This window comes from Rhipicephalus microplus, chromosome X (genome assembly GCF_043290135.1).
Source record: "Rhipicephalus microplus isolate Deutch F79 chromosome X, USDA_Rmic, whole genome shotgun sequence".
Lineage (NCBI taxonomy): Eukaryota > Metazoa > Arthropoda > Arachnida > Ixodida > Ixodidae > Rhipicephalus > Rhipicephalus microplus.
Genome location: NC_134710.1, coordinates 68,055,699 through 68,199,877, shown reverse-complemented (window position 1 = coordinate 68,199,877; position 144,179 = coordinate 68,055,699). Strand labels below are relative to the sequence as shown.

The window sequence follows — 144,179 nt, the reverse complement described above, 5'->3', positions numbered from 1 at the left end:
GGATCCAGTTTGAAAGTTTTCTCAGCACACTTTAACTATACAGTACACTTTCATTAAACATAACCAGAAGGAGCCAGGAAAACATGTTAAATTTAACAGGGGTTTACTAATTTAGTGAGAGATAAACAAAGGTGCAGAATACAAGTACGAAACCAATTTCATTCGTTGCATTTAGGCAGGAGTTCGATTTACGAGATTTCTGTTTACCGAGAGCCTGTTATATATATATATATGATATGATTATAAGAGAGTGTAAGGGTAGCGGAGGGCTTCAGAAATTTCGACCACCAGGGGTTCTCTAACGTACCCTTAAATCTAACCACATGGGCCCCAAGCATTTTAGCCTCCATCAAAATGTGGCTTCCACGTCCAAGATGCAATGTCGTGGCCTTGGTTAGCTGACTTTAAGAATACTTGTCTTGTCCTTTTCAGGAGCGAAACAGCTTTTGCTCCTGGAAATGTTCGTCCCTTGGCGACCGTCCGCCCCTTTCCCTCCACCCCAATCGTGCATGCCCCAACTCTCCCCCTTTCCTCACGTGAGAGCGAGAAGCTGGGAGGACGTGGGGTGGAGGAAGTAACAAAGTGCTGCCTCCGCTTCGTTTCTTCTCTCCCGTTTATCTGTCCGCCACAGTTGTGCACTCGTATATAATGCTGTGCGCGCTCGCTCGTAGCACTCTCCTAGCAGCTCTGGGTGTTCACTTTGTGGCACACACACGGTAATACACACAAATGGGAGGAGGGGTAACATAAGCAATACACAACATATACACAATTTTACACACAAATGAAACATACACGGAAACATACAAATGGAAACAAAAGTGAACACCAGCGCTTCTTCGCATCCCCGCATGGTTCCCTTTAGTGGGAGGTGGCGTAAATTTTTTCAGTATGTTGTAGACCCCGTAAAATTCTACAAAATCAACTAAGAATATGTGTGCTCATCCTAACAGTGCAGGGTTCCGCTTTGCATCGGCTGTGATCCCCGTCAATCGCTGCTTACCGGTGTGGCTTCCCGGATCGGAGCCGTTCTGCTGGATGGACAGCCGGCCCGAAAGCTCCGAGAGGCCCTCATCGCTGCGGAAGCGCGACGAGTTCAGAGTTGACGAGAGGCGGCAGCAAGCTTTTTCATTGCAGAGCATCCCGCCGGCCAGCCACTTCGGGAGACGCACAGGGTTCCTCGTGGTCTCCAAGCCAACACTGTCACTTCTCACCGCCCACCATCACAAGCCGGCTACCTGCGTTTGGCAGCAATAACTGGCTAAGAAAACACTACATTTACTTGTGTGAAACCTACATATGCGACCTGCCACAGTGGTCCATTTGTTACGGTGCCAGATCACTGACATGAAAGCACTGGAATAAAATCCCAGCAGTGGGAAGCTGCATTTCAAAGGCGGCAAAACACTAGATGGCCATAGATCTAGGCTTCAACTTTGGTGCATGTTAACCAACCACAATTGACCATTACATTATATATTTATAAAACAAAAAGTAATTATATATAAATATATAATTTTATTATATCTATAATTATAGTATATTATAAATACATATTGAGATTTGCCCCTGAAGGTCCAACAATTTGACCTCGTTGGTGTGGATCTCCATGGAAGCAAGAAAGCAGATTTCATTTAGCAATCAGCACTATTAGTAAACTGAGAAACATGCTGTAATACACATTTCACTTTCAGCATTAACTGACACATCAGAAAAATATGTCAGAGCTGGCTTTATTCTTATCAATGCCACATTCTTAATAAAAATTATGGGGATAGTTTTGTCATTTACAATTCAACGTCTTTCCTTGAGTCCGCTTGGTATTGCAAAAGCTACTTCTAAGATTTCGACCTGCAACGAGTTTTTCTACATTTACCACACTTTGAGCAAGTTAAAAACATCTTGTTGAATAATGGAACATGAAACCACAGTTTCAAAATAATGATGTATCATGTATCTTCTCGGTTATAATGTACAAAGTTTCTCCTGCATAACTGCCTTGGTTATGTAGAAGCGGCTGAAGTTACAAGCTCATAATCTGCTCTTTTAGTACAGGACTGCATGAACCGTCCCTGCTGATAGAAAATCATTAGCGAGACTCTTGCATCCCTTATTCATTTCTTTTAATTTTTTTTTCCACGTCCTAAGCTTACAGTTGAAAATGCATATTATGAGACATTTAAAGGCAACATAAAAACAACAATGCTAAAAACCTGTGACGAAACATTACCCATAACTACTTTTTGATCAGACAATTTCTTTGAGAAGCCTCGTTACAGTCATCTTAGAAATGTAGAATTACACTACAAACAACCCAAACAATACTACACTCCAACCAAACACTGAAACTTCAAATAGAACGAAATGCAACAAAAGAACAAAAAGGACACTGTACTAGAGAACATCTATGGCTATAACAGTCAATGATAGTAAGCTCTAAGCGCACTGGTAAGGCTGCTCCTGTGCTTTTGTATTTTACACAGGCTCAGTCCAAAGGTCACCTCTAGGTGCTATTTGACACAATTAACAACACCTGTTCCACCAGCGAATTGACACGAATGGCAGGTCATTGATGCACACCCGGCTTTCTCTAAAAAAATGTTAGGTCTGAACATTACACGAGAAGTGCTATACATATTAAAAAGAGGGGGAAAAGGAGGAAGCTACTTCTCTGAAGTGAAGCTCACAACCTCAAGTTTCATTAGGAATGTTCACAAAAACATTCCCATTGTTGCCATAAACACACTGTAGAAGTATCATACTCAAAATGTGCAGCTGCTTGGAAACAAATGTTCACAAGGCAATGTAGAAAAACACTCAAGCAAAATAACAAGGCACTTTTCATGTTTGAAGAAATGTAACTTGCTTCATTTCTTCAAGGGACACTAAAGGCAAGTACTACGTCGCCATTGGTTGTTGAAATGGCGGACCAGAAACCTTGTAGTGTTACTTTTGTGCCAAGGAAGTGCTTATTTTGAAATAAAATGACGTTTCAGTGGTCCACATCAGGTTAGAGCACTTCAAATTATCCGCCAAAGCAGAACGTCTCACATCACTGTTACCGTGCGCAACGTTGCCCGGCTTCAGTGCGCGGCCGCCAACACCAATAGCGGCTAAGAGGGAAAGTAGTGGGAGGCACAGCAGCAACAACGGCAATTCAACGATTTCTCGCCATTCACTCTGAGAAGGCAGACGTTATTGGTCCACCGGGGCCCCCTAAGTGGCACGACCTGTCCAGTTTAACCAGGCGAAAATTGAACTTTCGACACAGCAACTTCCGGCAGTTCATTTTTCCATGAATCAAACAGAAATGAACAAGTAGCATTTTATTACGTCTCTTGATGCACGGAAGCTTCTTTATTTAAGTGCAGCTAGTTCAATTACTAGACATTAATGGTATGCGGTACCTCTGACTACACCGGGATCATTTTGTGAGTATCCTATCGTAGCGCATGTGTTTTCGTGCATTTACCTTAATTTCTCGGTAAGTAGGGCTCTGCTATTGGTAATATTGTCATTTTAGACGTTGCCAACATTGAGCTTTTACTATGATGTAAATTGTTATTTGACATTAGTGCCTCTGTAAACTAAGCATGTAGTACCAACCAGGCCAGCAAATGTTTTTAGTATGCAACATGTTGAGCAGCAACATTATGTACAGTTTTCAAAACATGGAATTCAAAAACTACTTAATAAGAGTTTTGTTTTCTTTTTGAACTGTAAATCAGAGAAAATAATGCGTAAGTTCGAGCATGCTGCCTACCTGCAAAAACCCACTCTGCTGCCACAAGAGAGAAATCGAAGCGAGACAAACAGAGCAGGGGGGTCAAATGTTTTTTTGCCAAAGTCGCCAGCAAGCTTCCAAAAAGTTGTTAATTTTAGCCAAAGGTCGCTAAACAATGATGATGATAACTGTTTGCTTGGTCGTTAGTTTTCGACTTGAAGCATATTAAGGGTTTATTTTTCACTTAAACAATATTTTTAATCAATTTATGTTGTGGCGAATGAAGTTGGACTGCTCTGCTACTTCCTGGCTACGCCACTGTGAACTGGTGCGCAGCTGTAGTCCACCTGTTTGCGGTGAGCCGTCAGCCGTTCAACTGAGCCGGCTTCAGCCGCTTTGCCCATCTGCAATTTGAACAGACTGAGCGCTCAGAACGGCCATACGCACACTAGAGATTGCAGCGCCGCAAGCAGATTGATCCTGTATGCTTCGGTCTCATTTATTGAAGCTCATTCTGAATCATCTGTTCTCAGTTTCTTAATTTTCTGTGTCTGCTTTAGAACGCAACTTCAAATTTTAATGTCCCCAAAAATGTCGTAAAGACTCCAAAGGGATAGAATTGTCACTAGCAGGACTAAGAAGACGCTTTTAGCAACTTTCTCGCTAAGTTAACACCAATGAAGCAGAGCTTGTTGTGTAGACAAATAGATGAGAATTTTGATGTGTGCAACGAGCACAATTCCCAGTGTAGCCGTCCTATTCTTTTCAACAAACTTTGTAGAGCATAGCGACGTGATACGTCACAGGCAGATGCAAGCCTTCAACAATGAACGGCAACAGCAGGCCTCCAGCAGGTAAACTCAATTACGCGCAGAGGATTGGGTGCATTTTGAATGTATTGCAAGACAAGAGAGAAGGTATGTGGCCTGATTTGAAACAGCCCACATTATGCTAGACAGAGAAATGAGTGGAAGCATGTGAAAGGGTTTTAGATTGCCTACACACAATACAAATGTTTCAGGAGCTCCCGCAAGACATAACAGCCACAGATGGTGCCAACAGCTGTGGCTTTTTAACGTAGTTTTGAGGACTGAATGGAAACAGCCATTACAGGCCTTTTTCGTTTGTTTGTTTCCTTTCCAAGTAAGAATTATACGCCGTCTTATGTGGAAACAAAAATAAATCAACTTTGAGAACTTCGTCACAAACGGAGCATCAAAAATGACTGCAGAATAAATGCATTAGAGATGCACTGGTGTTAGTGTTTCCAGCTTCGATGATCGAGCAGCAATCAACAATAAGGTTAACAGTGTTGCAGTTATGGCTCAATCTTAGTTTACTGACACAGACTGCTTTGTACAGCGATTTATGGGTGCAATACAGTATTAAAATTCCACAATCAGTACAGAATTATGTAGGCTACAAGGGAACAACTATAAAATCCATTGATGAAACCAATGTAAGTCACAAGAGTTAGCATGCCGTTGTCGCCTTTGTTCGACATCTTTCAACCTTAACGCCAGTTGTGCAGCTAGCTTTTAAAAAGGCGCATCGCAACAGCGTTGATCTTAATACATCACCGAGTAAGACGCTTAAGGTTGGAGCTAACAAGTTCACACAACCCAGAAGTTTGTGAACCACACTCTATCTTTTGCACTGACGAAAAAAAGCAACATGGATGTCTCTTTTTGTCAATACAGTATGCACATTGAGAGAATGAAAAGAAAATCTCTAGTGTCTCACGTTTCACTCCCCCCCCCCCCCCCCCCCGTCTTTTTTCTTCTTCCTCTTCATTATTACTTGAAACTCACAGGCGTAATATATATATTTTTAAATCTTGTTGCCACTTAGACCGCATTTAAAACCTTTCTCGCTCACTAGCTGCACGCACCTATTTGCACTGTAGCCACAAATACTGGTCTGTATTACGAAGTGTTCTTGAATATTTTTACGAGTTCGTTTTGGGCGAGTGTCATCAGTATCTTCTCAAGATGCAGCATATCAAGCCCACAGGAAGTTTGCAAACATTTTGGCAAAACATCACCGAATAAACGTTTGCACAGTAACACAGCAGGGAACAAAATAAAAGAAAAAAAAACCGTCGCGATCGGAGCAATGGAAATCCGGTACTTCGACGATTGCGACGGAAGAGCATACTAAATCGAGTCCCCGCAGCCGCTATCGTCCTTGGGTGTTCTGACAAAGAAAAAAGAGATCATGCGTACCAGTTTTCGACGCCAAGGCAGCGATGAGCACCCAAACGGAAAGTCCGCGAAGAAATCGTTTTCTGTTCCTCTTTTGTTCGATATGTCTTTTTTTTTCTCTCACCGCTGAGTCGAGATCGCGATACTCGATCAAAACAAATTTTGCGAAACACCACGCCCCAGGATAAAAATTAAAAAGGAAGGAAGCAGCAACGACGTTGTAAAGTTTCTAAGCTCAATTGAGTACAAGAGATAGTTGGGCGCACTATAGGCGCCAGAAATCAGATTTTTACAACGGCGCACCTGTAAGATTGCTCAAAAGCGGAAGGTGATCGCATTAGTTTAAAATTTTGCTACGGAATGGATCCAATCGAGGCAGGTGACGTACGGTGTACGCTAATTGAAGTTGACTATCAAGAGGCAATCGGCGGCAGCGTAGACGTTCAGAATAAACATCAGTTCAGCTATTTGGCACTACGTGTTCACGCTTAAAGACTGGGCGTTTTAACACGGACCCAAGTGAGAACACCTAGACCCAGCAAACGCCGTGGTGTCTCGCGACGTTTGTGGTGCCTTGACATGAGTCCGTGTTCACACGGTTTTAGCCTAAACGTGCAGTGCGAGAAGTGCGTCGAGTAATTTGAGAGCCTAGAGCTTCGGCGAGAGAAATTGAAACGGTCCCGAGTTGACGTTGAGTCATGCCGCGGACACGACGGAAGGTGCGCAACACGGGCGCGACTATATCGCTCGCGATTACGGGACAGGCATCGTTCATTGCGTGCCGCTCGCGACTTTCTCCGACCGAGCGGGACAAACGCGAACGCGCGAAATCGCGAAAAAATGCGTAAAAACTAGGCCTCACCTGTCACACGAACACCGATCTCACGCCTTCTGTGGCCAGTGGGGCTCTACAAGAGATTAGTCACGTAATTGTAATTCTTCAATAAAGTTTATTCCCTCATCTCACGCCTTCGCTCCAACCCGTTTCCCGTCGTGCGTTGCGCTCTGGCGGCTTTTCCAGCCACCACCTGCTACGACACGTGACACAACAAAAACCCGAAGCGCGACTTTTTGAAGCTCTTTTCTTGGATCGTCTCGCGCGCCGCTCCGGACCTGGGACCTTGCCTAGGACGCTGAGCGGTTTTCTTTGGGATGTGCGCTGTGGTTGTTACGGTGACTTCGTAGTTGACATTAGCGCGAATTTCCAGGACCAACTTGTGATGCGGTCAGCTTGTAGCTCCCGAAACTAGTGCGGTCAGAGAACGTGTGCGGTCTCGTCAATCTGGGTCGATCAAGCTCGGCCGGGGTTCTGAACGCGGACTTGAAGCGATGAGTCAGGAGCACAAAAAAAAAGGCATTAAAGCGTCACTTTCTAGTATAAAATAAGCCTACAGAAATGCAGTTTTAGGAACAAAAACTAATACGAGATCGAAGTACCTCGCGTAAATGTACTCGAAGAACGTTCAACTTCCCAACTCCACAGAAACACGCGCGAACATGCATGCGCGAAAACATGTATATCTCGCTGCGCCCACGCACAAATTACGTAAACCTCAAACGGGGACAACGTAAATGGTGAAAGACATCATGACTACAGCCAACAATCGGCGTTTTTTTTTATTATTATTATTGTCATTGTTTCTCTTCCCCCTAGCGAGATGTGCAATGCTACTCTATGCAGTGTCAGAAAGTGATGTCAGTGCTGCCCTCTCGGGGGTTGTGTACTAAGCGTGAGCGCTTTCCTTTCCTCTCGACAGATGGCAGCACCATCTTGTAAGGCTTGCAACACGCAAACACGTGTGTAAGTTCCTGTAGTGGCAGCGCGACTCTTCAAAACAGTTCTATTTCTCACGCCGCTTGTTTCGTAGACGCGACTAGCGGCGCTCACGCGTGCAGCGTTTCTTGAGGACCGCCCGCATCCAGTGCAACAACACTGCTATAGTGCCTAGAATAGCCTGATTCGGGGCAATCACCCAACGTTGTTCCGCAAAGTGATCTGCTGGATATCTCAGAATATGGAGAGAACTCCTCCCAAGCGCGTTTACAGTACCTCTGATCCGTCAAACAAGAAAGCGAAGAGGACAAACTACGTCGAGCACCAAGAGAAGGTCAGTAACAGCGCTGTTATTTTTCTACAAGCCCAGCAGATGCATACCTATCACTTTCAGCACTTCAAACAGCATTATGATTTGATAATACCTAATTCGGTTATTTCTTACGTTATTCAGGACACTGTGCCAACCAAGAAGACCGACGCAAGCATGACTGAACCAGCCAAAATATTGAGGGAAATGTTGAACGCGTACGAAGAGCAAACACAGCGTGATGGGGCATGCCTCACCCAATTTCAAGAGACGCTGAAAAGCTGTGTAAGAGCCATTTTGCCTGTTTCACTCAATCTCGATACAACACACAGGTGACATAGGTCTAGCGTTTGAATACTACTTTCGCAGTTTATCCATGTTACATGCGTCCATGTCAGATCTAGACTCCTATTTTCGAAAGGGGCCACGGCGTCTCTCATTAGCATATCGTGGTTTTGGGACGTAAAACCCCAGATATTATTATGCTATCACTAGCGAAAGTATCACTTCGGTCGCGAACTCGCTTGTTGGTAACGGCGTCCCAATATCGATGGGGACGAAACGCAAAGAACGTGCAAAAACATGCCAATAGAGGCGTGCCGCATGAACATATCGTGGTTATAGCGCGTAGAACTCGGCAATTCACTCGCGTCCCACGGAGCGTTAACAGTAACAGCTATGAACAAGGATTTCTATGCGTATGTTTTTCAAAGCGTACGTTGCATCATGCCACATTTACGAAACCTTGTGAAAATAGAAGGGTGAGGGGGGGGGGGGGGGCATCTTTTTTGGCTAACGCATGTGTGTGCATGTAACAAGGTTTAATTACTTGACCATTTGTTCTTACGACGTGTCTCCTCACTAGGTTGATCAAGAAGCCGTAACCTTCTTGCGGACTGGGATAAATTACGTGGAAAAAAAGAGGAATGCGGCGTCAAAGATAGCGTCAGAAATCAACGGAGCTCTTCAACGCATCGCAGAGATCGACGAGCATCGAGAGATAGACCATCGAAAAGACGATGACAGCAGTCTGCCAGACACTCAGTTGCATGAATAAATAGTTTAATGGAAGCTGGTCTCTTTATTGTGCGCTCTAGATGACAGTGTCGTCATGCGCAATTAGAATTTTCTACACGAGAATAAATCACTTTTCTTATTAAACTGTGACTCAAAACGCACCTATGAACCCGTAAAATTCCATCGCGCTATCTTGGTCAAAATCCTTGAGGCTAAAAGGTATTTACATTAACGCTGCCTAATCTAGTTTTCGCGTTAATTAATGCTAGGCGTGGGCCACATGGTACGTTATTATGTGGCAATGACTTATAGTGACTTGTCTACTTAGATAATGAAGTTCCTAGAAATTTTCATTAACTCGATGAGGTGTCAAACATTTAATTCTAGGACGGCATTTTATGTCATGAATATGCTCCAAATCTAGAAAATAAAATTTAAGACGGGTAGCACCCCCTATATATCTGGCATAAACACCAGACGCAACAAATTTAATTTTTGTTTAGAGCAGCGTCTCCTGCGCGGCGTAGAGTTACTGTATATGCTACCTTTAGGTAGCATACCTAAATGTAGCATATACAGAAACTCTAGCGTGGCGCCGCAGCCAGCCCCACACAGAAATGGCTCCTGCGCCCCACGAAAGTGGCGTCACTTGAGAAATTATTACCTAAAGCTATTTAAATGCATAAATTATTGATGTATAATGCGTTAAACATACAAAAATATTTCACTAAACAGGTGTTTGACGAGTCAATCGGTTTATACTTGTTAATTGAACAGATATTACAAGTATTTTAAATACAGGAGGCGCCATGGGCGCTGCGGCTGCGAAAGGTAAACAGTGCAGCATGGTAGTTGCCTGCGATGTGTGTTGGTGCAAAAACTCCGGCAAAATCGTGGCCTGGGCCTAGGGTGCCCCGAAGGAGGACCGGAGACCCTGTGTCGTCGCTGCTTCATGTGATTGCTGGATGCCCAGTTAAACCTGGAGGTTGGAGGTAGCGCGGCCGTCCGCCGCGCCGCAGCTTCATCTGAGTGTGTGCGCCATAAAGTTTCTCAGTATGAAGTGCGGATTATTGTTGTTGGACGTACTGCATTTTCTAGATTGCAATGCCAAGCGTGGTGTTGTCAAAGGTGAAAGTGTTCTTGCTGTCGAGTTTCGCTTGGCGCGAAGGGCAAGGTCGACGATCAAATAAATGCTTTTGCACAGTTCACGTGTGACTGACTGGACGCACATGCGTAAAACCACAGTGAGTCTGAGAAGTGTTTTTACGATGAATGGATACAACTTTATTGTAGTGTTCTTACGAAGCCTGTGATCTCCGAAGGCCAAAGCTACTGGATTGCCGGCTGTTTTGTCAAGTGCGAACACGTACGGCCGTTCTCATCCGTTGCTACGTAAATGCTCCCGTGTTATCACATGCTGTGCGTGTTATTCAGCAAGACACACAAGCTGCTTTGTAGTTAGGTGGGCTAACGCCGTCGGCACTTCCCCCGGTGCATCGTTTATCAAGTGTTGATCGCCTAGGCCATTGCGGTGGCACGTCAGTATTTTGAAGCGGCCTGTCGGTTACCTCGTCAGGGGATGATACACTAAGCGACATAAAAAAAATTGCTTTACCTTGCAGTGCGCCTTTCTGTCATCAAAACCTAGATAAAGCGTGGAAATCAACATTCCTGACGCGTGTGCCGGAGAAACCAATGCAGCCAGCTGAATTTGACTTGTTCGTGTCCTTTTGCGTCTCGCCGATTGAGAGCATTAATTTGCAAACCACTTTATCATAACAAATATAGCCAATTCTGCAAGAGTCATCAAACATTCAATATGAAAGGGCCTGTGAACAAGACCACCACCAGCAATAAGTCAGGCTGACGGGAGGCCGATGAGCTGGCGCAAATGTTGAAACAATACATGCGCGAACAAAAAAAAAGAAAAAAAGTAACAAAGACAGCAAGAGGATCGAACGACTCACCAGTTCATATTGCCCCGCTCTAACCAACAAAGTCACAGCTGCTATTTGGTTCGGAACGATTAACATGCCAGTTTTGTATTGTCACGCTGGACCTAACTAACATTTTTTTTTTCACGTTTGGACGTAACTTTACTCGTTCTATCGTTACGTCTAGACGTACCGCTAAACACTCCGACTATTCAAATGAAGCGCCTAACCAGAAAAGTGCGTGACGTCACTTTTGTGCGGCGCAGCAGCCGTTTTTGTGTGGGAGTTTCTGCCTTTATTTATTGCAATAAACACACTAATACGTTAATGTATCACTTTGAAGCTGATTGACATCGTCATTTGGCTATGGTGGCTAGAACCATAATTTGACGCTTTCTTTTCGGAGGCCATGTTTCACGACACGTTCAGTTTTTTCTCCGGTAGGTGACGCGTCAATCGTATTTAATTTCAGCAACGCGACTTTTGAAACGCTTCGATTTGTTTCACCGTTTCTCTCAAAGACCTAATTTGTTTCAGCTCGCGCGAAATTATCCGACGCTGATGCGAAGCGCATACTTTAAATTTCCAACAACCGTAACGACGCGTAAAGTAGCAGACGACAGCTTGTTGTTGCTTGGGCGCCATTGGCAAGGAAAGGACAGCTCGGATTCATTAGTCGTTGATAGAGTTATAGCAAACTTTACTGCAACTGTTCAGTTCACTCCCTAACTCAACGCCAATATACGCTTCTAAAATGAGCAATAAGTCTCAAAGTGGCCGCGACGAACCCCAGGAAGAGGAGATGCAGGAGGCGGGCCTTTCCTACGATGCTGCTGATACAATGGATACAATAGCTCAGGTACCGTGAGTCGACGAGCCTTAAAGAACAGCGTTCCATTCGTGTTTGAAATCGAGAGTTTGACGGAAACCCGTCTGGTCATGATAAAACACAATGATTGATTGATTGATTGATTGATTGATTGATTGATTGATTGATTGATTCGTTGGGTTTAACGTCCCAAAACCACCATATGATTATGAGAGACGCCGTAGTGGAGGGCTCCGGAAATTTCGACCACCTGGGGTTCTTTAACGTGCGCCCAAATCTGAGCACACGGGCCTACAACATTTCCGCCTCCATCAGAAATGCAGCCGCCGCAGCCGGGAATCGAACCCGCGACCTGCGGGTCAGCAGCCGAGTACCTTAGCCACTAGACCACCGCGGCAGGGGGATAAAACACAATGAGTGGAAGGAAGTACACCAAAATAAAAGATTTAAAAAATAACGTTTCATGGAAGCGAATCTTTTATTTGGTCGTGGTGTACTTCATTTTCTTCGTCAACGCCATTCATGTTTCTTTATCGCTTTTTTTTTTTTTCATGTAGGGCCCCAACGCCCGTCAACAGGCTGGCAGAAACAACGAGCCAAGAGGCACCGTGCAGATTGTCTGTGCAGAAGTCAAACACTTTTGGACGGAATTTAAACAGCAGTCTGAGGTGGCGGACTACTACATGTCCACCATACCGGAAACATTTGGGACTGGGACCAAGGTCTGGAAAGCGCCACAAACGGCGTTATTCATTAAGGAGCTTTCGAATATCCCCCCCCCCTCAAAAAAAAACATAGCTTCGCATATAGTGATATATATATAGCTTCAAATATGGAGTGTCCAAACGTAGCAGACGCTATTAGAAAAACTTGCTCCTGCTTGACACGGAGCGTGACTCAAAGCGAGCACCGCAAAGGGCTTTGGGTCCCCTATTCGAAAACCTACCATTTTTCTGCAACTACAACCGACTGTAAATTACTAACAACCATTTCCGTGCAATATAGCAACTGCTCGCCGAGGAGTTTGTTGCCATGCGAGCCGCACATAATTGAGCAGCTGCACCTGTCAGCTGCTTTTTTTTTCTAGGCACGCATGTACACAGGTGGAATGAAACATGCGCAAATGTGTATCCTTTCAAATTTGGACCACTAGAAAAATACCTGATTCATTTTGTCAATGAGCGTATAGTTTAGCTTCCACATCTTCCCTACCACACCATCACCGCGTCAGTGGGTAATCTGCACCCCTGATTCATGTATAACGCATGATGTGCATATGCGCCTATTAGTTACTGGAACACTTTTCAGACGCATTGACATTTATCCCGTTTTTTTTTTTGCCTCTTCAACAAGATGGCAGAGGCTGTGGAGGAATGCGTCAATACTGCAAGAAGATGTCTCGAGGAAAAAAGGAAATCGGCCTGGGAAGCCGTGTCGGAGATCGACGCTGCCCTCAAAAGAATTTCAGAAACCGACAAGATGGTAGATACCGTCAAAGCGGCGATGGAGTCAGCATGGAACACGCTGTTGTAGTTGGGGAAACGATGTGAAAGATGTTTGTGTAATAAAGTAATCGAAACACTAAGAAATTGGTTCTCCCTAATAATGTGCGGTGCAAGCGACCAGGGGAAGGTGCAGTACTCCCCTCACTTCCGAATCTTCGTTTGCCACCCCCCCTCCTACCATTGCATAAGTAAAGTAACCAAAGCAACCCGCCTACCAAAAGCACATAAGTGCTGAATGGGGAGAAAGGGTAGCATATATGCGTGCGCAGGATCAGGAGGGGAGGGAGCGAAGGTTCGGAGGAGGGGAGAGAGCGAAGGTTGTAAAAACTATTCTTACACCGTGTGTCAAAGTATAGGGCAGACTCTGTGCCCCCTATAAGGTGACATAGGGGTGGGTGTGCCCTTCCATCCCCTCTCCCATACGCATGCCTTTATGGAGGGTAGTGTACGTTGGCCAATCCTGTACGGCCCTTCACTGAATACAGGGCAGTGGAGGCCACAAGTGCTATCAGGTCAGCCAATCAGCAGCGAGCGCTACGAGTGTGTTTCAGAGACGGTTGATTGCACAATGTCGCCGACCCATTCCGCGGACGACGTCCTAAGGGGTTACAAAAAAAAAAACGATGGAATAAAAATTATGCCCCGAAGAGGAAACCAAACCTCCAACAAATTACCATGGACGCAATAAAACGCTTATTAAAGCTAAGAAAAAGCATATATTCCTCTTATGACGTTCGACGGCTAATTAATTCCGGACAGATATTGCTCCACGCGTTTCTTAGTGCTACTGGTTTACTCTAAGAAGCCTCAGTCTTCGTAAAGTTTATGAGACACACAATCACTTTCGCAGGAAACAGCATATCTCATTATCGATCGTTTGCCGAACAAAAGAGCTTTATCCGTAATCGGCGACCAAATGCAGAGGCTATGTTTGTGAGGCAGCGTTCGTAATAACTGCCGGCCGGCTTCACATCTGGAGCTAATAACTTGCAGTAGTGCGCGGAAAGGAAAGTTTATAAGTGGAGCGCCAAGTATTTTCTCAGGCGTCCTTTTTTCATTCAGAGGTCTTACTCTCTACGAACTGGCCGGCGCCTGCTGTCTGACGTTAAATGAGAGAGCATATGTTGTTGGGCCATAGCCTAAAGCACTGACCACACCCATCCATTGCAGCGCGAAAACGCGACACCGCAAAACTGCGCGTGCTGAACACATGCGTGTGGTTGAACAAGAGCGGCCGTTTAGATTGGATGCGCTTCTTGCCACGGGGTGCACCAACGTGGCAGCGCTGCACTTCGTAGTTTACTAACATATAAGGGTAGCTAGTACAACAGCTGGTACTAGCTACCCTTATATGTTAGTAAACTACGGAATCACATACAGGAATCACAACGTAAGAGAGCGATCGCGTTTTTCCGTACGAACCCCCCGTGCAATCCCCCTTCCTCGTGTAGCGCACAGTGCGCTCTATCACAGAACACCTAGCTCTATGCTTTGATCTGCTCCTCTTCACGGCATCTGCGGGGGTGCCTTGTACGGAAGGGCTTTAGGGTGCTTTAATGCACGCATCGAGGTTCACTATTTGTAACAAACTGTTCGCGCCATCTAGATCAACGACCAAAGACAACGTGAAGCACACTTTTCACAACATCAAGCTTCTTTTTTTTTTTTACATAATTCTCGCACAGTGCGTTAGTCAATCAGGTAGCGTCATCATAGAACAGCGCACACGTTGCTTCCGTCTCTCCAGTGTTTTTCTCATTTACAATGTTCAAGAAAGGATTTTGCGAACCGTTCTAAAACGTACCTTCAGTGCGCAGTACTACTCTGAAGACTCCGTGAAGGCAAGAAAATCTCGTACATTACCCCTCTCACTTGCCGGTTTCTACACGTCTCTACACCGCTCGGCCACAGAACTGCGTTTGTTGTTGTTGTTGTTGTTGTTGTTGTTGTTGTTGTTGTTGTTGTTGTTGTTGTTGTTGTTGTTGTTGTTGTTGTTGTTGTTGTTGTTGTTCTTCTCCTATTGTTAGTGGCGCATACCCACTGTAGGGGATTGGCCAAGAATCGAGTGGCTTTAAAATTTACTGTTCAGATTTAGAATGATGGAGGTATAACAGAAAGATTACCGATAGCCTATAGGCAAGTGTGGTGCTTAATGTAATGCATACAAATATTTACATAAACAAATTTATTCTTAGAATAGAGCAATAATCTGATTTTATGCGTATATAATTATGTGAACATGTTAAGATAATGAAACTGGTTAATTAGTCAACCTATTAGTTTCATCAATATAGTCCCGGACAGCCGCGCATACTGTGCCATTACAGAAACCAGAAATGGAAGCTCCAAAAGACAAAATGACAGGCAGAGATAAGTCCATACCAATGCCACGCAAAGGTATTTCTAATAGGGTTTTTCGTAATGTGTTAAACCGCCTGCAGGTCAAAAAGAAATGGTCTATTGTTTCCAGTTCATCACAGAATGCACACAGTGGCGAAGGCACACAGTGGCGAAGGTGCCTGAGCAGACCTGTGTTTATAGAAATTTAGATTTGGTACCCGGCAACGCAGCCTTGTGATAGCTACTTCTTGTTTTCGAGTGCGGCAAAAGTCTCTTCGCCAGGGATATAATAAATGGCGATATCCTGTAGAGTTTGTTAGTGCTGAACCTTTAAAGACTTGCATAAGCATACGTCGACGGAATCGAGCAGCAGTCACATAAGCGGATGATGGACAGAGCGGTAGAATTGGTTCGCTGATTGACGACTTAGCTAAGGAATCTGCTATTTCATTAAGAAACAAACCCTTATGTCCAGGCACCCAAACTAATCGCACTTTTCTTAAATGCGCAGGTACTAGTGCACGGAACGCCTTTGTTACGTGATTATCAGCACCAACAGAAAGTGCCGCACAAAGAGATAGGGAATCTGTTATTATGACAGCTGATGTAATTGCTGTATCTAACTTGCGTAAGGCGAGCACTACTGCCAGAAACTCAGCCACAAAAACGGGTATGAAATTGGGTAGTCGAAGGGAATAAATCCAATTTAAAATCGGGCTGAAAATACCAACCCCTGACTTTTCGTCGTATTGCGATGCGTCTGTAGCAATAATAACGTTCGTTGTAATACGGCGCAGGTGATCTTGGAGTAAACCATCCAAAATATTATGGGGAAGTAATTTGTTTGCTTGCTTGCCATTCCTTAGATCTGGCTCTTACCCACTATGAGAGATTGGCAATCGGTCAAGAAGCCTGCGGTTAAAGTAGATGAGAGATTGGCGATCGGTCAAGAAGCCTGCGGTTAATGTAGAGTAGAGTAAAACCTTGAACTGTGACGCACGTCTAAATGCAAATTCACTGCGTTCTTTAGCATTTCTTTCTTTCTTCTTTTTTTTTTTGTCAGAAGTGCCACATCTGTTGTGGACAACCTTGTAAATCCACGTGACCACAGCAACCGGCCAACCGCAGCGCGTGGCTACTCATGGTTGTGAAGCCGTGAAGGCTACTCCGGCTACGTTACTAGCTAAGTTGAAAACATTGTCTTGCATCTCGCAAGGACCGTTTGCAGCTGCAGCGACTGCAGATCTTCAACCAAGACAAAGAGTAAGAGCCGGTGAGTATACACAAGTTTCGGTTTATGCTGCGTTTGCAATATTTGTGAAGCTTGCAGTGCAGTACTAGCTTTCGGTGGCAGGCACTCCTACTGTGACATCTTCCGTACATCGGTGTGTTTTGTGTGGTGCGCTAACAATGAGAATGTCGGTTCCTGCAAGTAGCGACGCTCTTCCTGGATTCACGACGTACACGTTGTCGGAGGTTGTAGTTTGACACCACGTTACAGATAGTATGTTTCATGACATCTTTTCTACGTTCTTCAGTCATGCCCACGCTTAGCACGCGCAGCAGGCCGATCGAACCAGGCAGTGAAATAGAGCAATATCATGCCGCGCCAGCGAAATGCTTAGTGACCCTTTTTAAGGTTGCGGCATACATAGTCTGATGTGCCTATTCGTAACACCTGCTAGCTTGGTTTCGTATGTTTGGCCTCACAGGCCTCCGGAGAGCGTACTGCTTAAGCATCCGCCTCAGTTTAAAACACGATGCATGATTTGACCCTACTCGGAATGTTATCCTCTGCAGCGCGTGAAATGGGAAAATACACGCAAGTATACCATAGTTCTCGGCTGCCGACTCGAAGGTCTTGCGTTCGATCCCGACCGCGGCGGTCGCCTTTCGGTGGAAGCGAAATGATAGAGGCAAGGTGAGGTCGTGTACCATGCAAAGTAAGTGCAGTTTAAAGAACATCTGATGCTCAAAATTTTCGAGGACCGCCCCTACGGTGTCCCTCATAATCATATTGTGGTTTTAGGTTATAGAACCCCAGATATTATATAAAATACACACACGTATCTCTTGTCTGATAAAGTATATTCCACATTACTTTTGCATTGTGGCCTTCAGGTCACCGTAGTCTAAGGCTGTTCTACTGGTGAAATTGCCATACCATGACGGTTTCAATGCTCGTAGTGACATTCGCTTTTGTTTGCTTTTATTTTTGTGCTTACCTTATGAAAGCTAGTGTTGTGTTCTGGGTTTCGGTTTCGGTATGAAACAATCTTGGTCGACTTAGCGCACACCGAAACGCTCCTCCTCTTCGGTTTATGTTCTGGCTACGATTTTGTCTTCTGGTCACGGCGAGAATCCGGCTGGAGCCATATGCGCATACGTACTCGTTTTGAACCTTTTGCATAATAATTAATAACACCACCAGCCATTTGCAAGATCACGTGCAAGTAATGCACCAATTACAGACGCGGATGGCAGAGAAAAAGAGGAGTAATCGAGAGAGTGAGGAGGACGGCTCGAGAACAATGAGTGACGCTACCTTGTTTCATCTAGGGACCTTAATCCAGGGTTTGAAGGCGACTGTAAAATAAAATCAGTGTGTGTTGGGTAACCGTTGAGTGTGGTTGTTGTTCTTCTCTTCGGCGTTTCGCGCCAACCCACGTGTTCGGCTGGTCGGCGTCCCCGCCGGCCGCGTACGTCTCCGTCGGCCGTCTTCTTCTTCTGCTTCGTCGGGACCAGCCGGCCCCAACACAGCAGCTAGGTCGACTTAACGTTAATGCACCTTGTGCAATGCTTTGTGTTTGGCAAGTCATTAATGCTGAACCTGCTCTTCAACTTACTCTGTTCAGGTCAATGGCATCAGGTGATCACGTTTTCTGCAAGTCTCAGCTGTGTTGTTCTGTCATTGAAAGTGACAGCCCTCGTCATCTAAGGCAGTGTAATGGCATTTCAAGTTCACAGCTTATAGCTGCCCATGCTCAGCCTAGTTGCAGCACCACTGCTGCACACGATGCTCCAGAACTTTTGTCTCATTCATCTGCAGGACACAGTTTTGCAGTCAGTACCGATACCTCGTGTAGAACTCCTGAACAGCAGAAATGGTTCCGTCTGGTACTACACATAGCCACAGAGACAGCACGCCGTGTTCAAGGCGGACAGCAACACAGCGTTCACACTTAATCGAACATGCTTTACGCCACAGCCTGTTCACGACATTTCTATCTCTGAGAGCAGCTCCGATTCCTCGTATTCAGATGATTATGCCGAACTGAGGCGCAGGTGGTGTTTTCAGGAAATCTCAGCGTTAAGAGCCCCCTGGAATTATCTGAATTGCAACTGCCGCTGGACAATTATGACGGCACTACATGCTCTACTCCGCTGAAGCACACTCCAGTGTCTGTGTGGCAGCTTCAGTCAAGCCAACCCTCCATTCCCCCAATTTCGCTGGATTCTCCTGGACCCAGATTGCCATACTATGACCCCCATGTTCCACCGCCGCCATTGGCAGTGCAGTCTCCAGGAACAGAACCAAAGATACCATTCTACAGCCTGGATATACCACCTCCGTCATTGTCAGCATCTTCTTCTTCGTCATCTCTTAGAGACAGCAGTGGAGCAGTGCCCTCATCGCTGGCTTCATCATGGCCATCAAGACAAGACAGCTTTGGAGCAGTGCTGTCCTCATCACAGGCTCTATCTTTGTCATCAGCACAAAGCAGCTCTGGAATAGTGCCGACCCCATCACAAACTTTACCCTTGTCATCAACCGGAAACAGTAGTGAAGCAATGCCCTCATTAGTAAAGACTTCACCCTTGTCGTCTACTTGGGACAGCTTCGGAGCAGTGCTCTCATCACAGACTTCACCACGGCCATCGAGGCAAGACAGCTTTGGAGCAGTGCTGTCGTCGACACAGGCTCTACCCTGTGTCATCAGCACAAGGTAGCTTTGGAGCAGTGCAGACGCCATCGCAAACTTCACCCTTATCATCAACTGGAGGCACTAGTAGAACAATGCCCTCATTATTACAGACTTCACCCTTGTCATCTACTTGGGACAGCGGAGCAGCAATGGAGCCGGCTCAGGTGAAGCGTGTTACTGATGAAGAGTGGCCATTAGTCAAAAGAAGCCGTTCCGGCCCAGATGCTGGGGATGGCTTTGCACGTTTGTCAGGTACTCAGCCACACGTCTTCAGAGGTGGCCTGCAGTGGCGTGGTCCAAGCACTTACAGGATGTACTGCATGCAGCAAGATGAGGTAAGGCATCAGTTGCGTGTCAGATTGCCAACTGTGCGACATATTTTTTGTGAATTGTATGCAGTTCACCTCTTGTTGCTATTGTCATAAGCTTCGTGACATTTAGAGCCGAGCATTACTTGACAGAATGCATGTGTCTTACAACTTGTGTTTCAGAACTATCTCATCAGCAACAAGTAATAGCCAACCTTGAATAGTTGCAGAACATCGAATGTTGGGGTGAAAAGGGTTAAAAGGTAAGCTTAATCATCATCTTTGTTCGTTTATGGCCTCATTTCACTGTAACAAAGTTTTAAGGGGAGAGAACTAACGACCAATGCCTAGCACGATTGCTAAAACTTTTGCTTAGCTGTGTACGCGTGTGCATTCTTGTGTGTGTGTGCTTGCACTAAAATTATGTTTTACACCCACCTAATTACACACACACTAACAGTAACTTGCACCATTTGCGCAGTCCTTTTGTCCTGCAACAATAATCACCTGGCTTGCTTGCATTCGATCTCTTGGAAAACTTGCAGCTCAGCACTTTCAAGAATATCTCGCGCTAATAGCGTGTAGGTCACTCATTGTTTAAAAGTATACAATGCGTACAGCAGTAACCTTAGGTAAAGCACACGAGATAGATTACTTGTTTTGGGACAGAAAGATGCACCAAGTACGCCCTATTTCATCAAAGTGTAATACAGGCATAGAGCACAGCTGAGCTGAAGCTTGCAGTTCTCATCTTGGTTACAGCAGCTACGTTTGCAGCAGCTACAGAGCAATTCGCAAAGGTGCTTTGCTCACATATATTTAGGTTCACGTGAAAGAAGCCCAATAGATCACAATGATTGTAGTGTAATCCACTACGATGTGTTGTGCAGTCTGTGTGTCTCACAGTGGGAGGTTGTGAACCAGAGATCACCATTGAACAATGTTTTGAGGACGCTTCCGTTAAACTTGTGAAGCCACCCCTTGGAGGCACTTCATTTGAGCCAGATTATACTGGTATGACCTTGAGTGGCACTTGTCAGGAGAAAGTACATCCAGGGTGCACTCATGTTGCACTGAGAGTACACAGAAGCTACACCAGCATTGCACTCGACTGAGATGTTGGGAAGATAACGCACAGTGCGGTATGGAGCTCAGACAGTTTGTATTAACACTGTTCCTTGAACCAATGCTGCCACTCACAGCTCAGTTGCAGTGTTACACCGAGATGGTAAGGCTGACATGCTTTGTTTAAACTGTCTGATTAGTTTGTTTATCTATTAAAGAAATGCTATAGTCGTACAGCTTGAAGGGTCCCTGGAACACCTTTTCAGCATAGTCATGAAATGCTGCCAATAGTAGTCGAGACCTCCGAGCATGCAGCCCGGAATTTACCAGTAATTCCTCAAGTCAGGTAGTAATCGTACTACTCGCATACTACTGCCATACTACTTGCTTTGCATGTGGTATGGCACCTTGCGGCTGATTTCAGTTTTACTCACTTGCATTGTTAACCCAGTTGTAAAATTATGTTCATGAAAGTGTGAGTGGGAGAAACATTCCGGCAGTCAGTGTACATTTTAGTGCCGTATTACTGGATATTTTGCTTCGAGATCTAAACAGCACGTTTGCAGCTGCACACTGACTCACTACGTCATGGGACGCCACGTTTACTTCGTAAAACGGGTGTGTTGAATAGGTGATGTGGTCCAAGAAATGGAAGAAAAAAAAGGCAATTTTTTTCAAAAGTGAACAATAACTGCATTTTATGGACAACTTTCCACAACTGTTGAGTTTCATATTGAATAGATCAGCAATTATTTCAGCAAGCCAAAATGATAAAATTGTCAGTTATTACAAGTACTATTTATTGGCGTGGTAGCAGACATGCACTTTGGTTTTATTCTATAGTGCCATCAAGAAAAGTTGTTGCCAAGTGTGGCTGGCACGAATGGAAGGAGAATGCACTCAACGAATTCCTGTAACCCTGGCCGTACTAGATGTAATAAGAACTAATTTTATGTTTCTCACATGGTAGCGCAAGCTAACTGCATTTGCCTATGCTGTTTGCAGTGACCTGTCACTTTTAGTTAAGTAAACTGTATACCAGTAAAGCTAGCATTTCAGTTATGAAAAGGATTCTTTGGTATACCTGCTTGCGGGGTGGTGACAAAGATCGGCAGGTCCTGGATATTTTCTGCTACCAGGAGGAAGACACTGCAAAAGTGGTGTTCCGACCAAAGCCCTTCACCCCCACCTCACAGCCGGCTACATCGATCCGCGCTAAACGGTCGCAACGGCAGCTGAGCCGTTGGGCATCCCGTTCTGCTTCCACGCCCTCCTCGGAGATGGCGCTGACAACAGCTCCCAACATGCCCTTGATGTCGAAGCGGTGGCCATATTCGGTTCCACCAAAGGTGGGCCTGGTGGACTCACATTGCCACCTGGACTTCATGTTCAGTCGGGTGGGTCACACCGGAACGTACGCCACGTACCGCCTCAAGCACAGGGACACCTTCCCAGACTGTTATAAGGGTTGCGTGGCCAACTTCTGCAACCCACAAACCTTCAAACAGGTATGTTTACTGTGAAACTTGTAGTTTTACCACTTTCCTTTATATGTGACAATGCTACAAAAAAAAAACTGGTATGTTTACTGTAAAACTTGTAGTTTTACCACTTTCCTATCTATGCGACAATGCTACAAAAAGACTACGATGGTGAACTTCACTAGGAATGGTATCCATTAGTCCATTTCTTATAGCTTGAATTAGTCCTCTAACAAACTGATGATGTTTCAGCAAAACATGGGAAAGGAAGGTAAATAATGATACCATTTGTTCACCTATGCCAGCATGCTACATAGGAAGCTTTGGTGATTCAATTAACCTAACCTTGAGCACTCTTTGATGACATACGCCAGCTTTCTTTATATGGCTAAATTTCCTCAGCTTACTATGTTTATGGTCAGCTCTGTTATACTTAATGACTGAAGAGTTGTAATTTCACGTATCAGTCGCACGTAATTATTTATCATCATCATCATCAGCCTGACTATGTCCACTGCAGGACAAAGGCCTCTCCCATGTTCCGCCAGTTAACCCGGTCCTGTGCTTGCTGCTGCCAATTTATACCCGCAAACTTTTTAATCTCATCTGCCCACCTAACCTTCCGTTTCCCCCTAACCCGCTTCCCTTCTCTGGGAATCCAGTTAGTTACCCTAAATGACCAGCGGTTATCCTGTCTACGCGCTACATGCCCGGCCCATGTCCATTTTCTCTTCTTTATTTCAACTATGATATCCTTAACCCCTGTTTGTCCCCTAATCCACTCTGCTCTCTTCTTGTCTCTTAAGGTTACACCTACCATTTTCCTTTCCATTGCTCGCTGCGTCGTCCTCAATTTAAGCTGAACCCTCTTTGTAAGTCTCCAGGTTTCTGCTCCGTAGCTAAGTACCGGCAAGATACAGCTGTTATATACCTTCCTCTTGAGGGATAGTGGCAATCTACCTGTCATAATTTGAAAGTGCTTGCCGTATGTGCTCCACCCCATTCTTATTCTTCACCTCGCTATGTATGCCGTGTATAACATATCTGCATGACTTAAACTTTTTTTTCTTTACTAATATATAGAGCCCTCAGAGCAGAAACCTGGAGGCTTACAAGGATGATTCAGCTTAAATTGGGACGACGCAACCAGTGATGGAAAAGGAAACCATAGGTGTAACTTCAAGAGACAAAAGGAGAGCAGAGTAGATCAGGGAACTGGCGTTAAAGGGGCCCTGAGACACTTTTTCAAGTAACCATGGAATGAAGTCACTGGAAGAGCTTATTGCCTTACGAGTTCAACTACGCAAATATTTTAAGAATCCACTCAGTACGAGTTGAGTTACAAAGATTTGTTGCATGCTGCAATCGCATTCTTTTATCTCTCATCCCGACGTGGAAGCTAAGCAGGGAGAGATGGCAGGGCCACAGAAAAACGCCACGCGCGCTTCGCGACCTTGGGCACTTTTTTTTTTCTTCTAATGCGCGGCTTTTGTAATGTGATTGCGCACGCATGGATGGATGGATGGATATGGCTGTACCCTTTAGATCGGGCGGTGGCTAGCGCCACCAAGCCGTAATACCTAATGAACCAAAAACTATATTTATTTTTTTTTCCTTAAAAAGTGAGTTTGAGGATTCGTACTTTGCAGTGAAGAGTTTAATTTTCACTCGTGCCTTGACTTTAGCCACCAATCAGATAACCTCCTTCTAGTTAAGTCTACCCGCTTAAAGTTTATTTTGCCCTCCCGGTCCCTAAACCCCAGTGGTTTGAAAAACTCTGCGCCATCATCCTGAACTATAGGGTGAAGCCCTTTACAGAACATTATCAAGTGTTCGACAGTTTCTTCTTCCTCTCCACACGCACTGCATACTGTGTCTACCCCTTCGTATTTGGCCCGATATGTCTTGGTTCGCAGTACTCCCGTCCTGGCCTCAAACAGTAGAGAACTACCCCGAGTATTATCATAGATCCTTTCCTCGGCAATTTCCTGCTTAAAAGTTTGATAGATCTCTAGTGCGGACTTCTTAATCATGCCCATTCTCCACATGTCAGTCTCCGTTTCCTTCACTTTCTTCTCAACCGATAGTTCTTTTTGGTTTGGCCACCTGCTGTTTTCTAAGTATTTACCAGTCAAGTTCCTGGTTCACTTCCTCCATTTTGTATCGACATTCTTCATGTACAAGTAGCTGAAAACCTTCCTAGCCCAACGCTCTTCTCCCATTTATCTCAATCGTTTCTCAAAATTTATCTTGCTGCTAGCTTCCCTGCCCTCAAATGATGTCCATCCCATATCACCCTGTACTCCCTGATTTGGTGTATTCCCGTGAGCTCCTAAAGCAAGCCTACCTATTCCACGTTGCTTAATTTCTAATCTTGCTTGAACTTCTGATCTCATGTTCAAGACCGCATTGCCGAACGTCAGCCCAGGAACCATGACCCCTTTCCATATTCCTCTCACAACATCATACCTATTGTAATTCCACAGTGCCCTATTTTTCATGACTGCTGCATTCCTGTTACCTTTAGTCGTCACGTATATTTCGTGTTCCCTCAGATACTCGGTCCCATTGCTTATACATACGCCCAGATATTTGTATTTATCTGTTATCTCTAGCGTGACCTCCTGTATTCTAAGCTCACTACCTTCGTTGTCATTAAAAATCATGACTGCTGATTTTTCCTTACTGAATCTAAAATCTAACCTATCTCCCTCATTACCGCAGATGTCCATCAATCTCTGCACGCACGCAAGGACAAGTAGCGGCCTCGCACGGCGATCTCTGTAACGAGCAAGCGCACCATGTTCAAATCAGTCAATGGCTGATAGATGGGTCATTCACGTGTGCATTTTGGGCATATAACGTGATTTGTCGAAAGAATAGAAAGCAATTTTTAGATGACATTTTATTATTTATTGTAAATTCCAGGCCGCGCACTGTGCTTAATATTTGGCTCGCGTGTTGTCGGCAGCTTCAACTACCGATCAGCAGCGTTTGCTAATCATGCTCAAAAAGCGTTGCAGGGCCCCTTTAAGGATATCATAGTTGAAATCAAGAAGAAGAAATGAACATGGACCGAGCATGTAGCGCGTAGGCAGGATAACTGCTGGTCATTGAGGGTAACTTACTGAATTCCCGGAGAAGGCAAACGCACGAGGGGGAGACGGAAAGTTAGGTGGGCCGACGAGATTAACAAGTTCTCAAGTATAACGTGGCAGCAAAAGCCCAAGACCGCGTTGATTGGTGGATTGTGGTAGAGGCATTTGCCCTGTAGTGGGCGTATGATGTCAGGCTTATGATGATGATGTAGCCCTAAAATTAGTGCGCACGATGCAGTCAGCCTGAAAAGCAAAGACAGAAAGACAGCCGTATTTTGTTAGTTTTCTTCGTATCGTAATTATATTGAGGTTTTCGAATACAAATATATATATATATATATATATATATATATATATATATATATATATATATATATATATATTTATATATATATGAACAGACAATAATGCCAAGGAATGTATAGGGCAAGTTATTAGAACCAATGTAATTTAAATAAGAAGAAAGAAAAGTGGGTGAAAAAATATCTTGCCGTGAGCTGGAATTGAACCTACGACCTTCGAATAACGCGTTCGATGTGTTAATCGAAGGTTGTAGGTTCGGCTCCTGCTCACGGCAAGTTATTGTTGTTTCACTCACTTTTGTTCTTACTTACGTTACATTGGTTCTAAAAACAAAAACTTCCCCTATACAGTTTGTCAAAACACGGAAAAACAAGCCCTTAGGTATACACTTCTTTCCCTTTATATATATATATATATATATATATATATATATATATATATATATATATATATATATATATATATATATATATATATATTGTGATGTAACAGTAAAGGCAACCTTTATTAGGCCCGGAAGACACGATGAAGCGACCACGCCCAAGGCACAGAACTCAGACAAGCCAAGTCCCCACAGCAGAAGAAGATGACGACCACTCATGATGATGAATATTTGTAAAGATAGATGATGTGCTTAATGAATGCCTACACTAACTTCCCCCCCCCCCCCACGTGAAAGCGGTCATCCTGACCGCAGTTCTTGGCCGCATTTTAAAGCGAAGATGAACGCCGTATGAAAGGCTTCATGCGGGATACGTGGACTATTTCTGCTGCCCTGTAGCGGCGGTCCGTCGGAAGAAGAACGGGTGCCACGCGATAATTCACAGGAGACGTTTGCTCCAAGATAGTGTAGGGGCCAATAAAACGTAATTGAAACTTCTCGCACAGTCCGGGAGTGCGGATGGGTGTAAGAAGGAGGACTTCGTCGCCAGGGCTGAAAGACACGGCACGATGGGAGGCATCATATTCAAGCTTGCGATCCTGTTGCTTGGCTTCAGTGTTGACGCGAGCCAGCTGGCGGCAATGAAGTAGACGAGACACGTATTCTTCACTTGAAGATGAACATGGTTTGACAGGCGCAGAGAAGAACGAAACGTCGAGGAAAGAAGAGGGGAAGCGACCGTGGACGAGGTAGAACGGCGAGTAACCGGTTGTGCGCTGTACAGAGGTATTATACGCAAAAGTGACAAATGGCAAAATGGTGTCCCAGTTTCTGTGGTCGGGTTCGATATACATCGCAATCATGTCTGACAGTGTACGATGGAAGCGCTCAGTCAGGCCGTTCGTCTGAGGATGGTAACTGGAGCTTGTTTTGTGTGTAGTGCCGGCTGCCTTGAGCACTTCTTCGACGAGTGCTGAAAGAAATACTCTTCCACGGTCGCTCAGGATTACACGAGGAGCTCCGTGTCGAAGGATTATTGCTCGAAGGATGAAGTCGGCCACTTCCGAAGCTGATGCAGAAGGCACGGGAGCTGTTTCGGCGTAGCGGGTCAGGTGGTCGACAGCTGTAACTATCCAACGATTGCCCGTGACAGTCATAGGAAGCGGACCATACAGGTCAATGCCAACTACCTCGAATGGTTGCAGGGGACACGGGAGCGGTTGTAATTGTCCACTTCGAGTTGATGTAGGTAGCTTGCGACGCTGACAAAGGGCGCATGAGGCAACGTACTTCGCGACACAGGTGGACAAGCCCGGCCAGTAGTAGTGACATCTTATGCGGTCATACGTTTTCTGGAAGCCCATGTGTCCAGCAGACATGTCGTCGTGATATGTCTTGAGGACTTGAGCCCGAAGAGAGCGAGGTAGAACGGGCACCCAGCGTTGACCATCAGGGTGGATGATATGACGGTACAGGACGTGGTTGTTGAGCTTGAATTGCGTCAGCTGTCGGCGAAGACGGGCGTTAGGGGGCCGGCAAGTCCCGTCAAGACGGTCCATGATGCGGCGACAGTAAGGGTCAGCACGTTGGTGAGATAAGAACAAACCACACTCGCTTGGAGAAGTTGGGTCCAAAGTAGTTAATGACGAAACATGTAGGGAAGAGACGGCCGAAAGCTTCTCGTGTGCAGCAGTGGCGGGTTTGTTAAGCGGCTCCGAAGAGAGCGGGCAACGCGAAAGGGCGTCGGCGTCTTGATGCTTGTTTCCCGACTTGTATGTGATAGTGAAGTCGTATTCTTGTAAGCGAAGAATCCAGCGACCAAGGCGGCCGGACAAGTTCTTGATTGTCGAGAGCCAGCACAAGGCGTGATGGTCCGTAACCACAGTAAAGTGGCGGCCGTGGAGATAAGGTCGAAACTTTTGTATCGACCATACGACCGCTAGGCACTCCTGTTCGGTGATGGTATAATTCTTTTCAGCAGGGGTCAGTGCACGGCTCGCGTATGCGACGACTTTCTCACGTGAAGATTTGTCTCGCTGTAGAAGAATTCCACCAATGCCTCGACCACTAGCGTCTGTATGCAGGAGCGTAGGCGCGGTTTCGTCGAAATGGCAGAGGACTGGTTCGGATGTGAGTGCACACTTCAGTTGGGCAAACGCCGCTTCACATTCAGGAGACCACACAAAGGCGACGCCTGATCCGAGCAACTTGTGCAATGGTGAAGCTATTGAGGCGAAGTCTCGAATGAATCGGCGAAAATAAGAAGCGAGGCCGAGGAAACTGCGCAAATCTTTGGCTTTTTCAGGACGCGGGAAGTGTTGGACAGCTGAAATCTTGTCAGGATCGGGACGAATACCGTCCTTGCTTACGATGTGGCCTAACACTTTAATCGTCTTGCTTGCAAAACGGCACTTCTTGGTGTTCAGCTGAAGGCCTGCGTTTGCAAGGCACGTAAGAACTTCGTCCAGTCGTTGCAAGTGCTGAGGGAAGGTTGACGAGAAAATAACGATATCGTCTAAATAGCACAAGCAAGTCTTCCACTTCAAGCCTCGTAAAACTGTGTCGATCATCCGCTCGAATGTTGCTGGAGCATTGCAAAGGCCGAACGGCATGACGTTGAATTCATACAGCCCATCTGGTGTTGAAAACGCTGTCTTTTCTTTGTCATCCTCGTGCATGGGTATTTGCCAGTAACCTGAACGCAGGTCTAGGCTTGAAAAGTACTCAGCACCTTGCAGTGAATCCAAAGCATCGTCTATGCGCGGCATGGGGTAAACATCCTTGTGGGTAATCTTATTAAGTGCTCTGTAGTCCACGCAAAACCGCACGGAGCCATCTTTTTTCCTTACTAAAACAACAGGGGATGACCAAGGACTCGCGGAGGGACGTATAATGTTCCGTTGCAGCATATCGGCTACATTTTGTTCAATGATTTCACGCTCGGATGAAGAGACGCGATATGGTCGACGGCGTACGATGGAAGTGCCATCGGTGTGGATACGATGCCTAATAATGGACGTCTGTCCCAGAGATGAGGAATGGGCATCAAACAATCTCCTATGCTTTTGTAGCAAGGCAAGCAACTCATCTGTCTGTGAAGAGGTCAGTTCTGGACTAATAGTCGCAGCAAGAACAGAAACGCTTGATGAACGTCCAATAGAATGAAGGTCAGAACACGCTGGCATAAGAGAGACAACAGAGACAGGTTGAGATTCAGAAACGCAAGCCATTGTGGTGCCTTTAGGAATGAGAATTTTCTCAGAAGTCTGGTTTGTAGTGTAGAGAAGTCCGGAGCCATTGTGGAATCGCGCTAGACCTGAAGCAAAGGCTATACCTCTTGCGAGACAGCGTGCAGATGGTTGGACAAACACGTCACCAGAGTCGATCACATTAGAAGTGATGGCAACTATCCGCTGATGACCAGGTGGTAGCTCGGTCTCTTCAGCAGCGAGCAAGCGAACGGGCTTGTCATCCGCATACAGGGCATAGTCAGTTTCCATCATATGAACAACCTTTTCTTTACAGCAGATGGAAGCGTTCGCCGTAGACAGAAAATCCCAGCCTAATATAATCTGGTGGGCACACGAATTCAGCACAGCAAATTGTACAAAATGAAGAATACCAGCGATGAAAACACGAGCGGTGCACATAGCGGCAGGTCTAATGGCGTCCCCTTGAGCAGCGTGCAGTGTAGGTCCATCATAAGGGGTGGTGACTTTTCGTAGACGTGAGCACAAAGAACGATCAATCACAGACAAAGAGGCACCAGTGTCTACTAAAGCGTCCACGTACACACCTTCTATTAAAACAGCTATCGTATTATATGGACGCACTGGAGGAATTTCTGTCTTTTCGTTCGATGCAGCTTTTCCTCCAAAAGCTGCAGAGGTTAGTTTTCCGGGCGTTGGTTGGTGAATTGCGAGACAGGTCGCAATGGAGACGTGGAACGGCGGAGGGGCGAGGGTGAGCGGCGTCTAGTAGAGCGGTAGGAACTTGTTGGCTCAGATGTCACAGTTGGAGACGGTGAGCGGCGCAGCGGCGGATCATAAGGACGACGTTGGAAAGCGTACCAGCTTGTCCCATCATCCCGTCCGTAGGTGTCGAGTCCACGACGCTCGTCCTGCTGACGCTTCCGACAGACGCGTGCAATGTGGCCCCGATAGCCGCAGTAATAACAGATCGGACGATGCGGCCGACACGGTGGGTGAAAGGGCTGGCTCGTCACACTCGGAGTTAACGAAGCCAGCGGGACAGGCGTCGAGTGCGCGGGCATCGGTTGTACCACGGGTGGTGAGCCAGCGAGGACTTGTGCGTACGTCGGTTGGAGTCGAGGTACTGGAGTGTCTACAAACGCTGGCCTGGTCATGGACGCCAACTCCTCTTTGATAACATCCCGCAAAACATTGTTGGAGGGGGGAGGTGGACTCGGTGTCATTGAGAGGCCGAAAGATTGTAGCTCTTCCCGTATAAGCGCCCGGATCATGGCACGCAATGAGGCATCAGTCGTGGTAGTGGTTTCAGAGCTGTCCGGCGGTAACCGTTGGGATTCAAGTTCTTCCAGGCGTTGGCACGTGGCAACAACGTCAGCGACCGTAGTCGGGTTCTGAATGACCAAGGCATTGAACGCGACCGTGCCTATCCCTTTTAGTAGATGACGAACTCTCTCTGATTCAGGCATGGACGTGCTGAAACGGTGACAGAGAGCAAGCACATCCTCTATGTACGATGTGTAGGACTCACCGCATTGTTGCTTGCGAGAATCCAGTGTCTTCTTCGCGAGAGCTGAACGAACCGCCGGGGTGCCGAAAATTTGGCGAAGCTGTTGCTTGAAACGCGTCCAGTCCGTAATGTCCGTTTCATGATTGAAAAACCATGTTTTCGCTACGCCCGTGAGGTAGAAAGAAACACGGCGAAGCTTGGTAGGATCATCCCAGTTGTTAGTGGAACTCGCTCGATTGAACTGGTCCAACCAATCTTCCACATCTTCACCTCGAAGTCCGGCGAACGTGGGCGGCTCACGCTGGTGCGCGGTGATAATCCACGATGGATAGGCCGTGGTAGCCGGGGCCGTGGAGGTAGACGCAGAAGCGCCGGTTGGCTCGTCCTGAGGCATGTTACCGGACACCTGGTACAAACGACGACCTGAGCGCAGCTCCAGGAGGCCGATCGGGCTGGGAGAGGACGGAAGATCGTAGAGCACACTCCACCACTTGTGATGTAACAGTAAAGGCAACCTTTATTAGGCCCGGAAGACACGATGAAGCGACCACGCCCAAGGCACAGAACTCAGACAAGCCAAGTCCCCACAGCAGAAGAAGATGACGACCACTCATGATGATGAATATTTGTAAAGATAGATGATGTGCTTAATGAATGCCTACAATATATATATATATATATATATATATATATATATATATATATATATATATATATATATATATATATATATATATATATATATATATATTGTCAGCACAATATTCACAGTGTTTGACCATCTTCGTCTGTATATAATCATCATCACGAAAAGCGTCTTCTTCGTTCGAAGGGTTCATCAGGCGATTCGGCCTAATAAACGCCGTCGCGACCCCAACGCTGCTACCCTCTTACAGAGTGGTGGAGGCTGCTTCGATCCCCAAGTCCTCTCCGACGTCACGTTCCCCTAGAGCTTCGTTCGGGTCACCACTTGCTTCCCCCGTCCGCTGTCATGGCTCAAGTACCGCTGCCCGGAACAGCCAGCATCCCTGTCCAACAAACCATTCCTGCGTGGATCGTCAACGCCCAGCCACGCGACCCACCCATCTTCTCTGGTCTTCCACGTGACGACGTCGAGGTATGGCTGAAAGAATACGACATGAGTGTTTATAACCAATGGGATGAGCCTCAAAAGCTTCGTCACGTCGCCTTCCATCTGTCCGATTCGCGAAAACGTGGTTTTTTAACCACGAAAGCAGCTTCCCGGATGGGCGTTATTTTTCTCAACAAGTCCGTAGGGTTTTGGGGACACCGAACATTTATTCCGAAGTGTCGAAACGAAAGCTCGATGGGCGTGCCAACATCCCGGGGAAACGTACACTTCGTACACTGAAGACGTCCTTGCAATTTGCCACAGCGTGAACTCGGCGATGACAGAAGCTGATCGTGTTCCCCACATCATCAAAGGGATAGGTCACGTCACGTTTAACGCTCATGCTGTTAAAAAAACCACCACCGTTGAGGACGCCATCTCCACATGTCAACAACTTGATGAACTCCAAGCCATTCGATTGCACACGGACTACCCAGAGGCCAGTGAAAGCCGGCCTTCCTCGGATGCGGATTTCCGCACGCTGATTCGCACTCTGATTCGCGAGGAACTCCAAGCGTAAGGGTTGTCATGTGCACCCGCCCCTCGGCCTCACTCTCCATCTGCTGGTCTGCGCGACATCATCAAAGAGGAGCTCTCATCCATGGCTTGCGCTCTTCCATCCAACACTCCGACGCCACCAACGCCGCCCATGACGTATGCGCAAGTTACTGCCATGCCACCTGCCTTGGTTCAGCACGCACATCCTGTTCCTGCGCAGTCTAACCTAACAGCATTTGCACCCCACTCGTCTGTCCCAGCGCCAGTACCAGCGCCTGTCACAGCTCCAGCACTCTACGCCCCCTGGCACTCGCCTCGCCCAATATGTTACTATTGTGGCTTTTCGGGGCCATATTTCACGATTTTGCGGCAAACGCCAGCAGGACGGACGCCATGGATACGGCGTTTACAAAAGGGATCCGGAGCCATCGGCGAACCAGTACCAGCGCCGCCCTACGACACGTTCCTTATCTCCGACTTTTCCGCTCGGTGGGAGCGCCCCTATTATCCCCGACGCCGCCGGTCTCCTTCACCTCTGTGACGCTCAACATCTACTCCGAGACCGGCTGCACCTATTTCTGACTACCACTCGGAAAACTAGCTGGTGCAGTTTTCGGAGGGAAAGCTGCATCGCTCGTACAAACAACAAGACCTCCAGAGGGCCCAGTCAATTTGTTAGTAGTGTATGCTGAAGGGGTGCCAGTACAAGCATTGGTGGACACGGGGGCTGCTATTTCTATTAGTCATGCGGATTTGTGTTCTCGTCTACGTAAGATTACCACACCTTATACTGGCACTCTGATATCTTCACGGCCGCCACTTTACCGTCGTCACTGACCACCACGCTCTGTGCTGGTTGTCGACGTTGAAGAATTTGTCTGGACGTCTCGGTCGCTGGATACTTCGTCTCCAAGAATACGAGTTCGACGTTACCTACAAATCCGGCAAAAAACACAACGATGCCGATGCCCTTAGCCACTGTCCTTTACCATCCCCATCATGCAGTCCTGGCCTGTCACCAACTGTGAGTGAACCCATCAAAGCGTCTCCGTCAGTTCATTCAGTCGCCACTGTCGACTTTCTTTCTGCCTTCGGCAACGAGACATTTGCATCCCACCAACGCAGCGACACTTACTGTCGCTCTATAATGGAGCACCTTCAAGGCTCCTCTCATCCTCCCAACGCCCGCGCCCATCGACAGCTGCGCAACTTCAAAACTGAAAAATCAATCCTTTACCCTTTCGTCTTCCACCCCGAAGGACAGCGCTAAGTTTCTGTCGCTCCTCGTTCCCTAAGGACGCAGATTTTGGAGGCGTTTCACGATGACCCCAAGGCTGGTCTTCCCGGTTATCAAAAAACCCATGAACGCATCCGCAGTCGTTTTGCCTGGCCTGGGCTTTCCACCTGCGTAGCGCGATATGTTGCGTCATACTTCCTTCCCGGCCGGTATCCTTACACCTCTCCCGTGTCCTGACGCTTCCTGTGATGTCATCAAGTTGACCTCCACGGACCGCTACCAATATAGCTAGCGGCAAGCGCTGGATTGTCACAGCAGTTGACCCCTTGACAAGGTGCGCCGAAACAGCACCACTTCCTTCAAGATCGGCAGAGGACATTGCCACATTTTTTCTGGGGGCAATCTTTCTGAGACATGGTGCGCCACGCATCCTATTGAGCGACCGCGGCAAGACGTTTCTCTCGAAACTACTCGAACACGTCCTCCACCGCATGTAATACAATTCATAAGACGACTTCCAGCTACCATCCCCAGACTAACGGCCTCACATAGCGCTTCCATCGAACTTTGACCGATATGATATCTATGTATATCAACGCCAACCACACCAACTGGAATACCATCCTGCCATTCCTTACATTTGCGTGCAATACTGCTACGCAGCGCACCACGGTGTATTCCCCATTCTTTCTCGTCTATGGCCGTCAACCAACATCTCCGCTCGACATCTCCTTTTTTTGACGTCCCAGTGAACTTAATCTCTCGCCTGGCCGATTGTCGCCGACGCGCCCGCCTCAATACAGAGGCAAGCCAACAAGAGCGGAAGACTCGCTACGATGGCGTCCACCACGTAGTTTACTTCAATACTGAAGACGAAGTACTGTTGTCGACCCCAACGCGGGTTCCCGGCCTGTGATGTTTCACTCACGTTTCGTCGGCCCCTACGCTATAGTCGAGCAGACGTCTCCTGTTAACTACCGAGTAACTCCCGGCCATTGTCATGCCTTCCGACGGACGTTTTCGTGGTACAGAGGTTGTTCACGTGTCGCACTTAAAAGCATTCGTGCGACGTACACCACCGTCATAAACGGCCACGTTGGCCGCTTCCGCGCGAGGGGGAAATCAGTTTTGTTTCCCTGGGATGATGGCTCATACCCACTCAGGGGGATTGGCCAAGAAAGTGTAGTGCAGTTTTTCTGTGATCATTTTAACTATGTGTAATGAATTGGTATGATAATAAGACTAATGTAAAAAAACAGCATAAAAAGAGCAAACGAAAAAAAATCAAGTTGAGCAATTTTGAGATTTGAGGTGTTATGATTACCACTCAGCTGCGTTTACTTCACTTTGCCCTGGGGAGTAATAAATAATTTTTTTGATTGAAGATCACAAAGGTATATGCTTGGTGCTTGGTTGCTTGAATATAATCGCAAACGGCATTGAAAGCATCCCTGTGGCAATGTCCCGAAACTGAGGCACCAAAGCTTAGCCCCGTTTCCGCCGTCAATCTAACGCCTATTTTCAGAAATGGCATAACTAGTAACCTTTTTCGAAGTATATCGTAGCGGCGACAATACAAAAAATAATGATCTAGTGATTCCACTTCTCCGCAGAATGCGCAGAGGGGTGATGTCTAACCAGCTCTGTGTAGATACAGGTTTAGGGGGGGGACACGACATCGAAATTTATTATTTAAGACATGGCAACCCCACTGGACTGGCTCCAGTGGGGTTGCCATGGAAACATGAGGTGGTTATAGTCTGTCAATGTAGTTACTTTTTCTATCGTATCAGTGGAGATTGCTGATTTTCGATATCTTATTGCCGTGATATATTCAACATCTGGCAGTATGGACAAAACTGGCCCATCAAGTGCGGCTCGTGCTAAGGAATCGGCCAATTCATTTAATCTTAATCCACAGTGTCCCGGAACCAATAACCTCAGGAGTCTCAACTGTGGGGGTACTAATGTTTTGAATGTGCTTAGAATTCGAGAGTTCTCTGAAGCTGTCAGAGCTGCACAAACTGAAAGAGAATCCGTCATTATGAGTGCGTTGTTTTGATTCGATGGAAGTTTTCGAAGAGCTAAAATTATCGCCACGAGCTCCGCTTCAAAAACTGGAGTAAAATCAGGCAGTCCCACTGAAAAGGACCAGTCAAGCGAATCAGAGGCAATGCCTACACCTGGAAATTAGTGTAAGCACAATATTCACAGCGTTTGACCATCATCTTCTTGATCTGTATATAATCATCTCACGAAAAGCGTCTTCGTTCGAAGCGTTGATCAGGCGATTTGGCCTAATAAACACCGTCGCGACCCCAACGCTGCTACTGTCTTACAATATATATATATATATATATATATATATATATATATATATATATATATATATATATTCAGTTATGCTAATGCAAGATAACCTGCACGTTACAATCGGAGGGCGCATTAGAATATATAGTGGATAGTGGAATATAGTGGATAGAGGACATTAAATACACTCTGCAGCTATGCTGCAAACGGTCAATCACCACACCTGTGGAAAAAGTTCAGATAGGGCCACACAGAAACTGAAGTAACCATCATATTTATCAATTAGGCACTGTAAAACCTCAATTTGCAACCTACAGCAAATATTACATTTTAGATATTCGTCTTATTTATTATACACACTGCCAAATTTGTCTGCAGAAATTAATTAAGGTGAACCCTGAAACTGCAGTGACTAAGTCAGATCTTGAGTAGTACTTCACAAAGCAATGACTCGTCAACATTTGGTTCTGGTGAAAAAAAAGTTTGCAGTTGATTTTTAACAATAAAATATCAGAATATTTTAAAAGCAACAAAAACTGGACGAGTTGGTAGAAATTCATTATGGAATGGTTTCAGTGCACACAGAACCCACCAAGATGAAAGAAGCAAATGCTGTTTGTCTATTTTCGTCTTTGTAGCATGCCAACATCATTCTATGATGAATCAGCTTATTTAGCTCAGCACCTAAGGAGAAGATTTTGCACTTATTGCTGCACTCTTCAAGCTCCAACTTCACAGTAAAGTAGCATTTTATTCCGGTATTTTTAAATGTAAAATGTACCCATATTTCCTGTTTTACTTTTTCAGGAAATACCAGATTCAAGCCAACTTTGTATCTAGGGGGGCTAGCTGAAGATGAGAGCATAAGCTTGTTTCCCCAAGAAGAGCTTAATTTGGGCGAGTTCGTTCATCATGGTTGCATTGAAGTAATAGTGCAACAGCAGTAGAAAGAGAGTAAATGTACAAGAGCACTGCTCCCATCTGCTCAGTGTTTGGATTCAGGCCCGAGACATTATGCCAGGCGGCCAACACCATAAAGCCACTAAAGAATGTCATAGTTAACTTGGTATTCCAATATTTTTAATGTATTTGCCGGTACTCCTAAAGCAGCAGCAAGCTTATGTCATGGTTCAAAGCCTGATACAGAAGCACCAAACCCGCCATTAACTCCATCTTCACGAATTTTCATAGGTATGGGCACCCATTTCATGTCTTACTGCATTGCCAGCTCTTAGCAATAGGCATCTGAAGTGTGATCCTTCAGCTAATCAATCTTCAAATAAAATAAAATTCACTTGTCCAATACAAGGTTGCGTTTGTCGGAAAATAAGCAAAAACACGGAAAAACAGCACCATTCACAGGGCGTACTTTATTATGCTCCAACAAAAAAAGTACACAGACTTCTGTTCTCTGAGAACAGTTGACGGTAACAGCATTTCATCCAGATTTTTAGGGGCCATTATAATTTTCTGAGAAACAATTCATTGGACTTGAGTGCTATTACAAAGCAACTATGTTGCATCACAAACGTTGGAGCTCTAAAAAAAATCAACAACATTAAGCACTCAGACAAAGCAAAACACTCTTGAAAAGCACACTTTGAAATACTTGCACGCAAAATCCCAGCACAAACATGCAGACGTAGCACTAACATTGGAGCATTATCTACAGCCACAAATTCAATTCATTAGAATGGCTGCACAATATGTTCCTGCTCTACATTTTTGTCAAGCAGCAATGTTTGCAGGTTGAGAAAAATTGCAGGAGTAAAATGATATAAAAGTAAAACATGAATAACCTCAAAAAAATAATTACGTCGTTCAAGAATTTCATTACGTCGTTCGAAAATGCCGCTGCCAGAGTTTGCAAAAATGCTATCACTTGAAGTGATTATGGGAGGTGAAAAATATTAACAAGACTGTAATGATGACTTGGAAGATGCGTGCTGCACGTCTGTACGTCACGTGTGATACATTGAAAAAATGCGTCCGTTCTTTGCGGCAGCTCTCAAGGCCACTCAGTGGGTTGGGCGAGTTTATGCCCGGCAATTCATTCGTGAACACCTGGTTTCTCCCCCGCCCCCCTGGAGTGTCCACAAAAAATGGAAGATGGGTTGAAGCATGGGAAACAGGGAAGCAAGATTGTATACCAGATGAGGCACACTGAGCTTCCTTGATGGCCCAATTACTTGATGTCCTTGATGTGGTTCTTCAAGTACTTCATCATCCCAAACATGCGCACACGCTTATGCCCTGCAGAGCATGAACAAATACTGAAATTAACACAGCAGAAAAACAGAGGATAGGAATGTATCAACAAAACAATTATAAATGTTACCAGTAATTAAACATATTACTTAAGCAACGTCACCATTGTTCATTGCATAATCAAGTGCAAAGTAGCAACATGAGCTTGCAGAATGAACGGTTCTCACTAAAATGATGAAATTGTATGATGAATGATATATTTTCTACCCTATAGCTTCTGCCATCTGCAATTTGCGCAGTATTGGCATAACTTTAACTTCACACCTTCACCGAATCCAACATTACCTTTAGTGGTCGATTAAAGTATTGATGTCACATTTCAACCAATGAGCATTATAACTACTGCTTTACTCTACAAATTTGTTGTGCAGTCCTCCTCAGTATACTGTACATGTTCGCATGTGTCAGCCTGCACAAGTCCATGTTTGACTTTCTGGTTCAAAATATTGACAAATTGCTGCAAAGTGGGCACGTTTTCAATGTCTAAGAGTGGCCAACATATCAGCCATCGGGTGCTCTCACCAATGAGCATTATAACTACTGCTTTACTCTACAAATTTGTTGTGCAGTCCTCCTCAGTATACTGTACATGTTCGCATGTGTCAGCCTGCACAAGTCCATGTTTGACTTTCTGGTTCAAAATATTGACAAATTGCTGCAAAGTGGGCACGTTTTCAATGTCTAAGAGTGGCCAACATATCAGCCATCGGGTGCTCTCAAGACAAGATGCTTGTGACAGGGGCACAGCCAGGTCCCCTGGCATGCGTCTCAACTGAAAAAGCTTTTTCTACAACAGAGAGACTAGCATAAAATGACACTATTCCACACCAGCCTTCCCGTAGCCCATTGGGTTACTGGAAGAGAAAATATGAACACCCAGTGGCCGGGCTTTTCAAACTGGTGGTGTGGAGCTGAAGTGCTACAGCAGCAAATGGAAAAAGGTTTTATGTTTCTTGGGTGGGGGGGGGGGGGGGGGGGGTGTTAAATGCTTATGTATACCAGTTGTACCAGCTAACTTGAACCAAGATATATATAAAAAAGACGTGCTCTAGAAAAGTTCTGCCTGTTGTATATATTAATGGTAGTCAATTATACATAAAACTAGTACTTCTCTCATAACTAAGGTCCAATTAATTATTGAACTTTAACTAGCCAACATTATTTTTCTTGCTTGGATAGGTAAAACATTAACGTTGTGTTGTAGTTCACCTCAAACAACCCCAGAATCAAGCATTAACTTAGTGCTCAGTTATGCGCTGATGTAATATTTTATATATAACTATGATTGAAGTCTTACTTGTTTGTAGTGCTTGTATGATAATGTAGTAGTCTACACACAATTCTTAATTATATTCAACTTGTCAAGACACCAACAACGAAGCTTCATGTAATGAACTCCATGTAGCAAGTTGCAACAAGCTTAACACTCGGGCATGCAGATCACCGTTAATTCAAACCTCATTAAAACAAAGTTGGATGTTTCCCAAACATAAGTTGGTTATATCTGAAATTTTGTTAAATTTTCATTCCCATCACTGTGTCTATTGCAAAACTATTTATCATTTACTTTGTTATAATGGATATTTCATTATATCCCAGTTTGTTATATCGAGGCTTGTGTGTATATGTCTGCTACAGCAGACCACAGAATTGGGCCCCCACAATAAAGGAGCCCTAAAAAACCTGACTGAAATAGTCTGAGAGCTTGCATTACTTTTAGGCACCAAACAGCCATAATCATCCTTTGAGGCCCTCAACTCACATCAGAGTCCTTCAATGCTTTTCTGGTCATGAAACTCCGCCCGTAGATTAATACAGATACAGAAGCTGCCACTAGTGTTGCCGCCGTCAACGGGGGGACGTCCGTGAGTGCATGCTGCTCTCGGCTGAATGTTGAGCCGGTTCCAGGCAATGGTTTCTCTTGCACCAAACCGCAGTAATTCAACTACACCTGATATGCAATGTGGCTGTGACATATACGAGTGAGGAACTTACTTTTGCGCGTTTTTAAGAGACATCAAGGCTGCAATGGGTTCAGTCGTGTTGGACTCTGCAATATTCTCCGATTATGTTGTTCCAGCACGGTTCCTTACCTTAGGCAGTACAGCACGAGAGAATTTATTCAGACGCGATATTTACCGAGACTTCTAACACTGCATAAGCCTTGTAAACTCGCCAGCTCGCAAAACGAAGTTTCACAGCGAGAGTTGAGCCAGTGCTTACCGTGCTATTTACAACCAGACTACTTATACGGTACGGTACATGACCACATTATAACAAATAAAAGCTCTACATTCTTGTGTTTAAAGTTTATAAAAGCTCAGCTCACTTCACTGCAGCCTAACACACATATATTTTGTTACACTTGAAATCGGGAATGACGAAGCTTTAGCAAGGTAACATCCATGTGCAGCGTCCCACGCTATTCTCTAAAGGGTCTTGCAACCACATCCGACAAGTAACTGACAACTACTATGTGGACAATATTGCACGAGTAAATGTGTGTCGCACTTTACATCGTGCAGCATAGCAAGGGCACTCGGGCATGGTGGCACCTCAACAAATCGCAACGCGAGTTACTTTGACTGCTTAGATGAACTACGTTTGCACCATGGTGATGCAACGAATTTATTGATGAAGACCGCTCACAGGGTAGACTTGATTAAATGAGACGAAGTGGCATTTCTCTAATCTAGAGAAAACAAGCACACGTGTTCACAACCAAAGCTCTATAGTGCTTTTGATTTATTCAAAACATGAAAAACACAACATGGGCAGAACAAACAAAAAACGTGCCAAGCCAAGGAAGCACTAACTCTCACAGAGTCCACACTTTTTCATAATTGCTTATTTCAATGCGTATGTTTAATCATTTCACACTGTCGAGCCACAAATTTACAGCAAACAAAGCAGGAATGCTACGATTGAAGAATAGAGAAAAATACTAGGAGATAACCTTAGAAATTGAATAGCTATGAATGACACTTTTTCTAGCATAGAAAAGCTCTGTGCAAGGCCAATAAATGAAGGCAGCAAGCTACTGAAAAAAAAAAAAACAGAGCAAACTGGTGTAATTCGAAAAAGACATTAGCTTTTGATAACATTGATTGAATGAAAGTAGAAAGAAAACCTATTTGAACAACAGCAAACAATAAAAGAATGCAAAGCACCTAATAAACTAGCAGGAACATAAAAAAACATAGCACACTATGAAAGAAAAAGATTTGGCCAATAACTCTCCTTCCTGCGTTACAAAGGCACACTTTTCTTTCTTCACTACGAAGTCAGTTCGAATAACGTTTGTGGTGTCGAATTTTTTCTTGCAGACTCAGAATCGCACATTTTCAGAATCCCACCAGCTGCCTGTCGCGGTATTGCACGTTTCCATTTGTCCTTTTCATCACTGTCCCCAGCGAAACTGAAACACCTTTTCACACGCACCTCTGTAGCCGGAGCGCCGACCCGGCACACAGCAAGTCTTTGGCATCATCGCTCACATGCAACACACACGACAGCCTTCAGTGGCACAAACTTAGAAAGATATGGAAGGCGGAATGCCGATGCAGAGTCTCCAGCTTTCTAGCGAAGCTCTCCTCAATGCCCCCTGCGCGCTTCTGGTGCTGCCATGCGGCTATTGTGGCATATAGCAAGCTCCCCTCATAGCAATACGGAGGAGTTTAATGACCAAAAAAGCATTGAAGCACTCTGCTAACATACAAGTCAAATAACAACTAGCTCTACCTTCAGCAAACTCTAGCTTCAAAATGTTAGCATTACAGAATACTTTGATAACGTTGACTATAATTGCACCAGAAGTACTAACACAATTTCTCACTTATCATTTTATTGTGTCAAATGAGAGGCCAAGCCCCAAGAGCATAGGAAAATGTAAGTGCAAGTGTATTCTGAAAAATAAATTACAGAATGCTTTTAAAAGCTAGCTCTGGTTTCTACCGTACCCTGACGTCGCAACATGGTATAAGTAGCGCTACCAGGCGGTAGAATGGGCCCGCGTAAGTTCTCATGACATATCCTCATCCGTGTGTCACTTCTTTGATTGTCTACTTCGCCTGCTACGCGCCATAAGTGTGGCCGTTGTCATGGCAGGGGGGGGGGGGGGGGGCACAATGTTGGGATGGAATCACTTTCAAGTCACAGGTGTTTTGTCGGCATTCCAAAATCGATCAGCAACTGCATGTTGAGCGAGTATGCGTCCGGAGACTGAAGTGCAGCGAACTTGGTTAGCGTCCCGTCTTTGTCTCGGAAATGGTGCATGAAGTCGACCCACGCTTGTCTCAGTGCCAGATCTGACAGGAATCTGTGGAACTTACACCTATTGTCCCCCGTTTCACTAGTGCTATGACAACAAACTCAAAATCGAACGATTATTTTGCTCTAGAATTGTGCATGTACACAATTCCAGACTCCGCTAGCTTGTTTCACAGGTACAGTAGATGACAGTGACCGCACGGCATGTGCAGACAATCGAGAAGGCGATGCGCAAGCTGCCATTTTTGGTGTTTTAGTGCTTCATGTCTTCACAATTAGCCAGACCGCTGTGTGAATAATAATATTAATTTTGGGGTTTAACTTCACCAAACCACCATGTGATTGTGAGGATCGCTGTAAAAAAAGGGCTCCGGAAATTTCGATCACATAGGGTTCTTTAACATGCACCTAAACCAAGCACACGGGCCTCGAGCATTTTCGCCTCCATCGAAATGCAGCCGCCACGACCTGTGGGTCAGCAGCCAAGCGCCTTAGCCACTAGACCATTGTCTCGGGTCTGACGCGTGAAGTCACCAGGATTAGTACTGTAGCCTGAAGTCAAGTTAAGGTAGATGTCGGTAGGTGTGCCACGAGATATTTGACTTTAATATCAAAATAAAAGATTTTATGAGCACTTGCTGAGCATCACACTTGCTCAGAGCCATCTCTGTATACAGGAGATTTGTATGGCAAAGTAAACTTGCCCCCCCAAAAAATAGAAAGGTGTCAGTACCCTTTTAAATGAACATACATACATCAGCCAACTTGTGCGAATCTTGAAAATTGTGGTTTGTTGAATATTCTTAACTTCCCTAAGGAACCATTAGTTGTTAAATAGGAAATTGCATTTAAACTACTATTTGTAGATGACGACAAAAAACAAATTGCAAGGATCCGGCGGTGGAAACCCATATACATAACTTATGAAGGCGTGCAGAGAGCTTACCAAAAGAAGGAAGGTACACTGCCCCAACTGTAACCTTTGAAAGTACATAAAACAATGAACAGCAAAAGCCTACACACAACTGATTGTCAATAGGAACTGGTGGCAGTCCTGCAACTACCTGAGAGGCACACTGAAAATGTGTGCGACCTATTGATGAATGCTCGACTCAGCAGATAGCTGAACAGACCAGTGTAGCAATAAAACTCGTAGAAAATGAATTTGTGAACATGACAGTAGAGCTCACTGACAGCACAAAACAACTACTAAATTATTTGAGGTCACAAGATAACACCAACTCACACCATTCAAAACATGGGTTACCATAGAATCGAAAACACAGAACTCAGAACTCCCATCACTAGGATGTAAATTCATAAATAAGCACTTTCCTTTATGAAAAAAAAAATACTTCATTAGGACCAGGGCAAATTAAAAGGGGCATCAAATGAAGAGGTTGGAAATGTCATAACAATGTAATCGTTGACATCATGTTGTGCTACTATGGGAGAACGTAGAGAGACACCTATGGATGTGATAGGAGACTCCATCGTGGATCGGGGCATGCACGGACACCTACATGTGCAGTAAGGGGCAGAGGGTCCTATAAAGGAAGTTATCCGATTGACACTGCAGTGCATGTGAGGACAGGATGGCATTCACGCAAAATTTGATGACTTAGAAGCAGCGAGGTGGTTATCACATTTCTGACAGTGAAAGATGTTAAACCAGCCATTATTCATCACTGGATGGTGACTGTACAAGGGAAAGACTGTGTGACCGAAGAGTTCGTGACAACATGGAGTACCCATTTTCATGCAGGCTGCAAGAGTTTGATGATGAAAGACCAGGTGCGTCCTCATGTCTCCAGGGTCACATATGTGGATTCGGCCAAGTTCAAAAGGGAGCATATTGACCATCTGCCCTGCAGCCCGGACATGTTGCCCTGTGATTTATTTACATGTGTTTGGTCACAGGAAAAAAAATCTGAAAGGGAAGCGCTTCAACTCTATGAATGACAAAGGCGAGGATGCTGCGATGGACCGAGTCTCCTCGCAGCCACAAAAATTCTGGGAACAAGTAATCCTTCGGCTCACTCATCAATTTGATCTTGTGTCTAGGCACATAATATATACTTTGAATAAAGTCTTTGTTTATACCCACAGTGTCATTTTGTACCTTTTCATTTGAACACCTTTTGTGCCAAGGCAATGGTTCCAAGACTTCAGTGACGAGCCACTTGCTGCACGTCACCAGCAGAAGCCAGACCCTTGCAGCCCACAATGCTGTGCTGCAGCATTGTGTACAATGGTACAAGCAGCACACAATGCTGAGCTTGCACAAAGAGTGAAATGCACTATTCCGGATCTCCATGCTTAGATTTTTGTCACGTATCAACTCAAGAGATCTTGCTGGGACTGAACGCACCTGGCGCAAAAGAAGACTGGGCCTTCCTCACACCAGACATAGAGAAAGTATTTCGGCAAGATGTCACACTGTAACATTTAAGAAAGGTTGGAAACAGGTCTGTAGCCAGGAATGCTTTTTTTTATGGAGGGGGGGGGGGGGGGCGTGTCACACTAGCTGAAGGCCTTTCCATTCAGGAAAGACACCTAATATGTTTTGTGCCCCAGCTGCCCTGGTTATGGGCTTCATTGGAAACCACCGGGTGCAGACACTGCACAATTGATACTAGTAATGTCGAAGGCTTCCTCATGAACAGAACTGCAACAAGGATATGGGATCAACAAAACCAGACCCTCTCAAAGTCTTGAGAAAAGCTCAATCCTGTCACCTCTGCTCTTCCACATTGGTACGCGAGGAATAGATGAATAGGTCCAAAACATCAAGGACCTGGGCACTGCCATCTACACAGATGATAAGAATCTGTGGGCAAGCAAAGTATCATGTGGACAGAAACAAGACATTTTTCAAAAAGCGACAAACATTGTACAACGGTACATAGAAGCAGTGTGCATGAGTAGCTCCCCTGTGAGGATTTCCCAGTCGAGAAGCAGTTCGAAACATGTATGTCGCAACACTGGCACTCAAGCTGACCTTGTGCCTTAAGGAATGCAGATTATGGCAACAAGTTCAAGACTTGTTTCATAATACACTTTTTTTCGCAAGCACAATTTTCGCAAGCACAATTTTTGCAAGCACAATTTTCGCAAGCCCGTTTTTTGCAGAGTTTACCCATCTATATTCATCATCGGTCGACAAAGGTGTATGGCGACAAGCATATGTCCATTGAACACACACAAAAGTGGAGCAGGGAGTTAAGTGCTGGTCATGAACCATAAAGCATGGAGGGAAAGACTGTCAGTTTTGGAGGCGATTATTGTGACGGTCTAATGCAAAGTGCTTTAAAAAAGAAGGATCACTATCCGTGAACTTGTTGCTCGTATTGCTGGAAGTCCTTACAGAACAGTGGAAAAAGCTTTAAATGAAAAATTGGGGTATCACATGTGTTGTGCACGATGAGTATTGCACGCGTTGACAGCAGAACACAAGGAGGAATGTGCTCACTAGTCCTTAATCTTAATCAGTGTCAAGAAGATAAGGAAGGATGAATGAAATCAAGTGTTACTAGAGACAACACAAAGGGGTTTCCTTTCTATCCCAAAATGAAACATACCGTATTTACTCACACAATTACCCCCCCCCCCCCCCCCCCTAGGTCCTTGAAAGAAGGAAAAATTATTTTTAATGTATCTGTTCCATTTTATTTCAGCATGATAACCAGTGCCGTTGACGATCGAAACAACATTAAATCAAGCCATTATATCACAAAATAACAATGCAATAAAAGTCGAAACATAGTTTCACAACCATGCTAAACAGTTGTGGGCAACACAAGCACGGATGTCAATCAAAATTTGAAAGTTGCGCCTTATGCGGCTAAGCGTCATCCGTCAAATGCAGGTGAAACCTCTTTGATAATAGCGCCATGCAAGCACAGCGGCACAAAACGAAGTAAAAAACAAAGCGCATGACTTCCAAAATGGCGGGCACGCGGCGTAGAAACACGCCGCGCACCCTCCATCTCGGAGGCCATGCAAGGCGCAACAGCACCCACTACTTCGACAGTGTGTCGTGCCCTGCAACGTCTACTGTAACGTTGGTGCACCGCCACCTGACATTGCGTTTTTGTAGTCAGGTTTGTCGTTGTGAACTTAAATGGGACACCTGCTGCGCTGGGCCCGTTAGGCTGGCACGCTAGCTATATGGCTGGTTAAAAACAGCATGCACTGGAGCATTGGAACTGAGAGGCTGGATGACACTTCGGCATCGATCCATGCGCTTTCGTTAGCCAGGAATCAAAAAGAGCTTAGGGCTACAAAAAATATTTGTCGCGTATTTTACGGGCCAGAACAAGCAAAGCCGTCATGCGAAATTTCCACTGCTGTAACTCCCGCGACTTTTTTCTCTTGTGCAATGAACCCTCCCCCCAAATCGGGGTCAACTTTTCTAAAAAAAAAAAAAGGGGGGGGGGGGGGGCTCATTACGTGAGTAAATATGATAAGTTCGAGACTTTGGAATCACTCGGGCACCCCCGGACACTGCTCAATGATTTCATGGAACCTGGGACAACAATAAACTCGAACAGTTATTTAGCAACATTAAGAAAACAGATATGTGGTATTTTATGGCACAAGGGCCAGTGGTGGCCAAAGAATGCCAAACCATGGTATGGGATGCGATCAGTGAAGATGTTAGGTGGCTGTATAAGAGCCTAAAGTTATTTGTACCAACGGTGCGTAAGACATACAATTGCTAAAATCATGTAGGTGACGTGGTCTGTGTGTAATGAGGATGAATGAGTAGTGCTTGCAGTAGTAGAGAAAAATGTGGAGGCAGCACGAAAGCCTCACGAATGCCCTTGAGACCGAGAGTCGTGAGGCAAGTGCTTTCTTTTAATAAAGCACCACGGCATAGACCTTTTTTGAGAGGCCGTGCTTACGAATCACCTGTGTAAATGACGTGAAAACCTTGAAGTTCTTTCAGGTATCGTAAAAGACACTCATATTAAAAAACGAATCATTGCCAAGGAACATTACTGGATGCAGTGGGACTTGCTATCGCAATGGTACTGGAAAATCTTTCTTCCTAAGTGGTTCAAATTCCTGGCATTCCAGCAAGATGGGAAGAACTGAGAGTGGCTGACTACTATTATCGCAGCTGGGTGGCTCATCACCAGACAAAAAGTACACATGCATGTGTCCTATTCTTAGTTTCTATAATGTTACTTCGATGTGGCGTGACTGTTGTGTATGTCCAGCTGCCGAGGTAACATTAAAAAAACTCGGGCGAGCTATCCAGAACCACCAGCGAGGTCGATACACAGCCTGCGTAACACTGCTTCTTGACTATGCCCAACTTCACGTCTCCTGCCAAACCGTTTTGACTTTTTTTTTGACAAACTTTGTACTGTCCTGCCCCACCCACCGTACAGTCCGGACGTCGCGATAGTCACTTGTTCCTCAGGTTAAAGAAAGAGTTAAGTGTCCAACACTGTCGAGGCAACAGTGAAGTCAAAGATGGGGTGAAACGCCTCCTCAATGGGTATGGCGGCACAGCTCTACAACAATGGTATCCTGAAATTGGCACGGATTCTACAAGATGCATAGAACAAAACAATATGGCGATTATGTTGAAAAATAAAGAAAACTTTCCAGTTTCCATAGAGTTACATCGGTCTGAGAATAAGCATGGTTGCCTATGTTGATAGTAACCTTATTTTTGAATCAACCCTAGTAGCTTTCAGAAGCACAGAGCACTAACTCTCCGCCAGAGTGCAGAGCATGTTCATCTTGGAACACTTAGGATACCCCCTCATTCCCAAAGTACCTTTGCCATCAAACAAAGAATAAGCAAAGAACTAAAACAGGGAGCATACGCATCACGCCCATTCCTAGAACATGAAACAGGAGACTTACACTGAAGGAAGGTACAACCCCGACATTTACTACACGGATGTGACCCATATCATGGGAAGAAATTACTGCATGAATGCAGTCACCGGACAAGAAGAGAAGGTCCTGGTGGTTTCGCAAGGTAACTATTGCAGAGACGGTGTCCACTGCAATGGCCATAAACTAAGCGGACAAAAAAAGGGTACAGTATGCGCTCATTGTAACCGACACATGCACAACAGAGTTTTGGATATAACAGACCATTTTTCAGCACAAGTTTGGTTTGTGTATTACATTATTAGAGTGAAGTTCAATTTTAACAGAACGTGATACAACGGATTATCAACTACAATGGACGAAATTATGGGCCTTTTTTTTGGAAATCGGGCACACAAAGCGTAATTCTTCATAATGACGTGGTCTGACAACCGACGTTTTTGGCCAAACTGCTTTCTGGGTACTAAAGCCACGCCAATTTTGAACTACGGCTGGCAACGTTTGTGGCTTCCGACCAAGCCAAGCCTGCAGTCAAGACAGTACACCAATGGTTGAAGTGTTGGAGCTGACTGAAATGCGACGCAATGTCATTGCATCACTGCCCAAGGGTTCTTTCTCGCCAATCTCTTATCACCAATTTCTTTTCAAGCTAAGTGTAAATAAAAAGTTTTTGCTGTTATTCGTCACTCATTGCAGTAACTTGGTTAGGCATCGCGATCAAAGTTTTGAAAGTGAGGCATTCTGGCACTCTAATCGGGTGAGTTCCACTCTAAAATTGGAACATTCATGCGAGGTGCCTTGGTGCTGCTCAGTTAAAACTGTCAGACAAACTTTGGACTTTCCAGCAAGCCATAGAGGATGCGTAGGAGCAACAGCTCTTGGCGGCGAATAAATGGCCCCATTTAGGCACATATGCCTTCCCGTCCGCACAAATAAGAAGCAATTCCAAGCCGATCAACATAAGTGGCTGAAAAAGCCTGCTAGAACTGCTTCAGTATCAGGAAATGCACACACAAATTATACAATGGAATCCCTATAGAGGTCTTATCAGAATACTCGATATCTAAGAACTTTTAAACAAACATTCATCGCAAGTGCTGTGCGTGCGAGAAACACTTAAAAGCCAGGGCAGGGGCCACATAGCGATTCTGCACTTATTGTAACAGTACACGCTCATAATTAAAACTTGTGCAGAAATTTTCTTAATAACAGACGAGTAGGCTTTGTTACTGAGGTTATATATGTTGGCTCTTCTTAATTCAACACACACCACACAAAAAGAGGAACTGCTCAATTAGGAGACCTGGCGCATCGTGGCGAGAATCGCCCCATAGACCGCTATGTGCATTCAAGTCTCCAAGGACCCGAAAAGATTATGGTCGTTCTATTGAGGACTAGAAATAATGTTTTTCAAGATGGTAGTGGGGAGATATGTAGAGAAAGCAGATGGTGACGAGTTTGTTCAAAAGAACTGCTCAACCAGTGACTGCTTCAAGAGGTGTTAGTAGTGATAAATGTGTACACGCTATGACTTCACTAACTATAATGGCCACAGCATCATCCCGATCCTTTCTGAATGCAACATAATGTTGCAGAAAATTTGTGTTCTTGGCTTTTAAGTGTTTCTTGCACGCACAGCACTTTTGATGAATGTGTGTGTAAAAGTTCTTGGATATCGTCGAGTATTCTGATAAGACCTCTATACGTATTCCATTGTATAACTTGTGTGTGCATTGTGAGGGTAAATTATAGTTGGGTACAACTTTACAAGACAGGACAGCCAATTCGCTCTGCGACTAAAGAAATAGTCCAGCTCAAATAATTGTGACTGTTGCAAAATCCGTATTTGTCGGTATAAATAAAATTTGTGTATCGTGAAGAGTGCTTTGGTAAAACTGTAATGATAGAAATGCTACACGACATGCCGATAAGCAATGTCCCTCACATATCACGCTATCATTAGAGAAGTGGCATAGAAACACGTTTCAATACTGGCATATCTTACCTGAAACACTATTGTTCCCCGATTACCGTTGGCTAGCTAAAAATGCTCGTTTGGGCAGCCAGACACTCAGCTATCTGCTACCAACGATCACAGCTATCTGGAAACAACAAAACCGAGCTGAAAACAACGAAGACGGCATGTTCTTCATCAGCAGGGTCATCGGCCATCCGGCTCATGACGTCACCTGAAGTGCACGCCTATTCGTAGAAGCTCTTGTGCATCCGCCTTTGAGGGGAAAATGCCACTGCCTTCTAAAGTTGTACCCTACTTTAGTGCCGTGTGTATGGAAAGAACTGTTGCCTTAAACTGGGGCCCCCTGATGGGGCTTTTCGATTTTTCGGCCCACTCCAATGAACTGCCTCGTTCCTTCAGCACCTGAAACGTCATGGGACTTGTTGTGTCCATCACCTCAAAAGAGGTGCTGGATGCCTGCTTGTGGTTGACGCTTACAAGAACAGAAGTCTTAGGGCTTTCTACCTGTACAGGAGGCCCTAGGCCAGCAAACCAGAAGGCCTACATGCTCTTTGGCAGCGCGGCAGCACGGGCTGCTTACGCTTAAGGGGCAGGTGATGCTGCAGAAACGGAAAATCGTCACGGGCTAATGTGCGTGAAATGCGCAGTCGCAAAAGGACGTTGCAGCATCGCGCCTGCATGTGCCGCATTGAAATAAGACTGTTCACGACTTCCGCGCTTCATGAAAGGAGATGTTTTCTTTTACTTTTAGTGCTATGATGTATTTCTCCTCCGCACAGGGCAAGATCTCAAGTAGGCAGGATGATCATCGCAGCTGAAGCAGTGCAGTTTGGAAATGCTACTTTCGACCACATGCTCTTGAGCACCACATTTTGCACATGACATATGGCCACAGCAGCTCTACGAGCTAGGACCAAATTTCTGACATTTGAAGCACCTGCAAGGATTAAAAATCTATGGTCGAACACACATTTTTATGTAGCCTGCTTAGATATGTTCTGGAAGCTTAGCGAATCCAAAAGTTGGGATTAAGTGCTTTGCAGGTACTGTGGAGATAGGTTTGCGAAAGGCTTACCCTACGAAGCGACCAGGAAAAGACACGACATGTCTGCTGCCGTAGTGCCATAGGCCATACCATGCTGAATGCGCCGGTTCTCGTTCACTGCCGTAGCGCACAAATATTTCATGGCCGGGTTCATCAGCTCTTCGACACGGGGCTTGGATGGCCCTTGAGGCAGGTCGTCAATAAACACCAGTTTATTTACCCAAGATGCAGCACAGTGCGACAATCACAGGCTTGCGGGCAGGCGCTAGGGCTATCACACAAAGTGCCACAGCCGAGCACGTGTACTAGAGGCTGCCTATAAAGCAGCGCGTCTGCCCTTCATGCAGGCCTGTGTGCATCTGCCCAGCAGCGGGCTAGCGCCCGGCTAGCACAAGCTACCGGGAGAGGGACTGACACGGACGGCCAATAAGGATCGGCGAAGTACAGTGACGTATGTTAGCGTGATTCGAGAGGGAGGCGCTGTCCAAGCAAGTTCGTACATGCATCTCTTTGCAGAAAAAACCAACACACAGCTCACCTTACACAAAAAGGCCTGGCAGCAAAACTACGGTGACCATGTCTCCGACGCTAGAGCCGCACAGGACCAGTGCTCACGCTAGCGTGGAAGCGAGAAGCCAAAAGCGGAGGGCATGCAAGATTCCTACGGCATTTCCTGGTCATTTAGTCTTATATTGATTCTCTGTACTTGGACAGCATTCTCATCCTTTAGATCATCATCAAGGAGTTTGTTCTCAGTGAGATTCAGGAGGTCGCGCTGCCAGATACTATGCCACATATTGTATTAAACAGTGAGCTGCTACAGTTATAGGTGTGCTGCCAAATGATGTGACAGTTTTCAGCTTATCATACTGGGCTATGTAGTTGAGCTTTGGGAAAAGGTCTCCACTGGCCATTCTTGTGGCCTTGTAACCTGCCCTGATACTCTCCGTGAGGCACTTTGAAACAAGAAAGGGCGAGACTGTTCGGGCTGTCTTTTCTGGAGATTCAGTATGGATAACATTAAAACATGGGAAGTTGTTAGAGTCGTTTGCATTGAACAAGTAGGTTTCGTTGGCGTGCCCCCTTTTAGAAAGATGGATTGGAGAGGAGTGGGAGTGACGTTAAGGCCAGGAGAATGGATTTTGATTTCGATACCTAGGCCAGCTGCCCAGCATTGAGCCCCACAAGGGAACGCTACTCAAACCAGCAGGTATCGCAGATACCAGCTGTATGCAGCCGCTGTAACGAGATACAGCACCCAATGTTGGAATTCATACATCAGGTTAACTTTTGTCCACGGGGAAACAAGGAAGTACTAACTAGAAAGGAGGAGTAGATAGGAAAGATCAAAGTGAGAAAAAAAGGCGTAGATGTGAGAGGAGAGAGGAATAGGAAAAAAATCAGTTTTGCCACAAAGCCAAGCAATGATAGTGATAGCAACACGTCGGGTTGTTATACGAAGTAGGGCTGATGAATTTAGGAACCATACGAAATATAGTGAACCCGGTCGATTGTGCTTGAATTGACAGTAATGCAGTAACTACAATATCTGAATAAGTGTTGTTGTAAATAGTTGACTGCATGATGTCTGACAGGTGGTTAAGTCACAGTTCGGCACTGAGAAACGCGACAAGTCACTGGTTTTCATGTCGAGGTGCAATAATTGAAGTCTCCAGTGACTATCACTGGCACATTTTGCAAGCACACCCCTATCGCAAAAACCAGGGGCACCGGCCTAGCGCCACACCTATTACTGAACCAGTGTGGCGCTGACACTGGGACAGTGCCACGCTGCACGAGGCACGCTGGCGCTGCATACTGGGACACACATTATCGGCCAAAACCTGGCTTTTAAAATGTTTTTAAAATTTTTGGTCATGCGCACAATGTAATTAAAGCTGAAACGCGCGCAGTGAAAAAAAAAAAAAGATAAGCGAGCCGGAGTTGAAGCTACTACCTTAACACATCACACATGCTGAGCTGGACACGCTGCCCACTACTCCACACCTGAACGACGGGAAAGAGTGTATTTTTCTTCATGTTAGAAGAAATTCAGGAACCCAATATTTTTATTTTGTAGTTTACATACACAGTGCTTCGTCTCTTCGTGTTCGTGCTAAAGAGGTGATTGTTAGCTTAGTTTTTGCGGGTTGCCTTGAATCACATTCATTTGGCACGTTTTGCCGCAAAGCTTGTTAGCGTAGCTGCAAATGTGTCACTGCAATCGTAGTGACATAATTACTAGTCGCTACGCGGCTAGTAATTATTACCTATGTAGAAAACAGCGTTCATTTATACTGCTCACTGAACACTGTAGATTTTGTCCCTCTATAGTTTGGAAGTATTTTCTGTCCCCCTCATTTACGTTACGCGTACGACAGCCACAGCACTTCACTCTAACCGAAACGACCATTAGGCTTAGGGCCGCACTTCTTGGGCCACAGTTGCTGTGAAGATGATAGATATTCAGTTAGAAAGAGTCTAATAACCGTTAAAGTGTAGTTTAGATCAAAACTGACCCTTGAGTGGTCATATTTTCACCTTCGGCTACACAAATGAGAAGCTAAAAACACCAAGATTGGGCATTGCAGCGGATAACTGCTGCCGGGGACGTGCAGCTTTCTACGGTACGAGCCGCAACGACTCTCTGCTTGAGTAGGTTGGTCTTGATTATCAGGCTGATACTACTGTCCTACTGTGTTTCCAATTTTCAGTTCTATTGATGCCATTTATGAAATACATTGACAAAATTCAATCAAAGTTCAAGGAAAGCGCAGCCGTGCAGGGGGGGGGGGGGGGGCATTTATGGGTGGCCTGGAATCTTTTTTTCTCAAAATTCTCGCATGCCCTTCCCCCCTAGGAGGAAGCATAGTTAAAACGTGACGCATCAGTTCTGTGCCTCCCTGTCCCCCTTCCAGGAACACAATGGTCATTGGTCCCCCCTAAAAAATTTTGGCGGCGCCCCTGACCCACGCGCTTGACATATGAATGCTTCAGCGTACTCGCATCCATTGCCTATCTAAAACAAAGCTGTATATGTGTAGCACATAGATGAGAAAACAATCATATTCGGGAAATTTTATAATCGACATCTCGCGATTCAACAAGAAGTCTTACAGAAAGTGTGCTGATCGCACCTAGTTTCTTCCAAAGTGCCGCTAACGTTATCAGTGTGTGGTAGAGACTGTGCAGCGTGACCAGTGTCTCCCACAGCGCTTTAAGACACAATGCTTCACTTTAGAGCGTGGCCCAGTGTGTGTCAGCACACTGGGCGACGCTAGCCGCGCTGTACACTGTGTCCCAGTGCCCTGCAGCGCGCCGTAGTACACTGGGACACACTCTACAGCGTTTCCAATGTCACCCAGCACGCTGAAATGGAATGGGGGATACTGCATACGCTGTTTTTTTCTATAGTGACCGCACGGAAGTTGGGGAGCAAGAAGTTTACGATGTCAGTCTGCAATGTTTTGACGACACAAGCATCACCACCACTCATCTTGGAGCAGAGAGTTTAGTTTGTCCGTCAGAAGTGATAGTGGCAGTACGCATTTCGACTAGAACCGAACTCGCAGGCACGACAGGACCAGCAACTTCCCGAATAATCCTGCGCCTCATGTGAGCAATTTTTCCTTTTGCTTCAGAGTGAAAGTGGAGCCAGAGACATTTTGGAATGCCCCTTTCATCCAACTGTAGGTGCGTCAGTGAACCCACCTTCCCATTGATCAAACCATCGGACACGTCAATGTTTAGAGAAAGCATGTATGGCTTGTCCAAACAAACTACAGTAAAACCTCGTTAATTTGAACTCACTAGGACTATAAGAAATCTTTGAATTAAGTGGGTTTTTGAATTAACAAAACATACAAAATGTGAAATCCAAGGAACTTAAAACTATTCAAATTAATCAGAGCTAGTTTGTGGCTCCAAGGGTTACGTTTTCCAGCAATACTTGGTCACAATTTTTCCGCAAACAAAGGGAAAATTCTGGGCCTAACTGCTGTCACTGCAAAAAAAAAAGTGAAACACTAAAACAAACGCCTTTGAAAAAAAAAAAGATGTATTCACTGCAGCACAGTAGTGACCCACGAGCAGCATGTCGCCTGCTCCTCACACATTCTTTCTCCTGAAATAAGGAATTTAATAATAGAAAGTGTGACGAAATTTGCGATGTGTTTTGGCTGGAAAATATCATCATTGAAGCTTTCGACACGAGTTTTCGAAGTAGGCGTTGCAGGCAAGGATTCCGCCAGCTGTGCAAGTGTGCGAATTGCTGGAGCGACCGGCACTCAGAGGTTTGTATACATCGAGGATTTCTCCAGACTGTCCTTTACAATTTCTTTCAACTCCCAGAAAAAATGAATAAATCGTGACACACCGACGTTACAAAAAGCATGCGACATGTTGCCCGCATGTCACTGCTGCATTGCAGTGAAGCATATCTCGTTTTCTACAGGTGCATGTTTTAGTTTATCACGAGACAGTTTTTTTATGTATATATTATTATTTTTCATGCTGGAAGTAGCGAAGCAGGGTTGATTTAGCTACCACTCTTTAGTATTGCTAAAGTACATTGTCAAGTGGCTCTTAAGGGCCGCCGTTTCCACGGATTTAAATCGAAATCGTGATCGGGAATTCACACACTGCATCCAATGTTTTTGAATTAACCGGTCTTGTGCTGACCACCACTTCAAATTATCTGCTCAAACGTGCATTGCAAAATACGGGACCACGGAAATACTTCGAATGAAGCAGGATTTCGAGATAACCGAGTTCTAATTAACGAGGTTTTACTGTACATGCATTGTTCAAGAATGTTTCTTTCAAGCCCATTGACAGTAAGCCAGTGGTAGATGGTGTATATACATAGCTCACCATTAGTGAGATGGACAGTATGAGAAGCATGGCCTAATACGTTAATGCAGCTCGCTGAGAAGCGAGGGGTTGCTGGTTCAAATTCCCGGTGGGTGCCCTACAATTTTGTTCTCATTTATTTTCTTAGTGCCTCTTATATATACATTGTTGCAAAAAAATAAAATGTCTCTTAGTAAAGACTATTTATTCAGGGCGAGCTTGTGTACATGAATTTTAGAAAACAACCTTACACAAAAATTTTCTTTGCTAGCCAGCACGAACCTATTCTTCTCTAGCACAGCCGCGAACTGGTCACACCATGAGCCACTAGTCTTCTTTTAGCCTGTGGTGTGGTGGCACGCGCAGTCCGCCGGCGCATTGAATGCATTGCTTGTCATTTATTTTGCAGCATTTACAACGGCAGGAAGCAGTGTGCATCTTCGGAGGATGATGAGAAACTCCTAAAACGCATCGTCCCAATGCGATGAGAGGGCCAAAACAATTGAAAGGCAGGACTTGGCTTCATGTTTCAGCACGTGTATCAGTGATTTTGTTCATTGCCTTTCGTAGTAGGGTTTCGTGTGTACCACATGTATGACTTCAGGGTGATTTATTCGCCCTGTTGAGCAAGTAGCCTTCGGGGATGGCCTCTTAGTTTAAGGTACTCAAACGACGAAGTACCTTGTAAGGGCCCAAACAGCGCCACATCAGCTTTTCAGAATGACCACGTGCACTTACAACCATCCATACCCACACTTTGTCTCCGAAGACGTACCATGCTTTCTTTGTTTGTAAACTCCACCTAACAAATGACAAGCAAAGCGCGCTATGCACTGGCAAACTGCACCTGCCACCACACCACGCGCTAAAAGAAGATGACTAGCAGGTCATGGTGTGACCAGTTGGCGGCTGCGAGAGAGAAGTCGAAGAGGTTCGTGGTAGCTAGCAAGGAACATTTTTGTGTAAGGTTGTTTTCTAAAGTTCATGGGCACAATTCGCCCTGAATAAAGTCATTACCAAGAGGCTTCTATTTATGATTACACGTGCACCACGGGCAAGGGAGCTAAGTCCGGACCTAGAGCCAGTGCAATTGATGCCTGTCCACCAACGTACGAGCCGCCGTCTACGATGTGAGCAACCAGAGTTCGGCTCCCTCTTTGATTCATCAAGAGCAGCGGAGACTGCAAACACCACCACAATGGCCGCTCAAGCGACACCGGCTCCATCCCATATTGTCATGGATTCGCCCCGGACACCATAGGTATTCCATGGCGACACTTACAAAGATGCAGAAGACTGGCCTGCTCACTCCGAGCTTGTCGCCAGTTTGTTACGTCTACGTAGCACTGCAAGTTTGTTACGTCTACCTGGCACTGCAAGTTTCTGTGCATACGTGGTTTGAAAAACCTCGAAGTGTCATTGTTGACATAGAACGACTTACGAAGGGAGCTACTCATTACTTATCCGAACACAGACCGCAGAGAGAAGGCGAAGATCGTTTTTCGGGGAAGAAACCAAAAGAGGCAGGGTCGGGCAATATATATATATATATATATATATATATATATATATATATATATATATATATATATATATATATATACATACCCGGGACCTGATGGTAACAACAAAAATCGGCCAAGAGGGTCCATATGATCGCTATCACTACAAAAGGGGACTGCCGTGGTGCCCTGGGTGGGTCAGCCAAGAGATGCCATCTAAGTGGCCAAAGGGGCCAAAGGGGTGTGTTGCCACTGCCGGAGCCTTAAACGTCCAAACACCGGGCGTCGGCTAAACCCCCAGGATCCCCTTTTCCCCAGACATGGCTAGGACACGCACGGTGAGGGGTGGGAGCGGCGTCGCATCCCCTCAGTTACAAAGGTCTGTGGTGACAACACTCGCAAAACGCCTGCTTGTGCAGGCACCCCTGCGGGGATCTAGAATGTCTCTCTCTACCATTGTAAGCATGGCTTCAAAGTGATTGAAGGATTGATAAACACAATCTCCCTCAGGCTGTCTCGATATGCAAGTTCGTTGCTTTTGCCTTCTCATTGCCGAGTGCGAAATCACCATCCACACGTGCCTCTCGACCAACCAAGCAAATTATAAAGCCAAATGTGGTTTTGATATGATGGCTTTAATATTTTACCCACCACTGCCAAGTGCTCAGAAGAAACATGAAAAATAATTAAAAATGACACCAGTGAAGAAGGTTGTCATTATCAAGCTGATAGAGCAAGGACAAAAATAAAAATTTAATCTCTCCAAGCAGACATCTGATCGCATCAAAAACAAGGACAGGAAGCTTTTAACCAGCCTCACTGCAGGAGTCTACAAAAAAAAAAATGCCTATAAAGGGCAAGACTGAAAGCTGGAAGAGACACAGCTGCTGTGATTGAATGGAGTCTTATTAAAGAAATTTATGGTTTTAGCAATAGTCTAAATAAAAATGTCATGATGGCTCAAAATACACAGAGTTTCACTTTAAAAAATTTGTAGGCAGGGCAGAGCCATTGATCTGACCATTGTCACAAACTACTAGAGGAGCTAGCAAGTATGCTCCCTGCAGACACACAAGTTTTGACAAAACGGACTTTTTTTTTTCAAAATTCTGCGAGAATATTTTCTTTCTCTTTTGAGAGAGGCCTGCACTTATGGGAAGCAAAGGAATAAGCGGGTAAAGTTACCATACCTGTCAAGTTCAAGAATTGCGAATCCGGGAGATTTCCACAAGAGGAGGGGGGGGGGGTCGAGCGTAGGCGAGCTAAATTATTTTCCCCAATATATTTTGGAACGAAAAAAACAAAAGACATCACACAAAAACAAAAGACAAGAAGGGGGGGGGGGTCCAATCGAAAGCACCAACATCCACGTTGCAGTCTTATAATGGCTTGGAGTGGCCGAACACACGAGCTAGGTTTCCCACTAAGGCGAGTCTCAAATGGGAGCGCAAAAACTTTCGATATTTTGCGTCATCAAAACAACTAGAAAAATCTATTTCCGTCAAAAAAACTCTCATATGTCTGCCTGGGACACACACGAACGGACAGGACCGCGCAGCTGGCTGCCGTGAAAGCGTGGGTCAAAGCTTTGGCTTTGCTTGCTATATTAGATTCTTTGGACAGGAACGCTAAACGCTTCAAGCCTTTTTTAATCTACCGCTGCGTTAGCCATGTGCCCTCCGAGCTCGTAGATTGCTATCGCATCACCGAGACCACGGTTTCGTGCGCAGCAGTTGCGGCAAACTGTAGTTCCGTGTTCAACCCATGTGTTGGCTGCGCACGTGCCTTCAAAACTAAGTCGTTTTATATTACAATCGCATCTGACGCGGTCTTGTCCACAAAGTGTGTAGAAAGCACGGCTGTTTTGACTGGTCGAGAGTTGGACGCGCGCACACTTTCAGAGAACTGTAAGTAACGTCGTCACCATTTATATATCTTGTCAAGAATGACCACAGTTTCATCCACAGTGGTTGTCGCAACCACACACACTGTAGATGACAGTAAGTGCGCTGGTCGCAAGCGTACTTCTGAAGCTTCAAGCACGCTGCTCTCGATCTACCTTAATTCGACGGTTTCAGTACTAAAGTTCATATCATACACCACGATTAGGAAAAGTGTTCAGAACATTCAAATTTTAGCCTAATGGACAAAGTGGAATTTGGCTGGCGAATTTCACGAATTCGAATCTTCTGCAATTTCACATCACTGAGGCTACTGTATGTTTAGATAAACGCCTCCTAAATTCCTTTATAATAAAATTCAGTGTGTTCGCAAAAAGCCTGGAGCGGACTGACCTGCATCCCTGTCAATGCGGCAAGATCACACACAAGAATTTCGATTTTCGGGAGATTTTGATGAGAGCCATACAAATGGAAGAAACGGTCGAAATCTGGGAGTCTCCTGGACAATCCGGGAGACATGGCAGGTATGAGTCAAAGTGGGAGATAACGTGAATGGCAGCGAGAAGCTGCCTTTGCTGGTGACAGGCAGCTTCTGAAATTTGCTAAGAATCAGCCCATGTCGTACACGAAGACTTGAATTACATATTTTTGGCTCAAAGAATGTCTTCACTATTCGTACGGAATGTTACGGTACCAGAAACAGCAAGTGATAACCTTTCGTAACTGCGGGGCGCTTGGCACTATACGAAACCTTCAAGCGATATACCTGAATATTAATGAAGACAAGTCAGCTCACCAGTTGATAGATGAAGGCATCATTTAGGACATAAATATTGATTACTGGGCCCGTCTACTTGGCCACAAACTTATGTGCCTCCGCAATGGAAGCTGCACTTCATCAACCTTTTCTCATATTTTTTATTTGTGGGGTTTAACGTCCCAAAACCACTACATGATTATGAGAGACACCGTAGTGGAGGGCTCCGGAAATTTCGACCACCTGGGGTTCTTTAACGTGCACCCAAATCTGAGTACACGGGCCTACAACATTTCCGCCTCCATCGGAAATGCAGCCGCCACAGCCGGAATTCGAACCCGCGGCCTGCGGGTCAGCAGCCGAGTACCTTAGCCATTAGACCACCGTGGCGGGGCAACCTTTTCTCGCCAAATGGCATGCTCACAGATGTGTGGAAGGCTATCCAGCCTTCCCCAATTGCCAACTGTTTCAAGCATACCAGGTTTTACAGCCCTGAAGAGGTCAGGGATGCACTACTAGCAATACTGCTGCTGCAGTCAACCACGGCAAGCAGTCAATCGCTGACCTGCGTGCCAGCGGGATGAACCTTGCGGCAACTGTGAGATCCCTCAAGTGTGCTACCTTCAATGACGACACCTTGTACTTCGAGATTACAGACAAAGAGATCATGTGTTAGCTGAGTATGCTTCCAGCAAGCGACTCTCAACCACAGATGATAACATGACCAGCTGACCACAAGTGGCAATGCAAGAAGACATTAAATCTATTGACACTGTTGACGAGAGTTTCATGATGGGCAAACAGTGTTGTTCACGGTAATGCATTACAGTGAAAGCTCGTTAATTTGAACTTCAATAATTCGATTTTATGGATAATTCAAAGTATAAGTTATGGTTTGGCCAAGCTCCATACAAGCGTATGAATAAAAAAAGCCCGTTAATTCCAACGTGAGTAGGTTCGGCCACAGATAATAACTACGCGCCACCGGCGCGGTGGCGCGTAGTTATTACCTAGCCACTCGATAGGGCGGCTGCCGAGTTACGAGGCGGCGTAGACAGGAAGTGGAGAGAAAAACGAAGAGAGAAACTGGCGCGGAGGCCAGAGTACAAAAAAGCACCTCTTATTCTCCGCTACCCCCCCCAACCTCTCTCTTTCTCGGCGGCTGCCTCCTCTCCGTCCTACGTAACTTCCAAGATTTGCTTTTTTTTCAAGTGCCGATGTCTGAGCCTTTGCAAATCCTGCAAAGCTGTTGCTGCTAAACGACAAATGGCAGGACCAGCACACAGCAAATTGGGTGCGTCGTAGATTCGCCCAGCCTTGCAGTCTCTGCAGTCTCTGCAATATCTGCAGTCGCAGTCTCGGGCGTGCGTTGTACGCCTCAGTTGTTAGTGCCAGGAATAGCTTCCATCTGTCGTGATTCTGCTGCAGCGACTTGATGGCGTGTGCCCGCAGCAAATACCGTGCCAAAATACTTCAAGAGAAACCTGATATTTTGCGGGAAGTGGACACCAGACTCTGGCAAAAGCAAGAAACTGCAAAAAAGCATAGTATACCGAAAACGACGCTATCTACTTGTATAAAAAATAAGAGGACTATTGAAAAGTCTTAAAGGCAGAAGTTGCGAGCAAAAGAAGGAGGTTGCAACTTGCAAAGTATCCTGACCTCTAGAAAGGGCTTTTCATTTGGATTAAGGAAATGCGTTCACAGGACATACCACTGAGTGGCCCAGTCATACTGGCAAAGGCAGCGGACTCCGCCCTGCAGCTGGACTACGACGACTTCGCTGCTTCAGATAGGTGGTTGCACCATTTTCACGAGCGTTACAACCTCGTTTTCTGTGCTGTGTAGGGTGAAATGAACGCCGTCAACGTGGAAACGAGGGACGTTTGGCACTTCGAGGTGATTCAAGGCTACATGGAAAAGTATGCTCTGCAGGACATATTTAATGCGGATGAAACTGCCTTATTTTTCAAATTGCTGCCTGCCAAAACTATCACCAATAAAGGTGACAAGTGCACGGGAGGTAAAAAAGTTAAGAACGGATAACTATGATGGTTGCTGCGAACATGACCGTGACCAAGAAGTTGCCGCTGTTCGTGATAGTCAAATCGAGAAGTCCTCATTGCTTCAAGAACATCTGGTCCCTCAGACTACGCGGCCAACAAAAAGACCTGGATGACAGGGGCATTGTTTGCACAGTGGCTAGGGAAGCTTGACAAGAAGTTCAAATGCTGTGGCCTGCTTCATGTGGAGAACTGTCTGGCTCATTAAGTCAACAACGTTAAGATGAAGGCCATTGAGCTGGCCTTCCTTTCAGCAAACACGACAGCGGTAATGCAGCCCATGGTAAAGGGTGGAGATAGAAATTTAAAATAATTTTATTGGTGTCAAATGTTGCAACAAATTATTTTGTTCAATAAGTGACGCTCCTAAGTGCACTACACATGCTTGTACATGCTTGGGAACAAGTGACAGCGCTTACGATAGCAAATTGCTATCGCCACTGTGGCTTCAGCACCGAAGCTCTGCAAGCTGACGAGCTACCAGTGCTCGAACTTGACGTCACTGCCACCATGGTGGACGTTTTGGTAGACGTCTGTATTGCGGACTACGTCAATGTGAACTCAACTGCAGTGGCGTGTGATGCACTCACGAATGACAACATACGTCAGGTGAGAAGTGCAGAATCTATCACTGCCAGTGGCGATGATAAGGAGGAGGAAGAAGCACCAGTGCGGCCCTCTGCTGCGGAAGTCATGGCCAGATTGAATGCCCCCCCGTCTCTTCTGAAGGTTTGAAGAAGGCGGAGAAGAGGCCTTCAGCCAAATTCGCTCATTAGAGCAAAAAGTGCTGGCTGTCATCTTCAAGGAAAAAAGGCAGACCGCGATCACAGTTTTTTTTTCTAAAAAATAAATTGTTATGCCCTACTGAGTCGCACTGTACTATTGCTGTTTTTCACTTTCGTTAGTTTGAACTGATTAATTTGAACTGAGGCGGCTTCCCGTTTTGGTTCGAATCAACGAGCTTTTACTGTACAAGTTACTGTGTTACTGGTAATGCGTTACTTTTTATGATGACTAACATGTTTCTAACCATTTCAGTTCTCTTCAAAGGGAATGAAGTTTGTTTTGATGACACATGGATATTCCCGCCTGTGTTTTCATTCAGGCTATTTTTCGGTGCCCATGAAGTCAGAAAATCAGTCAGCTACTGTAACACAACAATGTCAAGAACATGAGTGAAGTAACACTCACCAAAAACCTTCATCAGTTGGTCATCACAGATTGCAAACTGCTTGTTGGATGGGTCCTGTAAAATAAATGCGCAGTGAGAATAGTAGGGGTGTGCAAATATGAAAATTTTCGAATATGAATTGAATACGAATACGTAGCTTCAAATATGAATCGAATACTCAAGAGGTGTAATTTTTTTTACTGGTAATCTTTTTACTCAATCATATATTTATGTTGGAAACAGTACACTTGTCATTATAGTCATTTATTGCACATAAAAAAATGTCACCATCTGTACTTGCCAGAGAGCATAAGACTAATAGTTGAGCTTGTGACTGTGATGTCTTAGGTTCAATCAACTTGTTGAAAAAACCTTGTGTATCTTTTTCTTTTATTATAAAAAAAAAAGGAAAGAAAAGCTTTTGTAGCTGCTATGATGACTAGTTTGATTGTGTAACAGTTAGCACCCGTGTACTGAAATCTAAGCGATTACTAAAGCAGCCTAGGTAGTCATAATTCATCCAGGTTCCCGCACAATCAGTTTTGACTTGAAAGACCCCAATTTTATAGCTCTCTTTGCAATTTTCTCTCCTGTTCTCACCCGTCAAGCCACTATGAAAAATAGGAGCACTTCGGCCATTTTTCAACTACACAGAAATGCTCGTTATCTTGCTTGCTTCCGTTGCCTTTTTCGAGGAGCGCTGATAGCAGCACATTCACGACCAAGGTGTACTGAACGAGCAGCGATAACGTAAGGTAAGCGTGTGAGATAGATGATTAGTGATGTGTGATAGAAAGACGCCCCGAATAAGCCTTCTTGTTAACGGAGCCACAACTCTCGGCGGTGAGGACCCTATTTTGCCGCATCGCGACCCCCCTTTGGCACGCTAGCTGCCAACAGCAGTAAACTGACGTTATCAAAAAGCGAGATCGCAGCAGTGGAGTTGATTGCAGGAGAATTTGCTGCACGAGCACCATGTGGATACGACGGATTTTTGAAGGCACTGTCAGGAACACAGCGGAACAATGCAGTAATCCATCTGTCACCTTATGTGCGCCACAATTAGCAAAGGAAGACTATATGTGATGACACCATTGTAACGTTTCCGAAAGTGCATGGCCTTCTTTATGTTTGCCATTGCGCGGAAAAACACTTCAGCTCATTTGCATGACCATATCCGCTACCATGAAATCATTTGAGAACTACGAAAAGAGTAAACATGCTGAAGTAGCGGCACAGCTGACGGACGATTCGTCAGGCTTCGACATGTGCCCGTATGTTCCTACGAGGATCCATTAGAGAAAACTGACGTGGCTATACAAGAAACGCGTTACCACCGTAAGTCAAGCTAAGCGCGCCCCTAGATAATTGCGTGCAGCGCATCGCCGACTAAGCTCACGTCATCAGCCCAGTGACCTGTAACGTATACGCATGCATTTGCCCTTACGTAGAGATTTTTTTTTCATGCTCGCTCAGCACGGGACCAAGCAAAAATGCGAAGACTATTTTGTCTTTGGTTCCACGAGCGATATGCACTTGCGGTCCCACGCACACAAGTGCGGCAGCGGACGACATGGCCAGTACGCTTACACGAACCATAACAGCGCTAAACCGCTAAGCCACACAAACTGCAGAGCAGGCAGTACATGATTTAGATTGAGTGAGATGTTTATCGCTGGTAGGTTTGTCGTGATAACGTGCTGCCGCATTTGTTCGTAGCCAACATCACGCTCCCATGAATTTATATGCAGGCATCACCGCACTCGTGCCAAAGTCTTAGTAATCACTTCATGATCTACTGAAGCTCTTATCGCAAATGCGCCAAATCGCGAGTTCTTTAAAATGACATGTGCAAACGAATATTTGTGAACATCGAATATTCAAGGAATATTCGAGTTGGTTCAAATATTCAAAATTTTCGGACATGTGGTTATTGAAATGAATACGAATATTACAAATGCAATATTCGACGAATATTTGACACTTTCGAATAGTTGCACACCCCTAGACTATAGTAATATCTCGTTACCTCGAACTCGCATACAGTCAATCCCGAATACAGTTGCACCTGCTTATAACGAACCCCCATATAATAAATTCTTCAATATAACGAAGTTTTTCTATTCTTCACCATTGCTACATAGAAGCACATGTATTTGCGACCTCTATGCAACAAAGTAACAGCGGGAGACAACCTTGATATAACGATTTTCCCCCTCTGACAATCTAGAAATTTTGTTCTGCATTTTGGTACGAGGATGCATTTTCCGTCGTTGCCCCACCGCCGACGAAGCGCGAAGCGGGGGCAACGCGCACGGTGCACCAGGCGAGAACGAGCGCTCGTTCTTGCACGCAAACGAGCGCAAGGCGGACAGGCGGGCCTGCACCCCACCAGCCGGCGTTGCTTCTCGCCGCCGCGGGGGCTTGCGCGAGTGTGACCCCCCCCCTCCATAACAAAAAAAAAAAAAACTACTTTGTGCGTTAGCAGTTCCACATTTTTTAGTTAGCCTCACATATGTGGGGCCGTGCTGCATATGGAGGTCACTTTACCAAGTAGTTTTCCGTGGTATCCATGTCAGTGCCGTCCACTCTTGTTTTCGATGCCATGCGCATGCATAGTTTCACTCAATGTTTTTACGTTGGTTTGACTGCGCGCGCATGGTGTGGCCCCCAATAACGTTCAGCTTTGCTTCTTTCATTACTTATTGCAATTATATAGACAGTCTCGGCTGGTTTTTTGCCGTCCCCACCATCATTCACCGTAAATGTATACACATCTATATATAAAAATTCAAGAAAAAAAAAAAGCCGCCCGCACTCTGCACCCAGCTCGCCACGATGCTCCGATGCACACTTGCACTTATCTCCCATGCGTACTTTGCCCGTGAAGGGGGGGGGGGGGGGGGCGAGGTAGATGCTTGTGCGCACGGGCTTAACTTCCTCTTTTGGGAGAATCACACGTCTTGAACGTTGACCAAAACGATTCCATTTAGTTGCCGGGCACACAAAGATCACTTCACTCACTGGTCAGGTGCCGTTTGCGAAAAGAGTGCGCTTTTCAAACACAGCGAAGCAACAACTGGGGCACTTGTTAGTTCGCACTCACCTGAATGTGATTACGTTTCGTGCCTCGTTTTTGTTTAAACAGCGCGTCAAGTGTCGAGCGGTAAACGTTGCTAGTTTGCTCTCGTCCTTGTGCGTCATTTGTGCGTGAGCAGCACAGTGCACGTTCCGATCTGCTTATCCTCAGGCGTTACATTTCAAGCGGTTGCTATGGCATTCAATGCTTCGCCCTTGCGGCGAAACTGTGACCTTTTCCTAATTTTGGACAACCGTGTCATCACCACAGAGGGGATGTCAGATTAGGCGCTGATGGAAGCTCTCGCAGACCACGGTGACAACGGATCTTCGAAGGTTGACTCATCATGAACTTCCGTTTTGCGCCACGCCATGAGTTTGCAGGCTGGTAGCTTTTGCAATTTGCCCATTAATTCTGGCAACACGACGGCACGTTGAATTCAATGCAATGAATGTGATAGCAATAAATTGTAACTTAGCCAACTCTTTTAGATCCGCTATTGCGGAACTACTACAAATAGCTGGCGTGACCAAATACAACCGCTCCAGGAAGAAGTGCTTTTTTCACACAGTCCCTTCGCATTGAAACCGCACTGATACTCGCCAAGATAGGAAGGGCACCAGCGATCGCGACCTCTCTGAAAATTCAAGTTCATTATTGCTACTCGAGCGACCCTTCGCTCCTCGTGTTTTCATGCTCGTGGTTTACTTTCTGCTTAAACATTCGACAGCAATTCTAACGCATGGGAGATGTTATCTTAGGCACTTTCCAGGTGATAGGGTTGAGCCGACTCATTTGATCTCTGCTTCAGCAGCACTCGTGCGCTTTTACCCGCTTGTGGAAGTTACGATGCGCTGGGGGCATTATATCAGTTCGGACTTGTTACGGAATATAGAGGCGACAACAAAAACCTGCCAAGAGCGTCTATATAAATGTTATCGCAATAACAATGCAGTTCTTTACAGCAAAATAAGTGTTTTGGGTTAGCTCTACCTTCAGTTCCCCTTTTGTTTAATTTGTGCATTTATTTCCTGCATTTTTGTACTGAACCTGCATATAACTAAATCTTCTTTATAACAAAATTTTCTGGGAATTTCTCGATTCCGTTATATCCAGGTGTAACTGTATTATGAAAGTTAAATATATCGAAATATTGGCTGAATCAAACAGTCGAGAAATCCCCTTGATTTTCCCATGCAAAAATATGAGACCAGCGCACCCACATATCGAACCCCCCGGGGGCCACAGCAGATCTGCAACTATATGAAATGCTGTGCCACGCCAAAGCCCAGGAAGTGCGTTTTTCCTAGCAAATATTGAACAATTTTTGGGTGCATTCTAACAAGTTATGATCCCTTTACGTGTGCAGGTCACGAAAAGGCAGTATTATTCCACTGAGTTATTCTGGGTTCATTTCGTGGCATTCAATTGTGAGTGAACCGGTATGTTTGATGTGCGATCTGTAGGCCTTAACACGTGGGCATACCGTTTTTCAAGAATACCGATCGCCGAGGACACCGAAATCAGAATGCAAAGTGACTCGGCGAACTCATTGTAATGTTCGCATTCCCTTCCCAATTTTTTAGCGCACAATGGCACACGAGCCTGAAAAGCGTGGCCTTCGAGATGTGCAACCTTCCGACGTATTTTTGGTATTTTCGGTTTTCGAAACGCACGTCTTGGAGGCTAAACTTTTTCTAGCTTTTCGCATCAAAGCAACTGAAAGCAGCAGCTGCCAGCTACAAAGGCACAAGTTACATCGATATTGCCATTATGTCGACTGTGGAAACTTGGTATCTTTTCTTTTGCACTTTATGGACTTGTGCATTTCTTGCTTCGTTCCTGATAAATCCTCATTCGGGACAGAGCTGAACGTTGACCCGCACATAGGGATAAAAGTTATGACTGGTGCTTGGAGCAAGATCAAGTACCGTCGTAAACTTTCCTCGCTTGCCAGATGACTTCAAGTACGTCATGACTGCTGGCGTACGGTGCCTCGGTGAATTCTGCGACTTATCAGTGTTTCTGAGCACCATCATGAACAGTGAGCGACTTATCGGTACAGATGACGATGTAGCTGTTTCTGCCTGCATCGATGGTGAGACCATGGCTGCTGTGTCCAGTGCTGCGCAAGTGTACCGTGCAGTCACGAGTATGCCAACACCATCGCCGCCGCTGCTAACCAACCTTTTGCTGTGCTACAATGCTTGCATCGGCGTTCCGTGTCAATTAACGCTGCTGAGGCCAAAAGAACTAAATTCGCTTATTTGAAACGCTTTAATGACACTCAAGATGACAAAGTTGATGGCGTGCAAGAAGCAAGACAAGTTTGCAGACTATTTTTATACGAAATAAAGTGCGGTAACTTGCAGTTCACACCTTGTTCTTCATTAAACTGTGAGCGAATCGTTATGCTAGTGCTTGTAATGATATAGAAGGCATGAAATGCTTTAATTTAGGCCTTAAATATGTATATTTTGTGTTTCAAGTCATCGATATATCGAACTACTATTTTGCGATCCCCTTCGAGTTCGATATGTCCGGGATCAACTGTATCTCGAAAAATTGGCTAAGTCCGAAATTTCCGTCGCAGTGAACATTTTCCTATATGTCCCATGTATACTTTTCTCTGTATCTCTAAGCATTTTTGGTGTCTGATTGCCGATAACTCAAAATCTTGACTGGGAGTGGAATGGGAATTCCGCCACCGGAACATTTCACAAGATTTGCTCGATACTGCCATGCCTTATGTCAGTCGATTTCTTTTTTCCTAATTTAGCCATGCCTGCCACTACGCCGATGCTTTCCGCGAACGCGACATGCACGAAGTCTCAGCCCAGCAACATACCTTTGTCAAGCAACCATGTGGCACGTCAAGTGGCACATGCGCTGAGCAGGGACGTCCTCTGCCCACACTTGACATAGTTTGTCTTGTTTGCTTTGTGCAGTGCACATGATTTTCCCTGAGGTGCGATTTCTGTTCATCTGTGCGAACTGAGCGATGCGAATTTTTCGCTGACTGCGCGAAGCGGCAACTTAGCGTGAGTGCAGCAAACACAGCGTCAAAGCAGTGCAGGTTGCTAACGCTAAAAAAAAAAAAAAAAGGTTGCCCTAATTAAGGAAGTGGAGAAAGGAGGCCGGCTGAAATCGAGCATCACACAGGAATTTCGCATCTCTTTGTCTACGCTTTCGACGGTGCTAAAAAACAAGAAGGTTCTGCGCGGATTTCAGCAGAGATTGTGAGAAACGTTGTCAAAAGGTCATCAGGATTACAGGTAATGGGGCCACCCAAAATGATGAGAATTTTCCGGAGTACAAGCTGTGTGAGCAGGATGTGGTGGTGACTGGAGAAATCACAGACGCCGAAATCTTTCAAATGGCCCCTAACGTATGGGACGGCGGAGACGAGAAATTTGCCGTTCTTGCTTCAAAATAAGGTCGAGTGCAGCGGCGGGAAAGATCGGCTGAGGCGACAGGTCAAGCAGCTGGAGGACGCCTCCCCAGGCTCGAGTACGACCTCAAAGCACACAAGCATTAGGCGATTTCTCCCTGCTAAATAAAATGGCAGTGTGGCAAAACCCAGCGGTAAAAGTATCTTGTATGTTATTTTTCTCTCTTTTAAACCTGCACAAGAAGAAAAATTACAGATTGCCGCTGAAGAGCCGGTAAGTAAGAGCGATTTTTCTGAAAAGCTCTTATGTTTCTCGGAGATTAGCGCAAGTTTGCTTATCTCGAAAATCCTGTTATCTCAAAATTTTCTCTGGTTTATATCACTTAGAGTTAACAAGGTGTTACTGTATGAGATAAATTAAGCATTTTTCAGTTTACAGCAGTGTAGAAAAGTGACAAAGCAGTGTAGAAAATTGACAATGCAGAAAAGACAAACTTACAAAAAGATTCCTCTCACGCACAATAGACCACATTTTCTTCACCACTGCACTTCGGGGCATCTAAAAAAGTAAGAAAAAAGTGTAGTTTCTCATATATACATCAGCAATACCACATAGAAGCAACAAGCTAGAACTTTCCAGCATCTGTGATTTCAAACAAGTTGCAGGTTAAAATCCTTATGAAGACTATCATGAAAATAACCAATAAATCAGGTTCAACAAAGCCTGCCTTGGCTAAACAGGATGCCTTAGCTATCTCGAGCCAGAGATTTAAAACATGCAGACGCATTTTTTTTTTGGTGTGTGGTCTGCCTGATTGCTTGATTAAGCAAGATTAGCTAACCAACTTTTGAAGAAATGAGCTGGCAAAAAATTCCAAGAAAGGTGCAGATCAGTTTGCAAGTTGTCCAAATAGGCCATTTTAAACTTTTTATCTATAAAGTGCAAGTGCTTTTCTGCCTACAGATCACTTGTGAAATAAATAAGATGTACCAAGTGACATGCCCGCTTGCGTACCTATGGGTGCTGCAATTGCATCACTCCTAAACGTTTCCCATACAAATGACATTTATCTTTCGCAGAGGTTATAACTTCTCTTGCCGTTAGATTTCAACATCATCCATTACAAGTAGCCACTCACTTGTAATTAAGTACATTTTGTTGTAACTTTTAATACATAATTGTGTACTTTTTCAAAACTAATTCTTGGGTAATTCAATTGCATCCTTTTGCAATTGTTAAAACTGAAATTACAACCCATCTTTTATGGCAGTTCTCAAAAATATGTGACCACTCTGTATGGACCCCTTGTCCTGTCAGGCGGGAAGTCCCTACAGAGCTCTTTTTTCACCTTTTCCTTAGCCTCACCTGCTACGCCTTACCCGGGTGTTAGCAATAGCGAAGCAACGCTTCATAGAGGACATGGATATTACAGCATTAACGCACCTTACAACTATGAGCTGGTGCAGAAGTTGTTCCTACATTACAATACTGCCCTTCCCTTCAGTGCTTGCACTGCACTGAGAGAGTATTAAGTATAACAGCAGACCTTTTAATACGAAAATGCGAACCAGCGACAACTACTTCGAAAAACACTTTCTGCTGAGAGTAATGTGCAACACTACATCGCATACAAAAGAGCGGCAGAAAGGGGAAGATGAAGCTTGTGATGAAATAATCTGTAAACAAGGGTTGTGTGCTAGAGCAGACATTTCGACAAGCGGACTTGCCTTTCAAGAAACTTGAGGCCATGCCTATACTACTGAAAAGATTGAGAAGAGTTTGCAAATCTTGCAGATAAAACGGGAGATTCAGCAGGTATGTTTCTTATAGAGAAATGGATGAGTTCCCTTCGTGCTATCATCATGTGGACGACAAATTTTTAACCTTTCCCTAATCTCCCTCCACCATGTGGAATTCTTCAGAACCATTTTGCCAGTTTCCTGAGCTACATTTCCTGAACCAGGGAGAAATAGGGGCCAGAGATGGGGTCTTATTTTTTAACTTGCTTTTGCTCCCATTATTGTACAGGTAGTTTATTGAATTACCCCCATTTTACTTAATTGATGTATTACCCATAAATTACAGTCTTGAAAAAAGTACTCTACTAAATTATAAAATTATAAGAAAATGTACTTGATTACGAGTGAGTGGCTACTTGTGATGCATAATGTTGAAGTCTAGCAGCAAGAAAAGCGATAACCACTGTGAAAGATGAATATCATTTGTATGCAAAACGTTTAAAAGCAGCGCAATTACAGCACCCATAGGTATGCAAGCGAGCATGTCACTTGGTACATCTTATTTATTTTGCGGGGATCTAGGTTGCTTCCACAGCATGGAAACAACCTAGAAACTGTTCGCAGGTTGGTTCAACCAAAAGAAATGCACACACACACACACAACAAAATGATTTGCTTAAATCAAAAGGGCCCGGGTAAAAATCTGTTTTTCCGTAATTTCCTCACATAATAGGTGAACTTTTTCCAGAAAATCCGGCTTCAAGTTCAAGTCGCGCCTATTTCGGGGGGGGGGGGGGGGGGGAGGTAAGATTTCCAAAAATTTTGTTTTCAACTACAGCATAAACTGTTGATAACGTATACAACACCGAAGTCGCGAATATCCGCACTACAGCTGATACAACCTTCTTCATAGGCTACACTCGCGCAAAACAAGTAAAGCACGCAGTCTCGAGAGTACGAGAATCGAGGCATGCAATGCGGTGTGCATTCAAATTTTCAAAAAGAAACATCAAAAGACCCGCGTTGCCAATGAAATAAGCATGTAAAAAAAAAAAACTACGAAAAGTACATGCCATTGCGGAAATTTTCATATTACGTTTCAGGCCACCAAGTGTGCTGAATAGTAACAATCGTTCGATTTCATTTACATTACACTCCATATGCAAGACATTGCAATCGAATCGCAAACCACCATTGAAGTGTTACAAGCTTCGCCTGACATGTCGCCTTAGAGGACTACAAGAACGGAGTGCACACATGACTCCACTGGCGCTGTGGCACACGCGTGAGCCTTGTATCGAACAGAAGCTTGTAGTGACTCCAACACCTGAGCTACGCTCGTTTGCCCTAGTTAAATAAATAGTCTACAGCCACAAGCAGCTGTACAGACGTAACACCACCCAAAACCCCTTTCGTTCAAGTAGAGCCACCGTAAAGAGTTGCATTGATTTTGTACAAAGCCGCCAACTTGGATCGCCCACTACCGCCAATGATAAACACCAACAGAGATTAGACTAGCCTACAGCTCGGCATGTTGTCGCAGGAAGTTTGAGCACATGAAGATTGGGCATTAAGAAGATTGCCTTCAAGCACCCAAGAGCAGTGCATGTGTTACAATGTCCAAGTTGGTGGCCAGGAAATTAACGGCGACAAAAGTCCGCCTCGCTTGTGCAGGCCCGCATAGTGGCAGCAAAGGTGAGAACTCGTGGCGGAAAGCAGAAACGCTTTTAAATTTGTGGACAAGGTAGCAAATGAAATAACGACAACGCTTTTTCAGACAGGAAACTCCATGCGCACTTGATGAGGACACGGTCGCGCATTCATGTGAAATGCACGTGGCCGGCTAGCAGCCGCAGCTTCGCTGCCGCCATTGCAGAGGTTACTCCGACACCCTGGCAACCACCCTTCTTCCTCACTTGGTAAGCTTGCGGTCGTTTTAGATGTGAAGCAGCTTATGACAGAGTTCAGTGCTGTATGCTGCGTGACCAGTCTTTCTGCACGTGCGCCGACTCTCCCCTTCTGCTCACATGAGGAGGTGGTAGAGCGCTGCCTCTGCTTCGTTCCTTCTCACCCGTTTATCTCTCTGCCACAGCTGTGCACTCGTATGCTCACGTTCGCTTCGTTGCACTTTCCTAGTAGCACTGCATGTTCACTTTGCGGCACACACACAGTAATACACACAAATGGGAGGGGGGTAGCATATGCAGTATGCAACTTATACTCAACTCTACACACAAATGAAACATACAAATGGAAACAACCATTGAAAACAAGTGAACACCAGTGCTACTTTGCATCGCCACATCGTTCCCTTTAGTTGGAGATTGCGCATTTTTCTTTTTCCTTGCTTCAGTTGGCGTAAGAGGGCGTCCAGTAGCAACCGTGCAAATACGGTACAGAACTACTGATCATGGTCAAGTTTGGGGTGCGCCTATTTCGCGCGGATATAAAGAATCTGATTTCCCGCAACCAAACTGCCCATATTAGGAGAGAGTACTTATCATGTTAATAGATACGATAAATCTGAAGAATGCTCAGCATATTTTGTCAAGCCGCAAAATTGCTTTCGTAAGATTGTCTTACCTCCTCAGCCCCAACAACAGCAGCCAGTTCTGCAGACAGAGCACACTTCCGGGAATATGCATTTTCTGAAAATAGAATGAAAAATTAGGGCGTAAAATGCTTTCACACTCCTTAAGAAATCAGCTAGGTAAGCCTACTACACGAAGTCAGACACAAGCATATGGATCCAACAGACAAGCCAAGGAAGGCACGAGTGGCATCATTCATTGCTTTTAACACAGGTGTATAATTACGACATAACTAAAAATGAACTAAAGCATACGAAAAAGAGCCCTTTTCGTTGGTCAGTCACAAAACCACAACTTTTAAATTACGTATCCGAAGCTTTAACGATTGAGGTTGTTTCCCTATTTTCCCTTTCCTTTGACGGTGGTGCAGCCACAATCTAGCAGTGGGGGCATTTCTGTCCCCCAGAAACACCACACCCTGTCAGGAGGACCCACAACCCTGCAGCTAGCGTGCACTACTCCCAGCTGCCCAGCTCGTGGGAAAGGGCCTCTTTCTCAGCGAGGGAAACAGCCATCACTGGGAGAAAGAAAACCAGAGGTGAAGAAAACAGCTGAGCAGACAGGGAAACTCTCTCAGTACCAGCAGCCACCAACTCTTCATCTTGGGACCCTGCGAGCCGGCCGCCGACAAAAGACGTAAGCCTTACTTTTTGTTCTCTATGTTCTCTACACAGAGCAGACGATTCCTCTACACGATGTTTACGCGCCACTGCTAACATAGCAATAAAGTGTTGTTTTGTTGACCTAGCCTGTTGTATTATTCACTCAAACGCGTGTTAGCTGCGATGACTCGAGCTACGGGTAGGGGACGTTAATCGTGCATGGTGCGACTGTGTGCGGCTGAAACTAAAGCTAGGCTTCTGCACGAGCCATGCACAGAGCAGGCTCCTTGAAGCTTGGACACATAATTAAATATTTCAGTACTGCAATTTTATGTTATATGAAGCATAAGGGCTTGCATGCTTTCTCCACACTGTATTATTCAAACCTCGAAGCCCCTACAACGAGAAATGTTGGCTTAAAATGCAAGTGTCCTCAATCTCTGAATGCCTCAAGAAACTTGTGCAAAATAGCCATGTAACAACTAACTAAATATCGCAGTTGATGCATTTCCTCAATGAACACTCCTCCAAAATATATGCAATTTAACATGTTAAGCTACCATTATTCACACAGTTCCTAAGACATTTCCTGCTGAGACTTGAACTGGTATAGCGCATTATGCGAGGAAGAAACGGCTGAGCAGACCGACACAAGAGGACAGAGCGCTAACTTCCAACTGAGCTTTATTGTGAAACTGCATCAAATATGTAGACCGGCGCAAGCATACAAAACCACCCTAACGCAACGAGAAGATGTGAAACGCCGGTGGGAAATATCATGCACGTAGGGTAAAACTACGGGTCTTTTACGGTCGTTAGATTCCGGCTGAGCCTCGGAGTTGCAGCCTTTCTTTATCTGTTTTAATAGCTTTTCAGCTATAGATGTCAGTAGGATAGCTGGGTACCCAGCACTCAAAAGCCTTTCAGCTTGAGCTGCAAAGCTGCGCTGCATGACGTGATGACACGATTTCCTAAGAGGATTGATGAGAGAAAGATTTGTGATGCTGCGCTTAACTAACTTGGAATGGGAAGAGTCATAGGGTAAAAGGGGTTTCCACTGACATCTATAGCTGAAAAGCTATTAAAACAGATAAAGAAAGGCTGCAACTCCGAGGCTCAGCCGGAATCTAACGACCGTAAAAGACCCGTAGTTTTACCCTACGTATGATATTTCCCACCGGCTAAAAAAGATAAGGGAGAAATCCAGCGTCAAAGTGGTGTTTTCAGCGCCGGATAAGTTACAGCGGCTTTGCAAAGCAGTAAACCCTCTAAAATCACGTACCACTGGTTGCGCAACTAAGCACAAAACTCGGTTTGTGCCGTATGTAGCGGGAGTTGTTTACGCCATTCCATTCTCGTGTGGTATGTGGTATTTCGGCCAAACGGGGCGATGCCTTAATGAAAGGCTAAAAGAGCACCATTATAATGTTCACAAAGCAATCCAGGGCCACATTGGAATTCATTGCCGAGATTGTGGATGTACCCCCATGTTTGATCAATGCGAATCAATGAATCTGTGATATGTGACGGCGTGATGTTGTGTGTTATCTTCTCGTTGCGTTAGGGTGGTTTTGTATGCTTGCGCCGGTCTACATATTTGATGCAGTTTCACAATAAAGCTCAGTTGGAAGTTAGCGCTCTGTCCTCTTGTGTCGGTCTGCTCAGCCGTTTCTTCTTCCGCATAATGCGCTATACCAGTTCAAGTACGACGAACCAACTCGCCCAATCTTCGGCACTCGTGGATTTCCTGCTGAGAGTTGTAGAATATGTCATCACGTATGTCGGCCCTCCCTGCTTTTTCTTTTTTTTTTTCTCTCTTTCTCATAATGTGAGCGTAGAAATAAGCAATAACAAAAATAACAGAAGAATGCACTACATTAGTTACATAGGACAGTGAGGGGGCCACTATGTAAGAGTTCTTGAACATCCTGGGAGCCTCCCAATACAATGTAAGGTTTTGATATCATCTAATCCTTGCTCTAAGCACATGCCCACACTGTCACAGTGCCTTATCTGATGAAAGGCAGAAGCTGTGGCAGATCACCACATGTCAACAAAAAAAATCTAAATTCAATTCTTCGATTTTAAACAAAAACTTTAAGCCGGCAGACTATATTTTAATGTTATATCGGTTTATCATATTATAAAATTCAGCACCAATAAACTATTTAGGACCTCTACCGCTTTTGTAGTGACCGAGTTTAGTTGTACCAGCCTATGCTCTCCAATGAAAATTACCACAGCTTTGCCTCGTAACCCTTATACCTCATTAAACAAACCGGTCAGTACGCCGATTGGTTTGTGCGCCGGCTGCAACTTTCAGTGATGGAAGCAACATTTTGCTTTTTGGAGCAGATTCTAGAGCAGAAAACATGGTGCTTTGGAGCAGCCTTAAGTGTCTTCGGAGCAGAAAAAAATGCTTTAGCTTAAGGTTGCTATTGCTGTTTTCGGAGCAAATGTATGTTCCTAACGACTCCTGAAGTCTAAAAAATCACTTAAGCATCTAATAAATATTTATATTTATTATTAAACATGCCATATGTTAGTATGCAGCTAATATACAAGCAGTATAGTTGGCGTAAATCATGGGCAAAGCGGGAGGTTTAAAGGGGTCCTGAAACATTTTTGGAGTAACCATGTAATTAATTCACTGGAAAAGCGTATTACCTCACAAATTTAATGCGGCAAAAATTTCAAGAGTCCGTCCAGTACGAGCGCAGTTACAAAGATTTGTTACACGCAGCAATCACATTCTCTCTTTGGAGCAGTTTGGAGCAATTGGAGCAGCACTTCCATCATTGAACTTTCCTCACAGATGGCACTTCACGACGGAGCTCTTGCTACTGGTGGACGCTCTCGATCTGGTGGACAGAATCAAGAGCCTTTTATAGTATGAGGTCTGTGTCGAGCTGTAACCTAGCAGATAGTAGCTTGTCTTTGATCCCAACCACAAAGTCGTCATGCACAAACTCTTCTCGAAAATCACTACTCCAATTTTTCGAAAGCGTGCGGAGCACAGTGACGGGATGTTTGGTCGAGTCACCATCTTGATGTGCTCTGGTTTTAAATTTGGCCAGTTCAAAAATTATGTTGCGTCGTGGCATATACAGTCGACTCCCGGTAATTCGAAGTCGCTTAATTGGAAGTTTCGGTTAATTAGAAATGAGCAAGTGGTCCCATCAGTTTTGCATGCAATCGTATAGAAAAAAATGCTCGATAATTCGAAGTTAAAAACCCATAATATTGGTTAATTAGAAGTTTTTTCAATCGACAGTCTCGTCGCGACCGTAATTTTACAGTAAAATGGGAGAACTTTTCATATGCCAAAACATCTGCCGGACCGCGCTGGTGTCTTCGCCATCACTACTGTCCGCAGCGCCACAGATCTTGAAGCGGCAATCTTTTTAACGCTGGCGAATCGCATCGGCGGCATCGACTGACTCTTTAGTTGACTTTTGCCGGGACTCGAGTGTGTCACCGCGTCACCCGCGCGCTGGGTTGATCCCACACGTGTTTCCGCGCTTCTGATTTTGAGTGTTGTGGTGCTGACGTACGTTTGATAATGGCAACTCGTGGCCCTTACCGAACGCTAGACCTAGCGGCGAAAGTCGAAGTCATGAAGGAAGTTGACCAGGGAGGCACCGCCAAACAAGACATTGCAAGAAAGTACGGCATTAAGCCTAACACGCTGTAGACTTTCATAAAGAATAAGCGCTCAATATTGGATGCGTTTGAAAGTGAAAAATTCAAGACATCGCGGAAGCGGATGCGCACCGGTGCCTACCCCGAGTTGGAAGAAGCACTGCTGATTTGGATCAGAGAGGCACGAAACAACAAACTTCCTCTCAGTGGTGAAGTCGTCACGGCAAAAGCATCATCGCTTGCTGAAATGTTGGGCATCAACGACTTCGCTGCTTCGGATGGGTGGCTTACGCGTTTCAAACATCACCACGACTTGATTTTTAAAAGCGTGTGTGGGGAGAAGGCGTCAGTCGATGAGGAAACGTGCCTGACATGGAAAGCGGGCAAGCTTCGCGAGTACCTCGAAGAATACCAGCCGGCAGACATTTTTAATGCAGACGAGACTGCGCTTTTTTATCGGCTGCTACCGGACAAGACCCTGACATTTAAAGACGACTGTTCTGGAGGCAAAAGAAGCAAAGAGAGAGTGTCAGCGCTAGTCGCGGCGAACATGACTGGCACAGAACGGTGTCGCCTGCTTGTGATCAAGAAGGCTGCCAAGCCTAGGTGCTTTAAAGGCGTGAAGACGCTTCCTGTGGATTATGCCTCGAACAGAAAGGCGTGGATGACATCCGATATATTTAAGGACTGGATCACCAAACTCGAGTGCAAGTTCGCGCAATCAAGCCGTAAGGTGTTGTTCCTTGTGGACCAATGTAGTGCCCACATGAACGTACCTGCCTTGAGTGCCATCCGTCTTGTGTACCTGCCTGCAAACACGACGTTCGTGTTGCAGCCCATGGACCAGGGCATAATAAAAAATGTGAAGGTATTGTATAGGCAGCATCTCGTCGAGCGCATGCTTTTGTGCATGGACAACTCGTCGCAATACGAGGTGAGTTTGCTTGGTGCCATCAACATGCTAGCGCGAGCTTGGACCCGCGTGAAAGAAGAAACCATCGCCAATTGTTTCCGGGCCTGTGGTTTCATGGAAAACTCGGGGGATGCTTCTCCTTGTGCGCCAGTGGAAGTGCAAACAAATGAGCTCGACGACGGTAGCTTTCGCACCGCTCTCGGCGACGTCCGTTTTGACGAGTATGTCGCTGTGGACAGCAACGTCAAAACATGCGGTTCACTAACGTGCAGCGAAATCGTGCAGATGGTTCGGCCCCATGACTGCATTCCTGAAAATGACGATGACGACGACATCGGAAATGAGCCACCACGGAGGGCTGCCGATGTAGCTGCGGGTCTTGCTCTTGCGCAGCGGTTTTTTGTTGGAGAACACAACGCGGAAGAAGCACTTCGACACGTGTATTCCTTACAAAACTTGCTAGCCGCAGCCAGATTCGGCAAGCAGAAGAAGATGACAGACTATTTTTCCTAAAAACTGTCGCGCTTTTAAACTAATAAAAGTGCCGTTTTTAGTGCTTTTTGTTTAATTCGAAGTCCGTTTAATTCGAAGTTTTTTGCGGTTCCCATGAACTTCGTATTAACGGGAGTCGACTGTAATACATGTTAAACTGCTCCACAACTTCGTTGAATTTCTTGGAGTTATCTTCGGATAAAGCGAAGGCCCTCAAATTTCCTTGCCTTGCTCACCCATGATGTAGAGTAGCACATCTACTTGATGCTGCTCTAGCTTCACGCACAAGCCTGTATAGGGTGAAGCACTGTTTACACTTTGGACACTCGTTCAGTGACGAAAAGTTGAAGGCATCTGGAGGTTGACTAACGAATGACACCACGGCCTCCGCATGTTAGAAGATTGCTCTACTTAAGTTCCGAAATATGTGTGTAAGGAGCCTTTCACCAGTGCTTTCTTGCCTGCAGCATCCTTTAAAAAAAAATAATGGCTAGAAGCCGATGTCCACTAGTAGCAATTGTTCTTCCGACATCATGTTAAAGTTGTCAGGGACGAGCGAAGACAACAGTAGGCCGAGTTACGTGGACACACGCTTATTCAAAATACGTTTTAGCCCAGGAGCCAAGCCACGTGCCATGCTCACACGCTGTCATGAGCTTCACTTGGCTTTGCCTAGATGACAGCATCTAACACAACAAGGTGCAAGAGTTATGAAGGGGCCCTCTAACACTATTCAAGCGCCCCTTTTTACCTGTGGGTAGCATAGACTGAAGGACAGAAAGGCTAATGCAGCAAGGACAGTAGCAATAAGGACATGCAGTCCCCAAAGTTGTTTAGCCTAGAAAATTGAAAATAAAAAAAACCAACTGATCCACTCAGCTCTGTCTTCACAGGGTCACATGATCCCATTTCCTTCACCACTGCAACTGACAGGCACCGCCAACAGAACGAGCTGAAAGCTCTCACATAGGGGAAGCTTGCACAGCTTTGTTGCCTATTCCATCTAGCAAGCGATCACACTATTACCATAGTAGCGAAGAATGTGGTGCAGCATTCTCAGAACAGCAAGAGTGCGACAATAACAATGCACTGAGGTGCTAAACATTTGCCAACTGTAACATTCACGAGTGCACAACACATGCACAGCGAAGCTGCTCAGGAAAGTACACAGTCATGAATAAAACGAGCCCATTTTTTTTTTCCAGACGGCCACAAGCTTTCTTAAAAAGCAAGCGGCACCTCTACCATGTAAAAAAGTAATGCAGCTCTTTTTTTTTTCTATCTGTTCTCGTTAAATTGAAAAGTACAAAAAACAACACCAACTCCTCAAACTTGCAGTCTAGAACTCAAAAGGGAGATACATATATTTGCACCACTTTAACAACCATCAAGAGTGTACCACACATGCAAAACGAGGCAGCTCACATATGTACACAAGCAATAAGAAAGGAGAAGCAAACAAAGCTTTTGTGTGAACATGTGACCAGCACAGGCAAAAAGCCAGAGCTGAAGTTGTCACCAGTGCCCCTATTGCATTTTGCAATCATACTTATCGTTTCTACTACGACTGCACTCTACGGAAAAGACCACAAAGGACAAACAAAACCCAATTCTTATCTCTTTTTTGATACAATGCCACAATCAGTCTAACATTACCTTTATCCAATGATAGGTCTGCGCTATCTATAGTCATTTTGGCCTGCAGTAGTTGTGAGCACCACTATGCTTTGATGCAGTTACCACTGATGTATAACGACTTCCTATGCACGGTCAAAACTTTAAATCTTTTAATATGCTTTGATCTATGCTCAAATTATAACCAGCTTTCAGTCTACACAACCCACTAATATAAGAGGTGCTTCAAAAGCGTTTGAGGATTCCTTTTTTATGCAAATAGCAACACGACTTTGCAGCTCACTCTAATGTTATACAGCTACATTTGTGACAATTTTAGTCAAGAAGAAGAAAAAATCTACAGCGGCGGCATTGGGCAACTCTACATCTGCCACATGAGCTGCAGTCTGTTCCAATGAGAGTGGTCTTTCATTTCCATTTTGTGCTTGGCCCATCCAAGTTGCTGCAAGCACGGCGAAGCAGCGATGCTTTCTAACAAAGGCAAGAGAGAAAAAATACTGCCTTGAATGAGCAACATGCAACTCACTAGCCTGTGTGCCAACTTCACCACAGATTTAGCCTGCTACAATGCACACGAGTGTACAATGCATAAGGCCAATGTCTTTCACACCTTGTGCTGTGATGTTGCGGCAGTCGACTCCCAATAATTTGAGTAGCTTAATTGGAATTTTAGGTTATTTAGAATTTAACAAGTGGTCCTATCAATTTTGCATGCACGCCTATAGAGAAAAATGCTGTGCTCAATAATTCAAAGTTAAAAACCCATAATGCTGGTTAATTAGAAGGTATTTTTTCGTCAAGAGCTTGGAGGCGACTAATTTTTCCATTGAATGGACAAATTTTTATGTGCCAAGACCACCACAGACAGTTGTCAGATTGCGCTGTTGTAGCCATTGGCTAGCAGTGCCATCGTTCACGAAGCGGTCATCTTCAACGCCAGGCATCACATCGGCTAACTAGGTCTTGAGTTGTGATGTGTCAGGTGCTTCAGCTGTGTGCTGGGTTGAAGTTAGAACAGCACGACTGGACACTGGTGGAAAAGCACGCTCAAACACACATACAGCATAGTGTGTATGTGAGTGTTCTGCTCCATATGCATCCAGTTTCACTGTTGAAACATAGCATGATAAGTCGACTAGCCCGCCAACGCGCTGTGGATTGATTCAGCATGTGTTTCCACAGCTGATTTTAAGGGTTGTGGCAGCGATGTTTGATAATGGCAACTCAGGGCCCCGTGATCTGGAGACGAAGGCACTGCCAAGCAAGACATCGCACAAAAGTACAGCGTTGAGCCCAACTCTCTCTTAAACCTCATCAAGTGCAAACATGTAAACTCGATAACTGTAGTTTTGGGGCCGTTCTTAGCGACGTCCTTTTTGAAAAATTTGTTGCCGTGGAGAGCAACGTCAATATGTGCGGTCCCCTAACAAACCAATAAATTGTGCAGATGATTAGACTAGTGCAAAATGACATAGATACAAACCGCCCCCGAGGACTACCGATGTTGCTGCAGGTCTTCATGTTGCCCTGCCGTTTTTATGCTTTTTTGAGAAAGGCAATGCTGAAGAAGCACTTCGAAATTTGTAGTACTTGGAAAACTTTCTAGCAGTAGCTAGGTTAAGCAAGACAGGATGACAATTTTCGTAGAGAACTGTCATGTTTGAAGCAATGCAAGTGCAGTTTTTTGTGCATTTTGCTTCACTGGAAGTTCGTTTAGTTCGAAGTTTTTTGTGGTTCCCGTAAATTTCGTATTAGCGAGAGTTGACTGCATCATGCAATATTGAAGGCCAAGCTCTGACCAGGCCTAGCTGCTGCATTCTCGGAGGCTACACTCCAACCACGTCTATCTACACGCTGCAACGCAGCGCGAGAGGTGGGAGTTGGGGTGAAGTGAGTAGGACTAAGTATGGAAGAATACGACAGGGGCATTAGTGTACTGCTGCTGCTTTCATGCCACGTACATTTTGAGGCAATTTTTTGGATTTGGGGATGATTTTAGTTCGTTTTATCCGTTTGCAGGTCAACTCCATTTCAGTAAAATGAGATTTATTATGCACATCTCCATGGGGGTTTTCAACCGGAACGTTTATTTTGTTATACCCATTATTTCATTATATCCTGTCTCATCATATAGAGGTTTCAGTGTAGATCAAGTCCAGTAGTAGTATTTCACATTCTATTGCTCACTGAGCAGACATAAGAGTCCATATGAGCAAGGGAACTAACTATACTAGACAGCTGCTGAGGAAAAACTATGCAGAATGCAATATGACAAACTGGGGGGGTCACTTGCCTCGCTTGACACCAGGTGCCTTAGGAGCCTTCTTGGTTACCTCCTTCTTGGCAGGCTGGATGAATATAAAGTTTATATTAGCAGAAGTGTACTCACCTGAACAATATAAAGTTTTTATGCCAGAAATTACTTAAATTCCATAAATCAGGTAACTGGACAATGCGCAACCGCTCTTATATCTACAATTTGCATCAATTATAAAAGAAAGGTTGCCTGGCAGACAATGGCAGTGATTTCCGATAATACCAACACTAAGGGAAAAACCATAAATTTTGCGCCCCCCCCCCCCCCATCAGTAGATACAATACCAAAATCACCATGCTTGCCATAAAACACACTTGGCAATTGAAGAAAATGAGGGTGGCGACGCCATTTTCAAATTCCCACACTAATCCCTGTGACGTCATATTTCAACAATGCCTACTGGGGCCTCTCTAGTTCTTATAATTGGTAAAAATGAAATAGAGTGGAATCTTAATGATGAGAATCTTAATTCATTAAACTGATTTAATGAAATGAAAAAGCTAATAGGGCAGGGCACAGACATAACAAGAAAGTGCACTATGGGCAAACTGTGGATGTGCAAACATTAATGCTAACATTGATAAAAACACAGGCATATATCTCTTGAAAATTCACGTTGAGGAAATGCCTTATCAGAATCCAAGATGAAACGTGTGACGATCATAAGTTATCTTTGTTCCCCTAGAAATGCCACTTGCCTGTCCCTTAAGTGCAATAGACGGAGAACTCATGCATGTACCAAACTTCCCAGACAGCCTAATTCTACTATTGTTTATTAAATTTTGTGCCTGCTGTAACCAAAAAAGTTGTGTCCCTAAACTCGGGTAACAACTAAAAGCAGAGCAGTGCCGAGCAATGCTTCCTTTGATGGTAACTCTGATACTGTATTCAGGAGAGCAACAGCCAAAATAGAATTCAGAGAATTTTTGGAGAAGCAAAATGTTAAGTTTAGAGCACTAAAACACAAACTTGAAGCAGGTTACAGAGAAAAGACAGCCATTTTCATCATGAAAGACCAAATTTGGAGCAGTATAAAAAACAGGCTTAAGTTCAGAAAAAAAAAAAAAAAACGATATTTACAAACTATTCCATTTCACTTAAATGGTGCAGAGAACATGAGCACTGCTTTTTCAATGAAAGTAGTATTCTAACCCCCCCCGCTCACTAAGAAAATAATGATGAAGTCCACATTAGCATTTGCCGCGGCTCTCAAATCTTTGGCAGGCTTCGAATTGAAATGTGACTCTGCCAAGCGTGCCATCCGGGAGAATAGTAAATCCGGGAGAATAGTAAAATGGCGAGAAAAAAAATCACTGGAGCACAATTTTATTTTAGGCAGCAGAAATATCATACAATGCATGAAATTATAGCCAGTAACTTTTCTTGCATGTCTGAGATCATACTAGCACTGTTATTAACGTAGCGCATACATGCATAAATAAATGAACAAAGTGTGCCGAGCCCCGTGACTAGTGCTAACAGTCTCTTCCAAATCTCAATGCGCTTATACACAAGGCAATGGTGTACTGCGACGAAGGTAACTTTAGAGGCCCGTAAACCACCTAGAAGTTGAAATTAAGTTGTGGTGGAGAAAGTGTGCACGAGTGTACGCCGAACACAAAGCCGTGAGATTTTTTCGAAACAGTGTAGTAATAGGAAAGTTAGACGCATTTGATTATCGAAACTGCGACAACCACACCTTTCACCCTCGCCTGCGCTTCCCTCCGATGGTATCCTCTTTAATGTCGCTTTGGCTTCACGCCAAGCACCCCTCCCAAGCCCCTCCCAATTTCGCGTGGCATACGTCATCGCTGACATGCTGCTTGAAATACTGCCTACTTCTGTTTGCCGCGACTCTGGCTGTTAACTCCATCAGTTGTGTTGTAGCTGCGTGCTTATTGCTGAACCGTAGATTCCGTAATCGTGCCGGTATGAACCCTGCGTTGTGCGCATGCTTTCAAAGGATAGGGACACGCCATGCCCCGCACGCATTGTGCGCAACACGACGAATAACAAGCAGTGCGGACAGCTGCTTGAAGACTGACCGGAAGTCGTAGGCTTTTGCTCGAGCAATCACAGCATATTTGGATCAGTGAGTCAGATGTGGCACGGCGCGTCACGCGGAGGCCCGAAAGGCCCGGAAAAAAGGAGGGATTCTTTTTTAGAATTTGAGGCGCCCCAGCTACTCATAGAGCTGCCACATGTAGAATCGTTGATAGTGACGGCATTCCGCACACGATGCGCGCGTTACTAGAAATGCTTGAAAAAATATCGGAGGCGTTTTTCGGGCCTTTTAACCACGTTCTGCATGGCTTAGAACAAGACCGAAAAAATTTCAAACAGCAACCTCTCCACCCCGACTCCCCTTCTTTTTAATTCACGGTGGGAGTTAGGTTTCGAGCACAATTTCTTTGCTCGCTTGCAAGGCACTTTCGAACAGATCAAGTAATAATGGCACGTGCCCAATGGCCCAGCGACGGCACCGGATATCCATCGGCAGGACAACGCAACTTCAAGGCAGAAAAATGTTTCATGTGCCGTTGTTGTTGTAACCAACATGGTGGCTCACAACGCCGGCGTTCAAAGCACGTCGAGCTTATTCGCGTGTGGAAAATGCACCATACACTTCAAGCTGTACTTCCTAGCATGCCATAACCGCGTTTGCAGACTAGAAAATTCATATCTCCCGTGAAGGGTTGGAGACGACGACAACGCATTTTCGTCTTGAAGTTACTGTCCTTGTTTAACTAGTATATACAGTAGACTCTTCTTAAATGGAACTCAAAGGGGCAAGAAAATTTGTTCCATTTATGAGAAATTTCATTTAAGCAAAGCCCGCAAAATGAATGAAATATGATTTTATTTCAAAAGCACCAACTGTGGCTGTCTGAACAGAAACATTTTGCTGTATAAAATACAGTCAAACACTGATATATCGAACTTGAAGGGGATCGCGAATTAGTTTGATATATGAAGAATTCGATATAAAAAAAAATAGAGGCCACGAGAGCTTGCCTGTAGCAGATCATCACCTAAAAAAGGTGCATTCAAGAATGACAATTAATTCCGCACACACGCCACAACAGAATGGTTTATTTGCTTGAAAAAAAAAAATCTCTAATCTTGGCCTGCTTCTTCGTTTTCGAAATGTTGACGCTAGTGTCTATCTTATCACAACTCACGAAATGAGTCGTCCGGGCGCACTTCTAAAAACCAGGCATAAAGTGCCTTTTCTACATTCCCGTGGGCATAAGCGCGCACATGACAGGCTCCTCAAGTCTGCTGCTCTGCCGCCTTTGTTTTGATATCTGCCTCTTTTTTCAACAAGGTACTCAAGTGCTCCGTGGTATCCTGAAAACGTCTACGTCGATAGAACATTTCTCGCCCACCTCAACATGCTGAATAGCCTTCAACTTCGTCGTAATGTCAAGGGTCTTGCGTTTCTTGATGCTTGCCACAGCTACACGAGAAGTCGACAATTGAAGGAGTCCGAAGCGGCTTTGCACACCACGCATGCAAAAGAGAAATGCTGCAACATGCGGTGGTACGTAGGCGACACGACAGCTCAAGAGCAACAAAGCATGAGCGCAACGAAGCGCTCGCGAGGCGATGGCTACCAGCGACGGCAACAGCAAAAGGCGCGAGCTGTGGTCGGCTAATCAAACCTCCGAAAACCAACAAAAAATAAAATGCTAAAGTAGGAGGACGTAGGTTGCTGCTAGAAACAAAAAAAAGTTCCGCAAGTTATTGTGCAGTCCGAACCCTTTTGCCCTTACCTTTTGAGTGTTTATTTTGGCGGAGGCGTGGGGCCACGGGGAAGTCACTGGGCGCTGCGGGTGCAAAAACGCGCCTTCAAACTCGCCCGCGGAGCCGCGCTGCCACAGGGGGGGGGGGGGTGTTCCAGCACAAGCGGCGTTCGATATATCCGAAGGCGGGTAAAAATACCGTTCGATATAAACATGCAAATTTCTACACTTTTACAAAGAAATTTCAAGGGGAAAACTTGCGAGTTCGATATACCCGAAAATTCGATATATGTGGGTTCCATATAACCGTGTTCGACTGTACAGTAAAAGCTCGTTTATCCGGATCGCGTTAACTCGAAAATTCGGTTAACTCGGACACTCGGCGCGGTCCCGGCAAAACTGTGTATATGTCAATGGTGTCAAATGCTCATTGTTTCGGAGGGATTTAGACGCGCACCGGTACACTCAGATGATTCCAGAGAGGGCTAATGAGGCTCCATGCTTTCAGTAACAGATTCCAGTCACTGAAAGCATGGAGAGTCGGCTCCGCCGTCGGTTACAGCGGCGGAACCAAAGTTTTTGAAGAAACCGAAACTGAACTAACAGCAGCAGAATATGATCATGACAATAGAGAATGAGGGGGGAAGTGGCCAGGTGGCGCTAGTCACCACCCAGCGAAAGCGCTTGGGCCGCCGGTGCATCCAGTGTCTGCGAAATGCGCCACAAATAGCGCTGCATGTGCGGACAGTTTGCGCAGCCGCCGCTATTTCAGTTACCCGTGACTCCTATGCTGCTGATTTCTTTACGTTGTAACTTCGCGCATAGTGCGTGCAGCTCGGGTACATGAAAAGAGTTGAGTGTTAGGAGAGTTGGCGCTTTGACATAGAAACCGTCATTACGTTGTTGGGCTGTGTTTGTGCCCGTTGATGATGGGTGTGGCCATTGCTAGTTTGCTGACTGATGATGACATAATATCAGAAGTGCTTGAAGAGGATAAGAATCACTGTTCCGAAGATGACATTCAAGATAAGCCGACGCGACATCGCACTGCGCAGGAGGCCGCCAAGCCCTCGCTGTCTTCGCGGAGTTCTGCATCAGTTCTTGCGATAGCGTCAACCACATAGGGTTGAAGATTGTTCTAGCATTAATTCTGTTGACGAGGCAGACAAAGTTGACACAGTTTTTTATGAAACAAAGGTTTGTCTGTGCCGAGTACATTTTCCTTATTTTGATGGTTCATTCAATAATCCGGCATAACCGGTCCCATGAGATCCGGGTTAACGAGCTTTTACTCTATCACCCTTTCCCTCTGTGGGACCATTGGTATTGGTGAATTCCCACCAACGAAAAGGGTAATTCTTCGTCCACTTGAATTCATTTTCAATTGATGCCACAATTATTGGACCCCATTTAATGGAGGATGCATGTCTTAGAACGCTCAAAAATGGTCAAAACATCGATTGTTTGCAAAGCTTATTCTTTTGGGGCGTTTGTACTTCTGAGCACCTACTCTCTAATTGCTAATGCTGAATTCAGCTGAGAAACGTGATAAAATCAGCCTTCAATGCACCCCGGTCACACTAAAATGCCCCCAAAAGGACGAAATTCGTTCGAACTTTCCGCGCGCACCATGTGCGTTGCGGCGGACTGAGCGCTGCTATCTTGGACTTGATTTGAAGCTGTTTTCTTTGTACACATTTTGCGCCATCTAAGAATGGCGTCGCTCAAGCTGAATGGCTGCCGTCACGGGTTTTCTGGAAGGTCGTTTCCAGATCGCCGATTGGCCCTCACGCGGCGTGCTTTTAATGTGTGCCTTTCAGAGTCTCCCATTGATTGCGGTGACCGACGAGTCATTTTTTTTCTTTGTGTCGCGTTCGCAGCCGTGGCTGTCCGTTTGTGCATAAAGTAACATGTTTGCGTGTGTCTGCTCTTGCGATTGTGCGTGTTTCTTGACGCACCACTTTGTACCGCTTCGCACCGGCACTTTTTCACCATGATTGAGATGCCTGGAGACTCTCGTCTGAAACCATCGATGCCAAGAGTTTTCGGAAGCCGTAAAAAACTGCCTTGGAACAAGAAAGCGCTGGCCACAAGCGCCCTTTGGCAGCTAGTTGCAGTAGCGGCCGGACGCATTGGATCCACCGGAAACTTAAACGACGATGTCTACTGACGACGCTGTGGGACCAAGTTCGACGAGCGATAAACTTCAGATTGATGCTGCGTACTACTCAACGGCGGAGCAGGCGCAGCGAGCTGAGAAATCCGCACAAATGAAGACCGTTTTGTCGAGAAAGTCTGCTACCCGAAAGTTCAACCTACTTTCGCCATCCGATTTTCAGCAGCGCCTACACAGCCAATGAGCGCGGAGTTGATGTGAGCACTGATGACACTGTCATGGATGAAGAGCGACTGCATGACGTGTAGCTTAAATTGAGGCAGACATCGCGGGCAAGCGGAATGCCGTACGTGAGAAAATTAGACTTTTTTGGGTGACCACTGAAGTAAGTAGCACCGGCCACATCGATTTTTTTTATATATAAAAGCTCTCTTCAGAGCCTTCTAAGCGATACCTTTACAAGATCGCAACGAGAATTTTGTACGACAGCCTAGACCTTTTGCGTCAGCAAAAAATACCTTTAAAAAGGGGCATTCGTTTTTCCAGACGGATGCCCGATTTCCAGGACATTTTCATGGTACTTTGAGGGTCCAGAAAACAGCAACTTATTACCCAGGATAACATGCGGCTTAACTGCTAGTCAGAGCCTCATACCCCACGGCTTTTCCAGGACCCCTGAACTGCTTGTCGTAGGGAGGTTCTGATAATGCTTTCCACATTGGAAAAATTTTTTAGAAATGATTACGATAACAATATCTATTGTTCCTACCACAATAGAAAAATAATCACCAGTCTGAAATTTACAAATATCATAGGGATCAACACTAGAAAGCACAAGCTACACAACATAGAAAGCACTTTTTTGATTGGGTCATTATTTTTTACTTTACAGTACACTAAACTTCATAGCTATGAATGTGGCCATTGTGTGGTCACAATAAAGACTAATTTAAGAAACTTGCATCAACAGAAATCAAAATCTGCTTCCTATGTTGTGTGCTCCAAACATATAGCTTCAGGCTGCAAAAAAAATTATTCTGCTATCTGTAATAGTTTCCGATATATTGCAGTAATTTTCATGCAGGGCGTACAAAATTACCATTTTGAGAAAATCAAGAAAACAAAGAATTCTAACATTTTCAATCGTAAAAATGTATGTACTTAGAATTGCATAGTCATTAACATATATATGGATACTAGAAAGCCAAAGGAGTGCAACGCTGCAAGCTGATCGGCGCGGAAAAAGCATTTCAGGGTCAATTTGCGCTCACATTCATCTCACAGGGATGTTATACATTGATATTGCACCAGAAACTATGATGCGAGAATTGAATGAATACTTCTTGAGTTACAGCACAATAAAGTTCATTGCACGAAACCAAAAACAAAAATTTTTATAATAAAATAAAAAAATGAAGCCGCCCATTAAAAATAGGCTCTCAGCATTATTTTTTTGTGCACATTTAGCAACATTGTGCAAAAACAATTACAACTCTAGTTATCCTAGGTCCACTTTTACCGAACAAGCAAAAGAAAGAACTCAAAATTTGTGCTTCGAGAATAATGCTGTTAAAACTTTATTTCGCCATTCCGAGTGAAAAATATTGTTTCGGGGATTACAAATACATGGAAGAAAGAAACGAGTGTATTTGCAATATTTACAGGTAGGTGCGACACCCCAGGGCTGCTAGGATCTCGCGTGCCGAATCCGCTTCATTATCGATGCGTCTACGACGGCGGAGCCATGCCCACTGCCTCGTAACATCACCCCCGGTGGACGAAGCGCCGTCATGGCGCCGCTAAATCAATCGGGACTGGCAATGTAGTAGCGTTTTAGTTGCGACACATGAACAACATCAGTAGGTGGTGTGGCAGAAGATGAGTGTGGTTCAACGAGAGTGATGAGATAGTCGACGTCGGTGACCTTGCGGAGAACTTTTTAGGGCCTGTTGTATCGTGGAAGAAGCTTCTCGAACAAGCCTTCATGCCGATGCGGCGTCCAAAGTAGGACGGGAGAGTCAGCAGGGTAGTCAACGTCGCGTTTCCAGACATCGTAGCGGACTTTTTGTGAGGCCCGAGAAGCAGTGAGCCTAGTGTGTGCGATTCAGCGAGCAACGCGGGCTCGAGAAGCAACGTCATGAGCATACGCCGTTGGTTTGGTAGTATCAGAAGGAAGGAGTGTGTTGAATGGCAACGCAGGGTTGCAGCCGTACAGAAAAAAAAAAAGAACGGAAAATAGCCGGCGGTGTCATGCCTTGATGAATTGTATGCAAACGTAACGTAGGAGAGCATTGCTTCCCAGTCACGGTGATCAGCAGAGACGTACATGGACAACATGTCTGTAAGAGTTCGGTTGAGGCACTCTACGAGACAGTTGGTCTAGAGATGGTAGGCAGTAGTAAGGTGATGTTCGGTAGAGCAGTTACGGAGGATTTCGTCGATAACTTTTGCGAGGAAGCAGGGGCCACGATCCGTCAGAAGCTGGCGCGGAGCCCCATGCCGTAGAATGACGTCATTCAATAGAAAGTCTGCGACGTCTGTAGCGCAGCTACTTGGCAAGGCAAAAGTTAAAGCGTATCTGGTTGCATAGTCAGTTGCGACAGCAAATCCATTTGTTGCCTGACATGGACGTTGGGAAAGGTCCGAGCAAGTCGAGGCCAACGTGGAGGAATGGTTCCGGGGGAATGTCGATAGGTTGGAGCAGGCCAGCCGTACGGAGAGAAGGACGTTTGCAACGCTGGCAGCGCTCGCAAGCAGCGACATAGCGGCGCACAAATTTATACAGGCCAGGCCAAAAGAACCGCTGCTGCACGCGGTGATAGGTGCGTGAAAAACCCAGGTGTTCTGCTGTCAGAGGGTCATGCAGATGTTGAAGAATGGTGGCACGCAGGTGTCGGGGAATAACTAAAGAAAATTCCGGGCGATCAGGCTTCATGTAGCGGTGGTACAGAACTTCGTTGCGGAGGACATATTGACGGAGCGAAGGGTCGGAATGTCCTGAAGATACTCGCTCAATGACAGTCTTGAGGGTTGCGTCCCGGCGCTGCTCTGTGCCGATGTCGCGCAAATCGGATATGGCGAGCACACAAGAATTGCTCTCATGGCTAACAGGGTCCACCGGATAGCGCGAGAGACAATCGGCATCTTGGTGTAACCTGCCAGACTTATAAATTATGTCGAAGTTGTACTCCTGGAGACGTAGAGCCAAGCGACCTAGGCGACAAGTTGAGACCTTGAGCGACGACAACCAACACAGAGCGTTGTGGTCCGTAATAACTGAAAACTCCCGGCCATACAAGTAGGGGCGAAATTTCACTACAGCCCAAACCAACGCAAGACACTCACGCTCCGTTGTCGAATAGTTTCGCTCAGATGTGGAGAGAAGGCGGCTGGCATATGCAATAACACGCGTTTGGCCCCTCTGGTGTTGAGCGAGGACAGCGCCGATGCCGTGAGCACTGGCGTCTGTATGAACTTCAGTCGTCGCGGACAGGTCAAAGTGAGCCAATATTGGTGGTGAAGTGAGCAGCTGGATCAGCGTGGAAAACGCAGCTGCTTGGTCTTGGCCCCACAAGAAGGGCGCATTCTTTTTGAGAAGATCAGTGAGTGGTCGTGCAATTGTAGCGAAATTGCATATAAAATGTCGGAAGTACGAGCATAAGCCCACAAAACAACGAACATCTTTGGCAGTAGAAGGCAGAGGAAAGTTATTGACAGTGCTAATCTTGTCAGGGTCCGGTTGGATGCCAGCAGCACTTACACGATGACCAAGGACCGTGATTTCTCGTCGGCCGAAATTGCACTTTTTCGAGTTCAGCTGGAGTCCCGCTCGACGAAAAACGGCTAGAATGGTTGACAAACGAGTTAGGTGGCTTTCAAATGTTGGGAAAGAAACAATCCCAACATCTCGGTAGCAAAGGCAGATGGACCATTCATAACCTCTGAGGAGAGTCCATCACGCGTTCGAACGTTGCCGGGGCATTGCACAGCCCAAAAGGCATAACCTTGAACTGATAAAGGCCATCCAGTGTGACAAAGGCAGTTTTTTCGTGGTCTAAGTCGTCAGAAATTCGCCAATAGCCCGAACGCAGATCTATAGATGAGAAGTATCGCGCACCATGAAGGCAGTCGAGGGCGTCGTTGATCCGTGGCAGCGGACATACCGTCTTTGCGGGTTATCTTGTTCAAGGCACGGTAGTCAACGCAAAATCTCCAACTGCCATCCTTCTTTTTGACTAAAACAATAGGTGACACCCATGGACTTGAAGAGGCCTCTATGACTCCCGAGCATCTTCTCGACTTCTCGTGGTATGACCTGGCGTTCGGACTGGGAAACACGATAAGGTCGCCGTCTAACAGGACTAGCACCGCCGGTATGTATTTGATGACGCACGACGGACGTTTCACCTAAAGGGCGGTCATCGATGTCGAAAATATCTTGGTAGGTGGTCAGAACGTGGTGGAGTTGCGCAACCTGACAGGGCGGAAGATCAGGGGATATCATCATCGTGATTTCATCGGTAGGTGTGTTTACTCAGCTGGCTGCAATAGGGGACGAGCAGTCTTCAGGGTCTAATGCGACTTGTTACATGCATAAAGTGGGGAAACATGGCCTAACGAAATGCCTTGCGGGAGAACTTGGGTCGAACTACTAAAGTTGAGAAGCGGAAGCTGAATGTAGTTGTCCACGATAGTCACGACAGTATGCGGCACAGCAACACTTCGCGCCAAGAGCACATCCACTAATGGAGACACTATGTAGTCACCGTCAGGAGGAGCTGGTGATATCGTTAAGGCCACAAATGTGGTGGCTTGCGGTGACAGCCGAACGTAATCAACAGCGCACAAGCGGTGTGACGGTGAGGACGGCACAGCCCCAAGTCAAGGCAGTTCAAGTTGGAGAGCGCCGGTTGCACAGTCGATGAGAGCAGCATGAGTGGACAAGAAATCCAATCCAAGAATCAGGTCATTGGGGCACTGCTCAATAACTGCAAAGAGAACAGATGTGGGGTGATCGGCGATTGCGATGCGTACTGTGCAGAATCCTGTGATGGTAAGACTTCTTCCGTCAGGGACACGAATAATGCCACAAGCAGCCGGTGTGAGAACTTTCTTCAGGCGGCGACGAAGTTGGGCACTCATCACAGAAATATGCGCCCCGGTGTCAATAAGTGCAGAAACAGTCAGGCCGACAACATCTACGTCGATCAAATTTCGTCGTGTCGGCAGTACAAAAAGAGGATTTGAGGTCGGAATCGAGGATGCAGCTCCACCTCTAAGAGCTGCACCGTTTAGTTTCCCTGATGAGAACTTAGCGGGGAGGTCGGGCGTCGTCGTAGAGGAAAAGGGGTCGATGGGCGACGTCCAGGCACCGAACGAGACTGATGACGTCGAGGCGACGGTGAGCGCTGTTCTACGTATCTGGGTCATCGAAGGGTGGAAGGCGGCGGTAGCTGTCGCGGATCGGCGCAGGAGGCTGGAAAAGGCGATAGCTGTTGGCGCGGCGAGCAGTGTTATACTGTGTTCGGGACGAAGACCAATGATTGCGGCAATACCGTGCGACGTGCTCTATGCGGCGGCAGTTAAATTAGATCGGCCAATCATCCGCCATTAGCCATTCGGCCGGATTGCGAGAGCGTGGAAAAGACTGTTCCTGGGGCGGTGACCTGGGGCGACGCGGCGACCTCAAACGGAAGCCAATTGGTCAAGATTGAGCAACGGTGCAGACATCGAAGCCCAAATTGCCGAGTTCTTTCCGCACAACCGACTGTACCAAGCAAACCTGAAGTACTTGCGAATCGACGGGGCCGTTGGTGGGAGACCGAAGCAAGTGTAATTGCTTCGGTTTCCCGCCGGACGATTCGCGTAATTTCAGCCGCCGATGAAGACCGACGATGAGAGGTCAGTCCATCTTCGCAGGAGGACGTTGCAGCGGTGTTCGGCAGTCGAGGGAATGATCTTGAAATACGCCTGCTTTTGGCCTGTTCAAAACACCGGCATTTCTGAATAATTTGCTCGACGGTCGCGCAGTTCCAGCACATTAAAGGTTGAACGCATCATCCGCTATCTCCTTGAGGACGTGCCCAACCTTATCAGACTCCAACATGTCGTTGTCGACATTACGACAAAGAGACAGCACATCCTGTATATACGAGACATACGGCTCTGTGGAAATCTGAGCACATATAGACAACTCCTTCTTTGCAGCCGCCTTCCCAAATAAGTCTCGAAGCTTCTCCTTCAATGTGTCCCAACTGCCGATCTCCTCGTCATGGTTCTTGTACCAGACTTAGGCTGTGTCTTTCAGGTAAAACAGCACGTTGGCCAGCATGAGAGTCGGGTCATACCGGTTGAGCGCACTGGTACGTTCGCAGTCAGCTATCCAGTCGTCAACATCAACTTCGTCCGTACCGCAGAACGTTCCTGGATGTTTCGGATGCGTCAGCACGTACGTAGGTGGGGCTGGTAAAGGCTCCGTGGATGGTGCAGCCGTCGCCGAGGCCGATGGAGAGGTGGCCGTGGAATCAGTCCCGTGTTCCATCACGGAAACTCCGATTTGACGACCACTGCAGAGCTCCGTTGTATGGCGCTTCGTTACCCAGCATGTCCACCAATTTGTTACAGGGATTACAAATACACGGAAGAAACAAACGAGTGTGTTTGCAATATTTACAGGTAGGTGTGACACCCCAGGGCTACTAGGATCTCGCGCACCGAATCCACTTCATCATCGATGCATCTACGACGGCGGAGCCATGCCCACTGCCTCGTAACAATATCATGGCACACTTTTAGTCGGTTAATATGCACCACAAATGTAATAAGACTGATTGTTTGCACGAGCGTGTCGTTTGTTTTAGTCCTGTATCAAATCATCGCCAAGTGCTCGTCTCCAGCAAGGCTGCTTATCAGTTCGGTGACTGTACTGACTACGAATGTGCGATGAATGTGCATGCGTAATCCGCGATCTGTCGAATAACACGGCGATGTTTTCCGGCTTGTCCAGAATAATTTACCCGTAAATGTCGCGAACCAAACTTGCTCCCTCGCTCATCAATTTCGAGGCTACACGAGTGCCGAGGTGTTAGTTTCCTTTTTCACATAAGACTGCCACATTTCCGAGCGGAGACCACGACAACGTTGCAAACACTTTGTTGAAAGCAGTCTACCTGTTTCCAGTAGCCTCCGTTGCGTGGGCGGAGAGCACGTTCACCACAAACGGATTGACTTTCTGTTGTTCACCGACGCGCGGCGTACTCCACACTGACGACCCGTCGCGCAGTTCAAGGTCCTTTCATCAGGCGGGGTGAACCACGGCATCGGCGCGTTTAGCGATAGACTGCGCTTCTGTTCTGTCACTACAAAGATTGATATCTCTTGTAGCTTCACTTCTGCTTTTTACTTGCCGTCCTTTAACTCATAAGGCTGCAAAAGAGTAATGTTGTCGGCAACCAATGGGCTCGTGCGCGAGTTAGGCCTACACCGGTGACTCTGCGACAGTCGTTGACCGCGGCGAGTTCGTTATCCTCGTTGTCCTGAGCCATAGAGACGCTCATTCTAAAGTTCACAGCAAACGAACGATCACCACATCCGCTTCACAAATTACTGTAGCACGGAACTTCTTTACTGCCGCAGGCAGTCAGTAGCACCATGACAACATGGCGCGTGTCCGGGCGCGTCACGATAGTGAAGCAGACGCCGGAAACGCCACTTAGCCAATCAGATGCCTAGGTTTTGTCACATGCCTCAACATAGCCTCCTTTATTTTCTGTGCCCGCGCAGTCAGTCCGCCGGGCCCGTTCGGCCGCCTCCCGCATCCTCCTCTCTTTTTGCGTCTGCTGTCCGCCAGGGGCGCTCGCATCCCAGAATCGAGTCGGCGCATTCAGCCGCGGCGACGCATCTCCAGGAAACCTTTGTTCGTGTCACATACGTTTGCAACACCAATTATTTACGACCAAAACGGTACGTAGTACTTTCAGCAAATATAATTGTAACTGTTGCTTCATTGTGTTGCGTGAGCAGATGACACGCGGCATTAACTGAGTGCGTATAAACAAACAACGTCGTTTGTACCCCGCGTTTGCACGGCCGTTGTCAAGCGCGGCTATCATTTTTCGCGCTTCTTTCTGGCAATACTTTTCCGCGCACCTATCTTCGCAGCGTAGTACTTTCAGCAAGTATGATATTTAACTGTTGCTTCATTGTGTTGCGTGAGCAGATGACACGCGGCATTAACTGAGTGCGTATAAACAAACAACGTCGTTTGTACCCCGCGTTTGCACGGCCGTTGTCAAGCGCGGCTATCATTTTTCGCGCTTCTTTCTGGCAATACTTTTCCGCGCACCTATCTTCGCAGCGTAGTACTTTCAGCAAGTATGATATTTAACTGTTGCTTCATTGTGTTGCGTGAACAGATGACACGCGGCAATAAGCGAGTGCGTGTAAACAAACAACGTCGTTTGCACCTCGTGTTTGCAGGGCCGGTTTCATGCTTTGCTATCATTTTTCGCGCTTCTTTCTCGTGAGGCTTTACCGCGCACCTATCAGCGAATTTCGCTAAGTAATCAGGAATGTTAGTTTACGGTTTCTCTCGTTTCTGTCTCGTGCAGCGGCCTACGCACACAAGTCTCCGTGGTTCATTCGGCTGTGATAACACGCGTCAGGTGCGATGGCGTACTGTTGCGTGCCCGGTTGCAAGTCTTCAAGCAAAAAGAAGGAAGTGGGAATTTCATTCCACGAAATTCCAAGCGACGAGGAGTTGCGGCAAAAGTGGATAAAAGTCATTTCACGAGACAATTGGACGCCGAACACCACTTCCTGCTACTCAACCGTGTGCAGTCATCATTTCGCTGCTTCTGATTTTAAGCAAGGATGTAAAACACGAAGGCTTATGAAAGGTGTGGTGCTTAGAGTATTCGAAGAATATCCGCGCTACTTGCAGCCTTCGACAAAAGCCCCGAGAAGTGACGCGGCGATCAGAAAAAAAAATTGTGATTGCTGCTTGTGAACAGTGTCAACGAGGGTACTAAAGCTCGTCAGACTGTGTGCGTGTGAGGAACGTTTCGATTGACGCCCTCTTGTTCGTTTCCGAGGGTTGCGAATGAATTAATACGCAATAAACAAGTTTCTCTACCGTTTCCTTGAAGGTATGGTGTTCTGTTCAATGTGCTATCTTGCGTACTTATTCTTTCTCTCTTGCATATGTTCTCTCCTAAATATTTAAGTTGCACACGGGAGTGCTATCACACTTTTGTTTTTTAAGCTTGCCCCGCTTAAAAACGCGCAACGAAGGACCCACCCGTCAGTGCCGGCGGTAGCACCGGAGTCAGTGAACAGGCTCTGCCGGTTCTGGAAAGGCAGCGCCGCCTGGTGGTGATTGCGGGAACTCAGCCTGACGGTCGGCTCCCTTTGATCCCGGCGGCAAAGCGCAGGCACAGAAAATAAAGGAGGCTATGGCCTCAAGCAGCCAATAGAATCGCGCGCTAGTGCTTCGCGATGACGCGTTTTTGTTGAAAAACCAATGAGCAAGGCGAAGCAGCGGTGGCGAGAAATTGAAGATGAAGAACGACCCTTCCAAACAAGACCAAGATGAACACGATAGCTCATGTGTAACGGCAACAGTTCGGCGTGGAATAGCATGATTTCAGCATCAATTTGCACTCGCATTCATATCACAGGGATGTTATACGTCGATTTTGCGCCAGAAATAATGACGCGAGAAGCTAGAAACTTCTCAGATAGGTGCAAAAATAAGTACAGATTCCGAAAATGTCAGCTTCAAAAAGTTGATTTTTTTTTTTGCGATTTTTGGCTTTCTAAGACCTGTGCCCAAACTTGAGCACAACAATTTATACTTTCCTGTACTAACTGTCTGTTCAATTCTTCTAATTGAATGTATTGAATGTAAAATATAAATGAGCACCTCAAAGTTCTGTTTTTTTCATTTTTTTCAATATGAAAAGCACTGATAACTTCACTGATTGGAAGTACCCTGGACAATTATTTGTAGTGAAAACAGCTTTGAAAATAATTTGTTGTGAAGAGAGCTTTTGCTTTTTGTGTTCATTTCTTATGGGGCAGCTGGCAGGAATTGTGAAATTTTCTTGTAGCGGTATACGTTGTAGTTGTACCCATGTAGTGGGATTCAAAAGTTATCCAAAAAAAGATTGGGTAGTGTTGCAGCTGACCATATAGCATTTTACGATCACTTCCAACCAACATAGTGATCATATCATAGAAAATTTTCCCAGCTTTCAATGCTTGACAGAATACCAGCTGCTCGTGATTTGCATTAACAGCGTATAACATGCTCACCCTAGATTTCTTCACAGCACGACTGCGACTTTTAAATTCTTCATCCTGTAGCTTGCGAGCTAGTTCTTCATCATCTTGTTCCTGCAAGGTAAGAGCAGTGCAACAGATGAGGATAAAAAACTTTATTCATGTGCATAGAATATACAAGGAGCAACACTAGAACAGAGATGACCACATCACACTATCTCTACACCTACTACTAAGAACTACCTAGGAAAAATGTGTCTTTATACGTTAAACAATTCTGCTTAATTACACATTACCACAGTAAGCTTTGGAAGCATCTTTTTTGTTTATTTGTTAGAGCGTAGTAGCACTTACCCATAACAAGTGCAGAAAAACACTGCCCTAGGCCTCATCCAACACTGGATCATCCAATTAATGCAATAAGAACTGTATAAATGAAACGCACTTCAATGTAGCCAAGTCAAGTTTTCTGTCACTTTTTGCCGCTTGTTCTGCTTGTCCATCAGGGCACACACCAATGAGCACACAAGACAGCCTATTCTGAAGGATTGGTCAGGAACGATTGCATACGTATCGGCACATACCAGTGGCCTAAGCTGGCATAAACATCTATTAACTGAAGAGTGTGTGAAGTTCCTAATGGTGCATTCAGACGACGGACCGAATCCTGATTTGTCGTTAACGGCTAATCCGCGGATGATCCATCTGCAGGCGCATCCACACGACGGACGGTGTCCTAGGAGAAAACAGCTGAATTACCCTCGACAGCAGATTCAGCGCTCACCTGCACCGGCTGGCAGCAGATTGGTTAGAGAGTATTCAACATGGATGCCCGCAAGAAGCGACGCTTGGCTGCGATGTCTGTCGCGTTTTGACGAATGAACGAGGAGTGTTATTTTTTCAGGAGAAAAGGGAGTTGCTGGCAGAATGTTCTTTCGACTACATTGTTCCCCCCTTGTAAACTTCTGAACGCGTCTCCCACCCTTATTTAGAAGCGGCACGTCGCCGGTTGCAGAAGTTAGAATATTTCACCACCATGACGGCTAAGAATCTCACATGTCAAACGATGGCGGCGACCATTTCCCGAAACACCAAAAGTGATTGCGTATTTAATCCCCTGAGAACAAAGCCCTCGGAAACTAGGTAAACTATGCTCAAGCATAGATGATGCCGACCAGTCATGCAGCTGTCCGCGAGCCATGGAGGACATGCCGCAAGCAGACGAAAAGTGTACTGGTTGCCAGAAACCCCGAGCTAATCCGCTGAATTATTGGCTTTCTCCCGCCAAAATCCCAATGTGAGAAACAGGTTGGGGTCATCAGTCCGCGAGCCGCGCAGACGAGGGGAATCGCTGATGTGAGGTCACGCGACGCGCCGTCCGTCCCGCCACATCCGGACTCTGTCCGTCGTCTAAATGCACGATAAAGAATAGTGATTGTAGTAGGACACCAACTTGAAGCACTAAATCAGCTCGCACTCATAATTTATTCTCTGAGATCACCAACACTTAATTTCCTACCACTTTTTCATTATTAAAAAAAATAAAGTCCGAGTTCATTTTTTGGATTTTGCATTGATGCTTCCACATCTGAATGCCAGCGAGACTTCACAGACTTGAAACAAGTTTTTTTTTTTAAACAGTGAAAGCTGTTATGCAATCACAACAAGGGTTGTTACGTTGTAGTGTTCGCCACCATCGGTGTCTGTAACCACTATCGTGCAAAATAAAAAAACTAAGTAAATAAAAAACCGAGGACAGACTTGCATTCGAACCCATGTACCCTGTGTGCCAGCCCAGTATTCTACCATTGAGCTACGCCAGTGCTTGAAATTCCAATGCAAACTGACCCTAGGCAGACTGTGTCGGGAAGGCAACCGCGTTAATGTGTGTAATAAAGCATTTTAGAAGAGCAAAGGAAAGAAACAACCAGGCATCACACAATACGAATTGCCTAACGAGGGGGTCGCCCAATGCTCCAACCCATTACAATAGCACTAGCATACCTGCTAAGTTAGGAGAAATGGAACCCGGGAGAGCTACTCAACAGGGGGGGGGGGGGGGTATTGCGATTGCAATTATATGAACACTGTCAGCGGAGCAAATATGCGCGCCAGCGCTAGGGACGAGCACAGCTGAAGCAGAGATGAAACGACCCAGCCTTCACCGTCGTGCGAAGGGCATATGCGATCTGCGTGCGATGCCTGTCGCCGCTTTTTTACGAGTTATTTCGTCAAGCAAGAGACCATAGTACAGTCCTGCGAACCACGCGCCTTCAACCAGCTCGGCCTTCTTCGCTCGTAGCCCGGACGTATAAGAAAAGAAAACAGGCACTCTTTTCAGCAACCCTTCCCGATGAGTAAAAAAAAAAAAAAACTTGAAAAAATGTTGGAGGAAAAAGGTAAGGATATGGGAAAGGAGCGCTCGATAAGGGGAATGGGGATATAAGAGACATCGAGAGGAGAAAACGATGAAATTAAAAAACGAGAAAATGTATAAAAGTTCTGACTTCCAAAAAGGAGAAGCGTTGGTTAATCGTGGCAAGCAGCTAAAAAAAGCCCTGCCATTACGTTCGATGAACCCTTGCGGAAGCATGGTTCAGCTTAGCTCCTTAAGGGAGCGGGGAAAGGGGACACGTAAAGGAAAGGTACGAAAAGTCTGTAGTGAGTTGTGGGCATTGGCACGCACAGTTCCCCTTCTGGGTACAGGTGGGGGTGTCCCCCCCTCCCTGTCCGCCAGAGTCACGTCGCCACGCCCCTCCCTATTATGTCAATGTAAAGGGATGACTATGCGCTCCCCCCCACCCCAAAGGTTACTGTTCAAATGCCTAAGAGCATGGGTGGGTCAATATGATGGAACAGCCACAAAGAAGGCCATGCATTTCTCCATGGGTATGTCCATTTGTTAACATGCACTGGTCCATCACATCTGAGGCATTGTAAATGCCAACTACATCCTAGTCTGCATTCTTGGAAAACGCCAGTGTGAAATGAGGACGAGGTAGGATCTTTTTTGTACGTCACAATATCCTCTGGCATGTAATATAAAACGTAAACATTCAGCAGTTGTCCGTCTGGCACGAAAACTGGTGCGGTGACAGGATGAGGCATTTGACGGCTGCGTGAATGGCCGACTGCCCACTGCCTACATCGGGGAACAAAAAATTTCCACAAAAAAATGCAGCAGCACAGGAACGACCTCGGTCAGTTGAACAGCGAACGGAGTGCAGGGGCGCAGTACTGCGAGCAGTCTGACCACCATCACTTCCTGGAATGCTGGCACATTCGACAGCCAGCAAAAGCATAAACCGTACTACGCAATCACTGCCCTCCCTCTACTACAACGGAGTTTCTTCTTTTTTTTTTTTGTTCTATGCGTAACATTCAAAAACTGCATAGCCACGCGTGATTTCTCTGCTCCTACTTAGCAGGTTGCATGTTCTGGCGCTATTTTCGCATCTTGAAAACGTACAATGAACCGAGTTGAACTTGCCACCATCGTTAAAATAAAGAAAAAATTCTTTTCACTACGAGGCCAGACAACTTTGCTCAAGGGGCCAGACAAAGCACTGAACGTGCGGGGCAAAACTTGATTTCCGGGAGATTTTCCTATGACCCGTACAACTGGGAGAATCGGTCAAAATCCGGAAGTCTCTCAGGTGATTCGGGGGACTTGGCAGGTATGCACTAGGCGAACTTCTTCGTTATCAGCCACAGCATAAAAAAATTGCACGAAATTCCAGTGTAGCAGGTACCACAGTTCTCCAAAGAATGACGAAGAATGTCAAAGGGAATGCCTCCCTACTACAAAAAAATATTATGGCATAATGGGTACCCAGTGGTGATCCAGCCACTTTAACTTTTGGAGCAATTTTTGGAGCAGAGAAAATGCTCTTTTGGAGCAGCTTTGTATCGGCACTCGATTTTGGAGCAGCAATTGTAGCAGCAACTTATTTTACAAAAATACATCTCTCATTATTGCTGAAACTAAAGCTGTGATAGCAACCACAGTTCTATAAAACCGTATTTGTCTCAATTCTCAATTATTAATTAGAGTGTCACGTGCATGCCGATTTTAAAAGCCACCAAGAAATGGACCAGTCCATCAGATTTAATGCACTACTGAAAATGAAGGTAGTGCAGGTGTAGCATTAGTTGATTAAAGTACACTAAAAGCTACGACAAAAATTCCCAGAAACCGAACTGTAAGGAGAGTTTTGAACTTTCATTTATTTACAGAAGAAAGATGTGCATGTTGCAGCATTTACGTCCTCTTGCTCACCTTCTTGCTTAGTTCTTCCAGCTGTGAGAGGGTTTGGCTCAAAGCGGAGTTGCCTTCAGCTAATAAAGTTTGCCCAGCTTCAACTTGTTCCAGGCTCTTAGAACGCAGACCAGAAGAAATTATGTCTTCTGCTCGTTTCAGCAATGCCCTACTTGAGGTGACCTTTTCTTCCAAGTTCTTACGAAGTCGCTTTTCGTCGACATCAGCACCAGTGTCTTGGTCTCCAAGCCTTTTCCTGCTTTCTGACTGCTGTGCACTTGCAGTTCTCTCTGTGTATCGGGCTCTAGATCTCCTTACACTTTGCAGAAGCTCTGTAGACAAGGGAACTTTAGTGGCATCTCCATCATACCTGCGGAGATATGTCTTTGTCTGGCGCAACCCGTTAATGCTTGCAATGCATAATGAGTAGCGGTTCTCATAAAAGCGCTTATTTTCGCTAAATCCTCGTTCGCAGTCTGCGTTGCCATGTGGCAGGCACAGCAGACACTTGACAAGCCTCGACAATAATGGATACTTTGGTTGACCTCCAGGAGACTTCAGTTCAAATATTTTGCCCAAACGAACATCAATTCTTTCACCTCCAAGTGCCAGGAGGTCACTGTTGGAGTCACACTTTAACATATGCCACTCATCGATGGCTGAGGAAACTTCTTCATGTTTGATTACCTGTGGAAGCTGAGACACAAGGTACTTCAGTGCTCGCACTTCCGATTCAACATTTGTTGACTGCCAATTGAGGAGGCTAGCAGATTGAAGAACTCTATTATCGAGTGGAAGCTTCTGAAGAAGATCCTTGGCACAGGCCAAGTAAAAAGCACGTGCTCCAAGATAAAACCGCTTCTTCTCACTAGAGTCCCACTCAAGCATTGATTTTTCAGTATCTGTACCAACTTCTGGCCTCAATTTCCAAAGGGATGCATCCATCACATCTAGCCTTTTCAGTTGTTCAGCGCTCTTGTCTGCAAAGGCTTCATGACGAAGAAACCGACTGAGGACTCGTTGGACTAGAACAATAAGTTCAACGTGAAGTATGTGCAAGAGCGGCTCTTGCTTTTGGAAGAGCAGCTGAAATCCACTGAAAAGCTGCGCACAGTTCTTAAGGAACAACACTTTGGCCAAAAGTTGTTTCTCAGAAAATGCCGACACAAGCTTGTTGTGTAGGCTTTGGGTGTCAGGTCGTTGACGAGATGAATTGCCCTTAAAAAAAATAGGTGCGAAGCGCTTCAAACTGTTCCTCAACTCGGCAAAGTGAGTCTTGTAGCGTCAGCCAGCGATTAGAAACGTGGCGCAGAAATACATGACAAGAGATTCCCAAAGTATCCTGGCATTCTCTGAGTGCTTCAGCGCGGACAGCACCTTTGAAGTAGTAGTAAATATTTCTCACTACTTCTTCTACATCCAAGCCAAATGCATCCAGGCCTCTGCCAAATGCATTATGAACTTTATGAAGATTGCAGTTGCCAATATCAATCAAACTTGGTGCCACATGCTTCTGAAGCTTGTTTCTTACGCTCTTCATAACATTAGGGCCATCACTGAAAAAGCAAACAAGTCCTTGCTTTGGAAGATCTGCTATTGCTTCTTCTATGCAGCCAACAATTATTTCAGCGGTTGCACGCCCAAGATCAAATGACTGGACATGTTCAACAACAACTTCCTGTTGGCTGCTGGAAAAATAGCGTACCAGCACATCTAGTTGCTGCACCCTTAGCTCTGGCTTTGGCGTCTCATCAATCATAATGGAAAAATAGACATTTGGCTGGCACAGCTCAGTCACCACTTGTCCTTTAAAGTAGGGACCCAGTCCATCTGATACAATGCGGGCCAACTTTATTCTGCCACAACTAAACTTTTTGGCAATGTCACTGTCGGGGAACATGCAGTGATAAATCGAAGTTGCCGTGTCTCCCCATGAAAAAGGAATTCCCTTGGCCACAACAGACAAAGCAAAAGTAGTTTCTGCCTTGCTGACTTGGTGCTCAAGTGATGTATTAGCAGACACGTTGGAGAAGTCCAGTGTGCCTTGCACCAATTTGGGTGGAAGAAGATTCCCGTCCTTGTCTCTGTGTCTAGCAGCTGCATCAATATGTTTCTTCATCCCAGCACGACGCCTCACTGCTGCCGCTCCATGCTGTGCGCAAGAAATGGTGCAGTTGCAAAGAATACAAAATGCATCTGTATTTCGGGTTCCACTCTTGCACCACCGACTGATCGGATCATTATTGGAGTCCACCTCGTTGAGTACAGAGGCGTTGAACTTGGTGTTGCGATCTGAAAACATGAGCGAAACGAACTTTATGACAGTAAACTTTCCCAAGTTTTTTTTCAGAGCGTGAATATTGGTAAAAGCAACAGGGTAGACAGAAAGAGCACTGACTTCTAACTTTATATCACAGAGTGGCAAGAATATATATGCCCAAAAAAGGATGATTAAAAACATGACAAAATACAAGCCTAGTCAATGCGTCAGTATAAAAATCTTGCAAATGTGACTACGCACCAACTAGCCCAAGGTTCCACTCTTGTAAATTTTCCCACGACAAAGGCACGCTAGTAAAAAGAGCACGTAACTACTAGATTTATTTTTAGGGTAGCCCGTAACATACTGCCAACCTTACTTCATTGGAAGATCTAAATACCAACTCTAAGGCGCCAACACCAAATATTTGCGCAAGCATTTTGGGTACAGCCTCGACAAATGGCGCGAATCGGGATGCCAGTTTGTCTGTCGACCATTCACACCTAAAACTCGCGACCAACTTACAGGAAGTTGCCATGCGGATGACGCGTGGGTCTGACGGCCGCAGACAAACGCATTGCCCCAGCTGGCAAGGCGGCATAAGGCGCTAATGTATGTTGGAGGTTTGCTTCCTTCCGGCGCGGCGCGCGATGACCAGAGCAGAAATCGACAGCAATGTTTTCCTTAAATTAAATATTTAAAAAAGCTGATTGGGAACGGCACGTCACGAATAGCGGATTCCCAACGATCGGCTGCCGCTAATGCGGTAACATTACGGTGCTTATTGACTTGCTTGTGTTGACATGGTCGACGCTCAATCACTCTTTTCCGACTATTCTACAAGCAGCTCGCACGGTGGGGCGCCCGATTCGTGACGCGCCGGCAGCACATACGGCCCATCTAGCGATCTGCTAACGTCAACAAAAGCGACCCGCCTGCAGAAATTCGTAGTGTATTCCGCGTCACTCGCTCGTTCGTTTCGCACTATTATATGTTCCGAACGGTAGCATGTAGGAGGTGTAACTGCTGCATGCCGTACGAGCGATTGCGCGTTTCAAATGCGGATATTCCGCCCCACGAAACAAGGCACGGCGCACCTTCCTAAGCCTACGTACAGCGCTCAGACACTCCGAACACAAAAACAATCAGTAGCGAGAAATCGCAAGAACTATAGGCAAGTTGCAACTTCTGTACTGATTCAATAGCAAAGTGCGGCCGGTAATAAATGCCAGCAGCGCTACGCGATCGCCTAAGCATTCACTAAAGTATTTCACGGGCGCTATTAAGAAATGCCACAAAATTTAAAAAGAAAGCGACTTACTTTTGTCCATTTCAACAGCGGGGGGATGACAAACATTCGCTGACTGGTTGTTCACAAGCACATGGCGCACATGCAACGACACGACGTGCTGTGCATGAGCGCGAAAACCTACAGAAAACACCCGAACGACACCGACGAATACCTAAGCTGCAAAGCACATGGTAAACAATTGCCAACCTAGAAAAGAATTCACTTGTTGCCAACTGAAAAATGAACATCCGCTAAAGTCGGGTTCTTTCGTGCAATTTGGCGCATTTGGCGCAAACAAAACAACACTTGCGCAGTAAGGCGCAGGAAGGTATAATTGTAGCAAATTGGCGCAAATGGCGCAGCTGGATCACTACTGGGTACCCTGCAAGTGTGCTTGTAGCAGTTACCCAAAGAATGTATAAAAAAGGCTCTAAAAAAGCCACTCTTCCAGCTTTTGCTGCGACAGTGATGTGCGTTCTGTGTAGGCCTGGCGTTTTTCATGCTTTTCCCCCCCCCCTCATATTGTGTCCATTTGGTCTCATTAAATTTCCTGAAACTTTATAATGAGCCTAAGGCTCCCTTATAACACATTGTAATTCACTGCTACAAGTAAAGATTTATGCAGGTCCAAGTTAGTATCGCGCTTAAGATCTGGAGTGTCACATCAAGCTGATGAGAGAACTCCCAAGGCAGCATCACCGTGAGTATTTTCTTGCTTACCAAAAGTCTCTCCCATGCAGGAAGGGCATTTTTAGTATTGCAAAGGCAAAAGTTACTAATGAGAGAAAACATTTTTTTCCTCTCACTTTTTGTTTGTTGTCCCTTCAAAAAAAACTTCCAAGGTCTTCATACTCCCCCCCCCCCCCCCCCCCCACACACACATGCTCAGCCTTCCTTTAGCCAAGCACTCTAGACATTCTCCTAAACCAAAGCAAAAAAGCAGCAAAAGTCCAAGAAAGTAGAGCTTCCAGTCACTGGCAATGGCTATATGCGTCAGTGAGTGCACTGCCACATGTAGGAATTTTTCTACGAACCAGCAAACAATTCACTTATCTTGAACTTCATTACAGCGCACCATTAGCCATTGACAGAAGGAAGGAAAATGAACATGGCACCGACTTAACAGCGATATTTTTTTGGGGAAAAAAAATCTGCCTAGAGTCAGTGCCATGTTCGTTTTTTTTTTTTAATCCATGTGAAACATTGTGCTATAACAAGATGAATCCTAGCCAAGTGACCTAACTTGCTGCAGTACGCATGTCGACTACAGCCCCCGTGCCAGCAATGGCATTATATAATATTAAGTGATAAAAAGACCCCTTGCAATGCAGACATCTTCAATCATTTCTCTTTAAAAGTCTGCAGGAAATAATGTTAGGGGAAGCTCTAGTTCTCACATAAACTCAAACCACTAACAGTTACCTTGCTACAAAATTTCACACTATGTTATAACACAAATTTAGAAAGCCAAATAAGTGAAACCTTAAGATATGTGTGGAATATTACAAGTAATGGTGTAACAACCAACCTTTTGACAGATATGCCTTGCTATGAAACTAAGCCATATTGGAAGTTTTGGCACATATTCATTTATTTCAAGTACTCAGATATTAAAGTAAATGAAGAATAAGCACGGAAAGCTTCCTTGTAAAGCTTTTGTTATTAAAGTAGTTATGCTCCTTAAAGTTATGCTCATCAGTGAATAAAATTTTTTTTTTCTGACACTCAAGATTCTCAAGTTTATTTCACTACGAGCACTATATAATCATGAGCAAGAAAATTAAAAAACATAGCGGACAATGTTTTTGCTTGTTCATTGAAAACCTTTATCAATACTGAAAATTAGAGCATCACAGCAGCCAAATGTGACCTAACACACTGCTATTTGAAAGAATGCCTTTTGCTTATTTCATGTATGGATCATTAATGAAGAAAATCTCCAGAATGGCTCAAGTCCTGGCTTCATTTTGCTCCATGGTTATGTTTTAACACACGGTGACCGCATAACATGCCTCATGAAAAAAAAAAAAAAAAAAAATGCTCGAGACCAGTAACGTGTGTGCAGCTTACGTGAATATGCCAATATAGGCTAGTAAAGAATGTGAATACCATTTAACAAACTTACAAGTATTACATGCCCTGTGAAAGCATGGACCACTACCAAAACGTCGGAGGGCTACGTTTTTGAGATCCCCGCTTTACCACCAGATAAGCAAAGTGCTGCTGGCACTTCAACTCTTCGGTAGGTGCTGTTAGCCCCTTGACTTACACCACCTTGCATATTGTTGTTTGCGTGCATCAGATTGTACGCCAAGCAAAAGCAGCAGCAAATTTATAATCACTACAAAAGAAGTCTTATCTGCGTATTTTAGGCTATAAAAGTTTACAATCGAAAAAGTATCCTGCAATTCAATACTCATTTAAGATACCATAAATCACGTGCACCAGTAGATGGTCACGTGATCAGCCTCTTGCTTTGTTTTTTTCTGCATGGGTTGCCAAAAGTCATCTTTAGTGACTTATAAGTAAAAAACTATAACTATGAGCACATGCTTAATGATAACAGAAAGGCTGCTTTTAACCAATACGATACATAATCTTTTAGTTAGTGGGGTTATCTCAATTCTGTGTAGGTTGAAATTTCCAGAGCCCTCGACTACGGCATCTCTCATGACCATACCGCGCTTTCGGGACGTTAAACCCTACATATCATCATCAATTCTGTGTTATAAGCAGTTGGCAGTACTTTCCACATAACCTCCAACAATACTCACGTCATCATCGTCACTTGATGAGCTTTCAGCAGTTGATTTGGAGCTCGCAGCTCCATTCTGCTGAGCACTTTCCTTGGGCTTCTCTGGTTCTTTATCTTCAGAGATCAGATCCATAACCAAGCCATCAATTTCTTTCTTCCTAAAAAAGCACAAATATTTTATGGCACAACAGGCAACAAATGAAGCAGCGACTATAAAGACTGAAAATATATTCAATGCACCAACTTTTATAAAATTTTTCACTACTACATTTCAGTGCTAGTACACGTCAGGACACCAATAAAATGACAAAAACTGAGTTATCGTTCTATTAATTCTTGCGTCTCTGTTCCGATTGTGGCACAGAAGCCAGATGTCCATACAAGAAATCCTCATTTCATTCACCTTACTCTTTCACTAGTAGAATGACAAAATGTATTCCATCCAATGAAATGTGTTGAAAGAATGTCGAAGCATGACGAAGCCCATATGTGGCAGTTTTTACTCCTGGAGAGTATCCTGCAAGTGTTCACCAAGGTGGCTGTCTATTTCAGTGCGTGGTATCATGATGACCGGGCAGACCCCCGATTGGAGAGAGCTGACTCGGGTAATGATTGACGCCTCTACAATCGCTCACAAGCTATCCAATCAACAAGTGCCAAACTAGACAGCTCCCTTCGATAAACCCTAGCAGAATAAATCCCCTGATTGTTTTAGAATCAGGACCAACTAAAAAAGCTACTGTCGAAGTTCGAAATGCACAAGACATTGCATACCAAGACTAGAACTTGCATAGTGCCTCCATCAGAATGGAAATCCATCCCTACAATCATTGAGGTGAAGATGATACAGCTGACATGTGAGCATATTTTATGCTTTGACAGAGGTAAAAAGTGAGTTTCTTGTAATTTTTTTTTCTATTCACTAGTGGTGTGAACAGCTCACGTTTTCTAGTATTTTCCAAAGCACACAACCATTGGTGGGTGAGAGCAATGGAATGGACACCAAGGGATGGGAATGAAAGAGGACAGCACAAGCTCACACAAAATCAATTTGAGATCACCGAGAGAGGCTTTAATCTGGCAGAGGACATAGAATAGGCTGAGGATAACAATTATGATGGCATTAAGCATCGAGCTGATATTGCCAAATAAGCTGGCGGTAAAACAGAAAAATGCACATACTCTAACAGGTCGTGCATTCCCTTTACTGCAATCACTTCCCTTGCCATTGTATCTCTGCATTACAACATGAGCATATTAGTGAAGAGGACCCATGTTCTGCTTTAAAGGAGGCAAACAAAAGGCTTCCTTGGACATATGCAACAATCAAGAAAAGAGGGGCAATGGCTTTTCTCTTGTAAAAGAAGAAATATTGGTCACGTCTTTAGAAAGACTCGTAATAGCATCTTAGAGATGCACTGAAATTGAAATGAACATCCAAAGAGATGGAGAAACTTCCACTGCTAATTCAACGATTTTGGCAAACATTTGGAAAGTTAAGTGCTGAGTGTAGCAAATCACATGTCAAGATGTTACACTCAACATGCAGTGAATAGGATCGAGCCTGCAACAAGAGAAAAACAGTTTTGTGTGCCTAGTACACAAATGAAGAAATGGATAATTAAAAACAGAAAAAAGTTTTATGCACGTCATTAACTGAGTATGGCAAAATTAATTTTAATATAAACCTTAAATATACTTTTTCCCATAAAATTTAGTGCTCAAATTTTAAAATAATGTCCGAGACCATGCTACACACCATTTAAGAACACTCCACAGTCCAACCGTACACAGTACGTTGTAGGGCTGAAAGTGATAGCAAATAGATACCTTCAAGTAACGGTAACATTGAAGTATGAACCCTAGAATAAGTCACTTGACAGTCTATCAGTGCACTGTTAATTTGAATTCACCTAGTATTTCTGATTGATTGATATGTGGGGTTTAACGTGCCAAAACCACCATATAATTATGAGAGACGCCGTAGCGGAGGGCCCCGGAAATTTCGACCACCTGGGGTTCTTTAACTTGCACCTAAATCTGAGCACACGGGCCTAGAGCATTGCCGCCTCCATCGTAAACGCAGCCGCCGCAGCCGGGATCCGATCACGCAACCTGCGGGTCAGCAGCAGAGTACCTTAGCCACTAGACCACCGCGGCGAAGCCCCTAGTATTTATCATTCAATCAATTATAACTGCTGGCTTTGGTTCTTAGAGAAGGCTGTGTTAAACTGCCAGCAAGTCTCTTACTTGAAGAAATGGTGCTAGTCGCACTATTCCTTCACTTCCACACAAATGTCGCCACTGCGTGACTGTGTGATACGAATTGCTACAAATGCATCTAATAAAGACAATTCCACAAAAATATATATTAGAGCCTCACAGACAAATAATGGCACGCTCTGAAATGTACATATGCCATGTAATTCTGGTAACATGAGGATACACAGTTCACACAGTGATGATGGCCAAAGGCAAGGGCACAAAGACATGTTTCCAAAAACAGAATACAAATTAAGTGCTACTTGGCTACTAGCAAAAACTGACAAGCCATAGTATTAAAGTTTTACAAATAAAAAGAGCACACATTACTTGATGCTCCACTGGAAAAAGACAGGCACTAAAGAAAAGCTACAGCACAGGAGTTCACTTGGCAAACATTCAAGACCAAAGTTGGCTCATGACACAGGCAGTGTGGAGCTCGAATGTAGAAAATAACATTTGTTGCAAAACCTGTCCTCATGCTATGCACCCCGGCTGGGTAGCTGCGTGTGTTCAACAAAAGCTGAGAAGAAATAAAATGTTTTTTCTCACAAGAACAAATGCTAGAGGCATACTTACGTAATGCCATCTGTGCAAGAAACCATAGCTATTATTTTTCCCATTTGCGTCAAGGTTAATAAAGTGACTCCAATTCAAGATCTGCACTAACGGCAAATAGAATGTTTCAATTTCAATAGTGAAACCATAAAAAAGCTAATGCAAAACTAGCCATCTAGGCTTCGAAACGCAAATTTACAAATCCGAACCCAGACAAGATCCAGATTAGTTCAATAAATCAGGCACACATCGGACTTCCATTGACGGCGAGCTGTTCTTTTACACACATATATCGCACCATCTTAACAACTGCGCAACTTTAAAAGCAAACAAAAATATTCCTCTATCAAACGCTGCGCGCGGAAAACACAGTGGACCATCAAAACTAGAGTGACAAGACGCAAGGCTGAAGGGGTCCGACGCTAACCAGACGTCGCGCGGATAGGCCAACTGACACTAGAATACAAGAGCTGGCAAGGCATGCCGTATTTTCCTGGTGAAGCAAATGATCGAACAAGGCAGCCCAGCATAGCAGGCAAACAAATTAACATATGCTTCAAGTTTCAACGCGCGGCACTGCGATACACATGATCGTATGCACTTTCTTGGCAGCTGGCGCTTGCAAGAGGACGATAAAAATTTGTTTTGCTTTCATATAAGGCACCCGCACCGTAGCCTCGCATAACAGTTATTTCACAGCCTCCAGTCTGCCGAACTATGCACTACGACGTTTCCGCAAAGGAAACGCCAGAGTCAACACAAAGCGTGACTGACGCTCGGCGACGCATTGCCTATCGAAGTTGCCACAACAAATAGCTTACAATTAACGAGTACGTGGTGACAGGCAAGGCGTAGCGCAACTACATCAGCGTGGTGTGCGAAAAAAGAAGTTGGAACATTCCTCACTACTGCAAACAGCGCGTTCGAATTCAGTCGACGCGCGTACTCGTGCTCTGATCAAAGACGCTCGAAGTCACTTTCGAACAGGCGTTGCTGGCATTCGAAATTCTCGAAAACGCTGTGCGTAAAACGTCTGAATCGTAAAAATGCCATCCATATGCGCGAGAACTGTTCCGAACGCGCACGGCAGCCGGAGTGGACAGCGTCCGGCCTCTCGCTTCACGACGCCACAAAATCGATACAAGCAATCACAGACGCGACTATCGTTCGGGCGCAAGTAATTTAGTTTTGCGAAATTTTCATTCGCTATCCCACGAAGTAGCACGCCTCAAACGGCCGCTCAATTGTGAAACGCGTACACAGCCAAATGACAAGTTGCTCGTGAGATGAAGTCTCCAGCAACGCAGCGTCTCATGTAACCACAAGAACTGCATACTAAAGTTCCTTCAATGAGAACGCACGCCGTTACTCGCTGTAACTTCTACAACGGTATAAGAGAAAAAAAACTTTGAACCGGAAAAAAATCATTCTGTTGGACACAGCCTTAGGTCGGCAAAAGAAAGTGGAACTGCAGAAATTCGCGCTTTGGACTCGCTTGGACTGACGACTCGCCAAAATTTTCCTGCGCCGAACTCTCGGACACGCGAAAATTTTGTTCAACCGGGCTCACTCGGACTCAGACTCACGGCACGACCTGAGTCTGAGTTCGCCGACCTATGCACACAACGCACCTGAACGGGAAATCAGAAAAGAACGAGGACGCGTCTCTTACCACGGGGGACCGCTAAGCCTCGCGTCTTGGAACCACGCGATCATTAAATTGCATGCCTTCCCTTCCCAATGACAAAAAGGCAACACTTGGGAAAGCGCGAGTGCGATGTAATAAACGCAAGACTTACCTGTCAGTGAAGTCGATACCGTACTTCGCTTCTAACTGCAGGCGTATTTTCTTCGATGAAAGAACGTCGAGGTTGGCACCTACCAACATCTCTGAAAGCACATCAAACACTTCCCTGCATTACCACACCGTATCACGACAACCGCTTCCTATCTCATATCACACACAGTGAAATGAGGGCAAATATCAATTTCAAAGATGTTTCTTACCCGAGATAGCCTTTCTCAACTCACTGGCCGGCACCTCGGCCATCTCCACGTTCACTATGCACGTGCTTCTCTGATGATGCCGACGCTCGAACTATTGGCTGTCGCTGTTTACTCACAGAATTAACCGAGCCGCATAGACATACCGGGCGTATGCATGACTGTTTACTAACAAAAAATATAATCGTAGCAAAAAAATAAACGGACAATAAACTTGTACCTTGAAATACACTTTCTTTTTACTTTATTTGTACCCAGTTTCACGTTTTAAAAGAGTAAAATCTTGAGCCTTATTTATGGGAAAGTGTTTCGGTTCCGTTTCTGTCGGTGAACTTCATAAGAGTTGATTGTTAGGCGAGATCACAAAGGAAGTGGGCGAGATGGTGCTACTGACACCATCGTGAGAGTCACGAAGGAGGGCAAAGGTGAGAGTGCAACTAAAGACAAGACTAAACACGACACACAGAATGAGGCAATCGAGGACGCGACATTACATTCCAGCACCGTTGCAGACATAAGGCTTATGCAGACATAAGGTCCCTAGATGAAACAAACAGTGACTGCAGCGCCACGGCGAGTCATGGCGCGAACTAATACGAGTGGCCGCGACCTAGGTGCTTTTTTGGTGACCGCGCGCGGCCTAGGCACCCAAGTCGCGCGAACATCCCTAGGCGCTTTAGTCCCTAGTGGTGCGCCGACGTCGACTGTCAGCGCAGGTGTTCTGTGGCTTCTGAATTGCGGTATTATTTCTTGCGAATCTGGTGATGTGGCAGTGATTCTCGGCCGACCGATCCTTCAGACAGGGGAGATCGAGCGCCGTGGGTGTTTCGTGCAAATGGTAGCGTTGAATGACCAACATCCCGCGTCGATGTGATATGCTCAAGTGCTGGCTGTCTTGTGTGTGCTGTGTGGTGCTTTGACAAATTTAGTTCCCTGCACATTTGATTATACCTTAGTGTTGGCTGGTTCATGCGAGCCGTAGCGTTGAATTACACCCGCGTAAGCGTGATCATGTTTGTACAGACATACTTCCAAATGAGATTTAGGGTCTGACACACTGTACTGACAACACCACTGTCACACGGGTTCTTGTTTGCTATGTCGTACCCTTTTATATCGCAGTTAGATGACGGCTGCACCGTATTTGATCCAATTAGTTTTGGGCAATTAGTAGTGACTAATACGGGTGTCACTCGAATACTTTTGATCGAGATCGACAGGTCTGTCGCTGCTGCGCTGGATCGAGTTTAGCGCAGACGTCCTAGGTGATTGCAATCAAGAGGGCCCGTGTGACACCGGTATGATCGCACGTGCGAATGCTCAAACCCTTTCTGTGCGCTCTTGTGGTCTCTAGCTTCTTGGCTGCTGGTTGCGTCAGTAGACGAGCATGCAAGAAAAACAGTTTACTACATATACAAAGCTATTCTATCAAACTTATGCAGGAAAGGTGCATAATACAGGGTAGCTAGGTCTAATAATGGGACGTCCGCAAATGAGCACATGTACACAGAAGGACTGAAAGCTGGACCAGTTGGTGACAGTACTTTAACATATTTCGACACAGCGCACGACTATGCGGGCACAAGAGCGATTTGTCCCTTCTCTAGTGCCGTGTAGTCCTGCCCTGTGTTACAATACATAGTGTGCACGTGCGTCACGCCTCGCCGATTAGTGACTTCCGAAATGTGCCACCGACATGCCTGGGTACCTACTGACTCCGTGGCCTACCGCTGCCGTATTGTTTCCTCGTGCATGCGCCCGTTCAGTTTTGCCTAACAATGCAAGTTGGAGCAATTATCAGTTGCTGGTGAGGCAAGTTGATATAACAGTCCACGAAGAGCGAGCAGAGCGTCAGGGCGTTCTCTTTGCCGAAAGTTATTACCTAAAATTCAGAACGCACACTGCGATTTTCCGAAAAGCACCGGCATGTTTGGCTGGCGCAGATTAAAAAAAACGACTTGAAGAACCAATGATATTTGCGTCCTCAGGTGTAACTTCATTACGGGTAAGTGCTATATCCAAGCACGTACCTGCAAACAGAGATAGGTACTGTATATACAAATTTGTCCGCGACTGCTGCATGCACAATCAGCGTGTCAGGGAGGCGGTTAAAATTGTGAAGGCGATCGCTGGAATTCGGGTATTGCATTCAAACAAACGGTGAAAATGGATGTGAAACGCTATTCGTTCACTCGCGATTTGAAGTATAGCCGATTGGTTCGAGTTGGGGGGTCAGGTTTTTTAAAAATTGGTTAATTGATTCCCTAAAACGGTCTGCATCATTTTCAGGGATAATACTGTACATTAGCGCACAACAAGAAAAGTAATATACAAGGTAAAAAATTAGTCGTAACATACGCGAAAAAAAGTGACCGGCATCAGCGCGGCACGCACCTGCAAAGTCTCTACCTTGCATAATATATTCCTTGATTGTTTCCACAAATTCAATCAAAGACGCTCAACATCAGCAATGTTTAAAACACTCGGAGAGCCGTACTGCCACTTTGGTGGTGTGGGCCGCAGCAATATATTCAACTTGTTATTAATAATATATCTCCTGTAAACTTGCCTAGCTCATCACGATGACTCGTTTTCGATGGGAGCTGTGCGCTTCGCTCATCCACTTTTAAAATTGCGGCTCGAGAGACTTCGAGCTTTCACTTGTTCTTAGACCACGCAATTGGTAGTGAAAGTGAGCTAATGGGCCCTCGTAGATCGTGGCGGGCAGCCGGTGTAGGCGGTGGCTGGTATAAGTGTGACACGTTTCGATTTTCCGGTCTTGTATTAAGTTAACAATCGAGGCCTTCCTGATCCGATGAGCTCGTTAAAGCATGACATTGAAAAATGGCATCGCTTCTCTTCAAACATCGCGCACAGCAACATGACGAGCCCTCAACAAACGACGCTGCAGCATGCTAACTGCTGTAGGCACCCAGCGAAGTACCCGGGCATGGCGGGAGATGGGGACATCGGCGGAAGTTACATCACATGAACACTATGTATAGGTTCAAGCACATGTATGTGTTCGGTCTTGCTAAATCAAGAGTATCACATGGAAAATTGAAGGACTTTTCATTCTTTAGGAAGTACAATGTCATTTTGGGTCGTATTACTAGTTTTCCTGCCTGTCAAAAGGATGTGATGTTTACTTCACTATCAGATTAGCACATTTGTCCCCGCTTAGTAGTCAGTGCACCATACAACCTTTCGATCTTCGTTGGTGCGTGTGTGCAATATTAAATACCATGAAGTTACATTTCTCGGCTCCTCTATATTATAAATAACTTCATTTCTTGGGATAGGCACAATGATAAAGTAATGTGGTTCTTCTATTGAGCGAAATTTCTCAAAATTTTGTTGAGCCTTGTAAAAGACAAGTCCACTTGTCAAAACGTTTTCTCCAGCGCCCACCCCCCGTTTACAAAATTTTCATGGCTCCCCAATCTGTAATTTTTACTAATAAATACTAATGAAACTCTATCTAGCAAAACCATCTTACAAAGTTTCTAATCTATCGAATTTTCATTCACCAGCAAATATCTGTAGAATGTAATGTCTTCAGACCGATTTAGTTTTTTTAAAACAGCTATGTCAAAAAGCAGTGATTCTTTTTATAATTTTACTGCAACAGATTTGAGTATGCGCTCTGACACTACCACATTGAAGCATTTATGTGCCCTCTCTTTACCTTTATGGAGCTGCATGCCATAATCCTGTGCAGAAGAACAATGAATGCAGCCTTTGGCACTGCTCATACGTTCCAGATGGTGGCAGAGGTGACGGTGGCTGCTTTTGTTATTTCATGGCTTATGTGACAGAAGGCACTGGTCACTCCTAGCCTTTTTCTAGCTTGGAATGCTCGCACAATCACTGCATTCATTCCCCTTGTCATTGCACCTCGGTAACTTGGCATAGTCACATGTCTCCTTGGTCTGCATCACCCAGACATGGTGTCCCTCTTCTATGTCATATTTGCCCTGACATATTTTTAAGACACAAAGGTCAGGCTAGAAGTACTCTTTGCTATTCTAATCGGTACCTGTTCTTGTAGAAGCCACAAAGATATGGCTGTTTTTAATGACAAAGTAATGAGAAAAGGAGCTTAGGGGAGCTGAAAATTTTGACAGCTTATTCATCATATCCTGCATCGAAAATATAGGCACACATTTGTGGAGTAAGCTAGGCTCACATTGAGAGCATACTAACTAATCACAAATCTGTGAACTTGTTCTCTACCTACCAGAAAGACAAAGTATCTCTGATACCTAATGAACCTCGTGATTTTATACAGAATGCGTCCATGCATTCTCGAGTAGTTGTATTCCTGCCTCTGTCAATAATCCAAACCTTATCCAGGTACGGCTCACACTTAAGAGAATCGCAATGCGTCAGCAAATCTGCCCCATTTTTATCTTTTAACGAAAGCTTATGTTTCTGTGCATGCTCATTCACGCATATTCTTGCCCGGCCAACATTCATTTTTTGCTGTAGGATAGCGGAATTTCATAAACGACCTCATTGACACATTTTGTGTATGATTGGTGTGCCTCTTTCCGTACCCACCTTTGTTGCTTCCATCAGATAGTATATATGAGAAAGCTGAGATGATTTTCGTGGTGCAGAAAAAAAGAACCAGCATGCCATCTCTGTTAGCGACCATTTTTAGGTTGTGTGCAGCTCGATGCATACACGGTACAACCTCAGGTCTTGCTGTTCTGCGCTCTTGCTCTACCCCAGTATCGTGGTGTTCTCTCTTGATAGTCTGGTGGAGCAACTCAGCTACAGTGTTAAGGAGCATGTGAAGGAAACCAACCACAGACAACCTGTCCAATTGATTTAGAAAAGTCTTCTGCATAACGTGCGAGCACGACCCTGCACATGCATACTCTGGGCATTGTTCAGCTATGGCCCTTTTCACAGTTTTGGAATGCGTCAACTCGTATGTAAGCAATTTTTCAGCACACCTAGACAAAAAAGCCAACAGCCGTGAGGACTTTGCAGGGTAATGCGCTAAGCCAAAAACTGCAAAAAGCCACAAGCCTTCAACTCATGTGTAAACACCAATCCTTTTTCAGTCTGTGAAAGCCTGCTAGAACATTGTTAACATTGCGCTAATATGTGACGGTGGTTAGTTGCTTTAAAGTAATAAAAAAATTATTGTCATATGTAAGAGCTTCCAAAACCTCCCACTAATTAAAATGTTAGTGGAACGTAATAAAAGCGGTTACGGTCAAACATAAGAAATTGCACAACACAGAAGAAACATACGAGCTACCTTTAACATAAAACTTGAGAAGGGCTATAAAAGCTTATACTGCCATGCCAACGAAATAATGACATCCTTTATAAGCTCTCTGAATGCTGAGAAACCGGTGCCTAAATTCGTAGAGCCTGATGCCTTCGACGGTATGTTTTTAAATCCAGAAAGTTTGCTTGAGTTTTATGAATATGCCGATGAAAAAAAAAAAAACAGGTGGCTCTCTGATGATGATAAAATCACTAACATGCGTTTTTACTTGAGAGGTGTTATGTTCAAGTGGTATGAAATGTGCATTCAGAAAGACAGTGGTGACTTTTGGAGTCAGTTGAAGAAGAAACTTTTGACCGCATTCGGAAGGCAGATCCCACTTACCGAACACCATAAATGTGCACAGCTTTTATCACACCATCCGATCTCTACGAGTATAACTGGCTTCCTTTCGGTTAGAAAAACTCGCCAGCATGGCTCCATAAGACCATGAATGACGTGCTAAAGCCATTCCTTGGTGTTTTCTGTAATGTGTGCATAAACAACATAATAGTCTTCTCCAAAACAAAGGCTGAGCATCAGGACCATCTGTCTCAGGTGTGAAACGCCTTGAGCTTGGCACATCTCAAGGTTAATTTTAAGAAGAGTGCATTCTTTCAACAAAAAGTTGTGTTTCTTGAATGAGTCTTCGATGGGAACACCAAAAGCACGAAACAAGGGTTCGTTGAGAAGATCTCCCAGTTGAAGAAACCATATGATGTCTATTCACTGCGTGTGTTTTTGGGATGGGCAGGACATTTCCGAACTTTCATTAAAGACTTTGCTGTCAAAACTAGATGTCTCGCATGTTTAACACATAAAGACGTCCCCTTTGAATGGAGTGACGAATGTGAGAGAGTCTACCGTGACTTTGTGCTCAGAATGTCTTCTGACTCTGTCCTATGCCTACCAGACTTCACTTTACCCTTTGTATTGAACACTGACGCCTCACATTATGGGACTGGAGCAGTGTTGTATCAAGAATATGTTGAAGCATCCAGCCGAGAAAAGCGACTTGTAGTAGGTTACTACAGTTACACGTTTAAGCCATCTGAAACTAACTACACTACTACGAAAAAGGAAGTCCTGGCCGTTCTGAAGGCCACTGAGTACTTCCGTTTGTACCTGGAAGGTACTAAGTTCACTTTGTTCACCGATCACCAGGCCCTCACTAATCTCTTGAATATGAGCCAAACTAAAGGACGTATTGCTAGATAGGTGAATTACTTGCAGCAATTCGACTTTACAATCTTGCACCGATAAGGGCCACTTTTAACTGATGCAGATGCTCTATCAAGGTTGATGGTACGAAGCAACACATAAAAATCCGAACAAATCAATGAAGTGAAGCTGTTGGAAGGCTCCGGACAACTGGTTTTTACTGAAAGTCGTTATGAAGTCCCATCAACACTTGTTTCCAGAGTCCTTTGTTTGTACCACGATAGCTCAGAATCTGGAGGACACTACGGATTTCGGTGCACCTACAACAAATTGGTGGCCTCACATGAAAAAAGATGTCACTCGGTACGTTCATTCCTGCCATGTGTGTCAAGAACACAAAGTCAAGTATAAACAGCCCACGGATGCTATGGTACTACCTTGCCACTCGAACATGCTTTTCAAAGTACTTCACCTGGATTTTGCCAAACTAAATAAGAAACGGGACGGAGTCAATAAAACGCAAGCTTTTCTTCTGGCCATAGATGAATACACGAGGATGGTCGTGGCACAAGCAGGAAAAGAAGATGCAAATAGCGTCATAGGCCTCCTCGAAAAAGGCATGTTCAAGACTACACGGCCAATAGTATGCGATAAGGGCCCTGCGTTCAAGAGCGAAAAGCTAGCAAGATGGGCTCGGGATCACAATATATCGATCAAGTTCTGTGCTCCATACCATCCCACAGCGAATGGGCAGGCAGAACGTGCCATACGGGACGTGAAACAGTACATCAAGATGTACGATAGTTTTGGTGGATGGAAATGTTCTTTGGAAGCCGCCATGATACATCATAACCGATCCTATACAAGTGGCTTTGGGTGCAGTCTACAGTACGTTTTTTCAGTATAAACCGCTATTTTGCTGGCAGACCGTGAGTTGAAACTCTTAAAAAACATCAAGATCATTGAGGGGAGGCAAGAAAAATCACAGGAGGAAAGATGCCGAAAATGAATGAAAAAAATTATGACCAGAGGCATCGAGCAGACATGCCAGACATTCAAGTCACCGACCTCGTATTAGTGAGGAAAGAAATAAGAGATGACAGTGCCAAATTTTACGGTCCTTACTCTGGGACCAAGACAGCCACCCAGAACGGAATTTTGAAGACTGTCTGGTACACTGGTGAACGTGGATTGGTTGAATATGCTTCAATTGGAAAAGTCTGCAAATATTACCCCAGTAGGGGTAATTACAAGAAACTGAAAAAGGTGAAGTGGTATGAGCCCTAGGTGAAGTGGTATGAGCCCTGGGACAGGAGAAGAAAAAGCCCGAGAGCCAGAGCAGGAAAGAAAAGAAGGATGAAGTTGGGAATAAAGCAAATTAAGATGGATGCCAGTTCCATACTGAGGCTATCACGCTGTCCCGCTCTTTTAAGGAGGAACAATACAATATATACTGACGATACAATTTGAACAACAAGTGATATAAAGGGTATCTGCCTTTACTCAGGCTTCACTTTACCCGCTGACCTGCCCGAGTGACGATGCGCTCTTGCCACGGAACTTGGCCTTCATTTATAAAGAATTTGGCGAGCTTCTCCCGGACATCTATCACCACTCTGCAAAGTAGGTGCACACAATATAAAAGTGAACAGAATTATTGACATTTGCTCTGAACTGTAATTTGCAAATTAGGACCTGAGTTCTACAAAAATAATGGCAGTACTTTTCTCAAATTAAGATGTAAGAAAGAGTGTGACTGCAACAGCAAGATGCCTTTCAGCAAAAACCTTATTTTGAGAAAATGAATTGCACATAATAATGCCAAACGTATGAAAGATAAAGGGTAGGGTGTTCAAAATTTTACCTAGCGGAGTGACAGCCAGACGCAGTGGGCTCCCTAAATATTGAGGGGTCATCGTCGCCGTCCCTCCAAGCTCATTCCATGCAGCTGCCCTGCCAGTCCTCATGGTCCACATAGCCTGGTGGATTATATGTCAGCCTTGCATGTGGCGACTCCTGGAGCATGAAATTGTGCAGCACGACGCATGCCTGGATGATGTTTTTGGTGGTGGTCTCTGTGGCCCTAAAGGCTTTGCGGAGAATCCGCCACCGACTTGACATAATGCCGAATGCATTTTCAATGAGGTGGCATGCGTGGCTCAGCCTGTAATTGAAAGTGGCCCTCTGAAGGTACTTTGCACGCTGTGCAGGGTTGCTCCGGTGGTTCTGAAGTTCTAAAAAAAATTAAGTAAGCAAAGAAATGCACGTAAGAACATCAAACGAAAAATAATGAGGTAGCATTACTCACTACAGCAGGTATTGGAGTGCGAAGCAGAAGCTTTATGTTTGTGCAAACAACTTTCCGTCTATGTGTACGTAGCACAAGCACTGAATGTAAGAACTCGGCATGAGTTTTATACATATTGTCATCCTGTAATGTAATATTCTGGCTGCGATATTGCAAGCAGTTAAGCAGTACACAGAAGCTGCATTGCTGCCACCATTTTTGTGGCTTGCGCTTTATTTGCTCTCCAGCAAGCATGATATACTCATCAAGGTTAATTTATTCTTGCTAAATAGATTAATATCATTTTTTTAAGAGGACCTTTTTTTTCGGTTTTGGTTTCTAGGCGCAGAATTAGCATGCGACATGGCTGTGTAGCTTGGTCACATGGCTACACAGGGCTGTGAAGCACGTCATGCTGATTATCGTCTGCTCTCGCTGGCTTTCTCGCACACACGTCATACAAGCACCTACAAAACAAACGAGAACTTTCGAGAACCTCTGCCACATACCAACTGGCAAAGCATTGGGACGATGCTTTGCCACAACATGCTTGCTTTACTTTCGAAATTTGATTGCACCGTCCCTTTTCTCAAGAATGGGTTCTTTTTATATGTTACAAGTACTAGCTAAAAGGTCAAAATGTTGCATATATCATTGAAATGGCTAAACACAAGTCAGTTTTCTAAAATTTAATAAAGCACTGACAATGTCAACTACACTATCATCAACATCTGCTTAATACAGCCCAATTAAGAATCCCCACAAATGTAGGAGGCCTTTTTGCAGAGCCACTCAATGACATGACAAATACACTCAGCTCCTGCAGTCTGCTTTGGTATGCATAGTTGCACACTTCCGAAGTATACGCTACCTTTGACACTCCTATCTCTCCGCATAGTTTACAGTAACTATATGCCTCAGTAGTGCAGATATTGTCTAACTACTCCCATTTCACTTATGTAGTGTCTATGAACTGTTAACTCTATTTCTATATTAATTTTTTGTAAAATCTTCTATAAGAATTTTCTTTGTATTTGTATAATTGTCCAGCATCAAGAAAGAAATTGTGGTGCACATGCACAACGAAACTTGCCTCGCTGGGGGTAGGGTTGCTGGGGGTAGGCTTCATCCCCTACTAATATATAGGGTATAAGTTCTATGCTTCCGACATTTGCTGGCGGGGGAACTCCAAACAGTCTTCTGTTGAAGCAATCCAGTAAACGGGACCTTAAAAAAATTCCGCTGTCTCCTTCGCCTCCATAGTGGCCCATGTGAATGTATGTAAATCTGGAATACAGTGATAGGTAATGCTGTATGAGAACACATATTGTTCCCTTTGTGCAAAGGACTGGTTTTCCATAGCGAGTCCAGTAGTACATTTACAGGCCATCTGTAAAAACTTGCAGAATGTAATTATCCTCCAAAAATGAGCATGCAGTGTACAAGAAAAGTTTATTAAGCTTAGTGGTCACCCCGCAAATTAATACCGTAAATATTGTGCAGGATGATCTACCTTTTTGTTACATGTGGCTGTTTAAGTACAAGTCATGTGTTTGACCAGGGCTGTGGTCGCAGTGCTTTGATGTAAATGAAACACTATATGTATGTGACTGTGTGATGTCAAGGCATGTGAAAGATTAAACACCAAGCAACCGAAACTTTGAAGCCTTCCACTTAGACGTGTGATATCCGACACTGGTCTGTACCTACTTTGCTCTCTTATAATCACGTCTTATAATGAGGCATAGCCTCCCCGCCAAAGGCTTCACTTCCTCATCATTATTGTTGTCATATTCACCCTGAAAAGGGAAAAACACACAGTGGGAGAACCAAAAAGAAAATCTAGTAGACATAGTTATACAGCACACCACCCAGACTTCACTTCCTCCTAACTCATCTGGTAGGTGTAAAAATGAGCGAGTGATGGTGTTGTCGTAGATGCAACACTGCTTTCTGGCGACAGGTTTTAAGGCATGCCAGTGGCAGTGGTAATGAGTACCAGAAAGAGGGAAGGGATAACAATATTACTATTAATAAAGTATATCTGAACAAATGGAAATCGTTTTGAATATCTATGAGTGTAAGTAATAATGCAAGTGTGGAACCTCATAGTTTAGCATGAACGTAAGTGACTGTAACACATTGAAGATAATGTCGAATGAGTATGAAATCTGCTTGTTATGATATCTTAAGCCCACATGATTAAGTCAAAAATTACCATGAGAGGAAATTCAACCAAGTTGCCTATTAGTTGTCATTACTGCTTGAGAAGGCCAGTAAGAAAAAAAATTTCACCTGTAATGTGCATCACACACTGCAAGGAAAACAACACTGAAGGTTTTCTTGTAGTTTAAGTTCCTTGAACCGGTATTCCTTGGGCATTCAATGATGACATGTTTTCCATCTATGCTTCCCAAACAATTAGGAAAATTCCAAAATTCCTCCATATCTGCAGCAATTTAGATTTGGCACCTAGGCCGCGCGCGGTCGTGAAAAAAGCACCTAGAGCGCGGCCACTCGTATTAGTTCGCGCCATGGCTCGCCGTGGCGCTGCAGTCACCTGTCTAGAACGGTGCTGGAATGTAATGTCGCATCGAGGACAGACGTAGACATGAACGGCCATTTTTCAAAAAAGATCCAGACGCCCGTATATCAACATCCTGTGCAGGGGCACCGCTACAACTAGGGTTCTAGCCAACATAGCTACAACCATGAAAATTTCAACCAGACGAGAAAGAAAATCGAATGCAGCATTTTTCAGCGCAATGAAGCTTTTACTTACGCACTCGTCACCTGATTTTTAAATAAAAAATGCTTCTAGCGTTTTGCGAGCCATTTTATCTCTGCTTCAACCTAGGTTTTTGCACAGTGAAGTCACGGTTCACAATGTGGGCAAGCCAAGCAGTGGTCAAGAACGTGACTCCTCTCCTTATTACGTAATCAATACTCTACTGCGAGTGTAGCAGGTGCTGCGAGTGTGCGTACATGAGATAGAGTGAACTTGGTTTCATGCTCAATTTAGAGCTTCTAAAGTTTTTTTTTTTTTTTTTTCCCTGAGTCGGTCGTTGAGGCAGCGCCCTCTCTGACCGATGTAGACTTTGCCGCAAGACAGAGGAATCTCGTACACGGCATTGTTGGCACACTTCACAACGCGTTTTTCATGTTTTTTTAGGCAGCCCTCCTTTTGCCCCACACATGTGGTACGCTGGTAACGCTGGCTCAGCTTAAAACCGCTGCACTTGGGAGAGTAGCGCCATCCACTGTACTCGCCGACGCGCGCGCGCTCAATTCGACTACACGCAGCTACTTTCGTTGGCGCACCTGCAGGTGTAAAAAGTGAAGTGTAATTCGTTTATTGCGCTGAACAGCCATGCTAGGCAAGGTTAACGGATATGTTACTCGAGGCAGACAGAGCAGGGCAGGCGACAATTCAGAACAGCTATCTCTCGTATGTCAACCAATCGAAGCTCTCCCTCCTCGCCCCTTCCAAGTTCCTCCTGTTCTCCACCGCTGTTTTTGCGTGATGATTGGTCTCCTTCGCGGTTGCTTCTGGAGACGCGTGACTTACGCGCTGTGCTATTATTTTGTTTTTCGCTAGCGCCAGGAAACGTCACAAGTTGTGCCTCCATAGCCCAAGCCTCTATCACAGAAGCGGAGGAGATAGCGATCGCGCTGGCAATCAAGGAGGGCAGGGAGCGAAAAGCCCCAATGACAATAATCACAGACTCGAAGGCTGCATGTAGAAATTACGAAAAAGGTAGAATATGTATGAAGGCCTTCCAAATTCTAACCAAAGCTCACAAGGACTTCCCAATTGAATACACCCAAACCATTATCTGGGCGCCAGGGCACGAGGGCGTCACCGGGAACCAGTTTGCGGATGAGGCGGCTCGAGGCTTCACAGATTACCGAGCTTCCTTGCACACTGCAATAGAGAATCCAACGCCCCTAGACCCTAACTTTGGTGCAATGCTTCAGTATTAGAGGGACAACAGAAAAGTGTATCCAGCACCGCATAAGAAATTTACAGCAATGGAATCGGTGGCATTACGCAGAATCCAAACAAACACATACACGAACTTACACAGGCTGCATGTATTCTACCCCACAGCATACAAAGATATATGTCCGTGGTGTGGGGCCACACCAACTCTGTTTCACATCACGTGGGAGTGTACGCATCACAATGAAGAACACCACAACATGAACAACACAGAGGAACAATGGGAGGCGCTGCTGTCCAGCTCGGCCATTGTTGATCAGCGCTGGCTGCTCCAACGGGTAGAGATGATGGCTAGGGCCAGCGGAGCCCTGGAATAGGGGCCCGACCATTTAGAATGCTGCGCGTTATGCGCAAATAAAGTTTTTTCTTTTTCGCTAGCGCCAATTTTGCGCCATTTTTTTCGCCGGAGCTGCGCGTAGCTCGCATAGCGAACCCTGCGCGCGCTTTGTTTGCTGCGCTGTTTGCCTGCGCTATGCCATGTGTTTGCGCCTGTAACTGTTGCAACCAGAATACAAATGACTAGGCTTTTTTTTTTACAACATTCAAGGTGAGCGCGAAAGCTTTCATAAGAAGCAGTCACTGCACTAAATCAACCGAAAGAACTTGGCTCAGTTGAAGAGCATGTTTTTTGCGAGTTAGGGCACTTTTTTGATTGCTCGTACGAAAGCATCGCCGAATGCGGTATGTATTTTGAGTATTCTTCCTGCCTAATAAACATCTTTTGTGTGTGTGTGTGTGTGTGTGTGTGTGGCAAACTGTCCACTGCATAAAAACAGGGCTCTCTTGATCGATTGATATATGGGGTTTAACGTCCCAAAACCACCGTATGATTATGAGAGACGCCGTAGTAGAGGGCTCCGGAAATTTCAACCATCTGGAGTTCTTTAACGTGCACCCAAATATGAGCACACGGGCCTACAAAATTTCCGCCTCCATCGGAAATGCAGCCGCCGCAGCCGGGATTCGATGCCGCGACCTGCGGGTCAGCAGCCGAGTACCTTAGCCTCTAGACCACCGCGGTGGGGCAACAGGGCTCTCTCGAATATGCTGAATATTCTGCCGAGACTCTATCAAATCGCACTTCGGCAACTGTTATTCAGTCTGAAACGAACTACAGAAACTGTTTTCCACAGCGAAGAGTTACCTGCTATGATACAGCTTCTTCGTCACGATTATCGTTATTGTTAAGGTCCGCTGAAAATGAATGGAGAAAAAAATAAGTGAATGAACGAGTAAATTGAGCTGACACTGTCTACGGGCACCAAATGAGGTTCTTTCACTATGAAGGGGGCATTTCCGAAGGAGGCGAAAATATTGTAGGCTCGTGTGCTCAGATTTTGGCGCACGTTAAAGAACCCCAGGTGGTCGAAATTTGCGGAGCCCTCCACTACGGCGTCTCTCATAATCGTATGGTGATTTTACGATGTTAAAGGGGTCGTGAAACGACCGCTTTACAACGACAATGTGGCACCATCGGCAGCTACATGCGCTAACTGTGTCATCAGCCCGAGTGGACCTGCAAGACGCTTTGCCTATCGAGGAACGTGAAACTCTATGTCATACCGAGCACGCGCAAAAGGCGCTCATCGGCGTCTTCCATACGCGATCCGCGTCCCACAATATCACGTCAGAGTTCAAGTTAGCGCCGATTGCGTATGACAAAGACGCTGATGAGTGTCCCAGTTGCACGCACTCGCAAGTACCGAAGGGTTCCGCGTTCCTCGATAGGCAAAGCATTACTTACGATGACGTCACCTAGTTAGTGCGTGTGGACGCCCGTGTCTTCGCATTGTCGCTTTAGAGCGATCGTTTCACGACCCCTTTAAACTCCACATATCAATCGATTACTATGAAGGAGGGTGGGAGTATTCACGCACAAAATGATTACACAAGTTCTCTCTAGCACTAAAGAAAGAAGAAAAACGAGCTCCGCTCGAAAAAAATTGTCGAGAAAAAACATTAACCCTTTTAATAGCAAAAGTAAGTCAATAGATCACGTGGCGTAAGTTACGTCACGTGGTGGCACTGTGACAGCATTATCAATAACGCCACAAATTTTGTGGCATGTGATGTCGTCGTGCCTTCATGTGGTGACGTCATCTCGCGATAATTTTTTGCATCACCTGTTCCCGACGACGAGAGACGCTGGCCTTCGACGCGGGAAGCTGACAGTCATATTTCGTGTTTGATGACGCATCTAAAGTTTTCGTCTAAACGGTAAGCACGCCCGTGATTTCGCAGATGAGTAGCGCAAGCTGACAAAAATTGCCTTTTTTCAATCAATTATTTACTTTTGAATTTGGTTGCCGCGCGCGCATGACCGGGCGCTGATTAAGATTTGGCTTTCTCGTAATCGCTTGCTGCGGATATCTACTTCGAAGCACAAGGCTAAAGTCTTCGCTCGCGCAGTGAGTACCTTTAAATCACTTTTATGCGCTGTTTTGGGACAATTTTTTTATTGATGTAAAATGAGCCCATTATATAGCATCGATGAGTTTGGCCAAGAAGATATAGCAGTCATTTAAGGTTACGATTGTTACGTAATAATTTAAAGAATTTATTTGATTGATATGTGGGGTTCAACGCCCCAAAACCACCATATGACTATGAGAGACGCCGTAGTGGAGGGCTCCGGAAATTTCGACCACCTGGGAATCTTTAACGTGCACCCAAATCTGAGCATTTCCGCCTCCATCGGAAATGCAGCCGCCGCAGCCGGGATTCGATCCCGCAAGCTGCAGGTCAGCAGCCGAGTACCTTAGCCACTAGACCACCGCGGCGGGGCTAACTTAGAGAAGTTCTGTGCCTGTAATCTTTAGCACTGCAGCGTGTTAGTCACTTGTCATTTTTAAACAAAATTGTACATCGTGCCTGAATGATGAGCCGCTTTCTACACGTCCTTGATATAATTCATTGAAGACCAACTTGAGCCGAATATTTTTCATCGATTTGTGGAAAAAACTTGAAACCTGACACAGTTCGAACATTATTTTTCCCCACCTCTGTCGTGAAACACAGGAAGCCCCCTCGAAAGAGGCATGAACCTCGAGCTGATATAGTACTGAGTGGTGGCTGCTACCTGCTCCTTTCCACGTCTATAGTAGCTGCCAGAAGCAAAACCATATATGATGCGAACGTAAAACAAGTTATCATTTGGAATAAAAGAAAAAAAAAACACCTCCGCACAGTAAACTTAACAGGCCTCTGGCATTGACGCTCAGACTCCTGCAGGTCGAGGCATATATCCCAGTCCCGCACTCTTGCACAAAATTTACCCTGAAATTCAGACGTCAAACACATGAGTGATTTGCCAGCTTAGGTCATATGCTCTGGCGGCGCCCTGTGTTACGGGTTGAAATCGTTACATCGTCAAAGTGAGATGCTGCGCTACGCAGTACGGATTTAAGGACGCAGCTATGGGCAGTCCAACGAGCCCACGACGTTACGGACAGGTTAGGCCTATCTTTCCCGACGTAGGAGCAATGCGCTACGTGCTAGTTCACTCCCCAATGGACCTAAATAAAGTTTTTCCATACCATACTTGTATCATAGAACTCTCCATGATGCTGATTTTAGAGTAGCATGGCACATTTACACTGCTTTCAGAAGAAACCCTCATGAAAATGAATTTTGAAAGTCTGATGCGCACCTAATGAGTCACAATAGATTGACATTAGATCTGCAAAGTCTAATGTCTCTTAGCATCAGGTGCGCAATGGGGACTCAGATGAGAACATGCACCAGAATTTCTGATGATCAAAGTACGCAGATTTTCCATTGCGTGTCCTAATGTCAAAACACATCACAACGAAGAAATTTATTCTTTTATAGCCAACAAAAACTCAATTTCTTACTACTAAACGTAATGATCGCAGAAATTTTAGATCTCGAAACCACTATATGATTATGAGGAAAGCCGCAGTGGAGTGCTTCAGAAATTTCGATGATCTGTGATTTCTTCACGTGCACCTAAGTCTAATTCGATTTCTTGCTAAACTCAACATTTACGTACATGTTACTTTTCTTCTCGTTATAGTTTGCCAGTAGTCACTTATGATGTAACGCAGCTCAAAGCGCTGATTAAGTAAAAAGCTAGGCGTGGTGGTGAAACATTTAATAACCATTAAATGGTTACAGAGAGGTGATTGGGTTGGGGCCTTATTGGCCTCCTACCCTCACAGCACTAGGTGGAACCCCTATTCCAAAGCTCCATTGGCAGGCAACGCCGTCCGTGCCCGTTGAACCAGAGCCTCTTGGGCCTTCAGGTCTTGACAGCCGAGCAGGGCCGCCTCCCAGTCCTCTCTCATGGGGTTGGGGTTGGGGGGGATAGATGGATTAGACTGGCATGCCCAGAGAATGTGGAAGGGGTCCGCCACCTCACCACAGAACTGTCACGTGTCATCAAAGGATGAATTGAAATGTTTTAGCACCGCCGGGCACAGTACAGTATTGGTAAACAGTTTTAAAAGGAGGCACTCGTCAGCGCGATGCAGTCCTTTACAAGGGTCTGGATAGCGCCGGTGCTCCTCCTTGTAGTAATTGGTAATATCTTTGAATGAAAGGGCCGAATTGTCTGATTGGGAGTAAGCTTCCAAAGACAGGGAGATAGTTCGGGAAGAGAGTGCGCGGGCGGCCTGATCGGCCTGTTCGTTACCCCTGAGTCCTTGGTGACCGGGTGTTGTATTTGGAATTGCTGGCCCCGCATCGCACGAAAGAGGGAAAAGAAAGAGTGCGAGGAGGAAGCCAGTGCCAGCGTCAGGATTGCTCGCGCGCAATTGATTTAATCAAAACCATTATTAAATCATACGCTTGTTTTGCCGGCAGTCTCTACGATATCCAGAGCAGAGTGTTCCTCATATGAGCCTACATGCACTCGATTGTTTCACGAGAAACCCGAGTATAAGTAGTGTTGTCACAACATTAATCGGCGAAGACTCTGTTTTATTATGCCAGTTTTGCGGAAGATAATAAATATTGCTTTCCGAAAGGCTTAATACATATAAAACTTATTAAAAAGACACACAAACATATTAAAAAGTGCCAATTGTATATATAGCTCGTCTGTTATTCTGCGCAAATTCATTTTAACCAGTTCTCATTTTGTATCGACAGCTTACATTGTCCTGCTTTTCAAATTTTCAAATATTCTATTGGCATAACGCTATTGCAAGTGAGCAAATTCATGACGATGTTTTGTATTATAAGCGTAGTTCTATATATCATTATTATCCCAGGTGTAGGTAGCCAGTGGTGCATCTTGTTTTAAGAAATTTATCTTCCTTTTATCTGTACACAGTAAACACACACACACACACACACACACACATATAATATATATATATATATATATATATATATATATATATATATATATATATATATATATATATATATATATATATATATATATATATATATATATATATATATATATATATATATATATATATAACGTCGGAGCAACGTCGAAGGGATCAGGCGGCGAGGCGCGGTCATGCCACTCAGCACTTCTAATACACTCTACCAAAACCCAATTTCCCGGAGAGATTCTGAGAAAAAGTAAAGGCTGGTCTTGTATTACAGAGGTAAAAAAAGACCACCACTCTAAACAATACCTTTACTTCTCTTTACTTACATAAAGGTTTGAATGCAAGCGTAATTTCATTTTCAAAACTGTTTCAAGGGCACAAATTACTGATCAGTCAATTTGGCTGGACATACAAACTCTTGATCATGCACCAAATAAACCAAAGAGGCTTATGAAAAATAGATGAGCATCTGTTTCCACAGCTGGACGGTTGCGCATATAGTCAATGTGTTTATCTGCCCATATGTAGGGACGGCTTATGCTCTCCCATAGTAGAGTACCCGGTACTCTAAATCGTTACCCACTTTTTCTAACCCCCACCCCCCGTACATTTCGTCTATTTGGGACGGCTTTACGCTTTCCCATGGTCGAGTACCTAGTACACTAGTACTCTAAATCGTTAACCACTTTTTCTAAACACACGCAAGGTTTATCTGACTTACTAGTGCGGCTTTGGACATTGAGTCCCACGGGACGGCTTTAAGCTCTCCCATAGTAGAGTACCCTGTACTCTAAATCGCGACACACTTTTTTCTAACACCCCCCCCCCCCCGTGAGACGGCGTAACGCTCTCTCATAGTAGAGTACCTCGCACTCCGAATAGATCTGTTATTCGAAACACACTGAGCTTTCCTCAGGACGGCTCTTGTATAGTTTGGTACCTGGTACTTCAGTCGTGGCACACCCTTACTAAACACACAAATTTGAGGTCAAGAGCTGTGGATGGGTGCTCGACCGCCTTGAAGGGAGCCCACGTCGTCGTGGAGCGGCCGCATAACGTATTTCTATTCCGTTTTCCCTGTTACGTCACACTTGAGGCCGCGCCCACGCCGAAAGCGCTACGTTTTTTTTTAATTCGGGCAATGAAGCGCTCCCAGCAAACAATCAATATTCAGAGTATGTCCACAAATGGTCTGAATATCCAATGTTATTTGTGAATATTCAGTGGATATTGAGTGGACACTTCTATTTAAATATTAAAAGTAGATATTCATAAAATATTCGTGAACATTGTTTTACTAACATAGATGGCTAAGCGAGTTCAACCCGAACGTCACGGAAGTGAATCCCAGCCGCGGCGGCTGCATTTTTGATCGAGACGGAAATGCATTAGGCTCGTGGACTTTAATTTAGATGCATTTTAAAGGACCCCAGGTGGTCGAAATTTCCGGAGCCCTTCACTACAGCATTGTTTAGGGACGCTAAACCCCAACAATTATTAGCATCAAGATGCCAGATATTTTATTATAAACATAATAGTAATGTGTAGCTTTTAGGGGCGAAGCTCCTTAGGGCGTGGGCTGTGCGTCCCCTGTAGCCTGTATGTAGCCACCGCTAGTTTAGTTCTTGCAGTGTTCACTAGATGGCGGTACCGTCCCCTGTATGTACAGGCTGGCGATGCAGATTATAAAGGAAAGACTGCAGACGTGGATAGAGGATGAGGGGGTGCTGGGGGAACTGCAGAATGGGTTTCGGAAACACAGGAGGTTGGAAGACAATCTGTTCTCACTGACGCAGTGCATCGAAATAGCACAAAAAGAACACAGGCCCCTGTGGCTAGCATTTTTGGATATCAAGGGAGCGTACGATAGCGTGGTTCAAGAGGAATTGTGGGGAATACTGGACACACTAGGCGTGGAACATGTAGTCACTAATCTTTTAAAGGGTGTCTATAAAGGTAAACCCTTATTATTCATGATGTACCTACAAGGATTAGAGGCAAAATTAGAGGGAAGTGGACTGGGCTTCAACCTCTCTTTAGTCAAACAAGGAACACTTATTGATCAGGCACTACCAGCAATAATGTACGCAGATGATATAGTGCTAATGGCCAACAACAAGGAAGATTTACAGAGATTGATGGACATCTGCGGTAATGAGGGAGTGTCACACCTGTCCCGTTTATTAGGGAGGCGATCGCCGGGCTAATTCCAAGAGCCGAAGTATCGGCCCCCCGAACCGCACCACGAAAGCGTGGACAATTTAGAAGTGGTCCTTATTGGTGCGCCAGCGGACGCCGGCTGTGGCCCAAAGAACAAGACAGAGCCGAGAGATGATAAACAAACAAAATTATATTCTCATTAACGGCAGATCAAAAACAATACACACGTATGCACACTCCACAATAGTTACATACAATACGTCACCAAACAGACAATGTACTACACAGTACAATCAACCACACTTGAAACAACCGACACAGACAACAATACGCACTACGATGCAGTCACATGCATTGAACAACCAAGACACTTGAGGACTAAAGAGATAGAAAACCTATTCAGTCCAAAGTCCTTGGAACAAAAGTCTGAATGATACTCTTCCGAGAATCACTCACTCAAAGTCCAGCGTTGTTGTCGTTCCGCAGCTCTCTGAAGTTTCTCTTCCAGGAAACCTCCCGTCTTCAATTGGCCACTCTTCAAACTTCAACTTCTTCGCCGGAACACGTCGGCTTCACACTCGCAGCGGTTGCCACGGGTCTTCGCTCGTTAGCGGTAAACACACACTCTTGCCTGTAGCTCGAGCCGTCCCTACGGACCAAAAACTTCGCCGACTACACGGCGGACTCTCTACGCACTCTGGCGCTCACTTCCGTCTCCTCCTGTTCTGTCACTACGGGCAGAACCTTCGCCGACTACACGGCGGAATTCCTACGCGCTCCGGCGCTAACTTTCCGTCTCCTCCTGATTTCTCGTCTCGGCTGCTCGGTTAAATACCTTGCGCGCGACTTTCCAGATCTTTCTCGTCATTTCGTCGGCGCGATACGCAGCGAAGGCTGGGGAGAGGCGAGACGGTTTGTCTGCCCTCCGCGTCGGATGACTCAGCTCGGTCTGACCCCGCCCCGTTAGTTCGAGAAAAATCGCGGTCTTGCTGGGCCGCCGATGTGGGGTGAGGAGGATCGTCTGCGAAGCCGTGCTTCTGCGGGGAGAGCGCGCGCCCGGGAGCCCTGGATGTTTGCTTTCTTTTTTTTTTTTTTCCTTTTCACCTCGCGGCGTTTCTGCCGCCCGTTGTCGCAAGTATTTGGCGGCGCGCTCTTGTTTAGCGCTCGTTCTGTGACATTGCCCCCCACTTTAAGAATATTATCTCATAATATTCAAAAACCACACAGACGAGCGCGAACAGTCACCACACATTCTCACAGACTGTAACACAATCCGTCGCTCATGACACTTCACATTCACAATATATCACTCGATACAAACGTACATTGTAGTTCAATTCCACAACACATGAAATATAACCACAGGTACATGCCTACAACACTTCATCACACGTTCTAAATAATACAAACGTACAAAGTTCTGTCTATCCAACAATTATACAACACTATACATCACACCATCGCACAGAACACTGACTCACTCGACATACACTTGAGACACAGGATAACAAGAACATTAACTCAACATATGTCACTCAGCCCTGCCAAACACAATCTGATTCCACCTCAGCACCTATCTTGAGTACTTCGAACAGCGCTTGCGCCCCTTTTTGCGGTGCTCGCTCGATCTATTCTTGTGTTTCCACGTTCTTTTTCGGCGAGCCCTTTCCCACGACGATATCTGAGGCGTCGTCTCAGTCATCGTTGTCTCTTCCGACACCGTTAACGCGTCATTACATTCGACGGGTCCTGTCTGTTTATTTACCCGCTTGATCATGCCTCTACATTTTGCCCGGCGGGCCAACTCCGTCTCCTTTACACTGTCGGTCGGTTGAGGTCGTGCAGACGTAAGTCCGGTTGCTCGGCCCGTGAACTGATTCGACATGATCGTCTTCTCCTTTGCTGTCTCTTGCGCCGCAGCTTCACCTTGGGCTCTAGTGAGATCCGTCACGGGATGTTCCTCCACTGTATCTCGCGGCCGCTGTGTTGGCGAGGGCTCTATCTTCGGGTCTTCTCCCAAACATTATGGATCACTTGGCCCTCGCGCCCCGTCGATGTTTCCGATGACAAGGTCATACAGGGGGGTCGTCATGCATAACGCAATAACCTTCCCGCTGAAGTACGGGGTTTCAACCTCAATTTCTGCTTCGGGAAGCATTCGGACCGTACGGTCAATTAGGCAAACCGGTTTCGTTCTGCCTGTCAACTCTCTTTCCCGTACCAAATTTCTCCTCACGATAACCGTGGAGCTACCGGTGTCTCTTAGAACCGTAATCTTCTTGCCTGCAATCTTTCCAGGAAGCGTTGGCATTCCCTTCGTAACACCGGTTGGCTGTTTTGACATTACAGCCCCCACAATAGGAATTTTCTCCCCATTCTTCAACTCTACGAATCCATCAGTGACGGCATTATTATCAGATTTCGGTGCTGCTTGCACACAGGATACCTGGTGAGTTTGACTCACTCCGTTCCGACATGCATCTGCTTTGTGCCCAGTCTGACCACACTTGAAACATTTTACTGCCGTAGGGCTCGTAAAGATCGTTCGACAATTTTTCGCGCGATGACCTACTCGGTTGCACAGAAAACATCGCTGCATGCTCTCTGGTGCACGCTTCCTTTCTTCGGGAACCAATTTCTTCGAATCATCGGGACACTCCTTCTTGACCTTGGCCAAATTAGTTCCACCTTGCGCTTCCAAGAATTGATCAGCCAATTCAAGCATTCCTTCAAATGACTCCGCCTTCCTCTCTTTCAAATACAGCGACAGGCTTGGGTGGCAACTAGTAAGAAATTGTTCTTTAATTAGCAGCTCTCTAAGCTCATCGTACTCCTGTGCTGTCCCTGAAAGTTCAATCCATCTGTCGAAATAATGGCAAAGTCGGGCAGCATACTGCGTAGCTGTCTCACCATCAGCTGGCTTTCCTGTCCGAAATCTGTCCCGGAATCCTTCCACGGTAAATCTAAATCGCTTCAACAAAGCCGCTTTCACCTTTGCGTAGTTGGCTGCATCGGTCGGCGTCAGCCTGCCGTACACACTGAGCGCTTCACCACTCAAGCAGGTGCTCAAAGCAGTTGCCCATTGCTGTTCCGGCCAATTCTGGCTCCTCGCAATCGTCTCAAATCTGTGGAGGTACGCGTCTAGGTCGTCCTTCCTTTCATCAAACGCTACGAGCAGCTTGCTTGGGTTCAAGCGGAAGCCGTGATCTTCCCGTTCGCTGCTTTCAACTCTAGCTTGGACGGGAGTTTCACTTCGCTGTTGCAAACGGAGCCGCTCGAGTTCCATCTCGTGCTGCCGCTGCCGCTCCCTTTCCTCTCTTTCTTCTTTCAGCTGGCGCTCCCTCGCTTCTCTTTCTTCTCTCGCCCTTTCGGCTGCCAACTTTTCTCTCTCCAGCTCCAACTTCAATTGCTGCTCTCGTTCTTCCTTCAGCTGTCGCTCTTTTGCCTCTCTTTCTTCTTTCAGCTGTCGCTCCTTTGCTTCTCTTTCTTCTCTCGCCCTTTCAGCGGCCAGCCTTTCTCTCTCCAACTCAGCTGCCTTTTCTTCCTTGGCCCTCTCTGCCGCCAACCTCTCTCTCTCCACCTCAGCTTCTTTTTCCGCTTTGGCTCTTTCGACCGCCAACCTCTCTTTTTCCAGCTCGGCTGCTTTTTCTTCTTTTTCCCTCTGGGTGACCCACTTCCGTAGTTCGGCGCCAGAAAGACCCATCTTTTCACCAAGAGCAACTAACTTTTCGAGATCCATGGTGTCTCGCAAATAAAACCTTGCCGCGTGCAAAAAGTATCTGCCTAGATCAGTCTATCGGAGCACTCCCCTGCACTCGTTAACGAGAACACTGAACAACACACAAAATCCTTCCGATAGCACTATCAACAACTCGAGGCTCTTTCTCACTACTTTGGACACACTGTGCACCAAAAGGTCCTATGTCGCGGACGCCAGATTAATTGTCACACCTGTCCCGTTTATTAGGGAGGCGATCGCCGGGCTAATTCCAAGAGCCGAAGTATCGGCCCCCCGAACCGCACCACGAAAGCGTGGACAATTTAGAAGTGGTCCTTATTGGTGCGCCAGCGGACGCCGGCTGTGGCCCAAAGAACAAGACAGAGCCGAGAGATGATAAACAAACAAAATTATATTCTCATTAACGGCAGATCAAAAACAATACACACGTATGCACACTCCACAATAGTTACATACAATACGTCACCAAACAGACAATGTACTACACAGTACAATCAACCACACTTGAAACAACCGACACAGACAACAATACGCACTACGATGCAGTCACATGCATTGAACAACCAAGACACTTAAGGACTAAAGAGATAGAAAACCTATTCAGTCCAAAGTCCTTGGAACAAAAGTCTGAATGATACTCTTCCGAGAATCACTCACTCAAAGTCCAGCGTTGTTGTCGTTCCGCAGCTCTCTGAAGTTTCTCTTCCAGGAAACCTCCCGTCTTCAATTGGCCACTCTTCAAACTTCAACTTCTTCGCCGGAACACGTCGGCTTCACACTCGCAGCGGTTGCCACGGGTCTTCGCTCGTTAGCGGTAAACACACACTCTTGCCTGTAGCTCGAGCCGTCCCTACGGACCAAAAACTTCGCCGACTACACGGCGGACTCTCTACGCACTCTGGCGCTCACTTCCGTCTCCTCCTGTTCTGTCACTACGGGCAGAACCTTCGCCGACTACACGGCGGAATTCCTACGCGCTCCGGCGCTAACTTTCCGTCTCCTCCTGATTTCTCGTCTCGGCTGCTCGGTTAAATACCTTGCGCGCGACTTTCCAGATCTTTCTCGTCATTTCGTCGGCGCGATACGCAGCGAAGGCTGGGGAGAGGCGAGACGGTTTGTCTGCCCTCCGCGTCGGATGACTCAGCTCGGTCTGACCCCGCCCCGTTAGTTCGAGAAAAATCGCGGTCTTGCTGGGCCGCCGATGTGGGGTGAGGAGGATCGTCTGCGAAGCCGTGCTTCTGCGGGGAGAGCGCGCGCCCGGGAGCCCTGGATGTTTGCTTTCTTTTTTTTTTTCTCTTTTTACCTCGCGGCGTTTCTGCCGCCCGTTGTCGCAAGTATTTGGCGGCGCGCTCTTGTTTAGCGCTCGTTCTGTGACAGGGAGATAGGTTAGATTTTAGATTCAGTAGGGAAAAATCAGCAGTCATGATTTTCAATGACAACGAAGGTAGTGAGCTTAGAATACAGGAGGTGACGCTAGAGATAACAGATAAATACAAATATCTGGGCGTATGGATAAGCAATGGGACCGAGTATCTGAGGGAACACGAAATATACGTGACGACTAAAGGTAACAGGAATGCAGCAGTCATGAAAAATAGGGCACTGTGGAATTACAATAGGTATGATGTTGTGAGAGGAATATGGAAAGGGGTCATGGTTCCTGGGCTGACGTTCAGCAATGCGGTCTTGTGCATGAGATCAGAAGTTCAAGCAAGATTAGAAATTAAGCAACGTGGAATAGGTAGGCTGGCTTTAGGAGCTCACGGGAATACACCAAATCAGGGAGTACAAGGTGATATGGGATGGACATCATTTGAGGGCAGGGAAGCTAGCAGCAAGATAAAATTTGAGAAGCGATTGAGAGAAATGGGGGAAGAGCGTTGGGCTAGGAAGGTTTTCAGCTACTTGTACATGAAGAATGTCGATTCCAAATGGAGGAAGCGAACCAGGAAGTTGACTGGTAAATACTTAGAAAACAGCAGGTGGCCAAACCAAAAAGAACTATCGGTTAAGAAAAAAGTGAAGGAAACAGAGACTGACATGTGGAGAATGGGCATGATTAAGAAGTCCGCACTAGAGATCTATCGAACTTTTAAGCAGGAAATTGCCAAGGAAAGGATCTATGATAATACTCGGGGTAGTTCTCTACTGTTTGAGGCCAGGACGGGAGTACTGCGAACCAAGACATATCGGGCCAAATACGAAGGGGTCGACACAGTATGCAGTGCGTGTGGAGAGGAAAAAGAAACTGCCGAACACTTGATAATGTTCTGTAAAGGGCTTCACCCTATAGTTCAGGATGATGGCGCAGAGTTTTTCAAAGCACTGGGATTTAGGGACAGCGAGGGCAAAATAGACTTTAAGCGGGTAGACTTAACTAGAAGGAGGTTATCTGATTGGTGGCTAAAGTCAAGGCACGAGTGAAAATTAAACCCTTCACTGCGAAGTACGAATCCTCAACTTCATTATTTAAAGGAAAAAAAAAGATAAATGTAATGGTTAGTTCACTAAGTATTATGGCTAGGTGGCGTTAGCCGCCGCCCGATCTAAAGGGTACAGCCACATCCATCCATCCATCCATGTAGCCACCTCTAGTTTAGTTTTTGCAGTGTTCACTAGATGGCGGTACCGTCTCCTGTATGTAGCCACCTCTCGTTTAGTTTTTGTAGTGTTTACTAGATGGTGGTACTTGTAGCTGATGATGAAAAGATGCAAGATGTTATAAACTAGAAAGCGGTACTTGTAGTTGATGAAAGACGCGAGATCTTATAAAATAGGAATGATGTCACATATGGCGCGTGTCATTGGTTGAAGGCAATCGTTCGATTTAGTGCGGCGACGTACGCTAGGGGGAGCGTTGTAATAAAATCCGTTCGCTGTTGGCGCGCGCTCGGAGTCGCCGGATGGATAAGGCTGCACAGCGGAGAGAGCGCAAGGCGGCAGCAGCGCGCGCTCGCAGACAGAATCCCGATGTGCGAGCGCGCGAGGCAAGGGACATCGCAAGCCATCCATCGTCTAAGAACAAATAAAAGTTGATTTGTGTATATACACACACAGCGTTTCTCACGTCTTTACATGATGATCGACTGGGCGAATTACACGGAAGATTCACAGTTTACCGATGAATCCCTCCGGAGCTTCGCCTATTCATCATCATTCACCCGTGAATATGCCGTAATTTTTTTTCTGTTTATGTACATAAGCAATGAGATGCTTTTTTTAATAGGTCACATTTTTGTGAAAATAACCTGATTTGTACACAGACTAGTTTGCATGTGCATGCATGCTTTTGTATTCACCCACATTTCAGCCACTGCAACATTGTAGGATTGCATGCAAGTTGTGCAATTAAATTTCAGATTAGCAGCTGTAATGAACATTGTGATTGTATGTATGCATCCCTAAGAATAATTTTAAAAAGAGACTGATTTCAAGAACAATTTTTACATGTTACACCACAACCAGAATATGTTGTAAAACTTGATCGTTGTGGGAAGTCGCTCGTAAAATGCAGCCTACTCCAGGTCGCTGATATCTCGAATAGAAAATTAGAAAAACCATCCTGCTGCACTGAGCTGAACGCGCTTGGGCCACTCACAAGATGTGATGGCTCGTTCGGGGCTCAATTATTACCACAGTAAATCCCATGCCCTCTTTCAAACAATTACGGGGATTACTTCCCATTACCACACTCACAACTCTATGGTGGTGGTGGTTAGAAGGAAGAGGAAAAAGGCACCTAATTTCTGTCTGCCTTCAGGCGACACGGCGCAGTGCCTTATAGGGGTGGGGGGAAGGAGGGATAAAAAGAATAGAAGGAAAATAGACGGAGAAGTAGACAGGCAAGCGACGGAAAAAGAAGGAGATAGGAAAGTGGGGATCCGGTCGAAGCAGTCCAAGGGCGGGGCGCCACAATACGATAGCTGCACGGCGTCAGGAGACCGCGGAGGGCGAACCAGTCGGCGGGAGCTACGCTGGCGCCGGAGATCGCGAGGGCACAACCGTCCAGCTTGAAATCCTGCGAGCGAATCTCGAATGCCAACTCTATGGCCGCGCCACCCGGCGCCCACCGCCCGATGTAAAGGGTACAGCCATATCAATTCATCCATCCATCTGGGCGCTTCAAGCTGACAAAAATTGTTTCACTATTACGACACTAGCAGTAATTTAATTACCATATGTTATAACATTTACAATTTAGTTTCAATATTACCTGATGCAAAGCAACAAATTACTGTAAAAACTTGCAAACAAAACTTACGCAGTCGGCGGTTCTTTAAGAAAAGAAAGACCACGAACGCTATTATCATCATCAGCAGCTTCAAAGCGGCGCCATAAAACACCTACCAGTGGCGCGCCGCTGGCGCGCGCCAGCGCGCGCCCCAAACCTAAGCACTGGTAGGTGTTCTGTGACCTAAGCATCAGTTTGACTGTGCGGGTAATTGGGCAGCGTCTGGTGGCGTTGTGAGCGTTGTTGCTTGTTTTGCGCTGCAATTGTTGCATATGTCAGCGTTCTGAAATTCGACGGAAGTACCCTGCGTCA

General features: G+C 45.4%; 6 protein-coding genes across 13 annotated transcripts in view; 2 read left to right on the top strand and 4 right to left on the bottom strand.

Moving 5' to 3' along the window:
* LOC142775592 (uncharacterized) overlaps positions 1 to 6,982 on the bottom strand; it is a 217,753-nt gene extending 210,771 nt beyond the window's left edge. For 6 of the 8 annotated variants that reach the window (XR_012886804.1, XM_075877065.1, XM_075877064.1 and 3 more), the window contains exons 1-2: positions 6,791 to 6,919; positions 1,004 to 1,238 (exon numbers count right to left, since the gene is read on the bottom strand). Coding sequence is in view for 7 of the 8 variants with exons in the window: in XM_075877065.1 (XP_075733180.1) it covers positions 1,004 to 1,142 (139 nt within the window). In the remaining variant the exon portion in view is untranslated. Of the gene's footprint in view, positions 1 to 1,003; positions 1,239 to 5,949; positions 6,722 to 6,790 lie in introns of those variants that run through there. The other 2 variants (XM_075877062.1, XM_075877063.1) reach the window with 2 other exon arrangements.
* Positions 6,983 to 7,779: 797 nt separating this feature from the next.
* Positions 7,780 to 9,083, top strand: LOC119173453 (uncharacterized). The gene is made up of 3 exons (XM_075881208.1): positions 7,780 to 8,036; positions 8,157 to 8,297; positions 8,878 to 9,083. The coding sequence occupies exons 1-3, from the start codon at positions 7,944 to 7,946 to the stop codon at positions 9,067 to 9,069; spliced, it is 426 nt and encodes a 141-aa protein (XP_075737323.1). The 5' UTR covers positions 7,780 to 7,943; the 3' UTR covers positions 9,070 to 9,083.
* Positions 9,084 to 11,430: 2,347 nt separating this feature from the next.
* Positions 11,431 to 13,381, top strand: LOC142776868 (uncharacterized). Its single transcript, XM_075881207.1, has 3 exons — positions 11,431 to 11,822; positions 12,350 to 12,514; positions 13,146 to 13,381. Exons 1-3 carry the CDS (start codon positions 11,718 to 11,720, stop codon positions 13,323 to 13,325), a joined length of 450 nt encoding a protein of 149 aa, XP_075737322.1. The 5' UTR covers positions 11,431 to 11,717; the 3' UTR covers positions 13,326 to 13,381.
* Positions 13,382 to 37,451: 24,070 nt separating this feature from the next.
* Positions 37,452 to 116,149, bottom strand: Non2 (upstream activation factor subunit spp27 homolog Non2). Its single transcript, XM_037426954.2, has 9 exons — positions 115,694 to 116,149; positions 115,486 to 115,576; positions 110,886 to 111,024; positions 100,336 to 100,416; positions 84,136 to 84,190; positions 74,551 to 74,615; positions 70,727 to 70,786; positions 63,778 to 63,832; positions 37,452 to 38,349 (listed from the first exon to the last, which is right to left on the bottom strand). Exons 1-9 carry the CDS (start codon positions 115,734 to 115,736, stop codon positions 38,282 to 38,284), a joined length of 657 nt encoding a protein of 218 aa, XP_037282851.1. The 5' UTR covers positions 115,737 to 116,149; the 3' UTR covers positions 37,452 to 38,281.
* Positions 104,510 to 105,637, bottom strand: LOC142775589 (uncharacterized). Its single transcript, XM_075877058.1, has one exon. It carries the CDS (start codon positions 105,503 to 105,505, stop codon positions 104,564 to 104,566), a length of 942 nt encoding a protein of 313 aa, XP_075733173.1. The 5' UTR covers positions 105,506 to 105,637; the 3' UTR covers positions 104,510 to 104,563.
* LOC119163763 (uncharacterized) lies at positions 105,780 to 108,476 on the bottom strand. Its single transcript, XM_075877057.1, has 2 exons — positions 108,142 to 108,476; positions 105,780 to 106,852 (listed from the first exon to the last, which is right to left on the bottom strand). The coding sequence occupies exons 1-2, from the start codon at positions 108,149 to 108,151 to the stop codon at positions 105,780 to 105,782; spliced, it is 1,083 nt and encodes a 360-aa protein (XP_075733172.1). The 5' UTR covers positions 108,152 to 108,476.
* Positions 116,150 to 144,179: the final 28,030 nt, after the last annotated feature.

What these genes read in the sequence shown, in the direction of transcription:
- LOC142776868 (XM_075881207.1), top strand. Translation starts at nt 11,718, where the DNA reads ATGAGCAATAAGTCTCAAAGTGGCCGCGACGAACCCCAGGAAGAGGAG. An exon ending in CAATGGATACAATAGCTCAG is followed by an intron (nt 11,823 to 12,349) that starts GTACCGTGAGTC and finishes TTTTTCATGTAG; the next exon opens with GGCCCCAACGCCCGTCAACA. An exon ending in CATTTGGGACTGGGACCAAG is followed by an intron (nt 12,515 to 13,145) that starts GTCTGGAAAGCG and finishes CTCTTCAACAAG; the next exon opens with ATGGCAGAGGCTGTGGAGGA.
- LOC119173453 (XM_075881208.1), top strand. Translation starts at nt 7,944, where the DNA reads ATGGAGAGAACTCCTCCCAAGCGCGTTTACAGTACCTCTGATCCGTCA. An exon ending in ACGTCGAGCACCAAGAGAAG is followed by an intron (nt 8,037 to 8,156) that starts GTCAGTAACAGC and finishes TACGTTATTCAG; the next exon opens with GACACTGTGCCAACCAAGAA. An exon ending in AAGAGACGCTGAAAAGCTGT is followed by an intron (nt 8,298 to 8,877) that starts GTAAGAGCCATT and finishes TCTCCTCACTAG; the next exon opens with GTTGATCAAGAAGCCGTAAC.
- Non2 (XM_037426954.2), bottom strand. Translation starts at nt 115,736, where the DNA reads ATGGCCGAGGTGCCGGCCAGTGAGTTGAGAAAGGCTATCTCGG. An exon ending in GGTATCGACTTCACTGACAG is followed by an intron (nt 111,025 to 115,485) that starts GTAAGTCTTGCG and finishes GTGCTTTTTTAG; the next exon opens with GAAGAAAGAAATTGATGGCT. An exon ending in CATCAAGTGACGATGATGAC is followed by an intron (nt 100,417 to 110,885) that starts GTGAGTATTGTT and finishes CTTACCTTGCAG; the next exon opens with GAACAAGATGATGAAGAACT.
- LOC142775589 (XM_075877058.1), bottom strand. Translation starts at nt 105,505, where the DNA reads ATGGATGCATCCCTTTGGAAATTGAGGCCAGAAGTTGGTACAGATACT.